This window comes from Cervus elaphus, chromosome X (genome assembly GCF_910594005.1).
Source record: "Cervus elaphus chromosome X, mCerEla1.1, whole genome shotgun sequence".
NCBI classification, from domain to species: domain Eukaryota; kingdom Metazoa; phylum Chordata; class Mammalia; order Artiodactyla; family Cervidae; genus Cervus; species Cervus elaphus.
Genome location: NC_057848.1, coordinates 59,422,956 through 59,567,134, shown reverse-complemented (window position 1 = coordinate 59,567,134; position 144,179 = coordinate 59,422,956). Strand labels below are relative to the sequence as shown.

Genomic DNA, 144,179 nt, shown 5'->3' with positions numbered 1-144,179 from the left:
CATTAGGACAAATACAAAGGTAGAACATTGCTGAAGAGAACAGAAAGTGAGCAACTTTTGTGGTAGCAGCTAGTCTCTTGGTTTAAAGCAGTAAGAAATAAAAATCCATCTTCAAAAAATCCCATTTTCTGCTTTTTCACTCTTGACAGAAGCACACAACTTTTAGCAAAACAGTAACCCTCTTAGAAGAGCTCAAAGACACAGGATACTAACACACACGTCCTTTCTCGTTTATTTTTTGTTATTCTTTTCTCAGCACTAACCAGTAAAGTACATAGGTGAGAAAACAAATGTCAAGGAGAGACAAAGAAGAGAAGTGTCAAAAAAAAAATAAAGATTCAAGGTAAAATATGAAGTAACTTTTGCCCACTGGGATATGCTTTTAAGTGAGTCAGCTGTCCTTAAATCTAACAGCCACCAACTTCTAAAGAAGATTTAAAGAGGTTTAGTGTAAGAGAGAGAGAAAGACACAGAGAGACAGAGACAGAGAGAGAACATATTCCCAAGCAAGCAAAAGGAAAGATAAGGGGACATCTCTGGTGGTCCAGTGGTTAAGACTCCATGCTACCAATGCAGAGCACACAAGTTTGATCCCTAGTCAGGGAAGTAAGATCCCACATGACGCATGGTATGGCTAAAAATAAATAAGGAAAGATAGGAAGAAAAATCAGCAACTCCATCAGGAAAGGAGGAACAGGAATGGACTGGGACCTAAAGGTAGAAAGTTACCTTTAGTTACTGTAGAATTAAAGGTACAGTAGCTGGCTTTCTTGGCAGTCAAGGAAATAATACACAAGGGGCTATAATCCTCTCTTTGTCTAAAGAAAACGTGGCCCCAAGAGTAAGTTTCAACTCTGTTTCTCCAGGAGTGAGGATGGCTCTGTTTGAAACCCTCCCACTCTCTTAGCCATTGCACTTTGTGAGTGGTGACCCCACAGTGGCAGGTTTGGCTATGACCTGGAGAAGGAGGGAAGGGAAGTTGAGGGGTCTACAGGGTTCTGAACATGTGGAATTGTTGGCTCTGTGCTCTGTACTCCCACTGAGCCACCCAGTCATGGACTTTGACAAGTGATAGATAAGAAACCTTCCTCCAAAGAATCATGTTTTTAAAACAAATATTAACACTGAAAATATGATCATTTAGATTATTTACCTTGAGTTCCTTTTTAAAAAGAAAACCATTGAAAATTACAGTGATGGTTTATTTAACTTCTCAATTTGGAAAACCTTCTCAGAACATAGGGAAGTAATAACTAACATTTTCTATTTGTTAATTAACTTTTCCCATTGCCAACAGCTTAAACCTAGTCCCCTCCTCCCCAGAAAGACAAGTTACAGCTAACGCTTAAACACTCATCTCCCCCTCCTAATTGCTGTGTAGGAGTAATTCTGTGATTCTGGAAGGAAACTTCAGTGAATAAATGAACGACTCTCTCATTGCTATTTGGAAGTTATAAAAATTACAAGACATCATTCCATTATATTCTCTCATTTCCTTGTCACTGGAAAAGGTTCCAACCTTTCATCATATTAAAAAGCAATTATCAAAATGTTTTATTCCATAATAAGTTTGACTACTAGGAGAGAAAGTATTCAGAAATCAAAATAAGGGGTTCTTTTTAGCATATAAACAAGTGAGTCAACCTTCCATATCTGAAAAAAAATGATCACTGAAAGATTACCTTTAAAAACAACTTTCTGGAATTTGGTGTCTTTATTTTGGTGTTTCCGTACTGACTAATTCTTGTGAAACCAATGTGATTGCATGAAAGATGTTATCTTCCTGCTGACTCTGCAAGCTGATGGACTTGAGTTACAGCACCTTCCAAAGTTGGCCCACAGCGCACGCGCCAAGGTCTCTGGGCTTTTTAGAGAGAATCTGCAGTGTGCGCTCTTCTGGAGTCAGCTGGTGGACCAGTAGTAGGCTCTGACTCCAACACAGTGCAAGGCATTGTGCTTCTGAGCTGAGGAGAATTGCAAAGGGATTTAAAGATATGCCACCTAACCCCTTCATAATAATCCTTAACATTTGTAAAGAACCTTACAATTTACAAAGGGCTTTCCCCTAGGTTATCACTTTTTATCCTCACAATAACCAATAGAAGCCAGTACACTAGGTCTTACCAATCCTCATTTGATAGATGATGAAACCCAGGCTCAGAAGATTTATGTGCCTTGTCTGAGGTGAGTAAAAAAGGATCTGGGGCTAGAGACGAAGTCCTGTGAGGAAGAGTACAGTGCTCTTTAACATCTTGTCACTTCTCACATATCAACAAATGCAGGGCACCCATGAAAGGAGTAGAGCAAAATCTAATTGTATTCAGAATCAGCAACCTGAGTGATCAGTCAGAAAGGAGCAAAAGATACAGGGGTGAGGTGAGGTGGGCTGCGGTGTCACTCATGGCCGAGGCTGCTAGACCATAGGGCAGTTTTGTGTGAATTAGAAAAAAAGATGTTCTTTTCTGATGGATGCAGTCCTGGAGGTACACGGAGCTTACAGAGCCTTTGTGGGAAATAGAAAAAGGGGGAAAGTGGAAGGGGGAAAGTGGTGGAGGGTACCCCTTCCTGCCAACAATGTGACCAGTGCCAGGATGCAGGGTCTGATGAGCACGGTTTAGCTTTCAACCCTCATTATCCTCCTCCACTGGGGGCCTTATGCTGGTCATTTCTACACAGCCATGTGGAGTGGTCCCAATTTAAGCAATTAGCAAGTCTAAGAATAGGGAAAGCTGGCTAGAGTCTTTGCTACTCAAAGTCTGGTCCTTGGACCAGCAGCATGGGTGTCACCTGGGAGCTTGTTAGACTTGCAAAATCTCAGGCCCCTCTTCTAGACTTCCTGACTGAGAGTCTGCATTATCATAAGAGGTCTAACTGATTTGGGTGGACATTTGAGTTTGAGAAACACCGGGCTACAAACAGGAGCCGGGCTGGGAACAGGATTCCTTGAAGTTGGAGACAGGACAATCAATGCTTATTCATTGGACTGGAAAGCAGATTTGCCTAGTTGCAGAAGAGGGCACTCAGAGTAAAGAAGATGGCACTCTGCTTGGAACCCAGTGTGGAAAAAGCTTGGACTCTTCTTGTACTACTTCCTTTGGCATTTTTTGAACCATCTCTGATGCATTAAGCCCTACTCATCTAAAGCTCACAATCCCTGTTCTTAAGGAGGTCACAGTCTCGAGATAAAAGAAAATATCCAATCCACTGCAACAGGCACTGCCAGTGAAGATGTTAACAAAGTGCTGGGGGAAGTGCAGAGGAGCAGCAAACCCCTCTGCCTGTGATATTTGAGTGTTGAGTTGAAACACGAAAAATTAATTACTCACACAGAGTGGAGAACGGTGTCTCTGCAGGCAGAGATGTCGCTCTCCTGCATTGAATCATGGACCTTCTGCGGGGGTCTGGTTTAGTTTATATCTTCCTCCCCTTCCCTTATTTCAGGGCCTAGCACAGTGGCCAGGGCATAATTGTTAATGAATGCTTGTTCAATGACTGATGAACCAACAGGCAGACTGGGTAAATAAATGAATGGCTTTGGAAAGAGGAATCATGTAGACTAACATGGGAGGTGGGGAGACCTGATAATTGCCCAGGAATAATGTGATTAAGATCTGCACAGGGGCTATGGCTGGAGAAACGAGGGAAAGATCTAAGAAATACTGTACTATGCTAGTATTTCTTGTCTGAAAGAGAAATGTGACAATGAGACAGAGATATCCTTAAAATACACTTTTGTCAAATCTGAATGCCCCTTGACAATGAGCTGAGCAAACTGCAATCAAACCCATTCTCTCCAAATGGATTGAGTGGAGGGCACGGGGAAAGGCTGCTACCAGGAATTAGGCTGGCATTTTCCAGCTCACCGTGGGGTTCCATTTTGCTTTGGGTGAGAAAATGGGCATTTTCCTTTTACAGATCTTCACCGCACAGAATAAGGCAGTAGTAGTCCCCTGAATGAAATCTGGTCATTAGTCTTTCATAATCTGCATAATACTGCCAGAGTAGTGCAGAGGGAGGGGGTCTCAGGCCAGCAAGCCAGGGACCCAAAGGGGCTCATCTGGGCCCTGTTAATACAACAAAGCACAGCGCAGCCCAGCAGCCCCAGAGCTTCCTTGCACTGAATATTCAGTAATGCGGCATAATTGGCTTGGAGCCTGCATATACTATAGGTTGAACACAGATGGCATTTTCTACAATATAAGAAATACGCTTGAGAAATAGAAGTAAGTTAGGCTCTCCTCTTTAATGTAAGACATGATTGGACTTTCAGGGATGGCTATGTAGTTCCATGTGGTTGAAGCCAGTAGAGTTGGTGGGGCTGGGAGGGGGAGGAGAGACTTCATGTAAAAGATGCAGAGACACCGAATCAAGTTCATGGTTCACCTGGAGAAAAAGAGGGAAGTAAGGACTCCAGAGGCATTTCAGAACTAGGGAACAAATTGAATGTGGGTGGCCAGACATTGGCAAGACATGAGAATGACTCTTAGATTTCTCATTTGGGGAGATGGGGTGAAGATGAGTTGGGGCGTGAACATGTTGACTTGGTGTCTAGGAGTCATTTAGGTGCAGATGTTCGTTTCAATGAAAAGTGGAAATAGGGCTGGAGTTCAATAGAGAGGTTTAGGCTAGAGATACAGACATGAAATCTATAAGCATATTGTTGCTAACAAAAGCCATAGAGAGAATTCTCTCTCTCAGGGAGAATTCACAACACAAGAAGGGAAGACTGAGGAGAGAATGCCTGTGGGAAAAGGGCCAGGACAGGATGGTGCCAAGGAAGCTAAGGCAAGACAAAATTTCAGCATGGAGGGGTCGTCAATACTTCGGAACACTACAAAAGGTTGAAAAGGATATGGGCTGAGAGGAAGTAATTAGATCAGTTAATTAGCAGGTCCTTGGTGCTGGAGATAGATCTCTCAGGAGGTGATGGAAATGTGTTTCTTAGAAAGGAACACTTTTTCATGGAAACAGAAAGGAATTAACAAGTAAACAAGCACAATAGAATAGAATGTAATGTTTTGGAGAACATCTTCACCATTAATAGAAATATTAGTGCCTGGGAAATTAGCAAAGAGGAAAGATGTAATCAGGCTTGGCTGTGTAGAAGAATAACTAATTTGAATCACTCATGCTAATAGCTCACCACTTATGCCTAATTAGCATGTGGCATGCTAACTATTGTGTATACTAATACATACTTGTCAGCTTAACTTTTTTTTTTTTGGTTGCACCATGCGCACACACGTGGGATCTTAATTCCTCGACCAGGGATGAAATCCATGCCCCCTGCAGTGGAAGTGCAGAGTCTTAACCACTGGACCACCAGGGAAGTCCTTCAACTTCATTTTAAGTTTTATTTTATTTCACAGCTAAATTTTCTTCGGGCCTGCTCAGGCTTCCCAACTTGTAGCTTATGTGATATTGTCTGTTCACTATCTTAATAAGGTTTTAGAAGGAGTATTGGCTTGCACAGGAGAAAATTCTCAGATGTCAGTTTACTTCTGTGACATTTAACTTGGCAATTAGGGGCTGAGAGAGGAAAAATATAATGTATATACAGGGAAAATGGAGGCCAACTTTATGGCCTTGTCACATTCAAGAAATATGCTCGCTAATGGAGATGCTTGTTCCATTTTGAGAGAAGATTGTGTTTTTGAAAGAAGCTTTTTTCCTAGGCATCTGGTAGTTACATATAATTACTACATCCTAGGGAACACAAATGTGATGAAAACTCAGCCAATGTGTTCTTTGGAGGTCATCTTGTGAGATGTGGTTTGATGTGCATTACAACAAAACTTATTCTAAGATTTTTTTTGTTTGTTTCCCCACACAAAGACTCATCTGTTGGTTTAGGATACTAAAGTCTGTATTATTTAAAAAGGTATTGGAGTATACTTTTAATTCTATTTTAATGTTATAAACAATATAATAATAATAACTACCTTTTATTGAGTGCTGATTTTGTGATAGACATGTTGCACGTACTATAGCAGTACTCAAAAATTTGTATTGAATCGTCTTTAATTTTGTCCTTAATGTTAAGAAATGTGTGTGTGCTAAATCACTTCAGTCATGTCCGACTCTTTGTGACCCCCATGGACTGCAGCTCTCCAGGCTCCTCTGTTCATGGGATTCTCCAGGCAATAATACTGGAGTGCGTTGCTATGTCCTCCTCCAGGGGACCTTACAGACCCAGGGATCAAACCAGCATCTCCTGTGGCTCCTGCATTGCAGACAGATTCTTTACCTCTGAGCCACTGGGGAAGCCCTGCTAAGAGATAGACGATATTATCAATCCCTTTTTACAGAGGAGGGGGCTAAGGGATCATCTACCATCTACTACCCATTTCTTTCTTCCCAGTCACAGCAAACACCATTGAGTTGTCTCTGCTCCCTGTCTCCAATTTCTCCTTAGAGCTACTCCAACCAGGCTCTTGTCTCCACCATTTATAACACCTGCTCCAGTGAAGTCACCAATAAGCTTCACATTCCCAATCCATAGGTCAATTCTCAGTCACAATCGTCCTTGACCCGTCAGTGGCACTGAAGACAGTGGATCACTCCCTCTTCGATATGCTTCCTTCCTCAGCTTTCAGGACACCTCACTGTCTAGCTTTTCCTCCAGCTTCACTAATCCTTAGTCTCTGTGGGCTATGTCCTATCTCTGATGCAGTGGGGCCTCTGGACTCAGTCCTTAAAGCTCTTCTCTATTTCCACCCCTTTTTCAGGTAGTCTCACCTAGTCTCATGGCCATGACTCCCAGACTTCTCCCTCGAGCTTCAGATTTGTGTTCCTACTCAATATAACCTCCACCAGGATTTCTAATAGACATCTCCATGTGTCCAAAACACAGTTTCTGATCTTTCCCCACAATAAACAAGTAAGAAAGATGGAAACCTGCTCCAAACTCCACCTTTCACAGATGGAGGCAGTAATTATACCTTTCAGCAGATGGAGACAAGATTTCCATCCTTCTGGTTGTTCAGGCCAAAAACCTTGGAGTCATTTTGACATCTTATTCTTCTCAATCATCATACCCTATCTGTCATGAAATCATGATGGATCCACCTTCAGAATATATCCAGAATTCAACCATTCCTCACCCCTGCCACTGTCATCTCTCTTTTCCTTGATCTTGCCAGGAATACCTCTGTCTACCACAGGAAGCCCTATGGTTAATTTCCTTACCTCTTTGCTCAAATGTCACCTTCTCAATTAAGACTTACCCTGACCACTCTATTTAATACTACAACCTGCACTCTCCGCCCAGCAACCCAATGCCCAATTACCCTTCCCAGCTTTTTATTTAGTCCATGACACTTTCTACCTTCTAACACATCACATAACTTAGTTATTTATTATGTTAATTGTTTGTTGTCTATCCCCCACTATTAGAATGTCAGTTCAGGAGGGCATGGATTTTCATCTGTTTTATTTGCTACTGTACCCTCAAGCACTGAATACAGAAACTTGCCTACAGCAGGCCCCATGTTTTTTTTTTGTTGGATTGTATTAAACAGCTTAAGTATCTTGCCAAGGGTTGGTGACAGAGTGACAGGTCTAGCATTTAAACCCCAGCCTCTCTGATACTATAATGATCCCATTCTACTGCTTTCCATTATAGCCTGTGGCAGTGGGTCTCAGCAGGTGTGCCCTGTACCCCTCTGGTGAGTCAAGAAAGTGAAGGACTTTTACTATGCCCAAACATGCAAAATGATATGATGATGGCCATCACAAAGAATATTGTGCTGAGTAGACCATGCAATATAGAATAGATTGGAGTTCAACCTGCAAGGGAGGAAGGAGCAAAGGGCAACATCAAACAGCATCAAATGAATGTCATAGAACAACATCACCCCAGTGTCCAGAAAGACAGCAAATTCACGTGCCTCATGGGCATAGAGGTGAGGGTGGTCAGGATAGTGAATTGTTCTACTAAAACCATGACACAGGATTGGTATGTGTTGATAAACATGAGAATAAATGTAGCCACGCTATTCCAGGCCCTGTAAGACATTGTTTTAGTGCAGTAGAGACTATATTATTATTGTGTTAAATATTTATTTGGCTGTGCCGGGTCTTATTTGCAACATGCATAATTTTCCATCTTCATTGCAGGTGGGATTTTTAGTTGGGGCACGTGAATTCATAGTTGTGGCATGTGGGGTCTAGTTCCCTGACCAGAAATTGAACCTGAGCCCCCTGCATTGGGAGCACAGAGTCTTAGCCACTGGACCACCAGGGAAACCCAGGATCACTTTATTATTATTGACTTGTTTAGTAAACTTTCAAAAGCCCTTCAAGCTTGCTGCCAAAAATTCTAGTTTTCAAAAGTGTGTCATATCTCAATAAAAGTGTTTTTTAAAAAGCGTGCCATAGATGTTTTAAAAGATTGTTGAGAACCCTTGCAATCAGGTTAAGTTTCACTGGCTTTAACCACTCTCCCCCTGCATAAGCAAAGCAGGGCAGTATACCTTTTTCTTGCTTTTATTTTGAAATTTTAAATATAATCAGAGGGGGTACATCCCTAATGGTCGTCCAATAGTTAACACTTTGCCTTCCAATGCAGGGGGTGTGGGTTCAATCCCTAGTCAGGGAGCTAAGATCTCACATGCCTAGAGAGCAAAAACCCAAAACATGAAAAAAGAAACAGTATTGCAATAAATTCAATAAAGATTTTAAATATGGTTCACATCAAAAAATCTTTAAAAGAAATTTTTAAAATTAAAATATTAAAAAAATAAAAATAAGCAGAGTGTTCCCTGGTGGCCCAGTGGTTAAGGTCTTCCCTGGTGGCTCAGTCGGTAGAGAGTATGCCTGCAGTGCAGGAGACCCAGGTTCAATCCCCGGGTTGGGAAGATCCCCTGGAGAAGGAAATGGCAACCCACTCCAGTATTCTTGCCTGGAGAATTCCACTGACAGAGGAGCCTGGTGGCCTATAGTCCATGGCATCACAAAGAGTTGGACACGACTGAGTGACTAACACTTTCACTTTCCAGTGGTTAAGACTCCATGCTTCCATTGCAGGGGGCAGGGTTTCAATTCCTGGTCAGGGAACTAAGATCCCACATGCTGTGTGGTTCAGAAAAAAAACCATATGATGGAGATGAATTTATTTAAGATGCAGACAACAACAACAAAACAAGTGAGAATTCTCTGAGGGAAAGGAGTACAGGGCTTGGGAGACCCGAGTCTAGTCTAAGCTTTACAACTGAGAGTGCAACTTTGACCAAGTCATTTCTCTTCTCAGAGCCTCAATTTCTTCCTCCATAAATAAGTGATGATGAGGTGAGGGGCAATCCTAGATGACCTGCATGCTCTCCCCCAGCTTTGACCCTGTGTGTGTCCATTATTCTGTGTTGGAGATAAAGGTGTTGCTTGAAACAGAGTCTTCAAGAGATTAGGAAGTGTTTCGATTTATTTCTTTGTCTCTGTATTTAAGTGCCTTAGGTACAGAAGATTGAGCTAATCAAACACAGCTCATGACACATTTATCATCACTCTTGTCTTGTTGAATTTATTTGTCTGGCTTATCCCCACATTTTGGCTCTTCCCGTGTGGCTCAGATGGTAAGGAATCTGCCTGCAATGCAGGAGACCTGGGTTCGATCCCTGGGTTGGGAAGATCCCCTGGAGGGGGGCATGGCAACCCACTCCAGTATTCTTGCCTAGAGAATCCCCATGGACAGAGGACTACATGTAGCCCCCCATGGACTGGCGGGCTATAGTCCATGGGGTCACAAACAGTTGGACATGACTGAGCAACTAAGTACAGCACATCCCCACATCTCATTCACACACTCCTTCCTCCCTCATTGGCCACCATTCTCTTCTGATTAATTTACTATATTTTTGTTGGTATGTATTCTTATAAAATGTGTATTATCATTTTCAATGAATGTCTTTTTAATTTCTGTAAATGATATTACAGTACATATTATTCTTTCTTGCTTTTTTTTTACCCAGCAGTGTTTTCAAAATCTATACATGCTGCTCTATTTACATCTAATCCCTTGCTTCTAATTGCTGAAAATGACTCCCAAACATTGTGTCCACCACATTTTGCTGCTCCACTCTCTGGGTGATGAATGCCAGATTGCCTCCAATTCCCTGTCACCATAAATAATGCTGCAATAAGAGGCATTCCAATTTAGAGAAGAATTGTAGATGAAGGTGAGAAGAGGAAAGGCAGCTGCTTCTGAGCTGTGTCTAGAATGCTAGTTAGGTCTTTTCTTCAACAGGCTATAAAGCCTCAGGTGATAGAATTCAATGCAAATACTTCCTCCAGGGCAGTGATCAGGATCTGAGTTCTTGAGGTTCCAAGTCATTACGTTAGCAGGTTTCTTTCACTGAACAGCTGTTTGAATCAATTAACCCAGTTGGTCAGAGATTTTGACATTGGATAGACCCTTCACCTCTACCCTCAATCCCAGGAGATGAACCCACACCATTCCCCATCCCCTAGTGATGCAAGACCATGGTCTTTGACTTCAAGTGGATCTTGAAGGAGGTCAACAAATTCTTCTGTTTCCCTACTCAGCGCTTCCTCCCGTTCTCTATAGCAGCTATTTCAAACCTCGATTTTATCACTTCTCCTCTTACTCTCAGCAGGTTACACCACCTCCTACTTCAGAAATAAAATAGAAGCCACTGGATGAGAATTCCCTTCTATTCCTATTACCAAATCTATAATTTGCCTGCATCTACTAGCATCCTTTCTTCTTATTATAATAGAGTGCTCCATCTCTGTCTAGGAGGAATCCTTCCATCTGGGCTGTGGATCCCATCCTCTCCTTCCATGCTGTCTGGGTTAAATTGTATTCTCTCAATATTTCAATCTCTCCCTCTCAATATTTCAATCTCTATACTTCTACTAGCCACTTCTCATCACCATGCAAATGTGTTCAAGTCTTTCTGACTATAATATTATATTTTAAAAAATTTCTTATGATCTGGATTCCTTTTATTTCTTTTTCTTCCCTGATTGTTGTAGCTAGGACTTCCAGAACTATGTTGAATAATAGGGGGAAAGTGGACACCCTTGTCTTGCTCCTGATCTTAGGGGAATGCTTTCAGTTTTTCACCATTGAGAATAATGTTTGCTATAGGCTTATCATATATGGCCTTTGCTATGTTGGAAGAAGAATGGAGCTGGAGGGATCAACCTTCCTGATTTCAGATTATACTACAAAGCTACAGTCATCAAGACAGTATGGTACTGGCACAAAAACACAAATATAGACCAACAGAACAAGATGAAAAGCCCAGGAATAAACCCATGTTTGGGTACCTTATTTTTGACAAAGGAGGCAAGAATATACAATGGGGCAAAGAGAACCTCTTCAGTAAATGGCACTGGGAAAACTGGACAGCTACATGTAAAAGAATGAAATTAGAACACTTCCTGACACCATACACAAAGATAAGCTCAAAATGGATTAAAGACCTAAACATAAGACTCAGTCAGTTAGTCAGTTCAATCACTCAGTCGTGTCTGACTATTTGTGACCCCCATGGACTGCAGCACGCCAGGTCTCCTTGTCCATTACCAATTCCTGGAGCTTACGCAAACTCATGTCCATTGAGTCAGTGATGCCATCCAACCATCTCATCCTCTGTCATCCCCTTCTCCTCCTGCCTTTGATCTTTCCCAGCATCAGGGTCTTTTCAAATGAGTCAGCTCTTCACATCAGGTGGCCAAAGTATTGGAGTTTCAGCTTCAACATCAGTCCTTCCAATGAACATTCAGGACTGATTTCCTTGAAGATAGACTGGTTGGATCTCCTTGCAGTTCAAGGATTCTCAAGAGTCTTCTCCAACACCACAGTTCAAAAGCATCAATTCCTCAGCACTCAGCTTTCTTTATAATCCAACTCTCACATCTATACATGACTATCGGAAAAACCATAGCTTTGACTCACAGACTTTCGTTGGCAAAGTAATGCCTCTGCTTTTTAATATGCTGTCTAGGTTGGTCATAACTTTTCCTTCAAGGAGCAACCATCTTTTAATTTCATGGCTGCAGTCACCATCCGCAGTGATTTTGGAGCCCTGAAAAATAAAGTCTGTCACTGTTTCCATTGTTTCCCCATCTATTTCCCGTAAAGTGATGGGACCAGATGCCATGATCTTAGTTTTCTCAGATCATGTTGAGTTTTAAGCCAACTTTTTAACTCTCCTCTTTCACTTTCATCAAGAGGCTCTTTAGTTCTTCTTCGCTTTCTGCCATAAGGGTGGTGTTATCTGCATATCTGAGGTTATTGATATTTCTCCTGGCAATCTTGATTCCAGCTTGTTCTTCATCCAGCCCAGCGTTTCTCATGATGTACTCTGCATAGAAGTTATGCAGGATGACAATATACAGCCTTGATGTACTCCTGTCCCAATTTGGAACCAGTCTGTTTTTCCATGTCCAGTTCTAAATGTTGCTTCTTAACCTGCATACAGATTTCTCAAGAGGCCAGTCAGGTGGTCTGGTATTCCCATCTCTTGAAGAATTTTCCACAGTTAGTTTTGATCCACGTAATCAAAGGCTTTAGCATAGTCAATAAAGGAGAAGTAGATGTTTTTCTGCAACTCTCTTGCTTTTTTGATGATCCAGAGGATGTTGCCAATTTGATCTCTGGTTCCTCTGCCTTTTCTAAATCCAGCATGAACATCAGCAAGTTCACAGTTCACATATTGTTGAAGCCTGGCTTGGAGAATTTTGAGCATTACTTTGCTAGCTTGTGAGATAAGTGCATTGTGTGGTAGTTTGAGCATTCTTTGGGATTGCCTTTCTTTGGGACTGGAATGAAAACTGACCTTTTCCAGTCCTGTGGTCACGGCTGAGTTTTCCAAATTTGGTGGTGTATTGAGTGCAGCATTTCACAGCATCATCTTTTAGGATTTGAAATAGCTCAGCTGGAATTCTATCATCTCCACTAGCTTTGTTCATAGTGATGCTTTCTAAAGCCCACTTGACTGCACTGTAGGATGTCTGGCTCTAGGTGAGTGATCACACCATTGTGATTATCTGGGTCATGAAGATTATTTTTATATAGTTCTTCTGTGTATTCTTGCCACCTCTTCTTAATAGCATCTGCTTCTGTTAGGTCCATACCGTTTCTGTCCTTTATTGTGCCCGTCTTTGCATGAAATGTACACTTGGTATCTCTAATTTTCTTGAAGAGATCTAGTCTTTCCCATTCTATTGTTTTCCTCTATTTCTTTGCATTGATCACTGAGGAAGGCTTTCTTCTCTCTCCTTGCTATTCTTTGGAACTCTGCATTAAAATGGGTATATCTTTCCTTTTCTCTTTGCCTTCACTTCTCTTCTTTTCAACACTGTTCGTAAGGCCTCCTTAGACAACCATTTTTCATTCTTGCATTTCTTTTTCTTGGGGATGGTCTTCATCCCTGCCTCTTGTACAATGTCACGAACCTCCGTCCATAGTTCATCAGGCACTCTGTCTATCAGATCTAGTCCCTTGAATCTATTTGCCACTTCCACTGTATAGTCATAAGGGATTTGATTTAGGTCATACCTGAATGGTCTAGTGGTTTTCCCTACTTTCTTCAATTTAAGTCTGAATTTGGCAATAAAGAGTTCATGATCTGAGCCACAGTCAGCTCCCAGTCTTGTTCTTGCTGACTGACTATATAGAACTTCTCCATCTTTGGTTGCAAAGAATATAATCAATCTGATTTCAGTACTGACCATCTGGTGATGTCCATGTATAGGGTCTTCTTTTGTGTTTTTGGAAGAGGGTGTTTGCTATGACCAGTGCATTCTCTTGGCAAAACTCTATTAGTCTTTGCCCTGCTTCATTAGTTATGTATTTTATGGTGGTGGTTTAGTTGCTAAGTCATGTCTGACTCTTACAACCCCATGGACTGTAGCCTACATCGTATCAATAGTGTATATGTGTCAATTCCAATCTTCTAATTCCTTTCACTCTCTTTTCCCTCTTGGTATCCACACCTTTGTTCCCTGGGTCTGTGTCTCTATTTCTGCTTTGCAAATAAGATTATCTATGCCATTTTTCTATATTTCACATATATTATGTGATAGCTGTTTTTCTCTTTCTGATTTACTTCACTCTGTATTACACTCTCTAGGTCCATCCACATTTCTACAAATGACCCTATTTCATTCCTTTTTTATAGATGAATAATATTCCATTGTATATATGTACCACATATTTTTTAATCCATTCCTCTGTGAATAAACATTTAGGTTGCTTTCATGTCCTGGCTATTGTAAATAGTGCTCTTATGAACATTGAGGTGCATGTATCTTTTTTTTTTTTTCATGAGGCCCCACTTTCACGGTCTGTATTCGTACTGAAAATCAAGATCAAGCGAGCTTTTCCCCTTCTGCTCCATGGGAGGTTTCTGTCCTCCCTGAGCTCGCCTTAGGCATGTATCTTTTTGAATTATAGTTTTCTCCCGGTATATGCCTAGTAAAGGAATTGTTGGGTCATATGGAAGAGCTACATTTTTGAGCAATCAATCATCCTTTTTAACTATGGCTTGATCTTTCACCAAAATGTCTGCCAGCAATTTACCACTAATTGTGGACCCAAGCAACTGAAAAAGTACTTCAGAGCCCCTTCCCATGAGACCATTCTCTAAGAACTAGTGCAATGTTTACAAGAAAAATAATAACTAGCCAGGAGGGGAGTACTGGCAGTCATTTTAATAGTTTGACTCCCATGAAAAAATTATATATTGAATAAGTTTCCTTAAGTGTGACAGAGCTACATCTGTGCCCCTACACACTCATCTTCCAAGATCTCACCAAAGTGTCCTTGTCCCTAATTCCAGAAGAGACATTTCTCCCTTGTCATATTTCCATTCTCCCCAGCATATTGTCACTAGGTTGTTGGCTGTGAACCTCTCCCTTCTTGGCTTGCATGACACCTCATAGTTCTGGTTTCCCTCCTACCTCTCTAGCCATTCCTTCAGGATGTCTTTTGCAGGCTGATCCACTTCTGTCTGACCCTTGGTATTTCTCATGGTATTTCTCATGGTATTTCTCAAGGACTTCCTTGCCTTCATTATCCTATCTTCTATATTCTATCTTTCAGTAATCCCACTGATTCCTACAGTGACTTTGATTACCATCCATATGCCCCAAATCCCTGTTTCCATACTTAACTGCTCCCCTCTGCGCCAGACCTACATATCTAATTTCTTTTTAGACCTCTCCACCTGAATGTTCCACAGGCATCTCAAAATCAGATGTCTAAGACTGAATTTATCATCTTTCTCAACAATCTCCATTTGATCACCTCCACTGTTGCTATCTCAGTGAATGAGTGGCATCAGCTAAGCCAGGGAAACTCAAACGCACTATAAATATTCTTATCATTACTAAAATTTTAAATTACAAAAAGTATAGATGCTTTAATTACATAAAAATTAAAACAATCCATAAGTGGGACTTCCTTGGTGGTCTAGTGGTTAGGAGTCCAGCTTGCAGTGCAGGGGATGCGGGTTCCATCCCTGGTCAGGGAGCGAAGTTTCCCACGTGCCTCAGAGCAACTAAGTCCATGCACTCTGGAGCCCTCACAACACAACAGAAGGCCCTGCATGTCACAATGATGACCCAGTTTGCTGCGACTAAAACCCAAAGCAGCCAAATAGGGAAATAAATAATAAATATTTTTAAAAATCCACAATTATATACAATAAAATGTGAAAGTCCTCACCAATCACTCTCCCCACAGGTAAACCATTATTGACAAGAGGGTATATCCAGGGCTTACCAGATGGCCCAGTGGTAAAGAATCCACCTGCCTATGCAGGAGACAGAGGTTCGATCCTTGGGTTGGGAAGATCCCCTGGAGGAGGGCATAGCAACCCACTCCACTATTCTTGCCTGGAGAATTCCATGGACAGAGGAGCCTGGTGGGCTACAGTCTATGGGGTCATAAAAGAGTTGGATACAACTTATCGACTAAACAAGTATATCCTTACAGACTTTTTGAGCTACATATGTACTGAAATGCACACACACAGAGTTTTATTTTTACACATATTTTATCAAACTATATGTACTGTTTTGCAATTTGCTTTTTTGCATAAGATATATTGCAGATATCTTTACATTATTAATCATATTGATGCAAGATTCTTTTTATTAGCTGTATATTATCTCACATTATATATAGCCCACATTTATTTAACCATTATAATATTGTTGGGCTTTAGTTTATTTCCAGTTTTCACTGTTCCAGGGTTGCAGTAAAGACCTTTGCCCTTAAATCTTTGTATTTCTGTGCTAGGATAAAATGCCGGAAATGGGGTTTCTTGGGACAATTACATATACATTTATATTTGGATGGACACTGCTGAGATATCCTCCAAAAAGCTTTTTCCCTTCTACTTTTCAACTGGGAGACAGCATGCATACAGTAAAGTGGATAAAATGTTCTATTTTTAAGTGTACAGCTGGATGAATTTTTATATATGTAAATTCCTGTGTAACCAACATCTCTATCAAGATATATACCAGTTTCAGCACCCCAGAAGTTTTCCTCTTGCACCTACCCGGTATATCCCCTCCCTCAGAGATAACCTTTATTCTGACTTCTATAATCATCAATTATTTTTGCCTGTTCATATACATGAAATCACACTGTATATAATGTTTTATGTCTGGCTTATTCGATTCAATATAGTTTTTACATTTACCCATGTTATTCTGTGTACCCATAGGTCATTCTTTTTTCACCATCATGTAGTATGACTATGTTTGGGTTTCCCACAATTTGTTTACTTCCAGTGCTGATGAGCATCTGGGTGCTTTCCATGTTTTTGCTGTTATGAATACCAAGTGGATATGAGCATTTGTCTTCAAGTCTTTTTGTAGTCATTTGTTTGCATTTTTCTAAAGCACATACCTAGGAGTAGAATTGTTGGGTCATAGGGTTGTTTAATTTTTTAATAGACACTACAAAACAGTTTTCTAAAAAGGCTGTATCTGTTTGTCCTCCCACCAGTCATATAAATTGAGACCTCCACTAAGTTTATGAGAGTATCATAAACAGTATTGTTACTGGGTATTTGGTTTTCTTTCTCCACAGTCAATTGCAAGAATTGTGTCTTTCTCATCCAGCACCTCAAACTTAATGGACTCTCAATAAATATTGTAAAGTAATTAGCCTCCAATTAAAATAAATGAATTAATGTAATAGTAAATATTTGAGGAATTAGTTTTGTAATTAAGTGACCTCTATATATTATGCCTGAGGATCTCTACCACACAGTTGGAAGAGTGAACACATGTTACTGAGGACAATTTGTTTCTGGTGTGGATGTTTTATTACCCCCAGGACAGTTCGAGTTTGTTATGGGTAGCACTGTGACTTGTACACTGTTGCATCCTATATGGTGTTTTAGCATGGGACTGGGTCCAAAGGAAGCACCTATAATGACCAGCATGCAGTGCTTGGTCAGATAAACAGCTTAAAAGAATGTCAGACCTCCCTGAAACCTTTATTTTCTCACATTTCTGGACTCAGTCAAAAGGAGGCAGAGCAGAGAGGGATTTTTTCCTAGTAGACACTAGCTGTGTGGCCCCTAGCCCTAATACTAGGAAAAACTGTCCCCCATCTTCAAGTCCACCCTCCAATTTTTTTTGCATGTGCAAGACTATTTATTGCAACATTTTTTTGAAATAGAAAAAGTTTGGAAACTGTCATTAGGAAAGCTGCTTAAAAAGTTATGGTGTAGCCATACAATGGAATGCCATGCAGTCTTAAAAGAAATAGCTCTTTATATTCTGATATATTACTAAATGTAAAACAACAGCAATATCAAAAAAAGTCAAGGTGCAGAGGAGTAGGTATATTACCTGACTATTATGAGGGTTAAGACAGGAGGGGGAGAAGAACTAGAGGAATATTTCCTGGGTGGAAGGCAGCTAGAAGCCAATCCAGCTCACTGACAGCCTTCACAACCTGATTTCTTAGGTCCACCAACTGGTGATGTCTGATCCACTATTAAGTATACCCCTCTGTCTCTACTCCTGAAAGGGCCAGTGTCTGAGGATTTGATGGAGCCTCTACACTAAGTTCTTATTCTTCCCCTATAATTGCTCTAAAGTTTTCCATTCTTCTGGGAATTGGTGGGCTGAGGGTTGTTTTTTTAATCTTTCTCACAAGAACTAGGCCTTCATCAAAATTCACTGCAACTCAGATTCATTTCCATTTCTAGTCCCATTGCTGTCCAAAACCAACTAAGCATGATGGATGAGCTGGCTAACATTTTGAAGGTGAAAACTATCTATCTATCTATCTAACCATCTATCTAGCACGTCCCCTGATTTGAGTGCCTTCCCCTTGTTAATGTAGCACATCCTTCAGGCTCAACTCCCCTCCCATCTAAGTGATAGGAGGTGTGAGCAAAAGCCATCAGCCCTGTTTCTATGATGAATACTAGGTTCACAAAAGTAAATCTTGAAAACTTGGGAATTTGCCAGTCCCAACTTTTTGTTTAATTTGCATAATCATTTGCATAGGACTACATACTTTAAGGACGCATCTGTAGTTTTCTTATGCATTTAGATGACATGATTTTTTTCAATATTTGAAGTTACCACTTATTATTGATTTTTTTTTGCATCTTTTTTCAATACTCACACCAGAGTCCTGCAACACAGGGCCCTGAATGTCATATGCCTCCCCTGTTTCTATAAATCTATGTCTGTGAGTCTGTTTCTGTTTTATAAATAAGTTCATTTACATCATATTTTAAAAATTAGATTCCACATATGAGTGATATCATATGATATTTGTCTTTGACTTATTTCACTCAGTATCAGAATCTCTAGGTTCATCCATGTTGCTGCAAGTGGTGTTATTTTGTTCCTTTTTATGGCTGAGTAATATTCCCTTGTGTATATGTACCACATCTTCTTTATTCATTCCTCTGTTGATGGACATTTAGGTTGCTTCCATGTCTTGGCTATTGTAAACAGTGCTGCTGTGAACATTGAGGTGCATGTATTTTTCAGATTATGGTTTTCTCTGGTATATGTCCAGAAGTGGGATTGCTGGATTATATGGTAGCTCTATATTTAGTTTTATGAGAAACCTCCATTCTGTTTTCCGTTAGTGGCTGCACCAATTTACATTCCCAGCAACAGTGTACAGGATTCCCTTTTTGCTACATTCTCCACAACACTTATTATTTGTTTCCTTTTTGATGTTCAATTTAAACCAATATTTAATGAAGAGCACTTAACTGTGGTATTGAGAAACAGAGTTCTGCCTTACCCAAACTACACCCCCAAACCTAGAATACCCCACTCTCAGCCTGACTAAGTAGTACATCATTTCCTGCAGGGGATGCACTTCCCTTTCATCACATCCTTGCTTTAATCATTCACTCTTCCAATGTGTGTATCTGGTCTCCCCAGGTAAGCAATAAGCTGCAGGAGGTAGTGGCCTAAGTACGACATGTCTGAATCTTTCTTTTCTCGTCAGGGCTCAATGAATGCTTGGAGATTGACTGTTGATTGAAAACAGCCTAAAGGTTCTAGAGTCTCTGTTCCATAATTACTCAAGTTCTTTTTCAAGCAAGTGTCTACCATTTTGTGGGTCTAGGAAGAGTAAACCAAAGGATGCCTGAAGGATATTTATTTAATCAGTGTTTGCCCTACAGTCTTACAGTGTCATCTAATTTGCCATAAACTCATGTTTTACTAATTAACAGGAATAGTCATGAAAGGAATCATGAACTTTTCTATAAAATAGTGTTTCTATTCTTGACAGCATGTCAGATCACTAGAGACAAACTGCACGTTCATCACCCAGCGGCAGCAGAACAATCAGAATCCTATTACTCCCTGAAAATAAATACAATCATGGGCATTGTCCACAGTCCCAAATGGTCCCCCCAAATCAAAGCACTTCCAGAATGCATTTTGTTGTTGCTGTTTAGTCACTAAGTCATGTCCAACTCTTCCGCAACCCCATGGACTGTAGCCTGCCAAGCTCCTCTGTCCATGGGATTTCCCAGGCAAGAATGCTGGAGTGGGTTGCCATTTTTTTCTCCGGGGGATCTTCCCAACCCAGGAATTGAACTCATGTCTCCTGCATTGCAGGTGGATTCTTTACTGCTGAGCCACTGGAGAAGCCCATAAATATGCATAGGTTTGCTAATTATACCCAAGTCTTTTCCTTAAATCTATTTTTGAATGAAAGTGACTTAATGTTGCCAAATCAAAGACATTTTCTAACATTCAAGATACATTGTTCATCATTTATGTCAGTCCTTTCTCTCTCACTCGCTCACCTTCCCTTACTAAAGAAAAAAAAAATGTACACATAAAGTCCTATGGGGAACAATGGAGGTGAGATTTCATGAGGACATTTCATAGACAATGGGGTTGACTCTGAGTCAGATATCCAGGGGCCTAAGTGCCTACCTACATTTTTTTGTTATGTGAGATGGTAGAGGGAGCAAACAGGGGTCTAAGAGCTTTATACCAGTGACTGGCACCAATGTTCCAGTCTATTTAGTAGTCAGTGTTAAATCTTGCTTAGAGGGGCTAATACAATAGCTTTAATGGGGGTAAACCTGGTGGGTTGGACCATGAGGGAGTGAGAGCTGAGTAGGTAAGAGTTATCACTATAAAGAGAAAGAGGTTAAGTTGTATTATGTTTCTCTGTGCTAGAAAACGTATAGCCCTCGTCTCATTTAAGCCTCACTTCAACTCTATGATGAAAGTAATATTACTACCCCAAGCCTCACATCTAGGAATCTCTGTCACATCTCTGCCAAGAGCTGCAATATGAACTCAGCTCTGCTCTCTCCATGGCCCACTGCACCATATACATTCATGAGAGTAATGGGGAACTCAGTTTGTGATATTGAAACCCAAGAATTTATCTCTTTGTTCCTCATTGGAAGAGTCCAGTTACCTTTATTTATTTTCATTTATTTATTTCTTGAAGAAATAGTACACTCTCTCAGCACAAGATTCAAAAGAGGTATACGGTGAAAAGTAAATCTCCCTTCCTCCTTGGTTCCCAGATACCCAGTTCCCCTTCCTGAAGACTACCACTCATTCTTGTTGCTTGTGTATCCTTCCAGAATGTTCATCTCTTTACTTGTTTATACCTAAGGACAAATGTGAGCAACCTGCCTTGGCTGGGAAGCCTTGGTGACAGCATTTGGGATGAGATCAAGAAGGCCACCCTTTGTGCTTAGTCACAGAGAGCAAGGTAGGCAAAATTCATCCTCAGGGTCACTCCATTTCAGTGAGTCTTCTCGCCTCCATCCCCCTACTGTCCTGCTCACCCTGACCTATCCTTTCCTCCCAAGGGAGAACCACTGGCTTCAGACAGCTCCTGTTCTGTTCCCTTGCTCAGAACCCTGCCTGCTGTGCCTCAGGGGCTGTCTTGGTTGAGAAGTTCATCCCCCCTAAGGAACTGATGGGTGTCTGGATTGATGAGCCACCGTTTTCACAAAACATGTTGACATTTTAACAAGGGGCTTCAATCAGAAGAGTAACTTGAATAATGGGGATTTCAGATGCTTTGTCATGACAAGCCAACAGGATAGCATTTTTTTTTTCCTCGAAAGGTATGACCTTGTGACTTTTCTTCTCTCCTTCCTGCATGCGTGTCAGACCAACTGGGTACCTGGAAACTTGGGCCACCTGAAATTGCTTGACTCTCAGTGCAGTGAGGACTCTGACCATGGTCTTTTTTTCCTTTCAGGATGTGGACACAAGAGTTTTTGAAACAAAATCTCCAACTCTGTAGACAGTTCTCCCCTAACATAGGCTCATGTCTTCTCTACCAAAAGATAGGAAACAACTATTACAATGAATAGGAGAATTATTCTAGCTTCAATATTCACTAAATGCTATCTCATTCTGCCCCTTCCAAAATAATATTTAGAATACGAAGCTGGAGCAGATGGTTTTACAAATTCAACATTTTCCTCAATCTGAGGGTGGGGGAAAGTGGGATTTCTGCCGGGATTTACTGATGAAATCTTTGTTTGTGAATGGAATTCATTTTGATTTCCTCAGGTAATATTCTTCTCACACTATTAGACACAGCTTCACAACTCAAGGAAGAGAAACAGTTGGGATCTTCATCAAGGTAGTCTGCATTGGAAAAAAAAAAGAGCATTTTCAGCTGTGGCATTACAGGCTTTGCACATAGTAGCATCAAAAGATACGTTTATCAATTGAAGGAATAAATAGAAGAATTAGAAAGGAAGTAAAAGTTGTGGTGCTTTCCTCAGATAGTTTAATCTAAATCTGGGGTGAATTAATTCATCCTGACAGCATTGTTAGGCAATTACAAGTGCATCCGTTCAACCTGCATTATGACTTACAAGCTGTATTGTTCACAGTAACCCTAACCAAGGGGAGGCTAGTCATGGGCAAAGACTGGAGGCCTTCAGGAAGAGACAACATAAAATAATAGCACATCTATATGTATCCCCTATGAAATTGATATTCTTGCTCTGAAGGTTCAGCTGTTTCTCAAGTTTGAGAGTGCCTCGTGGTACAGACAGTGCAAGTTTTCACTCAGTGCTAATGGAATCAAGTTTCTGGCTGCCATACATCTGATGGCAGCATTCAGATTGCATTTTTATAACCTGTGGCCCAAGAGGCTGGACATCCCGCCCCATTGGCTGAGTTACTGTCACAAATAACGAACATCTCAGTGCTGGCTGCAGGCATCTGGGCTCTCCAGGTCTATAGCTTGGTCTAACAACATTACAATCCAGGATGTGGTATTTACTACTGCTCTTTCAAAGAAAAACATGCCCATTTGTGTTGCATATTTGCTTATGAAACAATATCTCTCAGAGGCAGCAAGGGAGCCAGGAGTAACTCACCCTCTTAGAAAAATATTCCCCAATCAGTCACAGCTATTATCATCCAAGGAACTCCCACAATTCTGCCCTCCATATGCCATGCTTCCTCAGTGCCTCCTCATGAGCACCAACATATCTTCAGGTTAGCTGGCCAGAGTATGATGGATGCTTGTGGCCAGGGAAAGATTTTCTTCATATGCACCACCAGGCAGAAATGGAGACAGAGACTCCAACACTAGTCAATGAGCCTAAACTGGAAAATGATGTTGCTTCGCATGGTCCTGAACCTGATAGGCACTTTGGAGATGGTCCATCTTGGACCCACTCCACCCTCCACCATCTTGAAGGTAAGGAAATGTCACTCTGAGTAGGGAAGTGATGTGCCCAAGGCCACAGAGTTAGTGGCTTAAGCCAAAGCCTTCTGATTCCAAATTTGGTGTTTTAATTTTTTTTTTCAACCCATCATACTGCTTCCAGATTGGCTGCAGCTCTTGGAAATAGAACTGCTGAAGGAGCCAATAGACTGAAAACTACAATGGATGAGGCTGTTCTACCACCAGCACTGAGATGGTGGGAGAATGACTACAGCCAGGCCACCAGAGGTATTCTGTGTGTTGACTGGAATCTACTTTGGTCTTTAAGAAAGGAAAACAACCTGCACTACAATACAACCGGAAGCACAGAACACAAAGTCGCTACATCACCCCCTTGAAGTTCTTAAGTTCTTGCTCTAGTTTGCCTTTCTCTTTACTTTAGGCTTTCAGACCAATCCTTTTGCTACACTTTCCCTCCTAACACTCAACTCCAACTCAACATCAGTCACTGTACCTAGAAACTTGGCTTCCTATGGAAGAAGGTGAGCATCTAAGAGTGACGTGCAGTGCAGCCTGTATTCTCAAGGGTGTGTGATGAGCAACTAGCCTGGGAGCCAGAAGACCTGAGTTCTGGCCCCACTTCTGCTGCTGGTGGGCTGAGTGGCTGTCCATAAAGCATTCTCCTTTTCCTGCTTAAGGTCCCTCATCTGTAAAATAGGGGCTTGCACTGAACAGCATATAAGGTGCCCTTGGATTTTAACAGTGTGTGAGGATCATTTCCAATTACCCATGAATGATTTTTTACCTCCAGTCTTTTCTCTCCTCCATTAATCTAACCACCCACTGCATTGTACACACGAAGTTCAGTGTGTGCTTCTATGCACAGTTTCTTGGCCCAGAGTGAGCCTGGGTGTACACATGGACCTGTGCACGTCGTCTTGAGGAAGAATCATCTCCCAAGACTGCATCTGTGGCCTCACACTAATTCAGTGTCTCTGGAATATAAGTGTAGACAGCATAGCCTTTTCTCTCACCATTTGGGGAACTTGTTTCTCTAGGTGTGCCTTGGGCAGAGCCTAAAGATTTCAAAATGGAACTAGCTGTAGCTGGCTTGACAGATGATGTCAACAAGTTGTGCACGAAGATTTTCCTCAGTCTTTCCCGTTTCTGCCCAACATTGAGCCCACACCAGGTGCTGCCATCTGGAATGACATTCCAAACAGTTAAAAACGGAAAACTCATCAAATTCCACACTTCAAATGGGTAGATTATACCTCAAGAATCCTCTTAAAAATATAAAGCTCAATGTACAGGCTGTTCACTCTGGGTACCTCAAAGAGTGAAAAGTAAGTCTGAACCATAATGCGTAGTACAGGCAGAGCCAATTCACTTACCAAGGATGCCTCCTTCCCCTAGAGCCCAGTACAGGGATCAGCAGGTTACTGACATGCCCAGCAAAAAGGAATAGGATCTCTGTGCTACTTATAGAATCTTCCAGTTCAAGCTCCGCCTTCCCTAAAGGCAATAAACTGAGCTTTGCATGGAGACTGAGAAAAGCTACCTAAATGGGATGGAAGAGCCTTTGGATGTATAAAAAACTGGTTTGCCTGGACTGGAGCTCTTTTCACTGGCAACACCAGAGTCCACTACATCTCTCACTGTGCAGGAAGGACCTTTGGTCCATCTGGGCAGCCCACCAGCCATCTTAGGGAGGCTGACAAGTTCTCTCCTCCTCCACCATCACTCTTTGTTTCCCACATCTGGCTATGGGCCAGAAAGCCCCTGGGCCTCAGTGCCTGGAACACAGTAGGCACTCAATCAATGTTCTTTTAATTGAGTTGAGACTCAAGTGACGGCAAGAACAAGCAGTCCAAGGAATTTAGGCCAAAAGCGAACCTCACTAAGTTAAAATATGGCCCAAATCACACCCTTCACCTGACTTCATTCATCTTCACACAAAGGTACAAATCATTTTCCTGGCAAGGAAACAGCCTCCGTTTGATGCTAATGCCATATGAACTCAAGTCAGGAGGCCAGTTAACCTCGTCAGTTTGGAAAAGCTGCAAAAGTTAAAACTTTACCCCAAATGGCATCTTACCAGAAGTGTTATCCAGTGGCAACCACCCATAACAGAAAGGCAGCTGCTACTGCTTCTGCACATGCTCCTTCATTGCACAGTGGAACACAAAAATGAGGAACCCTGAGTCAGGAGAAGAAGGTCAGTCTCTTTCAGCTTCCTTCACTCACGGTCACCAGTGCCTAGACTCAAGCCTACTCTTGTCACCATCAATATTTCTTCTAAGGAAACCCAAGGCTATTACTAGTTTTCTGAGGTCACCTTTCTAGCTCCTTCCCAACTGGCAGTGATAATAAGAAAGTGTATCAAGATTTCACATCAACCATAGTTTTGCTCCTGGGCTACTGTCCATCCTAGAGCTTGAGAGGTCAGGTGTGCAGTGAGAAGCAGCCTCTGAGATGGCTTTCAATGTAGCCCAGACCCTGGTATTCACATCCTTATAGAGTCTCCTCCCATGTTGTACCAACAGAATAAAATATGGCAGAAGTGATGGCACATCATTTGCAAGATTAGATTATAAAAGACATTGTACAATCTCTCTCTCTCTGGCTCCTTGTCTTTCTCTCCCTACCCACCCTGCCCCCACCCTCAGAGCTGATTAGAAGCTACAATGGTAATCATATTACAATTTATAATGGGTAAAATGGAGTGTAAGCTTTAAAACTTGTGAATCACTATATTGTACACCCGTAACTTAAATAATATTGTACAGCGACATTACTTCAATTTTAAAAAAAGAAAGAAGGGATTTTCCCTGGTGGTCCAGTGGTTAAGACTCTGTGCTTCCAATGCAGGGGCCATAGGTTCAATCCCCGGTTGGGGAACTAAATCCCCACATGCCACATGGCCAAAAATTAAGTAAGTAAATAAATAAATATATGGAACTTAAAATTTTTTAAATAAATAAAAATAAAACCCATAAAGGCTTCCCTGGTGGTCCAGTGGTTAAGAATCCAGCTTGCAATGCAGGGGACACTGGTTCAGCCCCCGATCTGGAAAGATTCCACATTCCAAGGAGCAACTAAGCTTGTCATGTACCACAACGAAGTGAAGCCCATGCACCTAAAGCCCATGCTCTGCAACAAGAGTTTGTTGTTTAGTTGCTAAGTCAGGTCCTACTCATTCAAGACCCCATGGACTGTATCCCGCCAGGCTCCTCTGTCCATGGGATTCTCCAGGCAAGAATACTGGAGGAGGGGTGCCATTCCCTTCTCCAGGGCATCTTTCTGACCCAGGGATCAAACCTGATCAATCCCTGATCTCCTGCATTACACGCAGATTCTTTAACCCCGAGCCACCGGGGAAGCAACAAGAGAAGTCACTGCAATAAGACGCCTGCACACCACAACTAGAGAGAGTAGCTCCCGCTCACCACAACTACAGAAAGCTTGCACAGCAATGAAGACCCAGTGCAGACATAAATAAATAAAAATAAAAAAGAAAGAAAGAAAAAAGGGACATTAAATGGTCTGCTTCATGGAGTGGGGAGCTTTCTGTCTCTAGGAAGCTTCAGGTGGAGGCTTACTGTTACTTGATGGGAAGATCTGGCTTCTCCAGCCCCAGCCCCGAGCCTCTCTGATTTCATGTGGGAGGCAGCAATCTGGAGGCTAAACAGAATGACAGATCTCACTACCTCCCCTGAGGGCTTTATCTCTATTTGTAACCGAACCTCTGTGGTGAGGAAGCCAGCAGCACTTGCTCTTTGGCTAAGCAGTGACCAGCTGGAAGGTAGTCCAGCAACTTGATGAGAGCATACCCCAGTCTCGGTCTCCTTCAACTTCAGCAGGAATAAGGGGGCCACAGTGACAAGCCGCCCCTCTTACTGCTCTGATTTCCTGCACGGAGTTTAGCTAGTTCTCAGACTTAAAGGTTATTCTGTGAATTGCAATGAGCTGCGTGCCAGCTCTCCCTCTCTGCCTGACAGCCTCCCTTTTTCTTTCCAATAACAGATTGATCTGCTTACTCACTAGCACATAGCCATGAGGGAAGATGGCAGGTTTTTGCCACCTGTATTTTTATTTGTGCATCCCTCCTTCAGAAATAGCTCATCAAAAGCATCATTTTTTCACACCTGACCACAGGGCAACCCCCTTCAGCCAAACTCGCAAACTTGCCATCTGTCTTTTAAATGGCTAATTTGTTCACTTGTTTCATTGCATTCTTGTTTTGAATATCTGGGACGTGTACACGTGTGTGTATGTCTATAGAACTTGAGTTTAAAACTTCGAGTTCTAAAACCCCCCCTCTCTGCAAGATGGCACATTCTATCTTGTAGGCGGGACTAGGAACTAGGAAGGCTTGGTGATTGACATAAAGTCTATCTGACAGACAGAGACAGCCTGGCTCTGTCGATGCTGGATCTGTGGGGCTTTGGTTTTCATCTTCAGGAGATATCTCATTGGATTCTGCATCTACCCATCCAGGCTTCCCATTTAGAGACGACTTTCTCCTTCCAGTGTGAGAACGGAACACGTGCTGTTTTGCAAACACCCCTCCTCTGCTTTTAGCTCCAAACTTATTTGTTTTCGGGTTCCTTCGTCTGCTTTCCCTTTAATCCCTGTTTCCATAAGGTTGAGTGTGTTTCTCCTCAGAGCTCGTGTGCCTGAGAGAAGCCTGGAGTTAACTGCTTAGGAAGAAATCCACACAGGCGTTTGGTTCTGAAGCCACTTCAGTACACAGTCTAGAGCAAGGCACTTTCGTTCTCAAAGCGTCATGCTGCTGAGACTGGGGTATCTCAGTCCAGGTAAAGTCAAGAAGTAAAATGTAGAACCTTCGCCAGGGCATCGGTCAATGATCTGGGATACAACCAAATGTTGGTAGCCTCAAAAGTAACCGTGTGACAGTGGTGTGCAGCACTTCTAAAAATTCTGTCCCCACTGCCAGAAGGAATAAAGATGGCATGTGGGTAAAAAACAGCACATTTTGTGTCTCTTTATATTCCAATCAGAATTGGCTATATAAGGGATATCCCTGGTAGTCCAGTGGTTAAGGCTCCACACTTCAATGCAGGATGCATGGGTTTGATTCCTGGTCGGGGAACTAAGATCCTGCATGCCACTCGGTGTGGCCAAAAAGTAAAAAATTTTTAAAAAGAATTGGCTGGTTGGTGGAATCCAGTGGAACAGAAAGTTTCTTTCTTTTTTTCTTAAAGTTTTTTTTGATGTAGACCATTTTTGAAGTCTTTATTGAATTTGTTGCAGTATTGCTTCAACATTGCTGCAGTATTGCTTCAACATTGCTTCAGTATTGCTTTTTGTTTTTTTTGGCCATGAAGTATGTGGGATCTTAGCTCCCTGATCAGGATGGAAGCAGCACACCCTGAATTAAAGGTGAAGTCTTAACCACTGGACTGCCAGGGAAGTCCCAAAAAGTTTCAGTTGGTACACTTCATTGCTCTAAAATGAGATGGTTTCTTGAATCATAGGACTTGTGGTCAAAGAGTATACCTTATTCTGGATTGTTTCCCCACCCCCTGCAGCACCTTGTAAATGACTGGCCTAAAGGAACTGCACAGCAATTCACATTTCCCAAGTTTCCTCAGGGGTTAACAACTACAATGATAAAGGATTCTGAGGTTTTTAAAATGCCAAATTTGAAACAAAGTTTTAATATTTCCCCCCAGCAGCATTTCTCAGAGCTTCTAGATACCAAGGTACATTGTGCCATTTCAAGAGTGAGGGAGGTACTTTTCTGCATTTCCCAAAGTTCTTTGACCATAGTACTCCTTCTTGCTGAGCACCCTATGGGATCACCAGCTCCCTTTACTCTGATAAAAGGGTTAAGAGCAGTAAAGGAGACCCTAACTCAATGGACTTCCCAGGTCGATTCACAGCCTCCCCTAGCAGCCCAGATAAACTGAGCCAATCTTGAGGGTAAAAGTGTGGGGTGGAATTTGAGACACCCAGGATTATTCTGCATGCCTCTTCTTACCAACATTTTTAACTAGGCAACATCAGATTAAAACAAATAGCAGCAATTACTCAGAGGTGTGTTAACCAGAGCCCTAGCTTTTACTTTTCATGGCATCCTTGGTCTTCCATTTATTAACTTCAGTAATCATTTGCTCCTTTCACCAGAAAATAGAGAGTGAAGGGCTATAAAGTCATTAGTTTAGGATCAGCTAATTCAACAAGCTGTAGTAACTTTTTCAAGATTGGTTTGTAGCAAAACCGAGATCAGAACCTTGGCTTCTTGCCAGGACCCATTGCTCTTTGCTCTCCACCTCCAATCCTCTATGGCTCTAGAACTTCCTAACCAGGTTCCTTCCCACAATATGAGGATATCTGATGCAGCCAGAGTCTATAGGGTCAACAGCTCAATGTTTACACTGCCCAGTAATTTCTCTGTTCAATAGGATTTGAGTCTGTACACTTAGGAGCTCAATGTATCAATGCAATGAATACTGTAGGAAGTACTGCCAATCAGTGTTCCATAGAGACACGGCCAACTAACAAGAACCTACTGTATAGCACAGGGAACTCTACTCAATTCTCTGCAATGGCCTATATGGGAAAGAATCTAAAAAAGAGTGAATATATGTGTATATATAACTGATTCACTTTGATGTACAGCAGAAACTAATGCAACATTGAAAATCAACTATACTCCAATACTCAGATGGAGCTGAGTTAGCTATCTGGGATTCTCTCTACATCCCTGAGTAAGAGAGAGTGGGCTCATTTAATGAAGCCCTAACATCTCGCCAGTGTTTCTAATGGCTTCCTGTCAGTCACTGACAGCAGAGGCCTCTTGGATTATTTTTTCCTCCTTTGAAAAAATACTGAAGACTAAAGGTAAGATTTTCTAAAGCCGTAAGAACTTTGATGGAGGTCTAGCTTGAGCCACAGAAGGTACAGAGAAACAACAGTTACCTTGCAAAGTGTTAAAAATGGCAAAAAGATATAAGAAAAGGATTCTCACAGGTCCCCAGGCAAAAAAGGCCAACCCCCAGGTGAGACCAAGTAAGAAGGTCAGGCCAGTTGTGCCTTTGAGGTCTTGTAGAATCATCTTCCATCAAGTCTTTTGGCTTGGGATTTCATGGAGTTCAGTTGAGCAAGAACAGTGCAGAACATGGAGAGATTCATGAGAAATATGAGGCAAAAATAAGCCACCACTGAGATGTAAAATATAGGAACATCTTTAATCCAACAACTGGAAGAGACCAAGGAGAGAAGCCTATTGTGAGGTAGAGAAACATAAACTCCTACTTATTTTATTGGAGTGTAGTTGATTTTCAATGTTGCATTAGTTTCCGCTATACGTCAAAGTGAATCAGTTATATATACACATATATTCACTCTTTTTTAGGTTCTTTTCCCATATAGGCCATTACAGAGTATTGAGTAGAGTTCCCTGTGCTATACAATAGGTTCTTGTTAGTTATTTATTTTATACATAGTAGTGTGTATATGTCAATACACACAATTTATCCCTCCCCCTCTTTCTCTCCTGGTAACCATAAGTTTGTTTTCTACATCTGTGACTCTATTTGTTTTTAAACTGCTATTTTTTTTTATGAGACTCTGAAGATCACCGAGTCAGTTTCATTTCACATGAGAACACCTAGGCCTAGAGTGTGAACCAACCCGGCAGAGTTCATTCATGCTCACTGGGGGCAGAGCTGAGACCAGAACTCCAATCTCCTGAGCTTCAGTCCAGGGTTCTTCCCAGCCTCAATTTAGAAATCCTAGAGGACAGTTCTGCCTTACACATGCAGAAACTTCTCAGTCCAGTTCCCTAGGAGGCTATTTTCTTCCTCAACAGCAGAAAATGAAATTATGTATTTCCCCCCAATGTGGCTTACACCTGAGTTTTTATTTGCAGGATAGATTCTGCTTTGCATGATAAATATCACAGTGAAAGGACATAGGTAATGACTGGCTTTTTAGAATGTTATATCAAACAGTAATGAGATCATCAGACATAATGAAAATGCAACAAAAACAGGACAGCTCTAACTATATTGCTTTCAAATATGATGTTTAGTTTTGACCTCCCACCACAACTTCAAACTTCAAAAGGCAACTCTGGCCACTGGATTGATTAATGGCTCTACAGTTTCTATTAAAGAAGAAATATGTAGTAATTTATATGAACAGATAATTCATCTCATAATATGCCAGTTACTACAGACATTATCTCTGATTTTTGAACATAGACAAGCTTTACTAGTATAACTGTGTGTCAACTTAGCTGAGACTTATTTTCCAGAACCAGGAAAATCCCCTGTGGTCATATTGTTCATGTTGGCATGGATACTTTCATGTACAAGTGCGTTTTGTGTGTTTGTGTGGGTGGGATGGGATTCGGGCTGAGGGATGCATTTAATTCTCCCAGTGGAATCTAATACTTAGGGTTCCCCAGGCTTGTGGTTGCCAATGGGGATGGGGATGAGAAAGGGATGGATTGGGAATTTGGGATTAGCAAATGCAAACTGTTACATATATGTGTAACTGAATCACTTTGCTGTATACCAGAAACTAACATAACACTTTAAATCAACTAGATTTGGATAAAATAGATTTTTAAATAGATTTAGATTTAATAAATATTGTTACTGCATTCCTGTATGTGCTTATTTGCCAATCTGAAGTGCAATAAATTGGGCACTTATTGCAAAATGTCTGTGGCTTATAACAATAAAGATGTTCAACCTTGTGGTCAAAAAAAAAAAAAAAAACCCAGAACTTAAGGTTGCCCAAATATCACCTTCAACCTTAAAAAAGGCTCTGAAAATTCTTTTAAAAAGGTAGCACTATATGCTTGCATAGAGAATCATCTCCATGACATGTTAAATACGCAAAGAATCGGACACGACTGAGCGACTGAACTGAACTGATCTACTATTTGGGTGACAAAGTGTGCAGGAGAATATCTACACAAATTTGATTGTTGGTAATAAGAGTTGCATAGAGGGATGAAAACTGGGGAGCTGGGCTTTGGGAGTGGGCTTTACTTTTCATCCTCTTGTAAAAAGGACTTTACTTTTCATCCTCTTGTACCTTTCATCCCACCCTTTTGTACATTTGAATTTTATACCGTGTGCCTGTACTATTTCTTCAAAATACAGTTGTTTTTTAAAAAGCTCTTAGAGTACTCTGCCTTTTACTCACCAATTCACATATGAAAGGGTTCTTTTCAGGGGGAGTGGAGTGGATTTTGTTCTGGTTTTGCTTTTGCTTTTGATCTTTGAAGAAGAATCACCATTAGACATTGGGGACCCTTTAAGTCACAAAACAAGCAAGGAAGGAGGATGGAGGAGATGAGAAGAAAGGGTAGAGAAAGAAAGGATAACAAGGAGTTATAATTAGAAGGCATCTGTTGGCAGTGGTAATATAATATTGACCCTCTGGAAACTGTCATCTCAATATGAAAGATGGAGAGATCTGGGGGGCAAGACCTTGTGCATTTGATTCCTGTCCAGCGGGAGAGGAAATCTATAGTGAAAAAGAACTTGAGAGGCTACGATAAAGAGAATGAACATAATGAAGAATGGATAAGTAAAAAGCAATTCGAAGTATAAAGTGAGGTTGTAAAACTGGAGCCCATTATACAGAGTGAAGTAAGCCAGAAAGATAAACACCAACACAGTATACTAACGCATATATGTGGAATTTAGAAAGATGGTAATGATAACCCTATATGCAAAACAGAAAAAGAGACACAGATGTACAGAACAGACTTTTGGACTCTATGGGAGAAGACGAGGGTGGGATGATCTGAGAGAACAGCATCGAAACATGTATATTATTATATGTGAAATAGATCACCAGTCCAGGTTCGATGAATGAGACAAGTGCTTGGGGCTGGTGCACTGGGATGATCCAGAGGGATGGGATGGGGAAGGAGGTGGGAGGGGGCTTCAGGATGGGGAACACATGTAAATCCATGGCTGATTCATGTCAATGTGTGGCAAAAACTACTACAATATTGTAAAGTAATTAGCCTCCAATTAATAAAAATAAATGGAAAAAATAAAAAAATAAAGTGAGGTTGTACAGCCTGAAGGACTGCATGGTAACTATCTACAGGCCTGTGAAAGAAGGTTCTGGAAAGGTAGAGCGATTTGAATGGCTATTCTCTGGTACCTGTGGGTGAGAGAACCAAAGAGCTGGGCTTGTATATCAATTAGAGAAAAGAAAAAGTACATCAACAGGACAATAAAGCCAAGCCAATTTACAAAGGAAAGTGGTGGAGTCTTCTTCGGGAGACCTTTGTGGCTGAAATACAGAAAAGGTTTCTAACCTACTTCAGTATTTCTTTATAGTGGCTCTTCCAACTCCTAAGTTCTGTGAGTTTTCTAATCATGAAAGCTGCCGATGTCTATTATGTAGATTTCTTTTACTGTTTCCTTGCATTGTATCTACATCATTATTATATTCCCATTTCATAAATTTGAGAGCTCTTTACCAGCAAAAAAATTTAAAAAACAGATTAATTAATTAATAAATAATTGCTGCGAAATGCATATTACTTACCACAGAACAGGCCACATGCTGAGCACTTTATATACATGGCATCATTTTAATCTGCACCCAGCACTGAGCATAAACATTATTATGCCCATTTTCCAGAGGAGGAAATGGAAAGAAGAGGTAAAGTAAGTTGACCAAGGTCGTATGGAGTCCAGACGCCTTAGACATCTAACCATTATATCAGTGCACCCATTACTTTGTTAGAGTAAAAAGGCTGAGACTAATTTCCTCCCTGAAGCCAGTGTTTCAAGACCAAGGCCCAGGCCAGGAACACCTCACCATACCCTGATGGTCGAGACCACCACCACTGGAGAAGCAGAGATGCTGGTACTTACAATGGAGTTGTTGAGCTCAGAGTCCCATACAGATCCTTTTTCACACTGAGTATGATTGCCACCATGATGGCTGGGATTCCTAGAGTGGGGAAGCAAGCCAAAGGCATCCCATTAGGAAGCAGGGGAGAGTTCCTGATCAATGATTGTGAGTCCTGCTACACTAAGACACTGTTTAAATGAGCCACAGATGTGTGGGCATCAAAATACCATTGTTTGCAAAATGTTTGTGAATTCTTCCAAGTTAAACATTTCTAGGAGTTCTCCAATCTGCTAAACTAAACAGCATGCCAATGGCTCCAATACAACACCCACTGGTTATTAAAAACAGCACAAGTGCCAAAAATCAACTTGGCAATGAAAGTATCTCGTTCATGGGAATGCAAGTTTGCATCAAGCATTTCTGCTCAGATGATCAGCTGCCAATTTGTCTCCCTTACAGTACTGCCCATTAGTTCCTGGTATCTTTTTGTCTAGGTCACCTTGAAGGAAGGGCATAGGCAATCAGCTTCAGCCTTCGGTGCTTTTCTGACAAGGGAGCTGCTTGCACACTCGTTACTAGTTTGACATTTTGACTAGATCGACCAGTTAACGACCAGTCAATTTAGCCTGAGTATAATAAAGCAATCAGTTCAGTCAAAGTGGTCAAACGTGATGTGAGTATAGACATGGGGCTTAAAAAATCCAATTACATGTACATTTGCAAAACTTAAATGATTTCTCTCTTTCTCACAATGTATTTCTCCTAAACTAGGAGCATTATACTGGCACACATTTTAGGGGTCTTGTAAGAATACTTTCCAAAACTGTTTCAAAGCCCAGAGTGTCAAGCATCTTGAGAAATCCTCCACTTCCACTGTCCTGTCCTGTGATGAACAGGACAGTCCCTTCTGGTCTGTATGTGGCCCACCTAGCACAGGGCCCAGCATTATGTCGATTGGAAAAATCCCACCCTGAAAAAATCCCACCCTGAAGGGAGGGATGGAGGGAGGCCTCTCATTTAAGAAAGTTGTGGGACAGTCTCCAGTCTGTGATTATACTTTGCTAATTGAGACCAAAAAAAGGTGTCTACTGGTTATTATAGGGCTTCCCCTGCGGCCCAGTTGGTAAAGAATCCGCCTACAATGCGGGAGACCTGGGTTCGATCCCTGGGTTGGGAAGATCCCCTGGAGAAGGGAAAGGCTACCTACTCCAGTATTCTGGCCTGGAGAATTCCATGGACTGCATAGTCCATGAGGTCGCAAAGAGTTGGACACGACTGAACAACTTTCACTTCACTTCACTGCTTATTAAAAAATGTGGACAACTAAATCTATTGCCTTGGACAGGGATTTAAATAAAGGAATAAAACCTTTGAAACAGGCTGCTTTGGCATTAGGAAGACAGAAGTTCAAACATAAACAGAGGCTAATATTTGTTTTCCTTACGGTTGACTGCATTTGTCTAATATTTAAATGCTCCCTGTAGCGGGCCACCTCTGCAGTGGTTCCCTGGCCAACCCTATGGGGATCCAGAGGCCAAACAGACAAAGGCCTGAACCATGGCTGATCTGAATTTCGGTGGAATGCCTTGTGACCCCCGACGAATTCGAGAAGACAGGGCAGTCCTGTGAGGAGGCACTCTGAGGCCGTCTACTACTTGCCACCTCACACCCTCTGAAAAGCTGTCATGATGCAGTTTCTCATCGCCTCCCCCGGTGTGGGGCTTTGCACCCTGCCTCCTCAGAACAGAGTTGCACAATAAAAGTACCAAGCCTTAGCCTTGCCTATCTCCCCCTGCATCCCAGCAAGTGTGTGTGGGATGTGCAGATCAAACAGATGAGAAGCCAGCCCTAGGGAATACCAACATGGAAGGAACAGGCAGAGGAAGAAGGGTCAGGAGAGAAAGCTGAGAACGAGTGATGCCCGGGGATTGAGTGCTATTTCCAGCCCTTGCACGTTTAGCTACATGTGTGTTATCCACCTTCTGGATTATTCATGAAACCTCTTCCACAACATTTTTCAGACTCAAGGTGAGGGTTGCCAGGCATAAAGGGGAGTATTGACTATTTTTGTCTTTGTACACCTGATGGTTCCAACGTATACTAGAACCATGTTTTAGATTGTGCTTTGTTTAAAATTAGCCTGTCTCCATTCACCACAATAACATGGGTAATAGCATTGTGTATCCAAAGAAAGCACATACTACATTAATGAACTCCCTAAAAGGATGAGTAGCTAATTGGGAAGCTATTGTCTTCACAAAGGCAGTGGAAGGTACACTTCATACACAGCTCCTATTTTGTTGTTGTTCAGTCGCTCAGTCATGTCCGACTCTTTGCGACCCCATGGACTGCAGCACGCCAGGCTTCCCTGTCCTTCATCATCTCCTGGAGCTTACTCAAACTCATGTCCACTGAGTCAGTGATGTCATTCAACCACCCCATCCTCCGTCATCCCCTTCTCCTCCTGCCCTCAATCTTTCCAGGCATCAGGGTCTTTTTCAGGGAGTCAGTTCTTCACATCAGGTGGCCAAAGTATTGGAGTTTCAGCTTCAGCATCAGTCCTTCCAATGAATATTCAGGACTGATTTCCTTTAGGATGGATTGGTTGGATTCCCTTGCAGTCCATGGGACTCTCAAGAGTCCTCTCTAACACCACAGTTCAAAAGCATCAATTCTTCAGTGTTCAGCTTTCTTTATGACCCAACTCTCACATCCATACATGACTACTGGAAAAACCACAGCTTTGACTCTACGGACCTTTGTCGGCAAAGTAATGACTCTGCTTTTCAATATGCTGTTGTGGTTGGTCATAACTTTTCTTCCAAGGAGCAAGCAACTTTTAATTTCATGGCTGCAATCACCATCTGCAGTGATTTTGGAGCCCAAGAAAATAAAGTCTGTCACTGTTTCCATTATTTCCCCAGCTATTTGCCATGAAGTGATGGGACCAGATACCATGATCTTAATTTTCTGAATGTTGAGTTTTAAGCCAGCTTTTCACTCTCCTCTTTCACCTTCATCAAGAGGTTCTTTAATCCTGTTTGCTTTCTGCCATAAGGGTGGTGTCATGTGCATATCTGAGGTTATGGCTATTTTCCCCAGCAATCTTTTATTTTGAAATCATCAAGCCACTGTAGTTTATTTATTGTACTGCTTTTTAACAGTCTATCCCACTATATTCAGTCATGCTTCTGCTACAGAAGCATACAATTTGCAAATCTATGGAAGCATATAAGAGGCAATAAGTAAGCAAAGAAAATCTCACTTGCTTAAAAAGAATGGAGTCTCTAGATTAAAGTGATCAGCAATGAAGAGGTAAATAAATAGAAAATCATAACATTAGGTATATTCTTGCTGAATTACTGAAGTCCAAATGTTACCAAAAAAGCAAAGAACCTCGTAAATTCCCAGCAGAACATATAAAACAGGACAAAAAGTTAAAAAAATTAACCACCTAGGAAAATAATAATATTCATGTTAGTAGATACAGTCCTCCCATAAACTTTGTAAAATAGAAATAAGCAAAAATAACTCTATTATAATATGACAAATATTATTTACTGTAATCAACAAAAAGTATCACTTTAAATAACAAAACTTAAAAATCACTTCAATTAATATCAGGAAGCTTATAGTGATAACTATCAAAGCTATTATTTAACACTGGAGTTTTGAGCAATAAGAAAAGAAAATTATTACACAACATTTTTATACTAACATGATTTTAAGCCTAGGTAATCTAAGATATTCCCATCAACTACTAGAATTAATTAAAAAATTTATGAAATTAACATACATAAGACAGAGGTACCAAAAATAAACAGTTCTCTCTTGTAGAAAAAAGAATCTAGAAATTAAAATATATACATCTGTGTTTTCCTCCTTTTCCAATACAGTGTTGAAAAACTCTAATGTATTAAATCTACTTACTAAACAATTCAATGCTACAATTGGTATCTTTGGAACTAATTATGTCTCTAATATCTAAGATATTAGATATTGAATAAAAGATATTAATCTGTAAAGCAATTATCCTTCAATTAAAAAATAAATTTTTTAGAAAAGATAATAAAACACCATAGATCTCTGGATGCCAATATAAGCTCTGCATTTCTAAGGAAGTATAATTTCTACCGGCAGTCTTGATTCCAACTTGTGCTTCAGCCAGCTCAGCATTTTGCATGATGTACTCTGCATATAAGTTAAATAAGCAGGGTGACAATATACAGCCTTGATGTATTCCTTTCTCAATTTGGAACCAGTCCGTTGTTTCATGTACAGTTCTAACTGTTGCTTCTTGACCTGTATACAGATTTCTCAGGAGGTGAGTAAGGTGGTCTGGTATTCCCATCTCTTGAAGAATTTTCCACAGTTTGTTGTGACCCATGCAGTCAAAGGCTTTGGCATAGTCAACGAAGCAGAAGTAGATGTTTTTTCTGGAACTCTCTTGCTTTTTCTATGATCCAACAGATGTTGGCATTTAATCTCTGGTTCCTCTGCCTTTTCTAAATCTAGCTTGAACATCTGGAAGTTCTCGGTTCAACATATTGTTGAAGCCTGGCTTGGAGAATTTTGAGCATTATTTTGCTAGCATGTGAGGTGAGTGCAATTGTGCGGTAGTTTGAGCATTCTTTGGCATTGCCTTTCTTTGGGAATGGGATGAAAACTGACCTTTTCCAGTCCTGTGGCCACACCTGAGTTTTCCAGATTTGCTGGCATATTGAGTGCAGCACTTTCACAGCATCATCTTTTAGGATTTGAAATAGCTCAACTGGAATTCCATCACCTCCACTAGCTTTGTTCATAGTGATGCTTCCTAAGGCCCACTTGACTTTGCATTCCAGGATGTCTGGCTCTGGGTGAGTGATCACACCATCGTGGTGATCTGAGTCATTAAGATCTTTTCTGTATAGTTCTTCTGTGTATTCTTGCCACCTCTTCTTAATATCTTCTGCTTCTGTTAGGTCCATACTGTAACTGTCCTTTATTGTGCTCATCTTTGCATGAAATGTACCCTTGGTATCTAATTTTCTTGAAGAGAGATCTAGTCTTTCCCATTCTATCGTTTTCCTCTATTTCTTTGCATTAGTCACTTAGGAAGGCTTTCTTATCTCTCCTTGCTATTCTTTGGAACTCTGCATTCAGAGGAGTATATCTTCCCTTTTCTCTTTTGCCTTTCTCGTCTCTTCTTTTCTCAGCTATTTGTGGGCCTCCTCAGATAGTCGTTTTGCTTTTTTGCACTAACCATTTTGCCCTTTTGCCTTTTTCCACCTCCTATGGATCCAACACATTTTCTGAATGATTAGTCTGGTTTGAATAGGCAAGGGGTGGGGAAGAGCTGAGCTGTTCATGTCAGAATTATAGGAAAGCAACCAATGAGAACTATTTATGCTAAGTTCCTTCCTGGCTTCTTCTATAGGGCGGCAGAATGGTGACAGTTATAAGACGTGGTGTGAAATGGAGTAGGTCTGAACCAGCACCCTCTCAGATCTTTCAGGTCTTTTCCCTGGCCTTAAACAATCTGACTACATCCTAGAGGTCAAAGTCCAAACTGTGGAGATAGACTCCCTGGTTCAAACCCCAGTTCTGCCACTTACTAGCTGTGCAAATTCTGGCAAATTACATAATCTCTTTGTGCCTCAGCATCCTCATCTGTTAAGTGGGAATAATGATGAAACCTTTCCCATAGGGATATTGTGAAGATTAAATGTTGTTGCTGTTGTTTAGTTGCTCAGTCATGTCTGAATCTTTGCAACCCCGTGGACTGTAGACTGCCAGGCTCCACTGTCCATGGGATTCTCCAGGCAAGAATACTGGAGTGGGTTGCCATTTCCTTCTCCAGGGGATCTTCCCCAACCAGGGGTCAAACCCACATCTCCTGCATTGGCAGGTGGATTCTTTGCCACTGAGCCACCAGGGAAGCCCAGAAGATTCAAGCTTAGATTAAATGAGACGCTTTGAACCAGGTTGGGCACATGGAACACTACCTCAGTGTTGGCTATTGTATCCATGTGTATTTGTTGGGATTTTAACTTGAGAAAGAGAAGGATAAAAGCTGACAGGTTCACTGCTATAGATCTAGCATTTAGCACAGTGCAGCAGCAGGTGCTCAGTAAATATGTGTGAACTAGTGTCTTGCAAGAGGTCAAAAGCTTGATTTACAGAGCAATACAGACAGAAAAAGAAATGCCCACCCAAAAACCAGTGAGGCAATGCTTAATTCCTTACCTATGATAATAGCAGAAGTTTGGTCTTAAATACTTGTATAATAGAATTACACAGACACAGGCTTGAAACAGACATCAAGGACAATGGCAGATATACTTATCCTAACCAACCAGACAAAATTTAAGGATATAATTAGGAATGTACTTGTTGAAGACTTTGACTAGAGTGAAATACATGCAGACTGTCTCCAGGCCCATCCAAGTCAAAGACACGAGCAGGAAGTAATGAAGTGCCACAGCAGCTGTGATACAATGGCCCGCTTTCTGAAATGATGATGACCAGGAATTGACTAGAAATACGGGGTTTAGCATCAGTAGTGCTGTGTACAAGTTGTTCAGGATTTTGGAAGGATGATCTTTTCGAAGTTTGCTAAAGGAGAAGGTGCAATGTGAGGCAGGGTCTCTGCTTTTGATCAAGCATGGCCATGCTTTCTATGTATAATAATTAAAAGAATAAAAGAACTGTCTATTAAAATTTAATTATTCATATTACCTTATATGTACTAAATTTTTGAGTCCCCCACCATCTTTCCAGGTAGAATCAAAATATTTCAAATAAGGTGACCTTTAGTAATAAGAATAATAATAGCTTCTCTCAGCTAAGCAGTCCCTTTTTTTGAAGAAAAGGAAGGAAAGATTTTCTTGGATACTACAATTCCACCATCACTCCTTCAAGTGACTCAAGACTAAATCTACACATGACCAAGTAGCAGGATGACTATAGGAACCATTTCACATAGTTACTTGGGTATTTCAAAGATCCAGACACTTGACTTCATGGAATTTTTCAAGAATTTTCAATTTTCACTTGAAAAGAATTTTCCAGTCTTTTGCCTATTTTTAATGTATTGTCTTTCTTTTGCTTTTTGCTTTGTAGTTTTTAATATATTCTGCATACAAGTCCTTTGTCAGATATATGTATAGTGAATATCTTCTCTTAACCTGTGGCTTGCATTTTCACTATTTTCATGGTATCTTTTGATGAAAAAAAAACTCTTAATTTTAATGAAGTTCAATTGATTAACTTTTTCTTTAATACTTAATGTTTTTGTACCCTGTTGGAGAAATCTTTTCCTATTTCAAACCTATAGTTGTTTTAAAAATTCAATTGCAATCTTTTTTTCAGAGGAGCCTTGATTTTTTTTAACCTGGCCACTTCATAATCTAAAGGATCTGACCTCTGCCTATTGTGATGAATAAGAACATTTTTGTTAAATTAACACAAAATTAACAAGGTTACAATGCCAAGAGCATCCATCAAACCAAATTAAACTTAGAGTAAAACTCTACCAACTTACTGAAAAGCTAAGTATGTCACTATTGCAGCTCCCAGGAAAATGGAGGAGATTCCATATCTGATGTGTGTTATAATCACTAATATCCATTCATTCACTGCATCCACTGCAGATCTGGATAAATCCTAGGGAATGCAATGTGTTGTATTTTATACATTTGGCTAGGCAAGTTTATGGTTAAAAAGTTTTCAGTGCTCACTAACAGTAGGTTCCCAGGACCTACAGCATCTCTGTTAAAGCTCTTATAAAACCTGATGTATGTAGATGGATATACAGTAAGACTGTATATTGTTCGTTGATTATGCCTAGTGCAACTTACTGTGTATGGGGCATGGAGAGTCATCAACAGCACTGGAAGAACATTTAGTCCTTGGTTTTATTGTCATTAACATGTTCCACACTTCAAATATAACCAAACTAATAGATGTGAATTTGAGATACAAAGTGAATTATTATCTGAACTGAGCGTTCCAAAACATTGCACGGAACATCAAAAAAATGTTCCTTTCCCTTAGACCTTCAATAATTTTCATAAAATTAAGAGACAAAGTGGACCTTAGAGATCACATAAACCAGTAATTTCTTAACCTGAGGACTATAAAAGACTTGAAATGGTATGCAAATTACTCGAATATATTTGTGCATCATTCTGGGAAGACGGTCCATACTTTTCATCAGATGGCAGTGGCTTCGTGACTCCTGAAAGTTGAACAAATGCTGGTCCACGCTGGTAGTTCTTAACTGGCCACAGTTTTACCCCTCCCCTGGCACAGGTGGCAAAGTCTGGAGACATTTTTGGTCGTCACTCCTGAAGAAGGTGCTACCGGCATCTAGTGGGCAGAGAACAGGCATGCTGCTAAACACCCTTGAATGCACAAAACAGCACCCACAACAAAGAAATATTTGACCCAAAATAGTAAGAGTGCTAAGGTTACGACATCCTCATCTACCCCAATCTTTCACATTCCAGAAGACAAATTTAAGATCCAAACAAGTGAAATAACCTGACCAAGATCACATAGATAGCTAGTAACAAAGCTAGACTGTGAACCATGGTCTTTTGACTCATGCTGTAATGTTCTAACCAATTTGCAGGAGGGTAAACAAAATTCTTACAGTTCAATAAGTATCAATGGATTACCTCTTATTTGTTGAGTAGACATGGTTAAAAAAAAAGAAAGAAAAAGAAAACTATAAAACAGATTCTCAGCCCTCAGGGAGTTTACCATTAGTAGAAGAAACAACTCATACACAACACATTCATATACCAGTATATAATATATACAGTACAGTAACTTAGGAGAACTAAGAAAGTATTCAAGGGTGGGTAAAGAAGAAGGAAATGCATTTGAGAGCCATTTTGAAGGAAAACTCAAGTCCTGATGTTAGGGAGGACCATAGGAAATGAAGGAGAGGAGGATTAACAGTTACTCCAAGGCTCTAAGCCTGGATATGCAAGTTGATCAGAAAACTCATGTTTGGTTAACTATCACAAGTATTAAAAATAAAAATTTCTTTCTTACACTGCAGTGTGGCAATAACTATTAAAATTTAATATTCTAAGTGGAAGCAGTTCTACTTCCATCAATTTATTCTATAGAAATACACCAGTATTAGAAGACAAATAAATAAAAATGTGTACTATAGCATTGTTCATAATGGAGAAAAACAGTAACAACTCAAATGCTTACTGTAGCAGATTGGTTAAATTCCACTGTGGAATACCATAAAAATATTTTTAAAAATTTAAGTAGATAGACATATATTTGCTTGAAAGGTGTCCAATATATATTGTTAAGTGAAAAGCAAGTGGTAAAAACAGTATGTATAATTTGATCCCATTTTTTAAAAAAACAAAAGATATATTAATATACATATACAGGAAAAGAATTTGAAAGAACATACATAAAGGTGTTAAAGATGGTGATTTCTCTGGAGGGGGATTATAGAGACCTTTTCTGTAAACTTTGAATTTTGAGAAATCGGCATTAATTTTACAAGGAAAAAAAATAAGCATTCATTTCAATTTGCTCCACTTTGAATGAACAAGGTGGGGGGCTTTTTTCCACTTGCATGTCACTTTTCCATAACTTAGTTCATACATATATTCTTAGTCTGTAATCTAATAAAAGTTGTCAAAACTCTATTAAGGAGTGATTATGAGGCAACCAGGCTTCCCTGGTGGCTCTGACGGTAAGGAATCTGCCTGCAATGCAGGAGACCTGGGTTTGACCCCTAGTTCGGGAAGATCCCCTGGAGAAGAGAATGGCTATCCACTCTGGTATTGTTGCCTGAAGAATTCCATGGACAGAGGAGAGTGGTGGGCTACAGTCCATAGGGTCTCAAAGAATTGGACATGACTGAGTGACTAACACTTCACACATTGAGACAACTCACCATTAAGACTCCGAAATGGGTAAGATGATCACACTGACAAGACTGTGTAATTTACGTTTGTTTCCTTTACATTACAGCCTGATGAATTCCATCCACCTTGCCCATCTGCAAGTGACAGAAGGGAATTTCAAAGCAATTTTGCTTTTCTCAGAAATGTTTGATTTTTCATTATATGTACCTTTCCAACGTGTGCTATAATTAGTATTGTTTGTTAAGACAGCAGGATAGCAGTATAATTGAACACTGAAATTAAATTAATCCTAATAGGCAGAACTGACTTGTGGAGGACTTCATAAATGGCATAACTTCTTTGGTTCTCACTTTTCCTGTTCTTCTACAGATTAGGACAGACTTTAATGATGAACAACAGTCCTGCCACCATACTGGGGTGACAGAGTAAGGACTGTTTTTTTCAAGTAGCACAAGGAGGAAACAGATCTAGAACTTTTTGAAAGGTCTGAGATATGGAATATAGGCTGACACGTGGGGTTCCTCAATGGGGCTGGAATAAACATTTGAAACAACCAGCTCAACCTAGAATTCAAATGGTCTCAAGTGTTTTGCATTCAAGTCAGGTTATGGTCTAGAACTCCTTAGGGCCAATTAAAGCCTCTGGTCTACTTGACACCTGCCTAGTTTCTCACTCCTGAGCACATTCAGGGTTCTAGAACTAACCCACATACCTTGAGAACTTGTAGATCTTGGGTACTAGATGACATTTAAAGTTAAACCTCTAGAGTAGTACTAGACCAGAGGGGTTCTCCTAGGACAGGCAGCTAAGTGTGGTTTAAAATTTGTCCATCCGGGATAATACTAAGAGATTCCAGAAGTTCTAGATCCATGGACAGAGGGTGGGGGCAAAAGATGAGCTGGAAAGAGCCCATTAATGGATATTAATGAATACACAGATCAACTTATTGGGGCTTTGGGGGACAAAGCTTATCATTTTACAGAAATCTTACCCTGAATGACTTGAAGGGGACCAGGAAAGGACAGTGCTCTCTTTGTTGTAAGAAAGCAGTAGTATTCCCTTCCCTCACCCCAGGATTCCAAGGATACTAAAAAAGGAAACATCCCAGACAGAGCTTCTACATGTGGAAGGACTGCTCCCAGAGACACTCCTGGCATTCCAGGAGCAATTGCTTCTGTGTGGGAATTTTCTGAGATTGGGCTACATCCCTACAGATTCCAATGGCAATGGTCAAGCTTAAGAGGATCCCATTCAGCAATCCCTTTCCATCACCCTTTCTCTCTCTTTTTAAAAATTTTTATCAGAGTATAGTTGATTCACAATGTATTAGTTTCAGATGTGCAGCAAAGTGAATCAGACATACATATACGTATATCCACTCGTTTTAGATTCTTTTCCCATATAGGCCATTACAGAGTATTGAGAAGAGTTCCCTGCGCTAGACAGTAGGTCCTTATCAGTTAACTATTTTATATGTAGTAGTGTGTATATGCCAATCCCAAACTCCCAATGTATCCACCTCACCCCCTGCTAACCATAAGTTTGTTTTCTACATCTGGGACTCTATTTCTGTTTTGTAAGGTAAGTTCATTTATAGCCTTTTTTCAGATTTCACATATGAGTGATATCATGTGATATTCCTTTCTCTGTTTGACTTACTTCGCACCTTTAGAGCTCCTCTAAGTCCATCTATGTTGCTGCAAATGGCATTATTTCCACTACTCCTTCTCTTATGGCCCCCAAAGACTCATACTCAGTCAAGTAGGAAGGGTCCATAGAGACCAACCAGAATGTCTTATCCCCTCCATGAAAAGATAAAAAGATGGAAGCACCTAGAGAGTAAACGGACCACTCAAGGTCACACAGTCAATGTAGAAGAGAAGAGGGAAAAACAGAGGAGATAGTAGACCTGGAAGATCTCATGGAAAAGCTCAGATAAAGAGCCAGATCTTCATTCTTCAGCTTTCTTCAAACAGCTCAAGGCTGCTCTGTACTGCTGTTTTCCAACTTTCTTTCTTCCAGTTTGCTGAGTTATGTGCTTTCTTTCTAATCTCCTAAATAAGTCTTTTTTCAAAAAGAAAGTTTTAAAAATGAAACTCCCATGCCCTAATTAGATATGAAGCACATTCATATCTTGGTCATTTGGAGTTCCCTGTAGGGTCTGTTAAGACAGTAGCTTCAGTACAGCTTGCTCCCACGTAACTCCCAAATAGCAACATGGTCAAGGACAAAGTCTCACTGAGAGCAAAAGCCGAAGTTTGCTATGAAAATTACTTACTGTTATTCCCAAAGTCCCAAAAGGCACAGCAAACTTGATCATAATTCTAGAAAAAAGAAAAATCAGAGGCAAATAGCTTTCCTTGTGACTGTCACCAAATAATGACAACTACACACAAGTCTTTTCTTCTTGATGTTTTGTCGAAGAGTAGACACATACACACACCATTTGTAAGCTGGTTTTAAAATAAACTCCAAGTATCTTGGAGTTTACAAGTGAGTAACAAAACAATATGTTACTGCTGCATAGTGATCTGGTATGTATCCTTTAATATCTTTGGTAAAGTGAGAATTTGCCATGTCTTCCTGGTACAAGGCCCAGGAGGAGGATTGGAGTAGCTCTGATGTGCGGTAGGTGCTTCTTGTGAAATTCTGGAATTTGGGGCTCATAGCTGAGATCGAGCCTTATGGATACAATATTCAGATGCCTCAGGCTTCCTTGGTGACTCAGGGGTAAAGAATATGCCTGCCAGTGTGACATGGGTTTGATCCCTGATCCAGGAAGATTCCACATGCTGTGGAGCAACTAAGCCAATGAGCCACAACTACTGAGCCTATGCTCTAGAGTCCAAGAGCCAAAACTACTATGCCCACGTAGACCCTGTGCTCCACAACAGAAGCCACGGCAATGAGAAGCCCAAGAACTGCAACTCCATAGTGGCCCCCGCTCACCACAACTAAAGAAAAGCCCACACAGCAACAAAGACCCAGCAGAGCCAAAAATAAAATAAGTAAATTTAAAAATAAAAAAAGATCGATCCGCATCCTCATCAGGTCTAGTGAGCATTCCTGAAGCCTCACCAGCTCCTGCAATCTCCAAGGAGCTGGAGGGCAATTAGAAATTGGTTATGGGGGATGCCTAGAGAGCTGTGGCCCCAGCCAGAATTAAGAGATCTTACCTGTTAAATATATTTCATTTGGTATCTTTTTAAAAGAATTCCTACTCCCACTCTTCCTTTTTTCCTTCTAGAATTAAGACCTGTGAAAAATATGCTCTACCATATGGTCTTTTAGATTGGCAATGAAGGAAGCTATTAAGACTCCACACTGGACATAGATTAACATCAAAGAATGGAGTAGTAGTTTATTCTTATATCACGGCTAAATTTGAGCATTTAGTAATATATACCTTATGTTATGCCATATGACTATGGTTTTAATTCTTTGGTGATAATTAATACATATTTTAATGCTCTTCATGGAAATTCAAAGGATAAAAATGTTTCACTATGTTGAATTAATTTGTTTCCCTTTCTCAAAAATAAATGGAATTAAATATCATTTAGAGTGATGGGAAAACCAAAAGATCCTCTTGCCCCCAGTCACTCCCCTGTTGATCTGCCACAGTGCTGGAAGCCTGTTGCTACTTATCCCTTTGGACTAAGGCATTATTTCTAAAGTCCCCAATTACAATACACCTCTGCTACCTGGAAGGAAACAATCTTCGTTAAATCTTGGAATCACATCTGCTAAGTAGCCAACTATTTTTAACAGGAGATTCGAGGAGGGGTTCTGAGGCCTTTTTATTTTGAGATGAAAATGGATATGTTACCTGGTTTCCTTGAACATGTTGCAGAGTAATAACCACTGGGTCTGCCAAGTTTTGAATGGATATATCAGAAATGCTGGCACTCACGACATATGTGGTTAATGCTTTTGTGATGTTTTTGGTCTGCGGATGAAACATACAAGGAAGAGGAGTTCAGGTCCTACCTTTCTAATTTCTGGCATGTTAATCATCAGTCTAGAATTCTGAAGTACTGCACGGCATTAGGTACAGACATGTGGAAAATAAAATCAAAAGCTAAGAGGGAAGTTTCAGAGATAATTTAGCTCATCTCCTATCTTCACATCAGGTCTAAATTATACCCAGCTGGACCAATTTCCAGCCATATACCCAAATATCTATCCAATGAGCATTGGTTTTGCACCTGCAACAAAGTTCAGCTATTGTCTACTAGTGAATTCCAGACTCTGACATGACGCTGCTGCTGCTGCTGCTAAGTTGCTTCAGTCATGTCCAACTCTGTGCGACCCCATAGACGGCAGTCCACCAGGCTCCCCCGTCCCTGGGATTCTCCAGGCAAGAACACTGGAGTGGGTTGACATGACGCAGTTCATCCCAATTCTAACCCTCACCCATCCTAACTTTCTTTGAGAGAGCCTCTCCTTATAAGGAACATCAGCTCATCATGGGTTAGTTACAACCTCTTCCTGTTGCATCCTCATTGGCAATGGAAGCTGGTTGATCATCATCCAGCTTGGAACAGTGTCCTCCCAGGACACCGTGGCCTCTTGAGCATAGGCACTGTGTGTCCTGGTGTCCCCTGCATGGCCTAGCACACAACAGGGGTTTTATCTTGTACTTACGGTGAGCCAGTTACTTTGTTAAGGGCGTTTCACGTGCACTATCTTCAGTTCTCACTGGAACAATGTAGGCATTTTTCAGGTATACTGGGGCTTGGGAAGGTTCAAAAGCTTGGACAAAGTCACACAGTTGGTGAATGACAGAGCAGGGATGCATCATAAATGTTGGTCTAAAGGAAATGTAGCTATTGAGATGCAGAGCTTGCTAATGCAGAGCCATTGAGATGCTGGGCCCATGAGCCACAGGCCAAGGCTCTAGGCGGCCAGGCAGCTGGGAAGGAGCTGCTTCTGGGGCTCACCTGAAGAGACGGGAGGTGGGGCGGGTACAGGGCAGGATAGAGAGGAAGCAAAGCCTCTGAGGACTTGCCAAGAAAGCCTAGAAATGGGGCGCCCTGATGATGTCCCATGAAGAACCTGCTGGGCCACTTTTAGAAGATGCCAAGCCCTCAAATTTCCTCAAATTTTCCAAAATCACGGCAGATGGTGACTGCAGCCATGAAATTAAAATACGCTTGCTCCTTGGAAGAAAAAGCTATGACAAACCTCAACAGGGTATAAAGGTCCATATAGTCAAAGCTATGGTTTTTCCAGTAGTCATGTATGGATGTGAGTTGAGAGTTGGACCATAAAGAAGGCTGAGCACCGAAGAATTGATGATTTTGAACTGTGGTGCTGGAGAAGACTCTTGAGAGTCCCTTGGACTGCAAGGAGATCAAACCAGTCAATCCTAAAGGAAATCAACTCTGAATATTCATTGGAAGGACTGATGCTGAAACTGAAGCTTCAATACTTTGGCCACCTGATGTGAAGACCTGACTCTTTAGAAAACACCCTGGTGCTGGGAAAGATTAAGGGCAGGAGGAGAAGGGGACGACAGAGGGTGAGATAGTTGGATGGCATCACCGACTTAATGGACATGAGTTTGAGCAAGCTCTGGGAGATGGTGAAGGACAGGGAAGCCTGGTGTGCTGCAAACCATGGGATTGCAAAGAGTTGGACACGACTGAGCAACTGAACAACAACAAATTTCTGAGCCCTTCAGCCACTGAGAAATGAGGAATTATGAACACAGCCTGGGGCTCCCTGAGGAAGCTACTCACTTTCTGTTCCTGACCAGCTCTGTCAACCAAAGCCAGCATGGTGGTTCAGTGCTTCCCTTCCCAGAGGAATCCCCCGGGGCAGTTCTTATGTAGAGGAGGGTTTGCAGCAAGGTCCAGAGGAAAAGGTCCTGGCCGATGGTTAAAAAAACAAGTCCTAGAGGATCCTGCTGTGATTTATGTCAGAGAGTGTTTTGCCTATGTTTTCCTCTAGGAGTTTTATAGTGTCTGGTCTTACATTTAGATCTTTAATCCATTTTTAGTTTATTTTTGTGTATGGTGTTAGAAAGTGTTTTAGTTTCATTCTTTTACAAGTGGTTGACCAGTTTTCCCAGCATCACTTGTTAAAGAGGTTGTCTTTCTTAAAAAACTGGAAATAGAACTGCCATATGACCCAGCAATCCCACTGCTGGGCATACACACCGAGGAAACCAGATCTGAAAGAGACACGTGCACCCCAATGTTCATCGCAGCACTGTTTATAATTGCCAGGACATGGAAGCAACCTAGATGCCCATCAGCAGACGAATGGATAAGGAAGCTGTGGTACATATACACCATGGAATATTACTCAGCCGTTAAAAAGAATTCATTTGAATCAGTTCTAATGAGATGGATGAAACTGGAGCCCATTGTACGGAGTGAAGTACGCCAGAAAGATAAAGACCAATACAGTATACCAACACATATATATGGAATTTAAAAAGATGGTAATGATAACCCTATATGCAAAACAGAAAAAGAGACACAGATGTACAGAACAGACTTTTGGACTCTGTGGGAGAAGGCGAGGGTGGGATGTTTTGAGAGAACAGCATCAAACCATGTGTATTATCAAGGGTGAAATAGATCACCAGCCCAGGTTGGATGAGTGAGACAAGTGCTCGGGGCTGGTGCTCTGGGAAGACCCAGAGGGATGGGGTGGGGAAGGAGGTGGGAGGGGGGATCGGGATGGGGAACACATGTAAATCCATGGCTGATTCATGTCAATGTATGGCAAAAACCACTACAATATTGTAAAGTAATTAGCCTCCAACTAATAAAAATAAATGGAAAAAAAAAAAAGAAAAAAAAAAAACAAAAACAAGTCCTAGCCCAGGCCCTCTTGTTTCTTGAAAGTCCCTTCCCCTTTCGGGGACACTGGTAACATGAGAAAGGTGGACCAAATACCTAACAACCCTCCCAACTTAGTCTCAGAGATGTGGTTTTCTATAGTGAGAAGGCCAAAGGAAGAGAAACACATAGTGACTTGGGACTGAATTAACCTACTTTCTGGCTTTATTTCCTTGACCTAAAAAGTGGCAACCATTCAGGGAAAGGAACTAAACCCTTGCTCACTCTTCTACCCTCTAGTTCTAGGCTCTGGTTGGACCTATTTCCATTTTTGAAGCATTACAGAAGCGGTTTCCTCTGCCTGAAACACTCTTCCCTCCTTCTCCTCACCCTTTCAAATCTTCTAGCTGGTACTTGACCTCCATCTCAGATGACACATCTCCTACAGAGGCCTTTCCTGAGCTCCCAGATAGCTGGGGTGCTGGGGCTTTGTGCTTCCAGAGCCCCTGGGCCATATTGTACTTGCCTTGGGCTTTGGCCCTCTCCCCAAGAGCCACCACTAATGGAGGGGTGGAAGAGGAGGCACATGTTTTCCAAGAGTGGTGTCTTATTAACAATATGGGGCTTCCCTGGTGGCTCAGACAGTAAATATTCTGCCTGCATTGCAGGAGACCCAGGTTCGATCCCTGGGTTGGGAAGATCCCCTGGAGAAGGAAATGGCAACCTACTCCAGTATTCTTGCCTGGAGAATTCCATGGACAGAGGAGACTTGTGAGCTACAATCCATGGGGTCACAAAAAGTTGGACATGAGTGAGTGACTAACACTTTCACTTAAGGTAATATGTTGTAATGACAGTTAAGGTTTTGATCAAAAGATATTAGAAGAAGTAGTGTGAAAGCAGAGCTGTGAGACTTTGAACTTGGGTGGGGGAGGGTTTGTAGTTAAACTGTGGCATTTTTTGTATGTGCTTACTCCCCCAAAATGAGTGGCTCAGGTCCCAGCCTCAGGTCACCCCCTTGCGTGTGAGAACCCTCCCCCATACAGCACCACACAATACACATAGTAGGAATTTAATAAATATTTGCTAGTTGAATAAATAACTGGGTGAATAAATGAATAAATTGTGTCCCTTCCCCTTTCTGGGTCTCAATATCCTCATTGGTAAAATGAGGAGATGGGACACAATGAATTATAAGGATCCTTCCGGTTCTGAAATTGATGATAGGTTACTTCTAATCCTTCTTCATCTGCCACTATGACGTCTGAAGGCTAATTTTGGCAAAGATCTTTAATCTTTTTCAGTAGAAGGTGTTAGTGAATAAAAATGACTTATTAGGTGTGAAATTTATGCAAAACAGGTTTATCTTTTATTTTACAAAACAAGCACACCTCTCTGAAGAAAGGAGAGAAGCTAAGACCAAAATAATGGCATCTAAGGTGACAGAAATTACAAGCTGGCCAAAAGTGCCATGAGTGCTATGAATCACATTCGTAATTTTTATTATGATTATTTGTTCATTAACTGGCTTGTCCTGGGTCCAGCTATTTTTCTCCATTAAAAATGCCTAATAAATATATAGCTAGTGAAAGCATATTGAGTACCTAGCCCTATGCTAGGTGCTATGAAAATAAAACATGTCTGAGCCATGACACATGCCACAACCTCCTTGGGAATACCAATCTAGAAACTAGGCAGAGGTGTAACACAAGAATACAAGCAGAGGGTAAGGAGGAGAGCAGAGGTTCGTGAACTTTAGGCAAACTTCCCGGGTGGAATTTGAGCTAAGCCCATAGGAACAAATAGAATTTAGACAGAGAGGGGAGCAATTACAGAAGTCCAGGAGAACAGCATCCTGGAGATATAGCTGGAGATAATGTTATAATGAATTGATATGCAGTATGTTTAAGCTGGCTCAGTACAACCGCCTCCAAATCACTGTGGAAATTTGACCATTAGAAATTCATTTGTTTGGATAGTCTCTTTTAAAAATGTGCACACCCAGGCACTAGTTCATGAACCTCATAAATATTTGAACTTTGGAGTCAGACACCCTGGATTTGATTCCTAGCTATGCCACTACCTAGCTGTGTGATTTTGGGCAAAATTACTTAAGCTCTGTGTCTTAGTCTGTTAGGGCTGCTATAACAAAGTCCAGATTACATGGCTTATAAACAACAGAAATTTATTTTTCACAGTTCTAGAGGCTGCAAGTCCAAGACCAAGGTGCCTACATAGTTGGGTTCTAGTGAAGGTTTGCTTTCTGGTTGACACCTTCTTGCTGTATTCTCACATGGTGGAAGGGGTGAGAGAACTCTCTGAGGCTTCTTCCATAAGATCACTAATCCCATTCATGAGGTCCCCATCCTCATGACATAATCACCACCCAAAGGACTCACCGGGTGATACATCACCTTGGGGGTTAAGATTTCAACAAAAGAATTTTGAGAGGATACAAATGTTCATATCAGAGCGCTCTTTGAGTCTTGGAGTATAAATACTAACAATTAAGAGTGGTCATCAGCAACATCATGCCATCTCTGAGCGCTCTCTTCCCAGCAGCTGGGTGGGACAGAGCAGGCTGAAGAAATGGGCTTTTCGTTAGGCAGAGCCCCAAGATAATCAAATAGTAAAATCAATGCAAACACTTACATGGTGTTAATTGTGTACAAGGCACTATTCTAAGCATTTTATATGTATTAAGTCCTTTAATCCTTCAACATCCCAGTGAGGTACTACTATCCTCCTGTTTACATAGGAGGAAACAAAGGCACTGGGAGTTGAGGAACTTGCCCACGAGTTCATGTGGGTGGACAATGGCACAGCCAGCTTTAAATTCTGCATCTGGCCCCAGGGTCCCTGCTGTTAACCACCACATCATACTGCCTCTCTGTCTAATAACAGGTGAGGACAGAAGCCCTTAGAGAAGGTTCTGTGGAGGCGGTGGGAAAGAGCAACCATGTCTGCAGTTAAGTGTCCTGCTGGATACCACTCAGCTTCAAATAAATTGGCCTGAGAAATGTGTGTGTTGGCTTTGAGGATACAGGGGAGATTTGGGAGGGGAGCACAGATAAGCCCAGATGGCATTTCATCAGGAGAATTCGCTGTACGTTTCTGGTTTTGAAACATCTTGAGGCCTCCGTTTGGTCATCAGATAATCCTTAAGGTCCCTTCCAAAGCTGAGAAGCTGTGAAAATGAAAAACTGAGGAACATCATTAAAGTAGACGTTGATTCATGCTGAGAGCCAGGGGTTGTGCTGGAAGATTTGCAGAATAAATAGGAGAGCATATTTGAGAATAAACAGCACATCATGGAAATAGCAAGAGTTCATAATTACAGTGAGTCACCATATGTCGGTTCATGACAGTTACCAGAGGCAAGAACTTACCTTAAAGAGTGAAGTTTGGCCAAAAAAATTAAACAAGATGGTGTGTAAGCTGCTAAGAGGAATTCTCTCCCTCAGTGATTTAGGTAAATATATGGAGGCCAAAACTCTCCCCAAGGGGACTTTGTCTAGGGAAATCTGTCAAGGAAAACCAGGAAATAAAAAACAGATTCATCATCCATCAGCTTGAAGTCCTCGCCACTTTCTGCCCCAACCCCAGCCTCAGCCCTGGAGGCTGAGGGCTGAAGGGTGAGAACTAGCTCCACCAGCTATGCAAATCTTTTATTGAGTGGACCAAAAAGCTCCTTCAGGTTTTTGAACAATGCTATTGAAAAACTTTTGTTGCGGCTGAATGAACATTTTGGCCAACTCAATACATGCACACACTCAGATTATAGGCCAAGATGTGACCCAGGGGGAACACAGACCCAGACACACACACACACCACTTTTCCTTTCTTGATCTATCCTTATATCTGTCCCTTCGATCTGCTTCCACCTGGATATTCATAGAGGTGGAAGAGGGATGACAGATAAGGTGATTTGCCATAATTCTCAGGAATAAAGGCCAGTCTTCAAAAGCAGGCTACCTTCTCCCATACAGTTCTGAGAGAGGAAGAAAAAAAAAAAAAAAAAAAACAGAAAAAACCCAACACAGTGACATTAGGCATTGTCTTACAGTTTATTGAGCAATGCTTTTCTTAAAATGTGGGGCAGGGAAGTGAGGCATTAAGCCTTAGGAATTAGAGGCTCACTATTAGAAGAGTTTGCTGATTTGATTGGTGCGTGTGAGCATGTTAAGTCGCGTCAGTTGTGTCCGACTCTTTGCAACCCCAAGGACTACAGCCTGCTAGGCTCCTCTTTCCATGGGATTCTCCAGGCAAGAAGACTGGAGTGGGTTGCCATTCCCTTCTCCAGGGGATCTTCCCAACCCAGGGATCGAACCCACGTCTCTTATGTCTCCTGCGTAGGCAGGCAGGTTCCTTATTGCTAGCACCACCTGGTAATAGTATTTGATAAGTACAGGTATATTTTTGAGAGTGAAAGAGGGCTTTATCAATAATTACACTGGAACCACAGTTGCAAACCTGGACTCTCCCAGGAAAAACAAGGGTATATGAGACCCTTACATGCATCCTGTCATTGAAACTCTCTATTGACTCTGAAAGATATACAGTATTATATCAGGAAATGAAGGCTTAGAAACGTTAAGTGACTTGTCTAGGGTCACACAGCTGGGATGTAGCTGAACAAACAAAAATGTAATCTGCACCCACATTTCCCCCTTTATCCATTTTGCTTTTCAAGGAACAATTATCTTGCTGGGTATATCATGGGAAGATGAAAGTTTGTAATATTTCTGAAAATGAATTGTGAGCCCAAAAGCCACAATTGAACTGGCACAAATGAACTTTGCTACAATCAAGTACTATGAAGAGGTGATGATTTAGCTTCAACATGTGAGCGATTTTGGTACCAAGAAGTTCATTGGGGTTGCTGGGCTTTTTTCTTGACCAGGGTCTTTAATAGAAAACCCTATATGTAAACAAAATGCAGTGGGAAGACATTTACTTCCAGTATGGTTGAGTAGCTCCAGATGGACTCAGCCTTCCTACATATAACAACTATACTGAATACAATGACTTGAAGACACTGGAAAATGAACAAAACCAGGCAGGCTCTGGAGAAGAGTAGACACTTGGAAAAAAGTGGCATCACAAGGTGAATTAGCTCTTTTTACAGCTGTTAGCCAGATGACAGCCTGAAACAAACACTGTGAAAGACACTCAAAATTCTGATAGAAAACCTTCAGTCTTTGTGGCATGAAGAACCAGAAAACAAAGGTCAAAGTAACTACAGCCACTGGGAGGTCAACGGGAGATCTTGGAAAGGAGAGAGCTAGTGATGGAGAGCCAAAATTCTGAGTGTAAACTCAGCCTGACTTCAGAACCACATATATATAGGACAGACTTCAACTAAGGATAAAGGAATTTAACTGACATTTGAGCTGCCATCCAAGAGATGGAATCTAGTTTGACTCCAACCGTGTTAATTGTCTGGTATAACAAAAACAAATAATTTTCAGAGAAACACAGAAAAATCCAGAGTCTCCACAATATATCATTCACAAAAGCCAGGACATAATCCAAAGTTACCCTATATGTTAAGAAAAAATGAAAATGACCCATTTAAAGTGAAGACAGTCAATGGAAATCAATCTTGAGATTACTCAGATGTTAGAATTAGCAGACAAGGATTTTAAAGTAGTTAGTATAATTATGCTTAAGTGTTTAAAGAAAATACACTTGCAATTATGCTAAAGGAGTAAATAACAGAAACAGAAGCAAAAAAGAACGAAATGGAAATTTTAGAACTAAAAATACAATATTGAAATTTTAAAAAATTGCACTCAGTGGACTCAGTAGTGACATGAAGATGACAGAGGTCAGTGAACTTGAAGAGAAATCAATAGAAATTATACTATCAGAAGACTAAATAGTAAAATTATTGCAAACATGAACACAGTCTCAGGGACCTGTGGGGCAGCATCAAAAAATCTTACATCTGTGTAATCAGAATCCCTAAAGGAGAGGAGAGAGAGAATGGTGAAGAACCAATATTTAGAAAAATAATGGCAGAAATCTCCCCAAATTTGGTGAAAGATATAAATTTACAGATTCAAGAAACTCTGCAAACTTCAAATGGGAAAAATATAAAGAAACACATGCCTAGGCACATAATAGTCAAACTGCAAAAAAAAAAAAAAGAGAGAAAATATTGAAAGCAAAGAGAGAAAAATGACACATTACACATCACAAATAGAGAAATAAAATTCAGATGATTACTGATTTCTGATCAGAGAACATGGAGGCCAGAATAGAATGGAACAACATCTAAAATGCTGTCAATCCAAAATTCCATAGTAAACAAAAATACCCTTCAAATAAAGGCCCCCCCAAAATTTTTTTAGATAAATGAGAGCCAGGAAAATTCATTATCATTAGACCATGTACTACAAGAAGTGCTAAGTGAATTTCTTCAAATTGAAGGGAAATGTCACCAGACCTTCAGGAAGAAATGAAGAATATTGAAAATAATAAACATCTCGATAAACATAGGGCTTCCCTGGTGACTCAGATGGTAAAGAATTTGCCTGCAGTGCAGGAGACCCAAGTTTGATCCCTGGATCAGGAAGATCTGCTGGAGAAGGGAATGGCAACCCACTCCAGTATTCTTGCCTGAAGAATCCCATGGACAGAGGAGACTGGTGGGTTCCACGGGGTTGCAAAGAGTCAGACACAACTGAGCAACTAAAACTTTCACACTTTCCCTGGTGACTCAGACAGTAAAGAATCTGCCTGCAATGCAGGTTCAATCCTTGAGTCAGGAAGATCTCTTGGAGAAGGGAATGGCTACCCACTCCAGTATTCTTGCCTGGAGAATCCCATGGACAGAGGAGCCTGATGGGCTACAGTCCATGGGGTCACAAAGAGTTGGACATGACTGAAGCCACTGAGCTTGCAAACATAAAAGGCTACTTTTAGTCTCAATTTCACTAAGACCCTTTAAAGCAATGATTATAACATTGTCTAGTGGAGTTTCTGATCTTGTTAGTAATAATACATATGACAACTATAACATAAAAGACAGAGGGTATAGGGACTTCTTTGACAGTCCAATGGTTAAAACTCTGTGTGTCCGCTGCAAAGGGTGCAGGTTTGATCCTTGGTCAGGGAACTAAGAGCCTGCATGCCACACAGCCAAAAAGAAGAAAAAAAAAAAAAACCCAGAGAGAGTGAGAGAGAAAATTTCTTGAACTGAACAAAAATGAAAATACAGCATATGAACCTAAAAGCATTTTTAAAAAGACAGAGGGTATATATAGATATGTATAGTTAAAGTTTCTACATTTTCCATGAAGTGGTACAATAGTACCTCTAAGTAGACTGCAAAAATATAAGGATGTATATTGTAATCTCTAGAGCAACCATTAATAATTCAAATAGACATAACTAAAGAGGCAGAAAAAATTAAAATTCAGTTATAAAAAATATTAAATCAAAAGGAACAAAAACCAGAAGGACAGATAGAAAATAAAATCAAATGGTAGAGGGAGGAGCCAAGATGGCGGAGGAGTAGGACGGGGAGACCACTTTCTCTCCTACAAATTCATCAAAAGAATAACTGAACGCAGAGCAAACTTCGCAAAACAACTTCGGATCGCTAGCTGAGGTCATTGGGCGCCCAGAAAAGCAGCCCATTGTCTTCGAAAGGAGGTAGGACAAAATATAAAAGATAAAAAGTGAGACAAAAGAGCTAAGGACGGAGATCCGTCCCGGGAGCTCCTAGGCGGCATTGCTTGGGGTAGGGTCCGGGCCGAGTGCCCTGAGGACAATCGGAGGGAACTTCTGTGAGTTGCCAACTTGAACTGTGGGAGACCAAAAGAGAGAGAGTAAATTAACTGGCCCGAACACACTGCCGGCCGCTCGCAGAACAAAGAGACCGAAAGGGTCCAGAGAGGAGCTCGCAGGCTGCGGACGGGCCCAGCCCCGCCGGAGGCAGGAGGCAGAGGGGAGGGGAAGGTCGCAGCGAGACACAGGGCGCAGGCACCCGACCGGCGCGGGCGGGGACTGGGGCTGGGGACGCGGAGGGCGGAAGGCGCGCGCACCCGACTGGCGTCAGAGGAAGCTGAGACTGGGTCCGCGGAAGGGAGTGGGCGCGCCACACCTGGGTAGAGTGCGCCCACCAAGCCCCTGGCTGCCTGGACCGCTCTGACGGGGAAGGCACAGAGAGCAGGCGCAGCTTTTCCTTCCGCGCTTTTGTGGAACACCCGAGGGCTGGAGCCTCGCGCAGCGCGGGGCGCGCTCCATATAGAACAGCCGGGAGCCTGAGCAGCACAGACGGAGAAAGCAGCGTCAGCCCCTCCCGGCAGCGCCAGCCCATCCCCGTGGCGCAGGCCTGTCCCCACGGCGCCTGCCTCTCCCGGCAGCGCAAGCCCCTCCCTGCCTCGCAGAGCGACGGAGCTAGCTACCTGGGTGAGAGTCCACCTCCGCCTGCCTGTGTCAGGGCGGAAATGAGGCTCTGAAGAGACTGGCAAACAGAAGCCAAATAAACAAAGGGAACCGCTTCAGAAGGGACTGGTGCAACAGATTAAAATCCCTCTAGGAAACGCTGACTACACCGGAGGGGCCTGTAGATATCGAGAAGCGTAAGCTGGAACGAGGAGCTATCTGAAACTGAGCCGAACCCACACTGACCGCAACAGCTCCAGAGAAACTCCTAGATATAATTTTACTTTTTTCTCTTTTTTTTTTTTTTAATTTTTTTTAATTTTTTTTCTTTTTTTGTTTTTTTCCTTTTTCTTTCTTCTCTTTTATTTTCCTTTAAAATCCCCTATTACTCCCCCATTACTCCTTAACTTTCATTTCCACAGACTTTTACGATTTTTTAATTAGGGGGGAAAAAAAAATTTTTTTTTTTCTTTCTTTTTTTTTTCTTTTTTTTTTCTTTTTCTTTCTCTCTTTCTTTTTTTTTTCTTTTTTTTTCTTTCCTTTTTCTCTTCTATTTTCTATTTTTCTTTTTCTCTTATTTCTTTTAAAGTCCTCTAGTACTCCTCTACTACTCTTCATTTTCATTTTCACTACACTATAACCTTACAAAAAAAAAAGAAGAGAAGCCCTATTTTTAAACCGAAGATTATTCTCTCCCAATCTTGACTCTCTGTTTTCTACCTCAGAACACCTCTATTTCCTCCTTTCCCCTTCTCTTCCCAATCCAATTCTGTGAATCCTTGTAGGTGACTGGGCTACGGAGAACACTCTGGGAACAGACAGCTGTGTAGATCTGTCTCTCTCCTCTTGAGTCCCCCTTTTTCTCCTCCTGTTCATCTCTATCTCCCTCCTCCCTCTCCTCTTCTTCATGTAACTCTGTGAACCTCTCTGGGTGTCCCTAACGGGGGAGAATCTTTCAGCCATTAACCTAGAAGTTTTCTTATCAGGGCTGTATAGTTGGAGAAGTCCTGAGACTACAGGAAGAATAAAACTGAAATCCAGAGGCAGGAGACTTAAGCCCAAAACCTGAGAACACCAGAAAACTCCTGACTACATGGAACTTTAAGTAATAAGTGACCGTCCAAAAGCCTCCACACCTACACTGAAACCAACCACCACCCAAGAGCCAATAAGTTTTAGAGCAAGACATACCACGCAAATTCTCCAGCAACGCAGGAACATAGCCCTGAACATCAACATACAGGCTGCCCAAGGACACACCTAACACATAGACCCATCTCAAAACTCATTACTGGGCACTCCATTGCTCTCCAAAGAGAAGAAATCAAGTTCCATGCACCAGAACACTGACGCAAGCTCCCTTAACCAGGAAATCTTGACAAGCCAATTGTCTAACCCCACCCACTGGGTTACTCCTCCACAATAAAAAGGAACCACAGACCTCCAGAATACAGAAAGCCCACTCCAGACACAGCAATCTAAACAAGATGAAAAGGCAAAGAAATACCCAACAGTTAAAGGAACATGAAAAATGCCCACCAAGTCAAACAAAAGAGGAGGAGATAGGGAATCTACCTGAAAAAGAATTTAGAATAATGATAATAAAAATGATCCAAAATCTTGAAAACAAAATGGAGTTACAGATAAATAGCCTGGAGACAAAGGTTGAAAAGATACAAGAATTGTTTAATAAAGACCTAGAAGAAATAAAAAAGAGTCAATTAAAAATGAATAATGCAATGAATGAGATCAAAAACACTTTGGAGGGAACCAAGAGTAGAATAACGGAGGCAGAAGATAGGATAAGTGAGGTAGAAGATAAAATGGTGGAAATAAATGAAGCAGAGAGGAAAAAAGAAAAAAGGATCAAAAGAAATGAGGACAACCTCAGGGACCTCTGGGACACTGTGAAACGCCCCAACATTCGAATCATAGGAGTTCCAGAAGAAGAAGACAAAAAGAAAGGCCATGAGAAAATACTCGAGGAGATAATAGCTGAAAACTTCCCTAAAATGGGGAAGGAAATAGCCACCCAAATCCAAGAAACCCAGAGAGTCCCAAACAGGATAAACCCAAGGCGAAACACCCCAAGACACATATTAATCAAATTAACAAAGATCAAACACAAAGAACAAATATTAAAAGCAGCAAGGGAGAAACAACAAATAACACACAAAGGGATTCCCATAAGGATAACAGCTGATCTATCAATAGAAACCCTCCAGGCCAGAAGGGAATGGCAGGATGTACTGAAAGTAATGAAAGAGAATAACCTACAACCTAGATTACTGTACCCAGCAAGGATCTCATTCAGATATGAAGGAGAATTCAAAAGCTTTACAGATAAGCAAAAGCTGAGAGAATTCAGCACCACCAAACCAGCTCTTCAACAAATGCTAAAGGATCTTCTCTAGACAGGAAATACAGAAAGGTTGTATAAACGTGAACCCAAAACAACAAAGTAAATGGCAACAGGACCACACCTATCAATAATTACCCTAAATGTAAATGGGTTGAATGCCCCAACCAAAAGACAAAGATTGGCTGAATGGATACAAAAACAAGACCCCTATATATGCTGTCTACAAGAGACCCACCTCAAAACAAGAGACACATACAGACTAAAAGTGAAGGGCTCGAAAAAAATATTTCATGCAAACGGAGACCAAAAGAAAGCAGGAGTCGCAATACTCATATCAGATAAAATAGACTTTCAAATAAAGGATGTGAAAAGAGACAAAGAAGGACACTACATAATGATCAAAGGATCAATCCAAGAAGAAGATATAACAATTATAAATATATATGCACCCAACATAGGAGCACTACAATATGTACGGCAAACGCTAACGAGTATGAAAGAGGAAATTAATAGTAACACAATAATAGTGGGAGACTTTAATACCCCACTCACAACTATGGATAGATCAACTAAACAGAAAATTAACAAGGAAACACAAACCTTAAATGACACAATGGACCAGCTAGACCTAATTGATATCTATAGGACATTTCACCCCAAAACAATCAACTTCACCTTTTTCTCAAGTGCACACGGAACATTCTCCAGAATAGATCACATCCTGGGCCATAAATCTGGTCTTGGAAAATTCAAAAAAATTGAAATCATTCCAGTCATCTTTTCTGACCACAGTGCAGTAAGATTAGATCTCAATTACAGGAAAAAAATTGTTAAAACTTCAAACATATGGAGGCTAAATAACACGCTTCTGAATAACCAACAAATCATAGAAGAAATCAAAAAAGAAATCAAAATATGTATAGAAATGAATGAAAATGAACACACAACAACCCAAAACCTATGGGACACTGTAAAAGCAGTGCTAAGGGGAAGGTTCATAGCATTACAGGCTTACATCAAGAAACAAGAAAAAAACCAAATAAATAACCTAACTCTACACCTAAAGCAATTAGAGAAGGAAGAAATGAAGAACCCCAGAGTTAGCAGAAGGAAAGAAATCTTAAAAATCAGGGCAGAAATAAATGCAAAAGAAACTAAAGAGACCATAGCAAAAATCAACAAAGCTAAAAGCTGGTTTTTTGAAAAAATTAACAAAATTGACAAACCATTAGCAAGACTCATTAAGAAACAAAGGGAGAAGAACCAAATCAACAAAATTAGAAATGAAAATGGAGAGATCACAACAGACAACACTGAAATACAAAGGATCATAAGAGACTACTACCAGCAGCTCTATGCCAATAAAATGGACAACTTGGATGAAATGGACAAATTCTTAGAAAAGTATAACTTTCCAAAACTGAACCGGGAAGAAATAGAAGATCTTAACAGACCCATCACAAGCAAGGAAATCGAAACTGTAATCAAAAATCTTCCAGCAAACAAAAGCCCAGGACCAGATGGCTTCACAGCTGAATTCTACCAAAAATTTAGAGAAGAGCTAACACCTATCTTACTCAAACTCTTCCAGAAAATTGCAGATGAAGGTAAGCTTCCAAACTCATTCTATGAGGCCACCATCACCCTAATTCCAAAACCAGACAAAGATGCCACAAAAAAAGAAAACTACAGGCCAATATCACTGATGAACATAGATGCAAAAATCCTTAACAAAATTCTAGCAAACAGAATCCAACAACATATTAAAAAAATCATACACCATGACCAAGTGGGCTTTATCCCAGGAATGCAAGGATTCTTTAATATCCGCAAATCAGTCAATGTAATACACCACATTAACAAGTTGAAAGATAAAAACCATATGATTATCTCAATAGATGCAGAGAAAGCCTTTGACAAAATTCAACACTCATTTATGATTAAAACTCTCCAAAAAGCAGGAATAGAAGGAACATACCTCAACATAATAAAAGCTATATATGACAAACCCACAGCAAGCATCACCCTCAATGGTGAAAAATTGAAGGCATTTCCCCTGAAATCAGGAACAAGACAAGGGTGCCCACTCTCACCACTACTATTCAACATAGTGTTGGAAGTTCTGGCCACAGCAATCAGAGCAGACAAAGAAGTAAAAGGAATCCAGATAGGAAAAGAAGAAGTAAAACTCTCACTGTTTGCAGATGACATGATCCTCTATATAGAAGACCCTAAAGACTCTACCAGAAAATTACTAGAGCTAATCAATGAATATAGTAAAGTTGCAGGATATAAAATTAACACACAGAAATCCCTTGCATTCCTATATACTAACAATGAAAAAACAGAAAGAGAAATTAAGGAAACAATACCATTCACCATTGCAACAAAAAGAATAAAATACTTAGGAGTATATCTACCTAAAGAAACAAAGGACCTATACATAGAAAACTATAAAACACTGATGAAAGAAATCAAAGAGGACAGAAACAGATGGAGAAACATACCGTGTTCATGGATTGGAAGAATCAATATTGTCAAAATGGCTATTCTACCCAAAGCAATCTATAGATTCAATGCAATCCCTATCAAGCTACCAACGGTATTTTTCACAGAACTAGACCAAAGAATTTCACAATTTGTATGGAAATACAAAAAACCTCGAATAGCCAAAGTAATCTTGAGAAAGAAGAATGGAACGGGAGGAATCAACCTGCCTGACTTCAGACTCTACTACAAAGCCACAGTCATCAAGACAGTGTGGTACTGGTACAAAGACAGAAATATAGACCAATGGAACAGAATAGAAAGCCCAGAGATAAATCCACGAACCTATGGACACCTTATCTTTGACAAAGGAGGCAAGGATATACAATGGAAAAAAGACAACCTCTTTAACAAGTGGTGCTGGGAAAACTGGTCAACCACTTGCAAAAGAATGAAACTAGAACACTTTCTAACACCATACACAAAAATAAACTCAAAATGGATTAAAGATCTAAATGTAAGACCAGAAACTATAAAACTCCTAGAGGAGAACATAGGCAAAACACTCTCCGACATAAATCACAGCAAGATCCTCTATGACCCACCTCCCAGAATATTGGAAATAAAAGCAAAACTAAACAAATGGGACCTAATGAAACTTAAAAGCTTTTGCACTACAAAGGAAACTATAAGTAAGGTGAAAAGACAGCCGTCAGATTGGGAGAAAATAATAGCAAATGAAGAAACAGACAAAGGATTAATCTCAAAAATATACAAGCAACTCCTGCAGCTCAATTCCAGAAAAATAAATGACCCAATCAAAAAATGGGCCAAAGAACTAAACAGACATTTCTCCAAAGAAGACATACAGATGGCTAACAAACACATGAAAAGATGCTCAACATCACTCATTATCAGAGAAATGCAAATCAAAACCACAATGAGGTACCATTACACGCCAGTCAGGATGGCTGCTATCCAAAAGTCTACAAGCAATAAATGCTGGAGAGGCTGTGGAGAAAAGGGAACCCTCTTACACTGTTGGTGGGAATGCAAACTAGTACAGCCGCTATGGAAAACAGTGTGGAGATTCCTTAAAAAACTGGAAATAGAACTGCCATATGACCCAGCAATACCACTTCTGGGCATACACACTGAGGAAACCAGATCTGAAAGAGACACGTGCACCCCAATGTTCATCGCAGCACTGTTTATAATAGCCAGGACATGGAAGCAACCTAGATGCCCATCAGCAGATGAATGGATAAGGAACCTGTGGTACATATACACCATGGAATATTACTCAGCCATTAAAAAGAATTCATTTGAACCAGTCCTAATGAGATGGATGAAACTGGAGCCCCTTATACAGAGTGAAGTAAGCCAGAAAGATAAAGAACATTACAGCATACTAACACATATATATGGAATTTAGAAAGGTGATAACGATAACCCTATATGCAAAACAGAAAAAGAGACACAGAAATACAGAACAGACTTTTGAACTTTGTGGGAGAATGTGAGGGTGGGATATTTCAAAAGAACAGCATGTATACTATCTATGGTGAAACAGATCACCAGCCCAGGTGGGATGCAGGAGACAAATGCTCGGGCCTGGTGCACTGGGAAGACCCAGAGGAATCGGGTGGAGAGGGAGGTGGGAGGGGGGATCGGGATTGGGAAAAAAAAAAAAAAAATCAAATGGTAGTCCTAAATACACAACCATATAAAAAATTATGTTAAATATTAAAGAAGTACACACTCTATTAAAAGGCAGATATTTTCAGATGGATAGACACAAACTGTGTGCTATCTATAAGTGCAAAAATACAAAGTAAGTGGTTGAAAAAAATATTATGTATGTATATGTATACATACAGTAAGTATAAGAAAGCTAGAATGACTATATTAAAACCATATAAAATAGATTACAAGACAAAGAGTATTATCAGAAATAAGAAAGGCTATTTCATAATGATAAACAGGTTAGGATTAGAGGTATAGTCAGGAAGACATGACAACATAAGTGTATATTCACTTAATAAACAAAGCAAAATGTGATGCAACTAAAGGGATAAATACACGATTTCACAATCCAAGTTAGAGATCTTAGCACCCCTTTAAACTAGGAAACAACCAAGAAAAAATCAGTAAAAATGTAAATGATCTGAACACTATCAACCACCTTGAGATTTAATTGATATTTGCAGTACAGCATATCCAACAACTGTAGAATGCAAATTTTTTCAAGTGCACATGAAGCACCAAGGTTTTCAAGTGTATGAAACACCAAAATAGATCATACACTGGGATATAAATCAAATGTCCATAAATTTAAATGGATTGAAGTTAAACTGAATATATTATATAACCAGAATGAAATAAACATGATATCAACAGCAATAATATATCTTAGATATATCCCAAATATTTGGGACTTAACAAGTACACTCCTGGGACTTCCCTGGTGGTCTAGTGGTTAAGACTTTGCCTTCCAATGAGGGGGTGCAGGTTTGATCCCTGGTCGAGGAGCTAAGATCCCACATGCCTCATGGCCAAAAACCAAAACATAAAGCAGAATCAATATTGTAACAAATTCAACAAAGGCTTTTAAAAAATGGTCCACATCCAAAAACTCTTTAAAAAATAAACAAATGAATACACTCCTGAATAATTCATGGATCATAGAAGAAAGTAGGAAATATTTTGAACTGCTGATGACGAAAATACAACATATCAAAAATTGCAGACTACAACTTAAAGCAGTACATAGAAAGATATTTATAGCTTTTTATGACTACATTATTAATAGAAAAGAAGAAAGGTCTAAAGTCAGTGGTCTATGGATCTACCTTAAGAAGCTAAATAAGGAAGAACAAGGTAAACCCACAATAAATACAAGGAAGGAAATATTAACAATAAAGATAGCAAGAGCAAGCCAAGTCACTTCAGTTGTATTTGACTCTTTGCCACCACATGGACTACAACCCACCAGGCTCCTCTGTCCATGGGATTTTCCAGGTGAGAATACTGGAGTGGGTTGCCCTGCACTCCTCCAGGGGATCTTCCCAACCTAGGGATTGAACATGCATCTCCAGTGGCTCCTGCATTGCAGGCAGATTCTTTACCACTGAGCCACCAGGCAAGCCCAATAATAAAGGTAAGATATTAACAAAATAGAAAATAAAAAATTAACAAAGCCAAAAACTTGTTCTTGGAAAGGATCAACAAACTTGAAAATATCCCTAGTTATACTGATCAAGAAAAAAAGAGCTAGAAAAGAAAATTATCAATATCGAAAATGAAAGAGAGATTATCACTATAGATCAGAGACTGACAAACTGGTCAGCAAGGCAAATCACACCAAGGGCCTATTTGGTAGGACTAAATATGACTTTTATATTTCATATTTTAAATGTTGTGATAAAGAAAGAAGGAAGGAAGAAGGGAAGAAAGGAAGCAAGGAAGCAAGCAAAGCAAAGAAAAAATGTGCAGCAGAGGGAGACCATTTATAGCTTATGAATCCTAAAGTATTTACTATCTTCCTTCTACAGAAAAGTTTTGCTGACCATTCATAAATGTTATAGATGTTAAGAAATAATAGGAATGTTATGCACAACTTCTGCCAATAAACTTGAAAAGCTAACTGAAATAAATTCTTAGAAAAATATAACTAACCAAAATAGACACGAGATGAATCAGAACATCAGAAGGGCTCTATACCCATTAAACAAGTTGAATTTGGTATCACAATACTTCCCATAAAGAAATTCCAGACACAGAGAGTTTCCTAGTGAGCCCTATCAAGCATTTAATGAAGAAATAACATCAATGTCACACAAACTGTTTCTGAGAGAGTTTTATAAATTTGGTAAAACACCAACCCAAAGTCTGATAAAGAAACTAGAGGGAAAAAAAACTTTCAGGAGCTTCTCCAGTGGCTCAGTGATAAAGAATCTGCCTGCCAATGCAAAAGATGCCGGTTCGATCCCTGATCTGGTAAGATTGCACATGCCTTGGAGCAACTAAACCAGTGTGCCACAATACTAAGCCTGTGCTGCAGAGCCCGTGCTCTGCGATGAGAAGCCACCACAATGAGAAGCCTGCGCACTGCAACTAGAGAAAAGTCGGTGTAGCCCCTAAGACCCAGTCAAGCCATAAACAAATAAATAATTTCAAACCTACATCCTTCATGAATATAAGTGCTAAAATACTTAACAAAATATTATCAAGTTGAAAATACCACTATATAAAAATGATAAAACATCATAATCACTAGGGTTTCTTCCAAAAATGCAAAGATTGGTTTAACATCCTAAAATCAATGTAATTTACCATATTAGATAATGGACAAAAGCCAAATGATGATTTCAAGAGATACAGAAAAAGCATTTAAAAAAATTCAACAACCACTCACAGTAAAAATTTTCAGCAAACTAGGAACAGAAGAAAACTTCCTTAATCAAATAAAGGGTATTTAAAAAACAAAACAAAAACATGGCTAATATCATAGTAATAGTAAAGTAGTGAATACTTTTCTCCTGATATCAAGACAAGATGTTCACTTTCACCACTTGGTCAACATTTTATTGCAAGTACTAATATCAAGATAAGTCCAAAAGAAGGAATAAAAGGAATAAAAATTAATGAGAAAGATGGCTAATGTCACTATTTTCAGATGGCATTGCATAGAAAGGCCCAAATAATCTCTAAAACAACTACTACAGCTAATAAGTGAGTTTAGCAAGTTCATAGGATACAAAATTTAGATATATGATAGATGGATGGATAGATAGTGAGAGATTGGTGATAGATATAGCTTATCAATTTTATTTTTAAATACTTACAGCAGATAATTGTAAAATTTAATTTTAAATTAAATTTAAAAATAATTTCACTTGTACTAAGTCAGAAAAAGAAAGACAAACATCATATGATATCACTTATATGTGGAATCCAAAATATGACACAAATGAACCCATCTACCAAACAAAGAATCATGGACATAGAGAGTAGACTGGTTGTTGTCAAGGGGGATGGGGTTGGGTGAGGGTTTGATTTGATGTAAATTGGTATATACAGAATGGATAAACAATAAGGTCCTACTGTGTAGCACAGATAATTGTATTAAATATCCTGTGATAACCATAATGGAAAAGAACATGAAAAATAATGTACATATATAGAGAGATATAACTGAATTGTTCTGCTGTATATCAGTAATTAACACATTGTAATTGGATGTGAGAGTTGGACTATAAAGAAAAGCTGAGCACCGAGGAACTGATGTTTTTGAACTGTGGTGTTGGAGAAGACTCTTGAGAGTCCCTTGGACTGCAAGAAGATCCAACCAGTCCATCCTAAAGGAGATCAATCCTGAGTGTTCATTGGAAGGACTGATGTTGAAGCTGAAACTCCAATACTTTGGCCACCTGATGCGAAGAGCTGACTCATTTGACAAGACCCTGATGCTGGGAAAGATTGTAGGCAGGAGGAGAAGGGGAAGACAGAGGATGAGATGGTTGGATGACATCACTGACTCAATGGACATGAGTTTGGGTAAACTCCAGGAGTTGCTGATGGACAGGGAGGCCTGGTGTCGCAAAGAGTCAGACACGACTGAGCAACTGAACTGAACTGAACTGAACTGAATTAAACTCTACTTCAATTAAAAAATTTTTAATTCCATTTGCAACAGTATCAGAAAAAATATTTAGGATGACTTTAACAAAAGACAGGCAATACCTCTCCATTTAGCACTCATAGTTGATTCATGTCGATGTATGGCCAAAACCACCACAATATTGTAAAGTAGTCAGCCTCCAATTAAAATAAAAAATTAATTTAAAAAAAGAAAAAGAAATAAATAAAAGGGAAAAAAGCATTGCTGAGAGAAATTAAAATAGACCTGAATAAATGTTCCTGGATAAATATTACAAGATTCGATATTACTAAGTAATCAATTCTCCCAAAATTGTGCAATCCCAATTATAATCTTGGCAAGGTTTTTTCCTACAAATTGACAAGCACATTTGAAAATTCACATGGACATACAAAAGGCCTGGAATAACCACAGCAATCTTGAAAAAAAAACAAAGTTGAAGGATTCCCACTACTTGATTCAAGACTACAGGAATAAAGATAGTGTGATATATATATATATATTTTTGACAAAAAAGTCAATAGAACTGAACAGAAAGCTCAAAAATAAACCTACACAAGGAATTCCATGGAAGTCCAGTGGTTAGGACTCTATGCTCTCACTACCAGGGGCCCATGTTGGGGAACTAAGATCCCACAAGCCATGCAGTGGGGTCAAAATAGAATTTTTTTTAAATAGACCTACACTTACATGAGTATTTGATATTTTGTCAAAGGTGCCAAAGTAATTTATGGAGAAAGGAAAATCTTCAATAAATGATGCTGCAATAACTGGATTTCTAAATGGAACAAAATTAACTCCAAACCACACACCATACCACACTTCATACCATACAAAAAATTAAGTTCAATTAATTAGGATTATCATCCTAAATGTAAAAATTGAAACCATAGATCTTTTAAAGGAAAGAGTATCTTCATGATCTGTTGCTAGGCAAAGATTTCTTAATCAAGTCATATATTGTTATTCATGAAAGAAAAAAAAAACTGATGAATTATACCTCACCAAAATTACAACTTAAGCTCATCAAAAGACACCACTTATCTAATAGATAAACCACAGAGAAAATATTTTCAAAACATGTATCTGACTTATATCCAGAAGTTGTAAAAAAAAAACCTTTCAACTCAATAAGAAGACAAACAATCCAACTGAAAAATGGGCAAAAATTTTAACAGATATTTTACCAAAGATATAGAAAAGGCCAATACAAAAATGAAAAATCGCTCCATATCCTTAACCACTTTAAAAAGGAGTATGGTTGGTTCTTACAAATTTAAACATATAACTTATGAACCAGCATTTTCATTCATAGGTATTTACTCAGTTCAGTTCAGTTCAGTCGCTCAGTCATGTCCGACTCTTTACGACCCCATGAACCTCAGTACTTCAGGCCTCCCTGTCCATCAGGGAGTTTACCCAGACACATGTCCATTGAGTTGGTGATGCCATCAAACCATCTCATCCTCTGTCGTCCCCTTCTCCTCCTGCCTTCAATCTTTCCCAGCATCAGGGTCTTTCAAATGGGTCAGCCCTTCGCATCAGGTGGCCAAAGTATTGGAGTTTCAGCTTCAACATCAGTCCTTCAATGAACACCCAGGACTGATCTCCTTACTCAAGATAAATGAAAATATATATCCATACAAGGACTTTTACCTAAATCTTCAATGCAGCACTAAACACAATAGCCCCAAACTAGAAACAATTCAATCTGTAATATATCCATACAATGGAATATTAGTCAGCAATAAAATGAATAAACTACAGAAACAGAAGAATGAATCTCAAAAAAAATCCTACTGTAGTACATAGAAGAAGCCTTATACAAGACAGTACGTATCATATAATTCATTTATATAAAGTTCTAGAACAGGCAAAACTATGGTTAAAAAAAAATCAGAACAGTGATAGGCAACAGAGGTAGCAGTCACAGGGATTAATGGGAACAGCCACAGGAGGACTTTCAGGAGGGATAACAGTGTTTTATATCTTGACAGGGGTTTGAGTTACACAGATATACACGTTTGTCAAAAATCAGAGAAAGTATTTCCATACAAATTGTGAAATTCTTTGGTCTAGTTCTGTGAAAAATACCGTTGGTAGCTTGATAGGGATTGCATTGAATCTATAGATTGCTTTGGGTAGAATAGCCATTTTGACAATATTGATTCTTCCAATCCATGAACACGGTATGTTTCTCCATCTGTTTCTGTCCTCTTTGATTTCTTTCATCAGTGTTTTATAGTTTTCTATGTATAGGTCTTTTGTTTCTTTAGGTAGATATACTCCTAAGTATTTTATTCTTTTTGTTGCAATGGTGAATGGTATTGTTTCCTTAATTTTGAGAAAGAAGAATGGAACTGGAGGAATCAACCTGCCTGACTTCAGACTCTACTACAAAGCCACAGTCATCAAGACAGTGTGGTACTGGTACAAAGACAGAAATATAGACCAATGGAACAGAATAGAAAGCCCAGAGATAAATCCACGAACCTATGGACACCTTATCTTTGACAAAGGAGGCAAGGATATACAATGGAAAAAAGACAACCTCTTTAACAAGTGGTGCTGGGAAAACTGGTCAACCACTTGCAAAAGAATGAAACTAGAACACTTTCTAACACCATACACAAAAATAAACTCAAAATGGATTAAAGATCTAAATGTAAGACCAGAAACTATAAAACTCCTAGAGGAGAACATAGGCAAAACACTCTCCGACATAAATCACAGCAAGATCCTCTATGACCCACCTCCCAGAATATTGGAAATAAAAGAAAAACTAAACAAATGGGATCTAATGAAACTTAAAAGCTTTTGCACTACAAAAGAAACTATAAGTAAGGTGAAAAGACAGCCGTCAGATTGGGAGAAAATAATAGCAAATGAAGAAACAGACAAAGGATTAATCTCAAAAATATACAAGCAACTCCTGCAGCTCAATTCCAGAAAAATAAATGACCCAATCAAAAAATGGGCCAAAGAACTAAACAGACATTTCTCCAAAGAAGACATACAGATGGCTAACAAACACATGAAAAGGTGCTCAACATCACTCATTATTAGAGAAATGCAAATCAAAACCACAGTGAGGTACCATTACACACCAGTCAGGATGGCTGCTATCCAAAAGTCTACAAGCAATAAATGCTGGAGAGGCTGTGGAGAAAAGGGAACCCTCTTACACTGTTGGTGGGAATGCAAACTAGTACAGCCACTATGGAAAACAGTGTGGAGATTCCTTAAAAAACTGGAAATAGAACTGCCATATGACCCAGCAATACCACTTCTGGGCATACACACTGAGGAAACCAGATCTGAAAGAGACACATGCACCCCAATGTTCATCGCAGCACTGTTTATAATAGCCAGGACATGGAAGCAACCTAGATGCCCATCAGCAGATGAATGGATAAGGAAGCTGTGGTACATATACACCATGGAATTTTACTCAGCCGTCAAAAAGAATTCATTTGAACCAGTCCTAATGAGATGGATGAAACTGGAGCCCCTTATACAGAGTGAAGTAAGCCAGAAAGATAAAGAACATTACAGCATACTAACACATATATATGGAATTTAGAAAGATGGTAACGATAACCCTATATGCAAAACAGAAAAAGAGACACAGAAATACAGAACAGACTTTTGAACTCTGTGGGAGAAGGTGAGGGTGGGATGTTTCAAAAGAACAGCAGGTATACTATCTATGGTGAAACAGATCACCAGCCCAGGTGGGATGCATGAGACAAGTGCTCCAGCCTGGTGCACTGGGAAGACCCAGAGGAATCGGGTGGAGAGGGAGATGGGAGGGGGGATCGGGATGGGGAATAAGTGTAAATCTATGGCTGATTCATATCAATGTATGACAAAACCCACTGAAATGTTGTGAAGCAATTAGCCTCCAACTAATAAAAAAATTTAAAAAAAAAAAATAAATGCTGGAGAGGGTGTGGAGAAAAGGGAACCCTCTTACACTGTTGGTGGGAATGCAAACTAGTAGAGCCACTATGGAGAACAAGGTGGAGATTCCTTAAAAAACTGGAAATAGAACTGCCATATGACCCAGCGATCCCACTGCTGGGCATACACACTGAGGAAACCAGATCTGAAAGAGACACGTGCACCCCAATGTTCATCGCAGCACTGTTTATAATAGCCAGGACATGGAAGCAACCTAGATGCCCATCAGCAGATGAATGGATAAGGAAGCTGTGGTACATATACACCATGGAATATTACTCAGCCGTCAAAAAGAATTCATTTGAACCAGTCCTAATGAGATGGATGAAACTGGAGCCCCTTATACAGAGTGAAGTAAGCCAGAAAGATAAAGAACATTACAGCATACTAACACATATATATGGAATTTAGAAAGATGGTAACGATAACCCTATATGCAAAACAGAAAAAGAGACACAGAAATACAGAACAGACTTTTGAACTTTGTGGGAGAAGGTGAGGGTGGGATATTTCAAAAGAACAGCAGGTATACTATCTATGGTGAAACAGATCACCAGCCCAGGTGGGATGCAGGAGACAAATGCTCGGGCCTGGTGCACTGGGAAGACCCAGAGGAATCGGGTGGAGAGGGAGGTGGGAAGGGGGATCGGGATGGGGAATACGTGTAAATCTATGGCTGATTCATATCAATGTATGACAAAACCCACTGAAATGTTGTGAAGTAATTAGCCTCCAACTAATAAAAAAAAAATCAGAGAAAGTATACTTCAAATTTATGCTTTCCCCATATGCAAACTTTATAATTTTTTAAACTATAAATTTAAAAAGACTGCTCTCCCAAATTGTTCTGAGCCAGGGTTGGTGGACAAATGAGGTAGTGTGGAGTAGAGAAAAGGGTTCAGACTTTAAAGCCAGCCAGACATAAATTTGACTTCTAGCTCAGTCATTAGGTTGTGTGTCTTTGGGAAAATTACTTAATTTCTCTGTTTCCTTATGTGTACAGATGAAATAGTAGCACAATGCCCAGCATATAGTAAGTGCTCCATAAATGGTTTGTGTTAGTTGCTCAGTCATGTCCAACTCTTTGTGACCCCATGGACTACAACTGCCAGGCTCCTCTGTCTACTGGCTTTCTCAGGCAAGAATACTGGAATGGGTTGCTATTTCCTTCTTCAGGGGGTCTTCTAGATCCAGGGATTGATCCCAGGTCTCTTCCATTGCAGGCAGATTCTGTATCCACTGGGCCACCATAAATGGTAGTTATTGATAAACTGACCTTTGAGAAGATTTGGGGTCACAGGGCCAAAAGCGGTATTATTGCATACCTCATGGACACTGTTCCAACCAAGCTGTTGGCTTACTAAGGGTTATGCATGAATCTTCCCTGGGATATTTGTATTTTCATAAGGCTCCATGAAGGTTAAAAAAGTACCCCATCTCCTTCCAAGGAGTAGATGAATGAAGATTAGGAGCAGTGTTTGGCTGATTTGCTCTCACTACCCTGAGCTCCACTCACCTCAGGCTCTGTGCCTTCTTCATAGGAGAGAATGCTGAAGGTCATGCCTTCAAATGTGTGGTCCACCCGTAGGACAGCCAAAGCCATCCTGGCCACCGTCAGATTTGCTGTCCTCCCAGGAAACTCCATCTTGTGATCAGCACGCTCAATTATCCTCATAATTCTGCAAGGAATAACAGGTAGAGAAGAGTATTCTTAGCTTTTGAATGTAAAACCCATCCTCCTTATAAAATATCCTCTACATAAAATTTTCTTTGAGATTTAATCACTATCTTTATATTGCTTAGCAATTACTAGATAAGAGCATAGGCTTTGGAGTCAGAGCAGCTGAAATTTAAAGCTTAGTTGCTCTAATTTCTAACTGTGTGGGCAAATCAAATGACCTCATCAAGCTTCAGTCTCCTCATTTGCAAAGTTAATAATATGAGCACTCATCTCAAAAGAATGTATTAAAGATTAGATGAAATTGATATATGTAAAGCCAGATCCTGCATGGTCTCATAAGCCAAGAAATTTGGATTTTAGTCTATATGTAACAGAAGTCTACTGAGTGTTTTTAAAAGCAAGACAATAACATGATCTGATATATGCATTAAAAGATCATTCTGTAGAAGATAGACCACAGAGAAGCAAGAGCAGAGGCTGGGAGATCAGTTAAGAGGTTATTGTAGAAGGTCAGCTGAGAGAAACGGAGCTAGGCCTAAAGTGGTAGTGGTGGCAATGGAGAGAAGTAGATGGTTTCCAGGAATAATATGCCAGCAAATGTGGAAACCTCAGAAGTGGCCACGGGACTGGATAAGTTCAGCTTTCATTCCAATCTCAAAGAAGGGCAATGCCAAAGAACATTCAAACTACCACACAATTGTGCTCATTTCACATGCTAGCAAGGTAATGCTCAGAATCCTTGAGGCTAGGCTTCAATAGTACAAGAACCAAGAACTTTTAGATTTACAAGCTGGATTTAGTAAAGGTAGAGGAACCAGAGATCAAATTGCAAACATCCATTGGATCTTAGAAAAAGCAAGGGAATTCCGGAAAAACATCTACTTCTGCTTCATTGACTAGGCTAAAGCCTTTGACTGTGTGGATCACAACAAACTGTGGAAAATTCTTGAAGAGATGGGATTACCAGACCACCTTACCTGCCTCCTGAGAAACCTGTATGTGGGTCAAGAAGCAACAGTTAGAACTAGACATGGAACAAGGGACTGGTTTCAAATTGGGAAAGGAGTACATCAAGGCTGTATATTGTTACCCTGCTTATCTACCTATATGTAGAATACATCGTGGAAAATGCCAGGCTGGATGAAACACAAGCTGGACTCAAGATTGCTGGGAGAAATATTAATAACCTCAGATATGCAGATGATAGCACCCTTATGGCAGAAAGCCAAGAGGAACTGAAGAGCCTCTTGATGAAGGTGGAAGAGGAGAGTGAAAAAGCTGGTTTAAAACTCAACATTCAAGAAATGAAGATCATGGCATCTGGTCCTATCTCTTCATGGCAAATAGATGGGGGAAAAATGGAAACAGTGACAGACTTTATTTTCTTGGGCTCCAAAACCACTGCAGATGGTGACTGCAGCCATGAAATTAAAAGACGCTTGCTCCTTGGAAGAAAAGCTATGACAAACCTTGACAGCATATTAAAAAGCAGAGACATCACTTTGCCAACAAAAGTCCATATAGTCAAAGCTATTGTTTTTCCAGTAGTTGTGTATGGATGTGAGACGGTGCTGTCACTTCAGTCATGTCTCTTTGCAACCCTATGGACTGTAGCCCACCAGGCTTCTTTGTCCATGGGGATTCTCCAGGCAAGAATACTGGGGTGGGTTGCCATGTGCTCCTCCAGGGGATCTTCCCAACCCAGGGATCAAACCTGTGTCTCTTATGTGTCCTGCATTGGCAGGTTGGTTCTTTACCAGTAGTGCCACCTGGGAAGCCTGGGATGTGAGAGTTGAACCATAAAGAAGGCTGAGCACCGAAGAATTGATGCTTTCAAGCTGTGGTGCTGGAGAACACTCTTGAGAGTCCCTTGGACAGCAAGGCGATCCAACCATTCAATCCTAAAGGAAATCAACCCTGAATATTCATTGGAAGGACTGATGCTGAAGCTGAAGCTCCAATACTTTGGCTACCTGACGTGAACAGCCAACTCACTGGAAAAGACCCTGATGCTGGGAAAGATTGAGGGCAGGAGGAGAAGGGGGTGACAGAGAATGAGATGGTTGGATGGCGTCACTGACTCAATGGACATGAATTTGAGCAAACTCTGGGAGATAGTGAAGGACAGGGAAGCCTGGTGTGCTGTAGCCCATGGGGTCACAAAGAGTGGGACACAACACAGGGAAGTAATTAGTGTCCTCAAGTTTTTTGCTTGAGCATTGGGTGGATGCATTATGTAGAAATGGGGAACATTGGGGAACACCAGGAAATTGAACGTTTGACTTGGGATAACTATTTATTTGGAAAGTTGCTGTCATTAAGGTTCAGTTAGAATTTGAATGCATTCTTTCACAATTGGGATTCCAAGAGGATGACCCCATCATGTTGTACTAAAGAAGCATTCAACCCATAGCTACCTGACCTTTAGAACTATTAATGCCTGTATGCAAAGGGATTAACAATAATATTATTTTAAATATTTTGAAATAACTTATTTTACCAAAGTACTAGTACTTACTCATTGCTTACTTCATGCAGATCAGATGCTGAATTGTTTTGCTTTCCCAAAGCAGCACTGATTATTTGTAATATAGTCTGGGTTAGGTTCATACTTATCACATCACATTGTGAAATATCAGATACTTTTGAAACAATAATCTGTTTCTTCTTCATCCAGAAGAGGGGGTTCATTGATTAAATTTTAAATGTGCTCTGCAACATCATTCACATTTTCTGGGGAAAGAAAATTGAAATATAAAAGCTGCTGCATTACCTAGTTTTGGGCCATGCTGTTCTGCTTCTTTCCCTTTAAAAAGTAAAGGCGGTAAAATGGAAACATATACCAAGTTAACAAAATTTGTGAAGGAAACACTGGACTTCAATTTCTACAATTGATGGAGTCCCAGAAAGTAGCACATAAGTCAAATTTTTATTCACTAAATCCTTTTTTAAATACTCCCCTAGGGAAACCTTTCTTGTCACTAAAGATTATCTTGCAATTAGATTCTAATTAAGTTAAGACTTTTGAGTATTGGATTGAGTTAAGTAGATCCCATCTGTACTCAAATATCACACTCACTCTATGCTTTCATAATCAAGGATGGTGATTATGTCGTTCTGTCAAGAACCAGCAACGTGCAGAACAAAAGCAAATATGGACCACATAACAATAAAGAGCACTTCAGGTTTTTCTAGAGAGTAAGAACAATAGATATTAATTCACCCACTTTTTTCTTCACTTTTTATTATGGAAATTTTTAAATATGCACAAAAGTAGAAAGAATAGTATAATGAATCTCAATGTACCTCATGAATCACCTAGCTTCAACAAGTGTGAATGAAGAGCTAATCTTATTTTATCTACAATTCCACCTACCTTCTCCCAACCCCAGATTATTTTAAAGCAACCCCCAGACATCATATTGTTTCATCCATGAACACTTCAGAATGCATCTCTAAAACAAAGGACTACAATTATCCTCCAGATAAAAATAAAAAATAATAAAATAAAAAACTTTGTCAGAACCACAATACCAATATCATATCTTTTAAAAGTTTATAATAATACTCAATATTATCAAATATCCAGTCAGTGTTCAAAAGTCCTCATGTCTCATAAGTGCTTTTTAAAAGTAGTTTTTTGTTGGGATCATCACCCACTGTTAAACAGCTTTATTAGACAAATACAAAACTACGCTTTAGTTTAATATAACCTATATGAAGCAGTATTCTTGTCTGGAGAATCCCATGGACAGAGGAACCTGACAGGCTATAGTCCACGGCGTCTCAAGAGTCAGACACGACTTAGCAACTAAAGAGAGAGAGAGAGAGATGAAGCTGGGCTCCCTTGTGGTGCCCTCCCAGCTTAAAACACTCACATTCAAGTCCAATAACCAAAATATAATGGAAAATAATTGAAAAATAATGTGAAAGCCAACAATAAATGATTTTGAGAAATTTCTTTAAAAAAGAAAAAAGCAGTCTGTTGAGAAAAATTCCAGAGAAAGAGTACATTCATAACACACTTAACCCAAGTTACATTACAAATGACCAACTCTTTCTCTCACTGTTTCTCTCTCTCTGCATCCTCCACAGTTGGCAGCATCTCTCCAAACCCCTCTCTCCTACCCCAAGCGCCCCACAATTTTATCCCCAACATAGCTTACAAAGGCCATTTTTTTCTTTCTCCCATTTCCCTCTTATTTCTTGCTTTAATCTCTGTCTGTCTCTCTCTCTAGTCCGTTCTTAGCAACATAAATTAAATAATCTTAACTGAGATCCTCTCAATTGTCCCTCTTTAACCATTACCCCAATCTGTCCAGCAATGGCAGAAAAATAGAGCATGCTCAGTCACAGATGTTTCTACTGCTCTTATTAAATTGTCCAGGCTTTGTTGTAAATGGGAGCTGCCTCCCTGGGTCATTATTCTTTGCGTTTCAGTGATGGGACTTCACTTCATGCACTCCCTGCTGTGGCCAAATGAAAGTAAACAATAGGCCAATGGGAGACTATTACATATTGTGGAAAGTAACTACAGATTTTTCATTGGCGGTTGTATGGTTTTTAAGCAAAATTCAAGACATATTACATGCACTGTGTAAAAATTCTAAGTTCCCAAGCAAAAGCAATAAAAGGAGTCCTCCCTTATTAGCTGTAGAATAAATAACCTCCGTTGCTTGAAGTAGTTAAAATTAATCTGCCAGTAATTACAATAATGAAAACAATAATATCAGTTATTCATTGAGCAACTTCTATAAGCCAGTGTTCTAGTTATCTACTGCTGCAGAACAAACAACCCCAAAACTTAATGACTTAAAACAACAGTTAATTGTTATCTCTCATTATTCTCTGTGTTGATAAACCTCAGGGTGAGCACTTCTCATTTGGAGTATCTCATGTAGGTGCAGTCAGATGACAGGTGGGACTGGAGTCATCTGAAGGTTAGACTGGACTGGAAATCCAAGATGGCTCCCTCACATGCCTGGCAGTTGAGGCTACCATGGACTGTCAGTTGAGGTTGTTGTCCTTGAGTCAGCTGAGGCTCTTCCCTACACATGACCTCTCCCGCTGGCTTAGGCTCAGTGGTACACTGGATCTGGTTTATGGTGTACTGGAGCCAGCTTGTATCAACTATTGAGAACCAATTGTTATATTTTCAGGAATTTTGTGAGCCATTATTAAAAGTTAAATTACAGAAACTTACAATTAAATAAAGCATATTACAAATAATAGTGATAATCAGAACTCATTACTTCCTAATTATTTTACTGCATTTTAATAATCTATGCTCTTGTGATTGTTTATATCTACTGTATTCATGAATCTCTTACCAACTTTATGTTTAGTGCTATATGTTGTAGTTTGTGTTCAGCCTTGGGAGGAGTATTACAACAAAGAAATCAGCAAATGCTACAAATTTATTGCTTTTTTCCCATAGAGCTTGCCATTAAACATTTCCCAGCACACCACTGTTTGGGCTTTTGGAGTCTGGGTTCCGAGAGGATGAGAACGTACCAATAGAAAGGAAGGAGAAGATTCCAGTCTTCTTAAAAGTTAGTTCCATAAATGGCGCAGCAGTCACTACTGCCCAATTCTATTGGGTTAAGCAGTCACAAGCTAGCTCTGATTCTACTCTCAGTTGACAAGGAGGGAATGAATCGATGGTGGCTACTTTGGAGACAAGATACCATAGCAGGGCCCTATACATACATTTTTTTTCATCTCACCATCACCTTAAACCTATGTGGTAGGTACTAATATTGTCTTTTATACAGATTAAGAAATTAAGACACAGAGATTCTAACCCAGATTTTAATCCAGGCCTACTTGATTCCAAAGCTAGTGTTCTTCAATATCATTTCCTACTACAGCATTTGTGCCTTTGCCCGTTTTCTCCATGGTGTTGGGCGTTGGAGCAGCTGTACTTTGCAGGCCTTCTCCCTGACATCCTGAGAATTACATCATTCTATGTCAATCACATACTCTTCTACCCTGATGGTGGAATGAACACAGACAGGAGACAATTTTGTGAAAAGTTCTAGCCAACTTCAGAGAGTGATGCAGCCTCAAAATCATAGAAGTAACAAAAATTCAGCACAAAGAAGAATCTACAGAACTTTGAAATAAGGGTGGCTTTTCTAACTGTGATATTAAGGAGTTTTGTGAATTGAGAATTTAAGTGGGGAAGTGATGAGTTTTCTCCAATCAAGATATCTCACACTTGTCAGCAAGATTGAAAGCTAAAGAAAAATTGTTTCAATGTGAATGCATTTTTCTTTCCTTAACTGTACTCATTTGTCATTAAGCTTCTACCTTGCAAGGTGAAAGATTCTTCCAAAGCTAATAACTTTGATAGTTTATTTTTCAGTTATATACATATAGTCACCCTCTCACTCTTCTGTTTCTCTGCAGATTTTTTTTAAATAAAGTGACTTCTGACAGTTAATTTTCTAAAAATCCAAATCCAATGCCATGCTTTTGTTGTTGTTATGGTTGTTTGTTAACTTTTTCTTCCACAGAGAAAATTCTATTAGCATGTCTAAGAAAAATGTGTCACTCAAAACGAGGGAGGCCAGCAGGAAACACAGACCTTTCTATCTTGCCACCCACTCACTTGAAGCTGCAACACTCTCTCTTGCCCTGACTCATGATTTCAGATCGAGAAACCATCAGAGATGTGCTTGCTTTTCTAATTCCTCTAGGTATTCCTTGCCTAGGATCTTGAATTTAAGTCTTCTGCAAAAAGACAAGACTCAGAAGTTCACTGCCTCAAGGCTCTTCCCTGGCCCTTTTGCAGGGTACTGGAATGCCTACATCTCAATTTCTAACTCTTCATGATAGGAGGAAACTACTGTATGCAGTAGAGCAATGCCTGACAGGATGTGCATAAACCGAAATTCTGTGTGGAAAACTTTATGTATAATTTAAAAAACACTGACAAGCAGAGGCAGGACTTTCAGGATAGTGTAATAAGGAGAGGCTTAGGGAACCGTTCACCAAGAGAGATCTCTGGTGCTGGTCAAAGTTAGCTAAGATAATCATTCAAAGTCTCTGGAGATTGATGGGAGATCTTACAGCGGATTGACAAGCATTTATTGAAGAAAATCTACAGAAATTTGTCAAGTGCAGTGGTGGGCCATGGCATCTGAGCTAGGAACTGCACCCATCCTCCACAGATCTGCCTTGCAAATGAATAGTTCCACTGGGCTAAGCAGCTGAGTGGCACTTACCATCTCTCCCAGGTCCCTGAGATGGAAGAAGTATTCTGAGTGGATTTGATGGCAAGTGAACGTTTGCAGTTCCCACCTTTCCAACTCTGGGCTATTGAAGATCCATACTAGGCAGTGGCAGCAGCTGAGTGTGAGCAGTAAGTCCCTCTTGTGCCCAAGTGCACGCACAACTCCTGTTGCATAAGGAAGACCCTAGTGAAGTACCTGGTGAAGGGCATATTCACCACCACCACCACCACCAAGTTCTTGCCCCATAGGACAAATATTTTGCCCAGAGGAGGCTAGAAGAAAGGCTCAAAGATTGGGAATACTCTTCTCCTAACAAGGGCACAGACTTTAATTGGATCAAACTGCGGAGCAATTTATACCCTAGGGTTTTGTAAAAAATGACAGAGCAATCAACTATCAACTAGGATGTTAACAACTGGCTGTGACACCAACAGAGGCAGCCCAGCCAGAAGCTCAGTGGGGAAATCAGAGAAATAGAGAGAACGCAGCTAGAGCCACAGTCATTCGTAGTGCTCAAGGAAAATGTGTACATCTCCAAGGCTGCATCCACTGCAGGGGAAACAGACTTCACCAAACTGGTCTAACCAATGGCATTTTTTACAGAGATAGAGCAAACAATTCTAAAATTCATATGGAACCACAAAAAAACTCTGAACAGCCAAATTGACCTTGAGAAAGTAGATCAAAGGCATTGTACTCCTTGATGTAAAAATATATTAAAAAGCTACAGTAATCAAAACAGTATGAAGTTTGTATGAAGACAGGCATATAAATCAATGAAATAGAATAGAAAGCCCAGAAATAAATCCATATATCAACTGACGTTCAACAAGGATACCAAGAATATACAGTGACGTTCAACAAGGATGTCAAGAATATACAATGGGCGAAGAGAGTCTCTTAAACAAATGGGAAACTGGATATCCACATACAAAAGAATGAAATTGGACCTTTACCTTATACCACAAGCAAAAATCAACTCTAAGTGGATTTAAGACTTAAAACTTTAAAACTCCTAGAAGAAAACATAAGATAAAAGCTTCATGATATTGATCTTGGCAATGATTTCACTGATGTGACACCAAAAGCACAGATGACAAAAGCAAAAGTAAGCAAGTTGGACTACATCAAACTAAAAGCTTCTCACAACAAAGGAAATAATCAACAGAGTGAAAAGACAACCTACAGAAGGGAGAGAATATTTGCAAACCATATATTTGATAAGGGGTTAATTTCCAAAATATACAAATAACTCCGACCACTCAATAGAAGAAATCCCAGAGAACCCAATTTAAAAATAGGGTAAGAACTTGAGCAGACACTTCTCAAAAGAAAACATACAAAAGGCCAATGGTATGTGAAAAGGTGCTCAACAGCACTAATCATCAAGGAAATGCAAATCAAAACCACAATGAGATGGTAATTATTAGAAATAAATAGATAACAAGTGTTGGCAAGGGTGTGGAGAAAAGGGTACCCTTATACACTGTTTATGTAAATGTAAACTGCTGCAGCCACTGTGGAAAATAATAAAAAGTTAAACATAGAACTACAATATGATCCAGCAATACCACTTGTGAGTATATATCCAAAGGATATAAACTTATTATCTCAAAGAGATATCTGCACTTCTTTGTTCATTGTAGCATTATTCACAATAGCAAATATATGAGAATAACCTAAGAGCCTGTAGAGAGGTAATTGAATAAATAAAAATTTATTATACATATATACATATACATACTTACAAAATGGAATATTATTCAGCCTTAAAAAAAGAAGGAAATCCTGTCATCTGCAGCAACATGGATGAAACAGAAGGGTATAATGCTAAGTGAAATAAGCCAGACTCAGAAAGATCAATATGCATGATCTCACTTATATGTGGAATCTAAAATAGTCAAACTCACAGAAGCACAGAGTAAAATGGTGATTACCAGGGGTTAGAGGAGAGGAAAGTGGGGAGTTACTAATCAACAGGCATAAACTTTCAGTTAAGCAAGATGAATAAGTTCTAGATATCTGCTATAAAACATTGTGTCAGGTGTCAATAGTAATGCATTGTACATTTTAAAATTGTCAAGAAAGTAGGTCTCATGTAAAGTGTTCTTACAACTATAAAATTAAATTAAAAGAAGAAAGAAAGTAGATTGGGCTGGGGGAAAGAGGGAATGGAGAGTGATTGCTAACATGTATGGCGTTTCGTTTAGGAGTGATTGGAATGTTCTGGAATTAGTGGTGATGGTTGCACAATCTAGTGAATACACTACAAAGCACTGAACTATACACATTACATGGCTGAATTTTATGTAACTATCTCCATAAAATTTTTAACTACATTGAGATTAACTTATCAAATCACAAACATCCAAAAATCTGATAACATGCTGTGTTGATTTGAAGATGTTCAGAAACAGGCACTTTCACACCTTGTAAGTGGGAGTAGAAGTTGGTGCAACTATTACAGAGAGCATTTTGATATCATGAAAAGTATGACTGATTTGAAAAGATCCATGCACCCCAATGTTCATAGCACTATTTACAATAACCAATACATGGAAGCAATATAAATATCCATTGACAGATGAATGGATAAAAGAGATGTGGTACATATATGTGGAATATTACTCAGCCATAAAACAGAACGAAATAATGCCATTAGCAGCAGCACGGGTGGACTTACAAGTTATCACACTAAGCTAAGTAGGTCAGACAAAGACAAATATCATATGATATCACTCATATGTGGAATCTAAAATATGAGAGAAATGAACTTATTTACAAGGCAGAAACAGACTCAGAGACAAAACAAATTTATGGTTACCAAAGGGGAAGCAAGGAGGGATAAGTTGGGAGTTTGGGATTAACACACTACTATATACAAAATAGATAAACAACAAGTTCCGTCTGTATAGCACAAGAAACTATACTCAATATTTTGTAATAACGTACAATGGAAAAGAATGAAAATTTATATATATATATTTATATATGCACATGTATAACTGAATCACTTTGCTGTACATTTGAAACTAACACATTGTAAATTAACTATGCATGCATGCATGCTAAGTCACTTCAGACATGTCCGACTCTGTGACCCCATGGACTGTAGTCTGCCAGGCTCCTCTGTCCATGGGATTCTCCAGGCAAGAATACTAGAGTGGACTGCCATGCCCTCCTACAGGGAATCTTCCCAATCCAGGGATCGAACCCACGTCTCCCACAGCTACTGCATAGCAGGCAGCTTCTTAACCACTGAGCCACCAGGTAAGCCCAAATTAACTATACTTTAATTTTAAAGCTTCCCTGATAGCTCAGTTGGTAAAGAATCCACCTGTAATGCAGGAGACCCCGGTTCAATCCCTGGGTCAGGCAGATCCACTGAAGAAGGGATAGGCTACCCACTCAAGTATTCAAAAATGCCAGAAGAAATAAAGCAAATAAGAAAAAAGAAATGCTAATGTAAAGTACAGCATTATCAATTCAAAAAGTTTTGGCATAGCAAATAAAAATAATTTATCTTAAAAAAAGTATGATTGACCCAGCAATTCTACTTTTGGGAATTTATGCTTCGAGCATACCATACTTGCACAAAATGACACATGCACAATGTCCATTACATCAGTTTTTTAAAAAACAAGGTGTAATTATTAAGTTAAATGTCCATCCATATGGACATCCATAGGCAACAGTTTAAAGAAATCAATTGGGGCATATCTGTGTTAATACAACACAGTGAAAAAAAATAAGGAAGCTCTTCATACATTAATATGATAATTTCTGCAATATAATATTAAGAGAAAGAAGCAAGGTACAGAACAGCATGTATATCACTCTCCACTACGTGTACAAAAAGGGAGGAAGAAAAAAAAAGGGAGGAAGAATATACATACACATGCACATTTCCTTATAGAGGCATAGATATCTCCATGGATACTAACTAAATGGCTGGGGTCAGCTGTGGGAGGGAGAGGTTTCATGGCATACCTTTTTTTATTTTTTCAATGTTAAACTACATGAAGTATTATCTACTAAAACTCTTAAAATTAAAATAAAACAAAAATAATAACTAACCAAACATTATAAAATAGAAAATATTATGAAACAAAAATCACTGACAGTTCTGACTTCTCACGCTCCACTCCCACTTTCACCACCAGTAACTACCTCATTTCTGAAATTGGATTGTTGTCAGGTAGATTTTCCTATGGGAGATTTGCCTGTACTCTCTCTGATCTTAGGTCAAGTAGACAAACTAACTGAGGATCCATTATTTCTCTAATGTGTGCAGAATAGTCTCACCGTCACTTATTGTAATATTAGCAAGATCCACAATCTTATTAGGAAGCACTTGAAGCAATTTGCATTGTTTAAACTTTGGTTTTTCCCAGTGAGATTTGCCAGTGTCGATACTGATTGAGATGAAAAAGAGAGGAGAGATGAATAGAATCTTCATTGTTGGAAGATGAGGTCAGAATAGTTTGAAAGCAAATGGTGAAGGAACATGGTATGTCTTTGGCATGCCACCCCTTAGCCTACTGCCAACTTCCTAGCTGAGATGGCAAAGGTAGGAACCCAGTGTTTGTACAGTGAAGAAAACTTCGCTCTTGGGGAGCAAGTGAATCTAGGGTTCCCATGCAGGAAGCATAGGCAGGCAAGAGAGCCCAAAATGGGGCAGGGGCACGTCCACTAGACCAAAAGTCAAGGCAGAGATTTTTGCCCCTCTGGACATGACTCCTACCCTCACTTTTGCCTCTTACCTTCATTTTAAGAGAAAATTTCTGTTAGAATTGTGGTCTCTATTTCAGCATATTCAATCACTCAAGATAGTTAGTATAGCCCCCGCTGTGGTTCATTGGCCCTCATCATCTACCCTCCACTATGCCCGATCCAATTCAAGCCAGTTCATTGCAAATCAGCTAACCCATTTATTGAGAGTCTTCTGTGTTCTAGGACTGGTAGTAGGTACTACAGACAAACAAGACAGCTCCTTGAGGAGCTTGCAACTTGGTGCTTTGAGATTGTAAATGTAACTACGTTTATTAGGCAAAACATGAAATGGAAAAACTGTAGAAATGAAACTGAATCTATTGAAACACCAAGCAAGGAGAACTTATTTGTAACTTTGGAGCTGAGCTGGGCTCTAAAAGAACAGAGATGGAGAAAGTGCCCCTTCCCCGCAAAGAGAGCAAATAGCACAAGCAGAGAAAAAAATGCAAGTCCAGAAAGGGGGCGGGGAAGGGCCTGAGGGTCTTAAGTACTTTATTTAGGGTTTTGGACCTAATCCTTAAAGCAATATAGAACTGGAGTGGGGAATCGGCATGTTGGCAGCCATACTTCAGGAAAATGATGCTGGCAGCAGTGTGAAGTAGAGCTGGGGGTGGGGAGGTAGCAGGCAGAAGGCCAGGAGACTGCTCTAATTGTAGGCACCCAGGGAGTGGCAGTGGGGTCAGAAAGGAAAGGGCAGATGTGAGCTCTGTTTGCGACCATAAAAGCTGCACGACTCTCTAAGTGACTAGATGCAGGGAAGAAGAGGTAGGACTCAGTCTAAGATGTCACCTTCCAAAAGACAGCTTTTACAGTTTTGTCAAAACCTGCTGTCCCTCCGCTCTGCCCACTTAAGTTAATGGCATAAACTGTTAGCAAAGAGCAAGAAAAGAGGGACTGATGAAAAAAGGAAAATGTTAAAGTCAAGAATAGTAGAGTGATTTAGTAAATTATTATGGCCCTTCAACGAGGTAGCTTTTGAGGCAGGTTTTTGAAAAGGTCATTAAGACAATAAATGTAAAGCATGGAAAATGTTTGATAAACCACTGAGTGAAAGGTTAAATGACATTACTGCTATAAGAAGGGTGAATACCACTACACGAAATTTAAAAGGCATAAAAGGCTGCATGGAAAAAAATACGACCACCTAAAAGCAGCTGTGTTCAGGTGGTAGGATCATGGGTGGTTTTTTTTCTCTTTTGTCTTCTTGAAATTTTTTCTGGGTTGTTATTATGTGGCATGTGTATGCTTAAGTAGACCCAAAAGGTGAAAGAAAGGAAGATGGGCACTAGAGGGGGAAGGAGGAGGTGTGCTCAGACAAATGACTTGGAAACATGCTCCCAATTAAGCAGATCTTTGTGTACCCAACTAGTAATTAGAACTTAGCCGGTGCATACCAGAGTCTAGTAGCACTTCCATCTTCATTTTTTATGCATCTAGTTTGGGCTGTCTCAGTAGGGTTGGTTAAGAGCCACTTATATGTCCCTTTGTATTTAGAGGCTGTTTCTTCGGCTTTGCACTTTCCGGGCTCTACAGAGAAAATGAATGCACATTTGAAAGGGCAAAAGGCACTTAAAAGTTTCATGAACATCCATTACCACCCATCATTATTACTCTGCACATAAACATCAGCAAATAAATGGGGAAACTTTTCTACCAGGCAATTTAAAGCAGGTTGAAAATAACATTAAATTGAGTCTTTTTTTAAAATAAGGCTCCCAGTCCGATCTCACATTTGGTCCTTTGCTTTAAAACTACCACTTGACAGGACAGTTTTTCTGCTTTGGTTTCATTAAAATGGTACATACGCATTGAAAAAAGTCAAGCCACACAAAGAGATGTAGAGTAAAAATCGAAAGTCCCCACCTGCCGACTGCCCTCCTTTTGAGCACAGTTGTTAATAGTTTGGGGTGCAGTGACCAGACATTAAAGGCTGACTTCTCTTTCTTAATGGACTTTGGGCTGGACTTGGTTTTAATAAATTCAATGTATTCCTCACCAGTAGTATAGATCAGGGTGCTCTGTTCTGATGTTGATGCTAAAAGCAAAGTTTTGCTGCCAAGTGTTGTCACATAAAGGGAGATGTGTCCTGAGCTAAGTTTTTGTGAGAAAGTCGCCGTTTTTACTGACCACCCATTTGGTTTGTTTGAGTCCAGAAATCAGGATGGCCAGAGAAGCAGGTCAGAAAGCCTTGCCCAGCCATCCCAGTCTCCTCTCTAAGGTCATAAGACACCTTCCTCTCCTTCTCTGAGGATTTAAGCAAGAGAAAATGTGCTCCCAGTCCACTGATGAACTGGCTGCTGCTAATATCCAGAGCAGGTCTATGGTCTCGGTGACTCCTCTGATTTTTTTTTACAAGCTCTTCCAGGTAAAAAGGCTGTCAGGGCACGATGAATACCAAGGATGTGGAAAGGAACTTGAAGACAGTTTCTCTCCCCCTCTGAAGGCAGGGTTTCTTGCTATGTATACATTCGGAACTTTATTTAAAAAAAGGGAATTAATTCATATGAAAACACTCACCCAAATTACCTAGTTTTCTCACTGCAGCATGTCCAGACTTTACTGATAATATCAATTGATCTTGTGTGAAGTTTCCATGCATGAGGTTGCCGTGTATGTTACTTTGGATCCTGCTAATCAATTTAGTGGGCTCTAAGGAAGAGCTGGCCTTTATAATGACCTGACAAAGACAGCTAAAAACCAGAGCAAAAGAGAAACATGTTCCAGTTATGGCCACAGAGTGCAACTTGGCCTGCGGTGCTGAAACTCTGTGCAGATGACTTAATTAGTAGTCCATAAATATCAAGCATTTTACAGCTATTAAGTGGCAAATCTTCAGAAATGATGGAGTACAGCACATTGAAATCATCTGATAAATGTTCTTGTATCCAAAACAAACAACTCAAAACCCATTTTTAAAAGAACAGTCAGCAACATTTGCATTATGTTGAAATTGACTAGCTATGCAATTTCTAGGGGTTTGTGATAATTAATAGAGAAGATGGAGCATCAGAGAAAACCTTTTACTCTTCTGGTCTCTAATTTATCCATCATTACCTCAATAATAAGGCAAATAGGCACATGCTCAATTAGTCTAGAAAACTGCATTCTGCAGAAGGCCTATTTCTATAATAAAATAATAATGATGATAATAATAGTAGCCAACGTTTGTAGAGCTCTTGTTCTGCGTGTTTTAATTCATATTATCACAAGAACCTTATGAGGTAGTGCTATTGTTACCCCCATTCTGCAGATAAAGAAACTGAGCCTTAAACAAGGCCACAAAGACCTAATATCTTATTCTGGAATGTTCTGTCCATTAAAGATATGGTGTGAAAGAACAGGGCTGCCCTTAACTTCAAGCTCTATAGTGAGGTACTCAGACATTCTCAGTATCTCTATCTTCCATTACAAAGCACATTTCAGACTCACAAGTTTACCTATGCTTTTTCTCCATTTCTGTTTGTAGATCCATCATTTGGAGGAATACTTTCTTATATTTCCTATCAGCTCTTAAAAGTCAGATGTGCCTGTGTTTACTCAGAATTTCTCTCTATGTCCAATCGAAGCCACGCCCGCCCCATGCCTACTGCTGATCCATATTTAGTGAAGTCCTTGTTCATACTACCCATTCCACTGGTAGCCAGTCTCTTTACAGCTTTCATCTTCTCACACCCTGAATATTTTAATAACCTTCCCATGAGCCTTCTGTTGTTATACGTCCTTTTTTTTCCTTTCTTTTTTAAATTGGAATATAATTGCTTTACAGTGTTGTGTAAGTTTCTGCTGTCCAACAAGGTTAATCAGCTGCATGTATACATACACTCCTTCCCTCCTGAATCTCCCTTCCACCGACCCCTATCCCTCCCCCCTAGGTCTATATGTCCTTCTTGGGTTGCATCAGGCAGAACAACAATAATAGCCAGTGTTCCAGGAGGACCTGGACCACGAGCCTGAACAAGACTGAGGCTGCTTTCCAGGTTGTTTTGCAATTTCCCTGCTCAGTATTTCGTGGAGTTTTTTGATGACAACACTTTATTGCCCTATCCCTGAATTATGACCACTTTGGACCCCATTTTCTCTTCACTACAAAGAGGCAGCAGGCAGGCTGCTAGGCTGTGCTGTGACCAACTGAAGCAACTTATTTCTTGTAGGCAAGAGCCCAATTACAGCATCTGCAAAATAACCAGCAGGTACTTTGATCTCCCTCTGACAATTCCGACCAACAGTCTACACATACAGAATTAAATGAAAGAAAATTAAAAGTAAATGTACCAGCTCTGAATAAACTCAGCTCCTACCTGTATGGTATGTGGGAAATTGTAGCCAGTCCTTGCCCTTCTCTCTGTTTCAAATAGCGCAAAAGAAAAGTACATAGTCACTGAAACCTTTAAACAAATGTCACAATTGACTACAGGCCTATTGTTAACAACTACAATCATAATTATACTTTATATCTATGTAACCCATTGCCATCTACAAATCACCCACAAAACATCGATGCATTTAGTCCTGCCACCAACACTGTAGAGTGGATAATGCACAGATGTGTCACCCCATTTTCTAGTCTCAGAGAACTTAAATGATATGCCCAGTATCCCACAGCTGACAGGTCACAGAACTGGCAGCAGAATCAAAGCCTTCAGGCTCTGGATCCAAACATGGTGATGACAAATTAAACATTACCATGCTCTACGTCCTATACTAAGCACTCTATGTGGGTTATTCCATTCCATCTTTCCAACATCCCTGTGAGGAATGGTCATATTATCATCTCCATTTTACAGATGAGGAAACTGAGGTACAGGGAGTTTAATTAAGTTGCCCAAGGTCTCATAATCAGAAAGTGGAAAAGCAGGGATTCTAACTCAGGCAGCCTGACTCTGGGGGCCACATTACCACCAAAAGGCTTTTACACCTATTATTTGAGAGGAATTTTAGTTATGTCACATTATGTATACTGTTTTCAATTTTTACATTCTGACTCAGGTATTTACAGATAGTATTCTAAGTGATGGCAGATAATTTGGAATGCACTGTAGGCTTGACTGTATTTTGTGTAGTCAAAATATTTATCTCAGATTTAAATAACTTAAAACCTTGGTGCATACTAATTCTTTCAGAATCTAACATTGTAAAGCTTTAAGGCACTGGAACAAATAATGGGAGATAGTTTTGTCACATTGACTTGAATTCTACACAAGAGTGGATTTATTACGTGAATGTCCATTTTGCAAATAATTGTGTCACTCTTGGAAAAAACAAGTTTCTTTGCCAGATGCCTACAAACAAGAAATTCCATTTATCATTTGCAATCCTCAAATCATTCCATACTCCCATAGATCCCAAAATGTGCCTCAAAAAATTACCACATAGACAGTTCAGAAAAGCAGAGATTGGTTTTCTTAGTGGATTCTTGTGCAGATCCCAAAGAAAGTAATGTAATTTGCCCCTCAATTATTACAGCTGAATCTTGCCTGATAATATGCACTTGAATGGAAGAGCTATTTACCCATATATAATCAGGTATAGGGTGGGTTACAAGTAGATTTGTTTTGAAAAAATACTTACAAATTGGTTCATGGTTATTTCTTCCCCAGTAATGTCTCTGTACCAAAATCACCAGAAAATTATAGGAAAATAAACTACAGTACCAAATACATGAGAGAACAAGTTCAGGAGAAAGACAACTGTGAGGTAGAATGGTAGAATCCCCCTGCTTGAAATTTGGATAATACTAGGGCTCTAAGGAGACACTTTATTTTATTTTATTATTATTTTTTGATGATGTCAATTTATTTTTTTTCATTTATTTTTATTAGTCGGGGGCTAATTACTTTATAATATTGTAGTGGTTTTTGCCATACATTGACATGAATCAGCCATGGATTTACATGTGTTCCCCATCCTGATCCCCCCTCCCACCTCCCTCCCCATCCCATCCCTCTGGGTCTTCCCAGTGCACCAGCCCTGAGCACTTGTCTCATGCATCCAACCTGGGCTGGCGATCTGTTTCACACTTGATAATATACATGTTTCAAAGCTATTCTCTCAGATCATCCCACCCTCGCCTTCTCCCACAGAGTCCAAAAGTCTGTTCTATACATCTGTGTCTCTTTTTCTGTCCTGCATATAGGGTTATCGTTACCATCTTTTTAAATTCCATATATATGTGTTAGTATACTGTATTGGTGTTTATCTTTCTGGCTTACTTCACTCTGTATAATGGGCTCCAGTTTCATCCATCTCATTAGAACTGATTCAAATGTATTCTTTTTAACTGCAGAGTAATATTCCATTGTGTATATGTACCATAACTTTCTTATCCATTCGTCTGTTGATGGGCATCTAGGTTGCTTCCATGTCCTGGCTATTATAAACAGTGCTGCGATGAACATGTGTCTCTTTCAGATCTGGTTTCCTCGGTGTGTGTGCCCAGGAGTGGGATTGCTGGGTCATATGGCAGTTCTATTTCCAGTTTTTTAAGGAATCTCCACACTGTTCTCCATAGTGGCTGTACTAGTTTGCATTCCCACCAACAGTGTAAGAGGGGTTCCCTTTTCTAAGGAGACACTTTAAAAGAGCTGGGTCATTATTTGCATACCAAAATGGTGGTAAGCCTTTGACTCAGTGATCCTACTTCTAGGAATCTGTTCCATAATAGTATCAGCAGGGGTGTATAAAAATATATATACAAAGGTGAAGAAAATCAAATGTCCATCACGAGGTAATTGGATAAATACACCACAGCACACCCATACAAAAGAATTCTATGCAGTCATCAAAACAAATAAGCTACATCTGTAAGTATTAGCTGGAAAGGATATACATGATGTATTTTAAGGCAAGAAAAGAAAGTTGTAAAACAGTATGTAGAATGTGATCCCATTCTCTTAGTAAACCCATGACAACAAATCTAGAGAAATATATAAAATAAGTCATCAACCAGAGTTCTTAAAGTAGGTGGGGAAAGGCAGCTTTCTGGAGATTTTTGCTGTCCATGTCATACATTTCTCTAAAGCTCTAAGTTTTTACATTGACCACATATTACCTCCGTAATAAAGAAAAATCATAAACATAGTTCTTTGAAAGAATGGTGTATACTTTAGACAGTTCCAATTTTCTTTTAATAACCTATCATTGATTTACTTCCATTACTTTCTGTGAACTTTCTTGAACCCATTTATGTTTGAACATGCAAAAGAAACAAAAATCCCAGTGTATGGAAGACAGGCAGTGTTTTTTAAAAAATCAGCTAACCATGGTGTACTACAACCACGCTTATTTTTCAAAGGGAGTCTTTGGGATTTTCCTTTAACAGAGGACTAGTCTATGTGCAGGACAAGAGCAGAGAAAATGTTTCTCAGATGACCAGTTAACTTTGTTATGGTCTTCTGGATAGTACTCAGCACCTGCCAATTTCACTGCAATCACCTCTCCAAATCTGTGCCCCAGGCAATTCTGGTACTAGCTACCATTCCTCACTTGAAACATTGCAAGTTCCATTAGAATTTGTCATTCTTGAAAGTGCATTATCCAAAAATAAAAGGCCTTGTCAATCCTCATACAATGGCCATCCCTAAACTTTCATCCCTTTAAGACATGATTTTTTTCCCCTAAGTTGCAGAATCATAGCATTTTAAAGCTAAAAGAGGCTTTAGGGGTAACTGAGTCTAATTCCACTACTTCCCCTATTTATTTTTTTCTGTTTTGTTCTCTCATTGACTTTATACCTTACAGTAATAATACAAACCTCTTTATCAATCCGAAGAGAACCTACAGTCAGAAGGGAAGATGCAACTCAAAATGCAGCAGTCTCAAACAAAAACCAAGGATATACCTTCCAGATAGGAACAGACCCACAGCAGATGACATTCACATACCTGTTTTTAATTTGAACAGCCAGGTTAGCAAGAACAAATTCACTGTCCTGAAATATAGAATTCAACTGTAAAAGATAAAACATATTTGTTTTAGTACTCTAACCCAGCAAAGTTACCTGAGATGCTGTGATCTTTAAGGTGAATTTATTATTTCAGTTAGTTTAACATTTCCATCTGCTCCACTCAGCTTTTTTATTTACATTTTACCTATTGGTATGGGATGAACTGCGTCCCTGCAAGATTCATGATGAAGCTCCAACCCACTAATGTGACTGTATTTGGAGATAAGAACTTTGAGAAGGTAGAGAAAGTGCAGAGTGTTAGTCGCTCAGTCGTGTCTGACTCTTTGTGACCCCATGGACTGTAGCCTACCAGGCTCTTCTGTCCATGGAATTCTCCAGGCAACAACACGAGTGGGTTGCCATTCCCTTCTCCAGGGGATCTTCCTGACCCAAGGATTGAACCTGGGTCTCCTGCATTGCAGGTGAATTCTTTACCATCTGAGCCACCAGGGAAGCCTTTAAGAAGGTACTTAAGGCTAAATGAGGTCATAGGGTGGAGCCCTAATCTGATAGGACTAGTGTCCTTATTGAGAAGAGGAAGAGACACTAGAGATCTCTCTGTGTGCACACACACAGAAAAGGCCATGTGTGAGGACACAGTGAGAAGCCAAGGACAGAGGCCTCACCAGAAACCGACCTTGCCAGCACCTTGATCTTAGACTTCCAACCTCCAAAACTATGTCTATAAAATAACATGTATATAATTTAATCGTTTTGCTGTATGTGTGAAACTGGCACAGTATCATAAATCAACTATACCTCAATTAAAAAGAAAAAGAAAAAAAAGTCTGTCATTTAGACCACCTAGTGCATCATGTTTTGTTATAGCAGGCCTGGTGGATGAATACACCAACCCATTTTCAAGCACTTATAATCATGTCGTATATACTTGAAAATAAATGCTGATGGGGAGAGAGGGGAAACAGACATCACCAGTTACTGTTGGTGAGGGTGCAAGTTGGTACCGCCTATCTGGGAGGCGACTTAATGATAGCTATCAAAATGTAAAATATTCATGTCCTTTGACCTAGCAATTCCAGTTCTAGGAATTTATCCTATAGAAATACTCAAGTACACCCCCTTCAAATTTATTACAAGAGCATTATTGTCAGCATTGTTTCCAAACAGAGAAAAAAAAATAGAAACAAACTAAATGTCCTCCAAAAGATGCCTGGATTAAGGCTACCACATTACAACCTCCTAGGGAAATCGTTTTAAAGTGTATGAGATAGGTCTATGTTTACCAGCATGAATGTGCGTAAAGACACATAGTTAAGTGAAAAGAAAACAAGTTGCAGAATAGCTTAATTAGCATGATTCCAGCTACTTTTGCAAAAGAACATGTATGAATCACTGTTATTCTATATAGAAAAAAATCTGAAAGAATAAGCTTCAAACTGTTAAGAGGTGTTAATACGGTAAGTCATATTAGGGAGGACATTTATTTTCTGGGTTTCAGATTTTAGTGTCTGAATTTTTTACAGAGAGTAGGTATTACTGCTTATTGTCAGAAAAATGTAAGGATAAATAAAACATTTCTTGCATAAAAGAGAGAAGAAATGAAAGTACAGAAAACAAAAATATTTAAGTACAATGGCATACACTATGTTATCACAGCTCTCCTAGGTTCCCCAAGTAGGGAAATGTGGCAAAAATGCAGAATTCATATCAGTGGAGAGACATGTACCGTTCTAAACCAATTAAAATAATAATACCTCATAAAAAGCTTTCCACCATTGACCCTATAAAAGAGAGACCACATACATCTTCATGGTGTTGCTTCCAGAGTGGATAAATTTGCAGCAAAAAGAAAAATCAAAACCAAAGTGCTGTAATGTATTATGCATAGAAAAAAGTGAAACCTAGTTTTATATATATCGGGTTGGCTAAAAAGTTCAAGCTTTTCCGCAAGATGTTACATATTTATATGCATATATTTATTTACTTTTTTAAGATATAGCATAAACAGTCAATAGATTATTTACCCATTTTTTGCAAATTCTTTTACAACACTGGTAATAGGGATCCTTGGTTCTTCATCAAAGATAGAGAGGCTCATTTCAATATTGTAGAAGGAAATTGTAAAAATAAGATCAATTTCATTCATTTAGTTCAAGAAATTTAACTTCTGTAAGTCTGGTCGAAACTGCTCTTCACTTTAAAGAAACCAAACAATGAAGCCTCATTCTTAAACTTTGCTTAATTTAACTCCAAGGTCAACAACCAGTGCTTTTGGCTCCATATAGCATAGCAAACCAGGATGTACCCTGGCAGTTTTGCTTTAATTTTTTGGGCTGTTCCTTGATTTCTGCACAATTGACAGGTATTCTACAACTTCCCCCGAATTCTAGTTTTCATTGGCTAACAGATTTCTAGTCCACTAAAAGGCCGGGCTGAACATTATCTCACAGGTTCATTTGTACTGAGAAAATGTCTATTTCTTCCCATGCCCTTCCTTATGCTTCAGGCTTTTCTCTTTATTCCCTTGTTTCTCTTGTCTGTACTATCAAATTTCAATTTAAAAACTTTTCTATTTTAGAATATTAAAGTTGAGAAGATGGATTTCCCTGGTGGTCCAGTGGTTAAAGCTCCATGTTTCCATTACAGAGGGCATGGGTTTGATTCCTGGTTGGGGAAATTCTGTATGCCATTTGGTGTGGCCAAAAAAAATATCTAAGTATATGTCTATATCTATATATAAAAGTTGAAGGAACATCCAGTTTTTGAATTATTTGGAAGCCAAATACTCCCTGGCCACAGATAAGCATTAGAAGCCAGCTGGAGGTGGGAACTGGAGAAGATTGAAACCTGCATTAACAGAATTCAAAAAGAGCAAGCTAGAGTATCTTCTGGTGTTTTCTGGTATGTGGTCAACATGTTGGACCTAAGGCCATATAATTCTCTTATAGGGAAGGGGGTAAGGTTCCTGAGCCATGTCCACACTGGCAGAGTCAGAGCATTAGGAACAAAATGGATGGGAAGGAGGCTTAGAAATGTCATACATTTGCATTATATGTCAATAAAAGAAAGGTAAGAAAGATGGCAAGAGAATTGTGCTTGGAATAAGGTACCCACTGTAGATACTGTCTGAAGGAGAGAAGAAACACTTGTACCCTTCTTTTGCCCTTTCTGCCTTCAGAGAATTGGCTCTCTTTAAGAACACATATCCCGGAGAAGGAAATGGCAACCCACTCCAGTATTCTTGCCTGGAGAATCCCATGAAAGGAGGAGTCTGATGGGCTACAGTCCACTGGGTCACAAAGAGTCAGACACGACTGAGTGACTTCACTTTCATTTTCCAGGAGGATCAGTTGATCTGCAGTTGATCTAATAGTATTAATACTTGTTCTACCAGTTTCTTGCACTGGTATTCTTTACTTGTGTAAATTATGTAATAGAAGATGAATATTCTAGAGGATCATTTCTCCTCCAACAGAGGTTCTAAAACTGCTTCTACTGCCCCATTTCCTTTAGTCTTACAACTTAAAAAGTCTCAAGTTGTTTGACTTTCTGCTTAAAGCCAGCAAATATTGTACGTCAGGTTGACCCATCATGGAATCTTAGAGCCTCAAAGATCTTTACAAATCACATCAACCCTTGAGACTCAGATGAAATGACATCTGAATCTCTTCCATAATAAGAACTCATATCAAGATAGTGAAGCAGAGACCTCAAGTTCATTAATTAACATTTTGTTTCCAAGAGAATTCTAGGATGTGTTTTTGAGTATACTAACATACCAAAATTACCATACAGATATGACTGGGAGGAAAAAAGTCCAAATTCAGTGAGGACTATTATAGTTGAAGACCTTAGAACTATGCACTTGTAGGTCTGTGTGTTCAGAGGACAAATTTAATATAAACAGACTTAATATATATAAAAAAAAGAACACATATCCCATTGTGCATACATTCTATTATGCCACATCCATTGCGGAACATACCTTTGGACTTAACGGCAATAGGTAAAGTCGAAGTTTCGGTAGATAAAAAGGAAGGTGTGGAGTCCAGCCAGCCTGTCTCAAGAGAGGAAGAAGGTAATGAGGACACATTTGCTGTAAAAGGAAGTGTTACTCCAGTGAAGATGAGCGGAAATGGGGCTCCAGTAGCAGTGGATGTAGTGGCGGCTATATTTAGAAGGGACTCCTGTGTGGGCTTAGGAAGAACTAGGGTAGTGGGTGCTGGTGCAGCTGGGATTCTGCTCCATGCAGATGTTGTTGTAGGGCTAGGTAGAAACATGGCACCAACAGATGGAGTATGGTCAACTGGAGGTGATTTACTCATTCTGCTAAAGGATGGAGCTTGAGGCACAGTCCTGGAGTTGGCAGTCACAGTGATTCTGGAAGATGCTCCAGAAGATTTGGAAATGTAGGTACTGTCATCTGTGATTTTTATAGACACAGGGAAAGGACTTGGGAAACCCGCAGTGATACCGCCCACTGTAGGTGTAGGGGTGGTTTCGATGAGTACAGCACTTACACCAGCAAAGGGTCCTATTGTAAAGTTAGTGAGTGGGTGTGTTGGTGTTATGTCAGAAGTCAGAAATGTGGATTTTAATACCTCTTCTGGAGAGGAAGATATAATGTGAGTATTGGATCTAGTTGCCAGAGGTGAACCTGAAGGAAGACTAGATAAGATCCAAGTCAGCATGGGTGAAGTAGAAGCCTTTGAAATGATAGATTCTGAAGCAGCATCAGAAATATTTGATGGGAGTGTGGTCCCAGGAGTTACAGATGTGGTTGTCTTCTCAAATGTGTGCTTAATGTCAGCCAAAGTAACAGGGATAGATTTTGAAGATATTGATAATGAAGGGCTCTCAGACATCCCCAAGGTAGGAAGAGTTCCTGTTGTGGAAATTGATGACATTGCCATTACATCTCCAGGTACAAGACCAGTCTGAGAGACTGGGAATGTTGACAAAGACTCTGTACTAACGTAAGGACTCTCTGTTTGCTTCTTGTTGGATGTAGGTACATAAGCAGTGGTAGAAGCTGAAAATTGAGAATCTTCAGCTGTGGGTGTGTTCCAGGAAGTCAAAAGCAGAGACTGGGTGTTACTAGATGTGGTTCTTGTTTGCAGAACTGGAAATTCAACCGTTTGGGACATAGGAGGAAGAGAAGTCTTTGGAGTAGAGAACTTGGCTTCAGTACTTTGAGGTGAAACAAGAACTGATGTCAAAGAGGGTGAAGTTGACCCGGATGGAATCCAGGGAGGGTATGAAACAGGTGTATTCACAGACATGGCACCTTTGTCAGTTCAGCTGTTGAAGTATTTTCTGATGAGGAAGTCTTCTTTTCTGTATTTGAAGAATGATAAATGGTGGTTTTTACACTTTTTGTGGATCCAGGAGTGCTCTTAAAGCCAGTCAAAGGTGGGGAAATTTGAATATTCAAGGAAGCGTGGAGATTTTCCAGAGTAGATGAAAGCACACTTTCAGGGGCAGCAGTTCTGGAGTATTTGTGAGAGCTATTACTTTACCACTGCTTACAGTTGAAAGAGAGCTGTTAGTAATCCCAGGGAATATGCCCAGAGTGGTGGCCTGATATCTTTGTGATGATTGTTGGGCTGTTGATAGAAATGATGAAAATGTGGTCTTTGGAATGGAAGAAATAGCTTCAGTTCTTAGAAATGAGTAGGGGAGAGACAAGGATGCCTATGAATGGAGTCACGGTCCCAGCCATGATAGTGGTTGGAATGGTTTTCCCAGAGGGAAAAGTTGGCTCTGCTGGGGAGGATGTAGGTGTGATGCTGGATGATACTTTAGTTATTTCTTTTCTTTTTTTTAACATGTGAAATAAATTTTTTTCATTTATTTTTATTAGTTGGAGGCTAATTACTTTACACCATTGTAGTGGTTTTTGCCATGCATTGACATGAATCAGCCATGGATTTACATGTGTTCCCCATCCTGATCCCCACTCCCACCTCCCTCCCCATCCCATCCCTCTGGGTCTTCCCAGTGCACCAGCCCTGAGCACAGTGCAGGAGACTTTAGTTATTTCTGAAGTAGTGAAACCAACGGAAGTCACTGTGCTTTTTGAAGCAGACCCAGCATATGTCAAAGGTGTGACATCTAATGACAATGTTTGCATGGTCATAGAAGGCCTGGGGGTAACTGAAGACGAAGTATAGAATGACCCACCTGTTGTGGAAGCATCAGAAGAAACAGTAAGAGGTGGAAAAGCAGAGACACTAACTGACATTGAGGACATCTCAGACCCCAGCCCAGAAGTGGCTACAGAGGTGCTTTTCAAACAATCTGAATGTCCATTTTAGAAAATCCAGTCATTAGTACAGTGGGAGTGCCCAAAACACTTTTAGAGGTCAGGGGAGTGACTCTAACTTGCCGTGAGGACATCTAGTAGGTAGGAATGGACATTATCATAGAAGTTTTCCCAAGAAGTGCTATAGATACATTTGAAGCAGAAAGGGCTGTAGTGATCCTGTCAGTAGACACAGCTATAAAATTGGCACTAGATACTGCCGAGCTATGGAAAGAGATGGGGACTCAAGGGAAGTCTGTGTGCTTTCAGAAATGAGAGGGGCAACTGAAGACACCTCGGGCTGAGTCCTAGGTGGGTGAAAGCAAGTATAAAAAGGTTGTGTTATTGTTTATAGGATTTGATATCCTGGTTGTCCCGGAAGTTACGGTATCTACAAAGGAAGTGTCCTGGCGGTGTGAGAAAGAGTGAGTCACAGAGGTGGTGCTTACTATCTTTTTCTCAGTCCTGGGAGTATATACTGAGAGGGCACTCATGCTCCCTGTCTCAGGAGACAAAAGTGTGGTAATTGTCAGAGCTCGTGAAGGGAATACTGTTTTCCCAAGACCAGTAGACATTTCTGAAACATGGGCCTCTACTGTGTTACTTGAGGTTGAGGTAGATGGAGTCTGTGTGCTCCCAGAAGTGGGAGATGGAGCTGGATTCCCCTCAGGTGGAGTTTCTGAAGTCCAAGGTGCTATGTAGATGTAGGTGGAATTAAAGATATCCATAGTTTCATTGTATGAACTCTTAGGTGTTGTTTTCATTGATTTTGTAGAAAATCAACTTTCTTTCACCTCAGCAGTTGCTGTATTATCCGATTGGGTAGTCAGCTTCTCTGCATCAAGAAAGGGGGAAATAAACTCATCTGTTGCTTCCAGCATTGTTGCAAATGGAGAAACCTTGGTTGTCACTGCTAGAGCCGATTTTCTCTCAAGATAATGGGAAGTTGTTTCTTTCCTTGTCACAGTAGCAATGAATCTTTGTGTCATTGCAGAGTCTGGAACGGGGACTGTTGTCTCTCCAAATGCAATTATACCATTTGTCTGTGTTTGTGTGTTCTCAGAAGCACTCTCTTCAGTAGAAAAATTGGTTCCACATCAGCAAGGGTAGATACTCTATCTACAAGTGGAACAACTGTCTCCCTTGGTGTTGAAAGAAGTTCATTTCCAAGTACTGTGGATGCAGGGGTGGTTTTAGTAGTAAGGTGCTAAATTTAGACTCAGGCAGTTTGGTTACAGATGTGACTCCAGAAACTGTGGAGAAATTAGTGAGCCATGGAGATGTCAATTTGGATAGAACTGTTGTATATCTGTCTGTAGTAGTATTAGCAATAGTGGTGGCCTTGCTCTCTGTGGATGCTTCTGGTTGGATGATAATATTAGTAGTTGTGGATGACTGCTCTGTATTAGAAGTACTCCCATTTAACACTGATGTCAACAAGGTCTGATCTGGCCTGGAAGTCCAAGTGATCTCATTTGTGGAGAATAGATGGTCACCCTCATCACTTGTTGATTCCTTGGATGTGGAAGCTGATCTAGTAGAAATCAGAGGAAGCATGTTTTCACCACCTGTGGGTATATTCAGTGCATATACTGGCCCAGTGATTGTGGAGGAAAATAGAGTTTCAGCCACTGTAGGTGCAAGTGTTTTCCCAGGAGTCAAGGCTGTATGTGTCATCTCAACATCAGTAACAGACTGTACACTCTGAGCTCTGGTGAATGGAGAAGATGTCCTGAAAGAAAGTGCCACAAAAGAGACCTCTTTTAGTATGAAGGTAGATATTGCGTCTTCCACTGTGGGTGAAGAGTCAGCCTGGAAATTTGTAGATGGTGATTCTGTTTCAACTGTTCTTAGCACAGGTGTCATCTCAATAGACCTAGTTGAATAAACTAGGTATTTCCATATCAGTTGTGGCCAATGTGGATGCTGTCTGCTGCTGCTGCTGCTGCTAAGTTACTTCAGTCATGTCCGACTCTGTGTGACCCCATATACGGCAGCCTACCAGGCTCCCCCGTCCCTGGGCTGTCTGATTTCTAGGAAATACAGAATTCATTGAAACAGCTGTGGAGATAAGCACAGACTCAGGTGGCAGTGTTGACGCAGTCCCAAAGGGAGTAGCTGTAGTTGAAGTCAGATCCACTGTGGACTGACATACATTTCCAGCAGCTGTAGATGCAGGAAACTCCTGGCTAGCTGTGGCAATAGGGAGTGCCCCAATACCTGTGGATTTGTGTTTGGGCCAAAATGTTGTAGACATGGATGTTGACTCAACAGGTGAGAATAAAGATGCTGTCCTCATAACAGCCGACTGAGAGCCAGTTACTGAAGGTTTGGATACAATTGAATTGTTGGTAAATCTAGATGTGTACAGGAAATTAGTAGCTACCACTGGATGAGAAGTCTCAGTAGCAATGGATTCAGCCATTTTGGTTGTCCTTGTGCTCTCTGAAGATGGGGATTTAGTTACGTTCATGGAATTGGTAGTAGGGCCTACGGAGGTACTCTTGGTAGACAGAGCAATGGCTGCTGATTTAGACAAAAGGTCTGCTACGAATGTAGCTGTCTCAGCTATGGAAGTCTTTTAAAAAATTGGTGCAGTCATTGTTTTCAGTGGTGGAGATGTTGTATTGGAATACAGTCGAGTTGTATAATCAGTTTCAAATACAGGCATGCTTTTAGACACCACTGTAGAAGAATATGCAGTCTTTTGCGGTTTTAGTCCAGTAACTTGGGATGGAGTTTTCAAGTCTATTTGTTGTGAAAGAGTGGTACTTGTTTCTTGAATTATTATATTTTCAGAAAGAACTGAAAAATTACAAAGCATATGTTAGTTTGGATTCAACTTTAGAAGTCAGAAAGGATTCTTTAAGAAAGAGCTTTATAATGGCTTTTCATGTTCTTAAGAGGAAATGACTATCAGATATAAATCAAACCATGTGGTTACAATTGACCATTAATAACAGGGGTTGAGCTGTGTGGGTCCACTTACACATGGATTTTTTTTCCAATAGTACAAACTACAGTAATTCACAGTCCACGGTTGGTTGAATCCTCACATGTGGAACAGCAGATATGGAGAAACAACAGATACAGAAGGCCAATTGTAAGTTGTAATGGAATTTTCACTGCTCTGGAGGGTTGACGTTCCTCATTTTCCCTTGTTCAAGGGTCAAATATACCTGGTTTTTCTTAAGATGACTTTCTACTTTCCAAGTTAAGTAACAAGTAGAAGGACATCCATTCCATGCTATCTTCATTAAAAAAAAAAAAAAAAAAACACACACAGGCATTCCTAACAGAGGGATGCATGGTAGCACACTGATTAAGAGGATTACCTTTGGAAATGAATCGATCTCTTGAAAGACACAAGTTATCAAAACTCACTTAAGAAGAAATAGATAACTTTGAATAGTCCTGTATCTATTACTGAAGTTGGATTATGTCTTTAATTCTTCCAAAAAAGAGGACCGGCTTTGGATTCAAATAGATGTATTTTTAAATCATGGTTCCCTCACTTATTCATTATGTAATCTTGGACTAGTTAGTTTACCTTTCTGTGCTTCACTTTCCTCCTTTCTAATAAGAGATAATAACACTGACCTTAAAAAATTGTTTTGAGGGGATTTCCCTGGTAGTCCAGTGGATAAGACTCAGAGTTCCCGATGCATGGGGCCTGGGTTCCATCCCTGGTCAGGGAACAAGATCCCACATGCTGCAACAAAGACTGAGCATGCTACAACTAAGACCCAACACAGCCAAATAAATAAAGATTTTTTTAAATTGTTTTGAGAATTGAGTTAATGCATGTAAAAACTCTTAGCATAGCACCTGGGGCACAGTAAGTGCTCAAAAATGATTAACTGTTGTCAAATGCTTATATTCATCTCAATACTGTAGATTAAAAATGTTTTGATCTGGGACACCAAGATTAAAATTTCTTGAACATATGTCATTTATGTATGTATATTTACAAATAATATGTATATATATAATATATAATAAATTTACAATATGTACATTACAAACATAGTCAAAATATGTCAAAAGAATGATAAAATAAATAGAAACTTCACAATATTTTCTTCCTGTACTCTAATGTATTATCTGTATACTTCCTAGAATTGTGCACCCCACTTTGAAGACCACTGGAGGCTATCTTATGTCTCAATTCAAGTCAATCAAATTGAACAAGTATTGTAAATACTATTGTAGATTCTGTGAGAAATGTATAGAGTTTATGACATGACTTTTTCCCTCAGAGAGCTCATATTTTATTGGGAAATCTTATATTACTGAAATGTTTTTAGACAAAATGTAACATAATATTTTAAAAACAAAACAGTAAAAACACAATGAAATAATACAGTTGATAATAAAGTGAGCAATGGAATATACTCAGGTTTCACATCTCTAAAGTAATGAGTTGGCCAAAAAGTTTGTTTGGATTTTTCCATAAGATGTTACAGGAAAACCCAGGTGAACTTTTTGGCCAACCCAATACAAAGGGCAATCAGTGCACTAGCTCTGAGGAATGAGGAAGCTTTTTTTTTTTTTAGAAGATGTGGGCCTTTTGAGAAATTATAGGGTTTGGATAGTGAAAGTAAAGTCACACAGCAATGAATACAGAGGCACTGAAAGGATCAGTCTAACTGGAAGGGAGTATGCTGGATAGGGGTGCAAAAGAATGTCAGACTAGGATGGATAGGCAGACAGATAAAAGAAGGTAAGATAGCAGCTTTACTTACTACAAGCCAAGCACTGTGCTACTTGCTCTCTTATTTAATGCACCTAACAACCTTATAAGGTAGATATCACAATTAACCACATTTTAGAGTTGAAGAAACTGAGTGGCAGAATCTTTACATGAGTTGCTCAAGCTCACACTTGGAGGTCTATCACCTATGGTCTTAATCACTATACCATTTGCAAAGATGTAAATTCTTGAACAAGGAGATTAAGTTGATAAAAAGTAAATTTTAAAAGGTGACTCAGATGGTAAAGAAGCTGCCTGAAATGCAGGAGACCTGGATTCAATCCCTGGGTCAGGAAGATCCCCTGGAGAAGGGAATGGCAACTCACTCCAGTATTCTGGCCAGGACAATTCCATGGACAGAGGAGCCTGGTGGGCTACATTCCATGGGGTCGCAAAGAGTTGGACACGACTGAGCGACTAACACTTAGAACTTAGTCTTTAAGGAAAATGAATTCTATGGCAGTGTACAGGATGGGTAGGAATGGGAAGATACTGAGGGCAGGGAGACTTTTTAGAACACTGATAGAGTCCTCCTCCCCACCTCACTCCCACCAACCCAGCCATCCACTCTACCTGCACTTGAGCAGACAAGCACTGCTGGACAGAGCCATATAGGAGGATGAATGAATATTTCATAAATTCATGGTCCCAAAGGCCATGGGACTGTAGGCTACAGTCCATGGGATCGCAAAGAGTCAGACACGACTAAGCAACTTCACTGTCACTGAAGAACTAAGATCCTGCATGCCATGCAGTGCAGCCATAAAATAAAATAAAACTAATAATAAACATCTTTAAAAAGTTTAGCTGTACTGGCTATCTCCATGCTCCCCTGACCCATTCTTTCACCCATAGTAAGCTGGCTTCTGCCATCATCATTCAACTGAACAGCACTCACTAAGGCCACCGGTGGCCACCATGTAGACAAATACTATGAATACTTTGTCAGTCTTCATCTTACTTGACCTTTCAACAGCTTTTGATAACGTTGACCACTCCCTCCCTCTTAAAATACTCTTTTAATTGACTTCTGAGACATAATGCACTCTTGGTTTTTCTCCTACTTCTCTGGCCACTCCTTCTGACTATCACCTTTGCAGACATACATTATTTTACCTGGCCATTAAATATCAGGGTTCCCCAGGGATCGGTCCCAGCACCTCTTTTCTTCTCACTCTATGGTTTCTTCATACCTTGGATTCCAACTTACACCAATGCACAGATGAATCTCAAAGTTATATTTCTACACCAGATCTCTATTCCAAACTCCACACTTATATAACCAATTGCTCACTTGACATCATCTCTTGCATATATATCTCATTAACACCTCAACTCAATATGCCCCAATCTGAACTCTCTCCAAACTGGGTCCTCTTTCAGTATCCCCTCAGTGAATGACATCATCATACATTACACTGTGCAAGTCAAAACTCTCTCCCTCTGTCTCCTTCATTTTCTTTCATCTGCTATAGCCAACTCATAATCTTGTCCCATGGATCTTACCTGCTAAACATCTCTTGATTCCATCTTTTTCTCCATCATTATCACTTATCACTGTGCCCAAGCCACCATCAATTTCTCACCTAGACTATGACAGTAGCTTCCCAACTAGATTCTGCCTTCATTCTTGGTGCTCCTCCAATCTGTTCCATAATACGATCAGAATGATCTTTTTGAAATGCAAATTTGATCATGTATCACACACACACACACACACACACACACACACACACACACACACACACACACACACCTTCACATACTTAGCTCCCTTTATTGGCCTTGTGTTACTCATAGGATTAAAAGAGAAAAATATTTCAGGACTTCCCTGGTGGTCCAGTGGTTAAGAATCTGCCTTGCAATGAAGAGGATGGGGGTTTGATCCCTGGTTGGGAAGCTAAAATCCCATATGTGGCAAGGCAGCTAAGCCCGTGAACTGCAATTACCGAGTCTACACACCACAACGAAAGATCCCAGACGCTGCAGTCAAGATCCCACGTGCCACAACTAAAAGCAGAGGCAGCTAAATAAATACATAAATAAAGTATTTTTTAAAAATTTTAGCAGAGTTTAAATAAACTATGCATGGTTTGTTCCCACCTACCTCTTCATTCTCAGTTTGTACTAGATTTCTCCCTTGTTTTCTGGGCTTTAGCCCATCAGCCTCATTTTAATCCTCTAATACTTGGCATTATTTTCCCACCACAAAAACATTGCATATGCTGCTACTTCTACTTAGAATGATCTTCCCACCCTTCTTCATCTGATTAACATCTATTCATCCTCCAGATCTCACTCATGCATCACTTCTTCAAGGAAGCCTACCTTCTTTTGCCTCGATGACTGAGTCAAACCAATCTATTCTAGGCTCTTATTACAACCTTCTTATGATATCCCTCATACCTCTTCTTCATAGTACTTGTCACAGATGCAGTTTTACATGTGTGCATGTGTGCTTATTAATATCTGTCTTTCTCACTACACTGTATGGGTAGGGACCTCATCTTTCTTTTCTCACTCACCATTGCATCCCCAGTGCCTAATACAGGGCCCATCACATGGTCGATGTCCAATATATATTTGCTAACTAACTGGACAAGTGGAAATGATGAAGGTTTGGAATGAGATGAGAGTAGTGTGGGAAATCCCAATCCTACAGCTATTGGAAAGGAAGAATTGACAGGATATATTAGCAAAGAGGTTTAAGAAATGAAGATAGAGAAGTTTCAGAGAACTTAACTTCTGCTTTTGAACTAATTGGAGAACTGTGGTGATATTTATAGAACTAGGAAAATTGGGAGAGCAGCCTTACTCAGAAGGAAAACACCCACTTCAGGCTTGGATAAGGGGAATTTGGAATGATGGTGGAAAATCTAAGTGAAAATGGTGCATAGTAAAACTCAAGACTGAGTCATAATTTTTCTGCAGTTCAAATCACCCAAAATGAAATCATGCATATTTACCATTGGGAAATTATCATTTCAAATCTACCTAGGAAGCACAACATCTATGACGTAGGAATAACTATTGTGGTAGACAACCTACTAACTTATTTCACTGTCTCAGGCATTAAAATTGCTTTTAATTTGCATGTACAGAAATTCTGAGATGTGTGTGGGATGTTCTTTGAGATTCTGTGGTCATCAGCAAATAGAATGAGTGGTGATCAGAAACCTGCAACTAGCTGTATAGATCAGTTGAAAAGTTCACACATTTATAAAAAGAAAACAAAGTGGTATAAGAAATACTTTTTACTCAATTTTCAACATTGTTTCAATTATCAGAGATTCACATCCTATCAAGCTATAACAGCACAATATTTATTTCAAGCTTTCTGCCTTCAGATTTGACCATAACTGCAAGTAAAAGAATTGTCAGGATCTTGGCTCCCATTTTTACAGATGGCTTTATCACAGCCAATTGGCTTAGCAAACCTGTTAAAGTGTCACTTATATCACATTGGAGGAGTGTGGCATCCCAGGGCCTGAATCACTCCCCATGAATGCACTAATTATTGAGAGAAGGGTTCACAATTCGCATTCCTTAACAAATGATTAATGATTGAGCTGCATTCACTTTTAGGAAAACAATAAAACACTAAATACCACAAAAGCCTAAGTTATGTTCTTTGATGCAGCATTCAAGCAGCACTGTTACAGAAACCCTTAACAAGTAATGGGAAACTCTTTCAGAACACAGAGGATGGGAATTAGGCATGGTATTTTTATCTAGAGAGGGCTGAGCTATAGATGTTAATTGTTATTAACACTTCTTGTAAGCATCTCAAAAAGAAGCAAAAGATTGAGAAAAAGAAAGACAAATGAGTTGAACAAAATTGCCAAGCAGGTGGCATTTTAAGTACCAGATATCGCTTAGGAAATAATGCAACTTTCATTTTAACTTAGGGGCTTCCCAGGTGGCTCAGTGGTAAAGAATCCACCTGCCAATGCAGGAGACGTAGGAGATAGGAGTTCAGTCCCTGGGTCAGGAAGATCCCCTGGAGAAGGGAATGACAATTCACTCCAGTGTTCTTGCCTGGGAAATCCCATGGACAGAGGAGCCTGGTGGGTTGCAGTCCATGGGGTAGCAAAGAGTCTGAGCAACTGAGCACACACACATGCACACATTTTAACTTAAAACCTGGATTTGTATATTTCAGCAAACAAATCCCATTGAATCTTTCAGATGAAATGTTTTTAGTAAAGACTCAAGTCTTCCATAATTAAATCACAGAATTTTAGAACTGCCTTGGAGATTGTATTCAATCCCCTCACTTAGAGATTAGGCCCAAAGAGGTGTAGTGTTGAGAAGATGAGAATTCCACAGGTGAAATATGTAGAGAAGAAATAAGACAGTGTACGCTGGTGCTTCAGTTATCCAGTACCCATAAGTGCATGCCCTCAATTTACACAGAAAACCACAAACCCTGGAGAAAGAAGGGACTCTATCTAAAAGAATCAAGGGTTGGCAAACTTAAATAATAAAAGCCAGGTTGTGCAGATGCTGAACTGCTCAACAGAAAGCAATCACCCAGAACAGTCAGATACAAACTTTAGAAGAGATCATCAAAGTGCTAAACCAAAACATGAAGACACCTTGCAAGCCTTGGCATTGAAACCCATTGGGAATCCCAAATTATAGCCATGCCCTGAAACAATCTTGTTGTTTCTGTTTAAACGAACATCTTGAAAAACATCTACTTCTGCTTTATTGACTATGCCAAAGCCTTTGACTGTGTGGATCACAACAAACTGTGGAACATTCTTAAAGAGGTGGAAATACCAGACCACCTTACCTGTCTCCTGACAAATCTGCATGCAGATCAAGAAGCAACAGTTAGAACTGGACATGGAACAACGGACTGGTCCCAAATTGGGAAAGGAGTATGTCAAGGCTGTGTACTGTCACCCTGTTTGTTTAACTTATATGCAGAGTACATGATGCGAAATGCCAGGCTGAATGAAGCACAAGCTGGAATCAAGATTGCTGGGAGAAATACCAATAACCTTAGATATGCAGATGACACCACCCTTATGGCAGAAAGCAAAGAGGAACTGAAGAGCCTCTTGATGAAGGTGAAAGAGAGAGTGAAAAAGCTGGCTTAAAACTCAACATTCAAAAAACGAAGATCATGGCCTCTTGTCCCATCACTTCATAACAAATAGATGAGAAAACAATGAAAACAGTGACAGACTTTATTTTCTTGGGCTCCAAAATCACTGCAGATGGTGACTGCAGCCATGAAATTAAAAGACTCTTGCTCCTTGGAAGAAAAGCTATGACCAACCTAGATAGCATATTAAAAAGCAGAGACATTACATTGCCAACAAAGGTCCGTCTAGTCAAAGATATGGTTTTTCCAGTAGTCATGTATGGATGTGAGAGTTGGACCATATAAAGAAAGCTGAGTGCTGAAGAATTGATGCTTTTGAACTGTGGTGTTGGAGAAGACTCTTGAGAGTCCATTGGACTGCAAGGAGATCCAACCAGTCCATCCTAAAGGAAATCAGTCCTGAATGTTCATTGGAAGGACTGATGCTGAACCTGAAACTCCAGTACTTTGGCCACCTGATGAGAAGTGACTCATCTGAAAAGACCTTGATGCTGGGAAACACTGAAGGCAGGAGGAGAAGGGGATGACAGAGGATGAGATGGTTGGATGGCATCACCGACTCGATGGACCTGAGTAGGCTCTGGGAGTTGGTGATGGACAGGAAGTCTGGCATGCTGCAGTCCATGGGGTCGCAAAGAGTTGAACACAACTGAACGACGGAATGGAAATGAACTGAACTGAAACAATATTCCTTGAATAATCACTCATATCCCAAATAGAGTCGATCTAATCATGTCAGTAGCTTTTTAACCAAGAATCATGGGAATTAAAGATCTTTTCAAACTCTAAGTCTAGTAATTAATTAGAATGGTCTAGCAAACCTGTTCAATTGATGCAGAAAATTCATTTGACAAAATCCCACATCCATGCATGAAAAAATATATCTTGGCAAGTTCAGAATGGAAGGTGTTTCTATTAACTCGATAAAGATCACCAAGAAACCTACAGCTAACATCACCCATAATGGTGAAAGGCTGAATGTCTTCCCACTAACACTGGGAAACAGGCAAGGATGTCAACTCTCACCACTCTTATTCAACATAAATAGTATGGCAAGTTAGAGGCACTCCAATAAAAAAGGAAAAGAAATAGTAGGCATTGCAGATTAAGTGATTTGTCCATGCAGAAAACCTCAAGAAAACTAAAAAAAAAAGTCTCCTGAAACTTAAAAGTGAGTTTATTAAGGTGGGAGGATACAAAATTGATACAAAGTAAAGAGCTCTTAGACTTGACACCAAAAGCATGATCCACAAAAAGAATAATAATAGATTATACTTGATCAAAACTAAAAGCTTTTGCTCTGTGGAAGCCCATGTGAAAAGGATAAAAGAGTAATCTACAGATTAGTAGAAAAGATTTGCAAAACATATGTCCAACAAAAGACTAGAATATATAAAGAATTCTCAAAACTCAACAGTAAATACATCCAATTTAAAAATGGCGAATAAATTAGGAGTTCAGGATTAACATATACACACTACTACATATAAAATAGCTAAACGATAGGGACTTGTTTAGCACAGGAAACTATACTCAATATCTTGTAATAATCTATATGGAAAAGAATCTGAAGAAGAATATATATGTGTATAACTGAATCAATTTGCTGTACACTTGAAAGTAACACAACATTGTAAATTAACTATACTTTAATTTTTAAAAAAAGAGAAAATAGGCAAAAGACATGAATAGTTCATTGAAGAGGTTATATAAATAGCAAATAATCACAGGAAAAGAGGTTCAACATTCTTAGGCATCAGGGAAATGCAAATTAAAACCACAATGTGACATCACTACAGACTTACCAGAATGGCTAAAATTGAAAAACAGTGACAATACTCAATGCTGACAAGAATGCAGAGAAACTGGACCATTCATACACTGCTGGCAGAATAGAATATGGTACAATCACTTTGGCAAACAATCTGACAATTTCATATAAAACTAAATGTTCAACTATTACAGTTTGGGGCATTCATCCCAGAGAAACAAAAACCTATTCTCACACAGAAACTTATACACAAATACTCATAGCAGAGGGTTTTTCTGGTAATAGCAAAAAATTAGAATCATCCCAGATGCCTTTTAACAGGTGAATGGCTAGACAGTGATATATCCACACCATGGAATCTTACTTTGCAGTGGAAAGAAATGAACTATGGATAAACACAACAACCTGGATGACTCTCCAGAGAATGATGCTAAGTAAAATAAAAGCCAATCCTGGGCTTCCCAGGTGGTTCAGTGGTAAAGAATCTGCCTGCCAGTGCAGGAGATGCAGGTTCGATCCCTGGTCCGGGAAGATCCAACATGCCGTGGAGCAATTAAGCCCATCATGTCCCACAACTATCGAGCCTATGCTTTAGAGCCCACAAACCTCAACTACTGAGCCTGTGTACTGCAACTACTGAAGCCCACGCACTCTAGAGCCCATGCTCTGCAACAAGAGAAGCCACCACAATGTGAAGCCTATGCACTGCAGCTAGAGAATAGCCCCCACTTGTCACAACTAAGAAAAATCTGCATAGCGATGAAGACCCAGCACAGCCAAAAATACAAATAAATAAATAGATAAACTTTTAAAAAACAAATCCTTAAAGGCTACATATTGTATGATTCCATTTGTTAATGTTTTTGAAATGACAAAGTTTTAGAAACAGAGGACAGATTATTTGTAATTGTCAAAGGTTAGGGATGCAAGAAGCAGAAATGTGGGGAAAGGGAGGAAGGTGGGTGTGTTTATAAAAGGGCAACATGATGGATCATTGCAGTGTTGAAACCATTAACCATTCTGTATCTTGACTGTGGCGATGGACACGCAAGCCTACACAGGTGATAGAACTGTATAGAACTTAATACACACACACACACACACACACACACACAAATGAGTACAAGTAAAACTAGAGAAATCTGAATAAGATCAGTGTATTGTGTCCAGGTCAATATTCTGGTTGCTTTACAAAATGTTACAACTGGGGGAAACTGGGCAAAGTGTACAAGGAATCTCCAGCTGCATGTGAACCTACAGTTATCTCAATGAAAATTCATTAAAAGAAGCAAATGCAAAAGTCCACACCCTGCAGGCAGTTGAACAATAACTGAATGTCCGTTTGTACTGGAGAGACCACAGAAGCCATGAAGAGTGGCCTCCGTCTTTGAAGGGCTTACGAACGCGTTTCATCTCATTCACCTTTTGTGAACAAGAGATCACTTGCACAAAAGACCTGCATGAGTTTTGCTGTCTCTGTATTTTAAAGTGGTGATAATCCATACTAATTCATAGAGGCCTGTGGACTTAATTGTCATTTGCTCCTTCACTTTAGACCAAATTGTATTATTGTAACCACTGGGAGATAGAGGACAGAGGTATGGAGTAGCTGAATATTCATGAGGCATTTTGTTGCAGATGTACCTGCCAACAGAATATTAAGTAGAACATTTGCTAAGGTACCAAATTCTGCTTGTGATTTGGGTATATCACCTCATATTAAATCTTTGCATTTTTCTAGACCACATTTCACATCTGATTTTTCTTTCAATCACAACCTCTGGAAATATAATTCAGAGTGTGTTTATTAGATTTGTGAGAGATAGTGGTGACCAGAAACTGTCACAGGCACATCTGCCTATGGGTTAGAAAAAATACAAAATGAGCATCTTTAAGATGATGAGGGAAAAAAATTGTTTTCAAAATGGTGTCTGTATTCAGTTACCAGGCAAGGACACAAAAAATGAATCCTGCAATAGAGAGAGAGAGATAGGCTAGAAGTTTCCATCTCTGAATCCATAGACGAATGTCACTCTGTGCAGGAGAATACAAATAAGGAGGTTTGAAGGAACTTCAAACAGCCCTTGCTTATCTTTCATGATGAAAAATGAGTATTGCACAGAGAATTGATGTACAGGGGCAAAACCAAATCGCCTTTTAGCTAGAAGAGCCCATCAGAGCATCCTATCAGAGATGATAATTGGACAGAAGGCTTAATAGTGGGCTAGACAAATGTCTTAGATAGTATGTAAACTATATAATCAATCTCTGCATATTTTAAGAATGGTTAGTTCATAAAGTAATTCAAAACAGCTGGAGCATTAGATTAATTAATGGGCTTCCCTGGTGACTCAGACAGTAAAGAATCTGCCTGCAATGCAGGAGACCTGGGTTCGATCCCCGGGTCGGGAAGATCCTCTGGAGAAGGAAATGGCTACACACTCCAGTATTCTTGCTGGAGAATTCCATGGATTAATTAATAAATCTTAGCAAATCAACAGCTTCATGCACACAAGGACCTTATGCTTTGATATAGGGTAGATTTCGCAGAATTGACTCAGTTCATGTTACTTTATTCTTTTCCAAGAAGGGATTTCTCAAATACATTAACTGAGTGATTTAATCTACATACCTTTAGGAAGACTCTTCACCTTCATACATTCCCAAGTCAGAACAAATCTTTGTTGGATCATGTGTCTGAGCTGAGATTAGGAAATTATGCTCAATATACCTAGAGAGGAATTTCAGCTTGTGATCAGTCCCTAACTGTCACTTCAAGAAATTCCGGTCACCATCCATTCCTTTTAAAAATACATTAGACTTTTGTCACATCTAAAGCCTGGAAACAACTTAAAAGTCCTTCAAAGGGAGATTATTGAATAAATTATACCATAGCTCTATTGTATATAATCAGAAAGCCCTATATTTTCTGATATTGAAATATCTCCAAAATATACTATTAAATGTAAAAAAAAATACAGAGGACTATGCTTATAGTCATGATCTCAAATGTGAAAAAGAAAAATGAAGAATATTTACACTGAAACACAGTTTTAAATTGTTTCTGCAAGGATATATAAAAAAATTAATCATTACTTTTAGGGAGAAGGACTTGGGCTAAGGGATTGAAGAGAAAGGAGACTTTTAATTTATGTCTTTATGCATTGTTTGAATTTTAACCATGCATGTCATTACTTTTAACTTAAAAACTGAATCAATTTTAATGAATAGTTTAATAAAATAACTAGCAAAAATGGTAAATCAATTTAAACCATAAAAGCTTATATCATTTTGTCTTGAAATTGTACTTTTAATCATGTTTCCTGTGAAATTACAAGCCCATGTATACCAAGATGTGTGTACAAGAAAATTCACTGTAGCATTATTTGTAACTGCAGAGTTGGAAGCAATTTAAAGGCCCATTGATGGTGAGTTAGTCAAATAAATTATAGCATACCTATATAATGGATATATTAATATGAAACCCCAAAACAAATGAGGTGGATATATTACTAAACATCTGATGTGGCCATCATATTAAGCTAAAATAAATCAAATTGCAAAACTATGTGTACATATGCATATATTATTTTTGTTTTTTAAACTATACACACACATTATAAATCCACAGGAAAAAAATTCTAAAAGAAAAATGACACCTCTGTGGAGAGGATGCAGGGTAGGTTTTACTGTATACTTAATGTACTTCTGTATTATTTGAGTTTATTTTATTCACAATATGTATCGCATTTATAATATTTTTAAATAAAGAGATGCTTTAAAACTACTCTAAAATGAAATTACTAATGATTTTGATGCTTTAAAACTACTCTAAAATGAAATTACTAATTATTAGCAACTTTGCCTTGATTATTATTTCTTAAATAATAAACACCTTTATTAAAATAAACCCTTTGTTTATTCCTGAGATATCGACAACTACAATGAATACTTGTTTATTAAACTCAAGTAGTGTTCATGGTTTTCAGCAAATGTTCCCCCAAAGCATTGTTCTCATGAATATATAAATATATACATATACAATTTATGAATAAGTAGGTTTATTGAGAATTATAACCTAGTAATGTGCTCATTACAATTTATTTTTGAAAAGTCATAATCTTTCTATGGAACATAAATAGCAATTTATTAGGCAAAAGCTGAAGCTAGACATGTAGTAACCACTTCTATTTATTCAGATAATTGCCCTCTTTTTCCCAGATGTCAGATGGCAGCATGGAGGTAGAAGAAATTCTGTGGTGTTACATTTCCTTCAGTGGGGAGCAGGCAGTGATCATAGCTGATAACCAGGTGGGTTAGCAGCAGCAGCAATTCGCTTCAAAGGAAGCTTCTAAGACAGTGTCTCATAAGATTTTGGGGGGCCACAGACTCCTTTGAGGTAGTCCTGCAAGCTGTGGAGGGTGAAAAGAATGGCTTTGCAACAGGACAGATCTTTGTTCAAATCCCTGCTATGCTACTTATTTGATGGGTGACCTTCAGCAATTTATTTAAACTCTCAGAGCCTCTCTTTCCTCATCCATAAAGTGCCTGGCACACAGCAAGGACTCAGTAAAAGGCAGCAATTATGTTATTTTAGAATATGATGAAAACTACAGACTGTCCTCGGGGGGAAAAATTCACCTTACATTTTTAGCATGGTGCATACCATCTCAAGGACTTTGCTCACCCGTCAAAGCCATTCTGCCCCTCAGGTTAGAAACCCCTGGTGTAAGGTTTGAAAAGGACATTTGAAGACACCAGAATAATAAAAATAACATTTTCTACTCCTTTAACTATTTTAGGTTGTGTTTTCTTTTGCTTGTTCATTGTATTGGATTATTTGTATACTATGTCCACCAGGAATTAATGAGAATAAGAGGATAGATTATACATCAAAAAGTGTACAAAACAGCAAAATGAATGAGGGCCATCTAACACTTTAACACTTCAGTTAGATTTAGTCATTTACCAGCAAAGTGTAGGAAAGACCATTGCCATTCATTGGCCAGATTAGGCTTTCAAAGACCACCGCTAAGTATATGGATTTAATAGAGCCATACTTCTGGTTCATTCCATCAAAGACAAAGTTACTTGAAACTGCTTTGAGTGAGCTGTTCAGCTTTAACCTACTAGTCCCTAGCTCAGTTTTTGTAAGCAGAGCCAGCCTGGACTTTTCACTTTCATTTTCAAGCCTTTACAACAGAGAAAAACCAAATGCCTTCAGGTAGTAGCTCAAAGGAAGAGCTCTCCTGTTCCTTTGTATTAGTCTGAGCTCAAAGAAATACAGAAAGCTTCCGGAATGTGCCTCTGCCATTAACTCAAACAGTTTCCAGACCATTGGTGAAAATCTATCTCCAGAGTCAGTAAAAGCCCTATTAGGCAAGGATATGGCCCCTAATCCCTCACTACCCCCTCCCAAACCCATAAGAACAGTAAATAATATTCTTCTAAGAATAAATGAACATTTCAGGAAATGAGAAAAAATTCTATCTGTATGCTGTTATCAATGACTTTGCCCACGCTTTGGCTGCTGCTGACGATGATGGAGAAGACTGGATTTGAGAAGTGGGGTCATCCAGAGAAAAACAATCTTAAATTTCCTCCTTAAAACTCGAAAGAAAGAAATACATGTGTAATTCCAAAAACCCAAGTTTCTTACAAGAGTTTCATTCCAAATGGTTCTCCCACATCACCATTGCTTTCAAAGAAAAAATAATTGGTTTACCAATATTATTTCCCACTAAAAGGGATCGGGGTTCTTTGGTAAAATGGCTGAGTCTTGGGCTGAGTGGGAAAAGTACAAGATGAGCCTCTAACACTAATATTGTGCTAGAAACTAAGGAAGTACTCAAAAAATAATGGGAATGTGTCAAAAGGACACAAGAGCCAGATTGAAGGACTCCCACTGGCCAAATCTGGGCCAATCTGAGCATGAAACTAAAAGATAGCGACAGACTGTAACCCGTTGAATAAACTAAGAGTCCATGAGTTCATGCTAATATAAACATATAAACAACCGGAGGAATAAATAAGTAAATGTGGAAGAAGACACTTCCTCACAATAGAATACTAACTAATAAATAAGGGAAAATGATGGAGTTCTAAAAATCATCATTTTGTAGTCACTATAATAATAAGTGATTGAGGCATGAATCATCAATAGATATAAAACTACTGGGTGAAAGTTTAATAAGAACAGGATATTGACATAGTTTCCAAATATCTCCCAGGAAATTACTTAATTACAAAGGAAAAAAATAGTAACTTTGCAGTGGAGAAATCTAACAGTCATTATCAGAAACAATTGATCAAAGTTTCCATCAGCAGTAATGAGACCAATCGGCATCATGAAAGGCAGGGAAAGACAAAGGATCTGTTCCAGATAGAATCTGTAAAGATTCATAACTAAATCAAATGTATGATCTGAATTGGATCCTGGACCAAGTAAAACAAGAGAAATTATTAGGACAATTGGATAAATTTCAATATGGACTATGAATTAGATATTAGTATTGTATCAATGTAAAACTTCCTGATTTTGACCACTGTACTGTGGTTATGTAAGAGAATTTCCTTATTCTCAGGGAATTACACACCGAGATACTAAGGGATTGAAATGAAGTCTTATATCTGCAACTTAATCTCAAATTATTAGGAAATAATTTGTGTGTATGTGTGTGAGGGGGTGGGTGTGAGAGAGAGTGTGTGTGTGGAGTGGGGGAAAATAAGGAGAGTGAGAGGGAGAAAGTTAAAACATATGAGGAAATTGGAACAGTCAGTGAAGTTGGGTAGAGAATATACAGAAATGTTTTGTCCTATTCTTGCGATTTTTCTGTAAATTTGAAATCATATCAAAATACAAAACAGAAAATAACATTTGCTTTAAGTTAAAAGAAAAATGACAAAACTGGGGCTACTTTAGGCCCCTCTGAGGAAGACAGAACCTGAGCCTAGGAGTGGGTTGTTTAGAGTAACGAACAGAAGAGTTCTGTACCATCACTACCTTTGCTAAGAAAGACAATTCATCAGTTACTCACAGCAGTTCAGTTTCACATCAATAGTTGGAATGATCTTGTTGACGAGCCAAACATCTTTTTCCCAACTAAACACATTTCTGTTCAGACACTTCATAAACTCTTCATTTCCCAGGATGTGGTCCCAGAGTTGAAAGTAGCACAAGCTGCTGGTGAACCTAGGAACCAGGCCTTGAACCTGGTCATTACCTTTCTTGAGAAAATGTCCTAGAACCAGAGTCCTATTAGGCGCTAGGTTTTGTGGTTGATCCATAATTATCAGTATCCTTTTCTTATTCAGGAAGAGCTCTAATCTGCCTTTCACACCACTCCATACCAACCATACTGTGTGCCACTGAAATGGAATCAGGTGGTAACAGATGTGAAAGGTCTTGCCAAATTTGTACATGATTAGCTGCTGATGATCTCCCGAGAGTTCAAGTTCTATGTCTTCTCTGCCCAGGAAAGTATTATTAGTAATGTAGGAGAAAGCCATACAATCACTTGATTTGACACTCACAAATCGCAGGTCAAGGCCTACTGTGAATTGACTTAGTTCAGGAATATTGTTGGTCAGGCTTACATATGTGTCAGCTTTGCCATAAAAATCCAGCCTTTTTCCTTTTAGTGAGAGTGCATCTGTTCACATTTGGGGGAAGGGAAAAGAGAAAACAAATGAAATTTCAGTAAGCAAAAAAAATAATTTTAACATCTTCCTTAGCCATAGAGTCAAATCCAGGTTGTACAAGACTATTATGAGTCAATACCGGTGCACATAAGCTGAAAGAGTAGATATAAAAAAAAAAATCACCTCTATTTGACATGTGACTTTATTTTGGCAGAAGAGCTTCTTCCTAATTATATTTAGCCTGGGATAGAATGAAAAGTTAGATTAGTGTTCCCAGAGGCCACAGCACACACCAACTGAACAATCTGGGGGAGGGGGCAGTTAGAAGTGTATGGCTAGTGGTGGGGAGAGGCCAGGAAAAGGCAGCACGGACTTAAAATTTGCTGCACATAATACTCACTCATACAATCAAAAGATGACCATTTCCATCTACCTAACTGCCTTATTATATTCACATTGCAACAGCAATTTATTTCTCCAATGCCTTTCGCTGATCCAAATTACCTGATTTATTCTGCCTCTGGAGATGGCTTCTCACTGAGGCACTGACAGGGGCCTGAAGGATGGACAACACTGGAGCTGCAGGGCTTCTGTTTGCATTCAGGAGGGGTGCAGTGGCACTGCCCGGAGTGCAACCTGATTCCCTCCTACCATTTCTTCACTAAGAGGGCTGCAGCAGCTCTAAGAGGCTCAAGATGGCCATGGACCTGGTTGCCATTGACTTTGGACTCAGACGACCTGGGTTGGAATCCCAGCTCTGACGCTCTTCAGGTAGGTCACTTTGAGCAAGTAACCTAATCTCCCAATGCGTCAATGTTTGCTTCAGTAAAATGGGAATTTAGGGCCACAAAGTTGCATGAATGCACAACCCAGGGTCACCACCAAATAAGTCTCCTACCTATCAGCCTTACAAGATTGATTGAGGATTAAGTGAGATGATGTGTGTTCTCAAACATTACTGAAGGACATGTGCATTGGTCCAGTCTTTCGGCAGGCAATTTGGCAGGATCTATGAAGGACAGAATAAAGGACAGAAATGGTATGGACCTAACAGAAGCAGAAGATATTAAGAAGAGGTGGAAAGAATACACAGAAGAACTATACAAAAAAGGTCTTCATGACCCAGATAATCACGATGGTATGATCACTCACCTAGAGCCAGACATCCAGGAAAGCGAAGTCAAGTGGACTTTAAGAAGCATCACTATGAACAAAGCTAGTGGAGGTGATGAAATTCCAGTGGAGCTATTTCAAATCCTAAAAGATGATGCTGTGAAAGTACTGCACTCAATATGCCAGCAAATCTGGAAAACTCAGGTGTGGCCACAGGGCTGGAAAAGGTCAGTTTTCATTCCAATCCCAAAGAAAAGCAGTGCCAAAGAATGCTCAAACGACTGCACGATTGCACTCATCTCATATGTTAGCAAAATAATGCTCAAAATTCTCCAAGCCAGGCTTTAACAGTACGTGAACCATGAACTTCCAGATGTTCAAGCTGGTTTTAGAAAAGGCAGAGGAACCAGAGATCAAATTGCCAATATCTGCTGGATCATCGAAAAAGCAAGAGAGTTCCAGAAAAACTTCTGCTTTATTGACTATGCCAAAGCCTTTGACTGTGTGGATCACAACAAACTGTGAAAAATTCTTCAAGAGATGGGAACACCAGACCAACTGACCTGCCTCTTGAGAAATCTGTATGCAGTTTAAGAAGCAATAGTTAGAATTGGACATGAAACAACAGACTGGTTCCAAATTGGGAAAGGAGTACATCAAGGCTGTATATTGTCATCCTGTTTATTCAACTTCTATGAAGAGTACATCATGAGAAACACTGGGCTGGAAGAAGCACAAGCTGGAATCAAGATTGCCAGGAGAAATATCAATAACCTCAGATATGCAGATGACACCACCCTTATGGCAGAAGGTGAAGAAGAACTAAAGAGCCTCTTGATAAAAGTGAAAGAGGAGAGTGAAAAAGTTGGCTTAAAACTCAACATGATCTGAGAAAACTAGGATCATGGCATCTGGTCCCATCACTTCATGGCAAAGAGATGGGGAAACAATGGAAACAGTGACAGATTTTATTTTGGGGAGCTCCAAAATCATTGCAGATGGTGACTGCAGCCATGAAAGTAGAAGACTCTTGCTCCTTGGAAGAAAAGCTATGACCAATCTAGACAGCATATTAAAAAGCAGGAACATTACTTTGCCAACAAAGGTCTGTCTAGTCAAGGCTATGGTTTTTCCAGTAGTCGTGTATGGATGTGAGAGCTGGACCATAAAGAAAGCTGAATGCCAAAGAATTGATGCTTTTGAACTGTGGTGTTGGAAAAGACTCTTGAGAGTCCCCTGGACTCCTTACAAGGAGACCCAACCAGTCCATCCTAAAGGAAATCAGTCCTGAATATTCATTGGAAAGACTGATGCTGAAGCTGAAACTCCAGTACTTTGGCCACCTAATAGGAAGAACTGACTCATTTGAAAAGACCCTGATGCTGGGAAAGATTGAAGGTGGGAGGAGAAGGGGACAACAGAGGATGAGATGGTTGGATGGCATCACTGACTCAATGGACATGAGTTTGAGTAAACTCCGGGAGTTGGTGATGGACAGGGAGGCTTGGCGTGCTGCAGTCCATGGGGTCGCTAAGAGTTGGACATGACTGAGTGACTGAACTGAACTGAACAAGGATATTTATTGCAGCATTGTTTGTAATTGAGAAAAAAATAGGAAAATCTCTATGTCTACCAAAAAGTGACTAGTTAATCGTCATCTGTATACAATGGAGTCATAAAACAAAGTAGATGTATAGAGTCATGGAGAGATTTCCAAAGTTTACTATTATGTGAAATGGGAGTTACATAAATGGCGGAAAGTATTATCTATGTGCCAGATCCTATTTCAAAAATAAGAGAAAAGTGTGTGTGCTGGCAAACACTAGAAAAAATCTGAAAGAATATATACCAAACAGATAAGAATGAGTATCTTTAGGTTTGAGGGTTTAGGGGAATTTTTACTTTCTCTGTTATTTATTTCAATGTTTGCAATCTTTATAAATAAGGCATTACATTTCTAATCAGAAAAAAAGATGGATGTGTGGATAAATGATAGATAGAAACCACTTGTGGCCATACTTGGGGTTCTGCAGATAGAGGTAACTTCTGCTTGTGTGTGTGTGTTAGTCACTCAGTCATGTCCGACTGTTTGTGTCCCCATGGACTGTAGCCTGCAAGGCTCCTCTGTCCATGGAATTCTCCAGTCCACAATACTGGAGTGGATTGCCATTTCCTTTTCCAGGGGATCTTCCCAACCCAGGGATCGAAGCCGGGTCTCCTGCATTGCAGGCAGAATCTTTACCATCTGGGCTACTTTGAGCAGAAATGTGGTATAGTGAAATCCATAAAGGCCAGATTCAAGCCCCAGTTTTAACCCTTCCCTAGCTGCATGAACATGGGAAATGAATGCAGGTAAAAGCATTCAAATATTTTAAAATGTCTTACTAAAGTATAGTTGATTTACAATGTTGTTTAGCTTCAGGTGCACAGCAAAGGGATTCAGATACATATATATATATAGAACTGAATACACACACACACATTCTTTTCCAGATTTTTTTCCATTATAGATTATTATAAGACATTGAATATAATTCCCTGTGCTATATGGTTATCTATGCTGCATATAATAGTGTGTATATAGTGTGTACATGTTATTCCTAAATTCCTAATTTATCCCTCTCCCATGTGAAAGCTTTTAAGACAGTATCTGGCACATAGTGAGCACTATATGAATGTTAAATAAACTAACATCACTTCTCTATGTCTCGTTCCTCCATGGTAAAACAGGAGGAATAATGACCTACCTTGGAGGGATGTTATGAAAGTAGATGCACAAAACCACAATGAGGTACCATTACATACCAGTCAGGATGGCTGCTATCCAAAAGTCTACAAGCAATAAATGCTGGAGAGGCTGTGGAGAAAAGGGAACCCTCTTACACTGTTGGTGGGAATGCAAACTAGTACAGCTGCTATGGAGAACAGTGTGGAGATTCCTTAAAAAACTGGAAATAGAACTGCCATATGACCCAGCAATCCCACTGCTGGGCATACACACTGAGGAAACTAGATCTGAAAGAGATACATGCACCCCAATGTTCATTGCAGCACTGTTTATAATTGCCAGGACATGGAAGCAACCTAGATGCCCATCAGCAGACGAATGGATAAGGAAGCTATGGTACATACACACAATGGAATATTACCCAGCCATTAAAAAGAATTCATTTGAATCAGTTCTAATGAGATGGATGAAACTGGAGGCCATTATACAGAGTGACATAAGCCAGAAAGAAAAACACCGATACAGTATACTAACACATATATATGGAATTTAAAAAGATGGTAAAGATAATCCCATATGCAGGACAGAAAAAGAGACACATATGTACAGAACAGACTTTTGGACTCTGTGGGAGAAGGCGAGGGTGGGATGTTCTGAGAGAACAGCACTGAAATAAGTATACTATCAAGGGAGAAACAGATCACCAGCCCAGGTTGGATGCACCAGACAAGTGCTCAGGGCTGATGCACTGGGAAGACCCAGAGGGATGGGATGGGGAGGGAGGTGGGAGGGGGGATCGGGATGGGGAACACATGTAAATCCATGGCTGATTCATGTCAATGTATGGCAAAAACCACTACAATATTGTAAAGTAATTAGCCTTCAACTAATAAAACTAAATGAAAAAAAAAAGAGAAAGTAGATGCAATAAGTAACAAGTTCAGGCAATAACTAACGCTTCAGTCACATATGTGAGAAAGTTGATAAACTGTAAAGCCCCATGTAAATGTCAGCTGCCCTGTTTGCCATTGTTATCATGAGAGGTCTCTTCTCCCACCAGCTCTTTCACGCCCTCACACATGCAAGCACATCCACACTGAGCCCTTTCTGCAGCCTCCACGCCCCAAGTAGGGCTCCAAGGAGGCCGGGCTCTGATGAGGTGGGACAGGAGCTTTGTCCTTCTGTTTGGCCAGCCAACCAGCATTCTCTGCTGGGCCTCTCCAGTGCCTGCTTCAAAGCCACTTGTGTCTTTGCATATGATTAAACTATCCACTGCAGATGTCTGCTTGGATGCTGCCATCTGTTCCCTGGCAATTTTCAAGTTCAAATTGCATGATTGCTCCCCTGAAGTGTGTTCTCTCTTGATTTGGCTCCTCTGTGTCTCTTCGCCTCTACCCTCTGTTTCCTTTTATTTTAAATTACATTTATTGTTTCTCCCACTTCAAAAAAAAGAAGTGTTTTTTCCATTATAAAAGTGATACTGTACATGCTTTTTAAAAGAAAAAAATGGGAAGTATTAGAAAGTAAAAAGATAACAAAGTCAGCCAGTGTCCCACCACCCAGAGACAACCACTGTAAACATTTTACAATATTTGCTTTGTTCCATACATGGTTTTTGCTTGTTTCTTTGTTACTGAGAACATATTGTGTGAAAAATGTGGTGCCCTGCTTTCCTCACTTAACATTATGACATATGTGTTCTCCATGTTAGGAAAACCCTATCATAAACCTCATTTCAGTGACAAAGTTACAGCCACCAGGAGTACCAGGCACCATTGTATTTGTTTTGATAAAACACATATAACATAAAATTCACCATTTTACTCATTTTAAAGTGTACAATTCAGTGACATTTAATACATTCACAATGGTGTACAAACATCTCTATTATCTATTTCCAGAACTTTTCATCACTCCCAAAGGAAACCCTGTACCAGTTAAGCAGTCACTCTCCTCAGCTTGGCCCCTGGCAACCACTAATCTGCTTTCTGTCTCTGTGGATTTGCTTATTCTAGACAGTTCATACAAATGAAATCATACAATGTGGCTTTTTGTGTCTGGCTTATTTCACTTAGCATAATGTCTTAAAGGTTCATCCATGTCATAGCATGTGTCAGTACTTCATTCTTTTATATGGCTGAATAATATTCCATTGCATGGGTATACCACATTTTAAAAATTAATCTATTAATGGGGCGTCTGCACATCTTGTGAGAACTTGAACAGCCTATGTGACCTGGGCTAAGCAAAAGTTGGGTCTCTTTTTCGTGGCGCCTCGGAGCCTGTTGGCTGCTTCAGAATGAAGCTGAGCATCTCTTTCCCGGCCACTGGCTGCCAGAAGCTCATTGAAGTGGACGATGAACGAAAACTTCGTACCTTCTACAAGAAGCGTATGGCCACAGAAGTTGCTGCTGACATTCTGGGTGAAGAATGGAAGGGTTACATGGTCCAAATCAGTGGCGGGAACGATAAGCAGGGTTTCCCCATGAAGCAGGGTGTCTTGACCCATGGCCGAGTTCACCTGCTACTGAGTAAGGGGCATACCAAGGAGGACTGGAGAGACAAAGTGCAAATCTGTACGGGGTTGCATTGTGGATGCCAATCTGAGTGTTCTCAATTTGGTCATCGTGAAAAAAGGGGAGAAGGATATTCCTGGACTCACTGATACTACAGTGCCTCGTCGCCTGGGTCCCAAAAGAGCTAGCAGAATCCGCAAACTTTTCAGTCTCTCTAAAGAAGATGATGTCCGCCAGTATGTTGTGTGAAAGCCCCTAAACAAAGACGGTAAGAAACCTAGGACTAAAGCACCCAAGATTCAGCGTCTCGTGATTCCACGAGTTCTGCAACACAAACACTGACACGTATTGCTCTGAAGAAACAGCGTACTAAGAAAAACAAAGAAGAGGCTGCAGAATATGCTAAACTTTTGGCCAAGAGAATGAAGGAGGCCAAAGAAAAACGGCAGGAACAGACTGCCAAGAGACGGAGGCTGTCCTCTCTGAGAGCTTCTACTTCTAAGACTGAGTCCAGTCAAAAATGAGATGTTCTAAGAGTAACAAATAAATAAGATCAGACATAAAAAAAATCTATTAATGGATATTTGGGTTGTTTCTACCTTTTGGCTATTATGAATAGTGCTGCTATGAACTTTCATGCTATTTGTTGTGCTTGAACATGTTTTCATTGCTTTTGTGCGTATACCTAGGAGTGGGTCATATAGTAATTTTATGTTTAACTTACTGAGTAACAGCCAAACTGTTTTCCACCGGCAATCTATGAGGGTTCCAACTTTACCTCCTTGCCAACCATTGTTTTCTGGGGTTTAAAAAATATTATAGCCATCCGACAGGGTGTGAGTGGCATATCATTGTGAGTTTGATTTGCATTTCCCTAACGACTAATGCAGAGAAGGCAATGGCACCCCACTCCAGTACTCTTGCCTGGAAAATCCCATGGATGGAGGAGCCTGGTGGGCTGCAGTCCATGGGGTCACTAAGAGTTGGACGCGACTGAGCGACTTCACTTTCACTTTTCATTTTCATGCATTGGAGAAGGAAATGACAACCCACCCCAATGTTCTTGCCTAGAGAATCCCAGGGACGGGGGAGCCTGGTGGGTTGACGTCTATGGGGTCGCATAGAGTCGGACACGACTGAAGTGACTTAGCAGCAGCAGCAACGACTAATGATATTGACCATCTTTTCATGTGTTTGTTGGCTATTTACATATCTTCTTTGGCGAAAAGTCTATTGAAGTCCATTGCCCATTTTTAAAAATGGGTTGTCTTTTTATTGTTGAGTTATAAGCACTCTTAATGTATTCTGTGTACTAGGACCTTATGAAATATGTTGAAATAGATGACCTGCATATATTTCCCCTTCTGTAGGCTCTTTTTTTCTTCTTCTTTTCTTTTTTGGCCATGCCATGGAGCATGTAGGATCTTAGTTCCCCAACTAGGGATAGAACTCATGTCCCCTGCAACAAAATTGCAGAGTCCTAACCACAGAACTGCCAGGGGCTTCCTGGGTGGTGCTAGAGGTAAAAAATCTGCCTGCCAATGCAGGAGATGCAAGAGATGCAGGTTCGGTTCCTGGGTTAGGAAGATCCCCTGGAGGAGGACATGGCAACCCACTCCAGTATTCTTGCCTGGAAAATTCCATGGATAGAGGAGCCTGGAAGGCTACAGTCCATGGGATTGCCAAGAGTCAAATACTGAACACAGCACAGCAACCACTGAACTGCCAGGGAAGTCCCTGTGGGCTGTCTTTTAACTTTCTTGATAATGTCTTTTGATGCACTGAAGATTTTAATTTTGATGAAGTATAATTTACCTATTTTTCTTTTGTTCTTGTTCTTTTGGTGTCATTTCTAAAAATCTACTGTCAAATCTACTCCAAGGTCATGATGATTTACCTCTATGCTTTCTAATAAAAATTTTATAGTTGTAGTTCTTATATTTAGCTCTTTCATCCATGTTAATTTTTGTATATGGTATGAACTTTATTCTTTTACCTGTGTTTACATGTATTTTTGTGTATACAATGGGTATATGTTTGTATATCCAGTTTTCCCATCACTTTTTGTTGAAGATTACTTTTCCTCATTGAATGGTCTTGGTACCCTTGAGACCATTCAATGAGGAAAAAGTAATTAATTGACCAGATGTGTATGGGTTTCTTTCTGGATTCTAATTCTGTTCCATTAATCCATGTCTATCCTTATGCCAATAAGGTATTGTTTTGATCATTGTAGCTTTGTAAGCTTTTAAATCAGGAGGTATGAGTCTTCTAATTTTGTTCTTTTTCAAGGGTGTGTTGCCTATTCAGTGCTCCTTGCAACTCCATATGAATTGTGGGATCTGTTATTCCATATTTGTAAAAAAAGAGCATTGGAATTTTGATAGGGTTTGCATTGAATCTAGAGATCTCTTTGGGGTATATGCTATCTTAATATTAAATCTATAAACATGGGAGCTTTTCCATTTATTTAGGTCTTCTTTATTTTAGCAGTGTTTGTGGTTTAAGTGTAGAAATCTTTCACCTACTTGGTTAAATTTATTCCTAGGCATTTTATTCTTTTAGATAGTATTGTAAACAAAATTGTTTTCCTAATTTCATTTCAGATGCTCATTGCTGGTGCATAGAAATATGACTAATTTGTGTATGTTGATATTGTATCCTGCAACTTTACTGAGTATCTTTGCTAACTTAAATATCCTTTTTTTTTTATTCCTGAGGATGTTCTTTATGTAAGATTATACTATCTGTGAATATAGTTTTACTTTTTCTTTCCAGTTTGGATGTCTTGTTTCTTTTTCTTGCCCAATTGCTTTGACTAGAACTTCCAGAATAATATTGAATAGAAGTGGTGAAAATGGATATTCTAGTATTGTTCCTCATCTAAAGGAAAAGCTTTCAGTTTTTCACCATTAAAAATTATGTTCACTATGGGGTTTTCATAGACCCTTTACAAGTTGAGGAAGTTATGTCCTATTTCTAGTGTGTTGAATGCTTTTATCATGAAAGGGTGTTGGATTTTTTCAAATACTTTTTCGACATCAATTAATATGATCATGTGTCTTTTCCCTTCAATCTATTCATGCAGTGTATTGTACTGATATGTTAATTTTATATGTTGAACCACCTTTGCATTCCTGACATAAATTCCACTTGTCAGGGTAGATAATCCTCTTAATATGCAACTGGATTTTGTCTGTTAGTATTTTGTTAAGAATTTTTGCATCTGAGACAGGGTGCTCAGGGCCGGGGCACTGGGATGACCCTGAGGGATGGGATGGAGAGGGAGGTGGGAGGGGGGTTCAGGATGGGGAACACATGTACACCCATGGCTGATTCATGTCAATGTATGGCAAAAACCACTACAATACTGTAATTAGCCTCCAATTAAAATAAATTAATTAATTAAAAAAAGAATTTTTGCATCAAAATTCATATGGGATATTGATCTGTATTTTCTTTTCTCAGGATGTCTTTATCTATCAGCTACCATTTTTAAACTCTCTAGCAGATTGATATAGCAAGATCATGCCCCAGGTCTTTCTCTAGCAGAGCCTGAGGGAAAATAATATTCTTGCCACAATAGTTATTCAGTATGTAATTTTGTTTTTTGCTAAATTCCAAAGCTTGGCCTGATGATGTCAAGTTTAAGCAATTTTTAAGCAGAATTGAATTCACTGAGCACTAAACAATGCCAGTTTCCCCCAGAATGCTCCTGCTTTTTATTATCTGATTTTCAGAGCAGTGGTATAACTGGAGCCTTGGCCCCTACTGCCAGTTTCCAGTGCCCAGCATAACGATTGGCACATAGTAGGTCCTTTATTGCTATATACTGAATACAATGGTTGTGCCCTGTATTAGGGCACTGAGTTGGAAGCTAACAAGTGGATAGATGGAGGGCTGTCCATTGTGCAAAAGTTATCAGCGATGCGGGTGAAGCATCCGGCATAGGATGACAAATTCTGAACTACAAACTGAACTTGTGTGCCCTGCCCTCTGTTTTAGAAAATCTTTGGCAAAATATCAGGAGAGAGTTCACTCTCCCTATCAGACCCCAAAAGTAACAAACACATTCATTGTAAAAGTCAGTGAGGGAATTCGTTGGCAGACCAGTGGTTAGGACTTGGTGCTGTCACTGCTGTGACCCAGGTTTAATCCCTGGTCGAGGAACTAAGGTCCTGCAAGTAGCACAGCCAAAATTAAATAGATGATAGATAGATAGACAAATTTTAAAAAATAAAATAAGTAAAAGACAGTGAATAAAAATTCTAGGGACTTTCCTGGTGGTCCAGTGATTGAGAATCCACACTTCCACTGCAGGGGGCACGGGTTAGACCCTGCGTTGAGGAACAGGACCCTACATGCCATGTGGCCACACACACAAAAAAATTAGAACCCTAAGAGGTAGATAATCAGAATGATTTTTTTCAGCAAAGTCCCTTTGTTTTCTGAAGACAGGATTAGTAATCATCAGATATATTCTATACTTGCTTTCCTGTCCTCTCTTGGTAAAGATTCTCCTTGAACTGTTAAAGTGTTTCTAAGGTTAGGGGACTGAGATTTCAGGAACACTGCTCTGCACCATCTTAGGAGGAGTGAACAAATGGGGTTCCTCCCTGGCTAGGCACTGTGGGCATGACCTGGTCACTGTTTACCCCCCATAAAAAAACTTGCTTTCCTCTACACAAGAGTTCTGATCCAGAGACCCTGACCGAGTGTCTGAGTGGAATAAGTTGCCAGGGAGCTGTAAGCAAAGTACCATAAACAACAGAAATGTATTGTCTCACAGTTCCGGAGGCTAGAAGTCTGAGGTCAAAGTGTAGGCAGGGTCGTTTCCTTCTGAGGCCCCTGAGGGAAAAATCTGTTCCTGGCCTCTCTCCTAGTTTCTGGTGGTTTACTGGCAATATGGGGTGTTCCGTGGCTTCTGCTGCATCACCCTAATTTCTGCCTTTATCCTCTCATGGCTTTCTTCTTGTGTGCCTGTCTGTGTCCAAATGTCCCCTTTGTATAAGGACCACCAGTCATATTGGATTAGGGGTCCATACTACTACAGTATAACTTCATCTTTTTAATAATGTACTAATTACGTTTGTAATGACCCTATTTCCAAACATGGTCACATTCTCAGGTGCTGAGGGTTAAGACTTCAACATATGAATTGTGGGAGGGATACAATTCAACTCATAATACTGTGTAAGTTTCAAAGCCCAGCTAACCACCTGGCAATACCTCCTGTCCAAGGAGGGGCAGGAATCAGAGCTGATTTGAGGGAAGGGGCTCCCTAGAGTCGTTGGTTGTACCAATCCTGTAAAGAATCTGCCAATTCTGAAGGTAAATATTCTGCCAAGGGTATACCATGCCTGCCTCAATGAAGGAAATGTCATTACTCATAAAAGGGCTCTTCTGGCTCTCAGTACACAAATCTTTGCAAAATAATATCCAAGAGCATTGAAAAATTTAGTAGCCCAGCCTTGGCTGTTTAAGTAGATATAGTAGATACATGCTGGATACTGGGGAGCTCCATGACCCACATCACTGTGGCCATCATGTAGACAACCATCCACATGATGATGGCTACTGCCATCTACTGCCTATACTTCCCTCTGGTCTTGTGAGCAACCAACTATTCTTTAGATAAACCCTTGTACACTGTTTATGAGATTGCAAATTGGTGCAGTCGCTATGGAAAACAGTGTGGAGCTCCTCAAAAAACTAAAAATAGAGTTACCATATGACCCAGCAATTCCACCATCTGGTATATATTTGGAAAAAATGAAAACACTGATTAGAAAAGATACATGCACCCAGTGATCAAAGTAGCACTATTCACATAGCCAAAATATGGAAGGAACCTAAGTGTCCACTGACAGATGAACAGATAAAGAAGATGTGGTACTTATGGTACTATTTCCAAACTGAACTTTAATACTGATACAGCTTAATGAGGCAAAGGTATCCTAACAATGTTGGTATTACTAATATTTTGATATTATTGACAATAATATTTTATATAAGTATTAACATTTTTTAAAAGATGTGTATATATACACTCATATACACACAATGGAATATTATGCATCCATAAAAAGAATGAAATTCAGCCACTTGCAGCAACTCAGATGGACCTAGAGAATATTATGTTTAGTGAAATAAGTCAGACAGAGAGAGATACAGTATGATATCATTTATACATGGACTCTAAAAAGTAACATAAATGAATGTATATGCAAAACAGACTCATAGATATAGGAAATAGACAAGCAGTGGAGGAAGGGATAATATAGGAGTAGGGTATTAATTACACATTATCATGTACAAAATAAGCTACAAGGATATATTATATAGCACAGGCAATTCTAGTCATTATCTTGTAATAACTCTTAATGGATTATAATCTGTAAAAATATTGTCACTATGCTGTACAGCTGAAACTAATATAATACTGTAAATCAATTATACTTCAATAAATTTTAACTAATTAAAACAGATGGTATACTAACCTGGAACTTTACATATAGAAAAAAATTTCCTACCATCAATGAATAAATTTGCCCCCTACAAATGTAAAAACAAAAATGAAAAAAACAGATCTTCCATATACAGAAGCATCCAACTTTGAGCCTCATTTCTCTCACCAGTCCAGTCACAGAGTTATCCAACATGGCCTCTCCTCCAGACCATGTATGTGGCTTTCCAAGAGGCAGAGGAATCACCTTACAAAGGTAATGAGATTGTCCCTTCAAATCTTGCATCCAAGGCCCAGTCTCACTCAACAAAATAGATATTCTTATTCATAAAGCCAGAAGCATCCTGGAACATTCATTTACTCAACAATGATGGTCATTGAGCCCTGATTATGTGGCAGTGTTGGAATACAGTGATTGAGTGAACACATTGTCCACACCAAGTCCCTGGCCTTAACATTCCATAGAGAGAGAGAGACAATCACTCAACAAGAGAATTACGAACTCTAAACTGTGCTCTGAAGGAAATTAAAAGGCTGATGAGCTAGAAAGTGGGGGAGGGTGGATCAGGAATGCTTACATTCAATCAGACAGTTAAGGATGACCTCTCTGAAGAAGAGTCACGTTAGTCCTAGGAGATGAAAAAGAGCTAGGGTTACAAAGATGTGAAGTAAGAGCAACCCAGACATGGGTAATAGTATGTGCAAAGGCCTTGAGATGGGACTGTGCTGGCCACACTCGAGGACTAGGAAGGTGTGTCTGGAGTGAGAGAGAGGAAGTGTGGTAGGAAATGAGGCCCAAGAGGCACTGGGAAACCAGACCATGCAGCGCTCTTTAGGGCTAATTACAAGAGTATCCTAACTGTGATGGAGATGGACTGACAAGTTTTGAGTAAGAGTGACTGACTTAGTACTTTAAAGGCTTTCTCTGATTGCTCTGTTGAGAACAGGCTATCAAAGAGCAAAAGTAAAAGCTGGGACCGACAAGTCCATTCCCTGTGTCTGCGTCTCTATTCCTGCCCTGAAAATAGATAGCTAGTGGGAAACAGCTGGACAGCACAGGGAGCGCAGCTGTGATGACCTAGAAGGGTGGGATGGGGGATGGTGGGAGGGAGGTTCAGGAGGGAGGGGATATATGTACACTTATGGCAGATTCACTTTGTTGTACAGCACAAACTAATACAACATGGGAAAGCAATTATACTCCAATTTTAAAAAAATAAAAAATTGTTTTTAAAAAGCAGGGAGCCCAGCAGCTATTTCTGCGTTATTCTTTCCCTTCTCTTTCCCCTTTCCCCTCCATTCTGCAGCCATTCGGTTCCTGACCTCAATCTTCACTCCCTCCTTGCTGGCGCTGCTCTCACCCTTTAGGGCTTATGACAGATTTGATTTCTTCTTCTTGACCCTTGATATTCTCTCCATGGATGTGGTTTTCCTCCATACTCTGGCCTCATCCAGTGATGGCATCTGAATCACCTTCTGCCCGATCTAGGCTTGACCTCACCCTGTCTCCCACGAAGACCCTCACAGTCGGGAAGCTGGAGACTCATCTGAAGTCCGATGGGGAGTGAACCTGAGTTACACCACTGTTTCAAGAACCGATTTTTTCCCCAGGAAAAAATGATGAATTTCTCACCAATTGAAGGACAATGAAAACTAATTGTTGGATAACCTAAAAGAAACATTGTCTTTTTTTTTTTTATATTGTAGTGGTTTTAGTCATACATTGACATGAATCAGCCATGGATTTACATGTATTCCCCATCCCGATCCCCCCTCCCACCTCCCTCTCTACCCGAACCCTCTGGGTCTTCCCAGTGCACCAGCCCGAGCACTTGTCTCATGCATCCAACTTGGGCTGGTGATCTGTTTCACCCTAGATAATATACATGTTTGAGGTACCATTACACGCCAGTCAGGATGGCTGCTATCCAAAAGTCTACAAGCAATAAATGCTGGAGAGGCTGTGGAGAAAAGGGAACCCTCTTACACTGTTGGTGGGAATGCAAACTAGTACAGCCACTATGGAGAACAGTGTGGAGATTCCTTAAAAAACTGGAAATAAAACTGCCATATGACCCAGCAATCCCACTGCTGGGCATACACACCGAGGAAACCAGATCTGAAAGAGACATGTGTACCCCAATGTTCATCGCAGCACTGTTTATAATTGCCAGGACATGGAAGCAACCTAGATGCCCATCAGCAGAAGAATGGATAAGGAAGCTGTGGTACATATACACCATGGAATATTACTCAGCCATTAAAAAGAATTCATTTGAATCAGTTCTAATGAGATGGATGAAACTGGAGCCCATTATACAGAGTGAAGTAAGCTAGAAAGATAAAGACCAATACAGTATACTAACACATACATATGGAATTTAGAAAGATGATAACGATAACCCTATATGCAAAACAGAAAAAGAGACACAGATGTACAGAACAGACTTTTGGACTCTGTGGGAGAAGGCGAGGGTGGGATGTTTCGAGAGAAACATTGTCTTGATTCATGAATTTGAAGGTTTAAAATCAATACATCTATTGTAATTTTCATTGATTAATGACATTCCTCACAAAACCCATTCTAATCTTCAACTTTTTCTTCCATGACTTCACTAAAGACTTCTAGGTCCCTCTATTCCTAGATTCCTCTTTACCCACCACACACACAAAATCCACTTAGAGTTTGTGTCACACACACCACCACCATACAGGGGTTCAAAGTTTTATAAGTTCAAACTGCATTAATTTATTAAATCAACAAATATGTACTGACTGCCTCAGCTGTGTGTCAAGACCTATGCTGGATGCTTTGGATAAAGAAACAAGACAAACATCCTGCCTTTGAGGAAACTGGGAAAAGATAAATCAACATCTTAGCAAGCAGTCAAGGCCAGGCGACCGCGTTGTCACTGTGACCCCTAGATCCAATTTCAAGCTTCATTATAAGAAACAGAGTTTCCCATCAGGCCCTGCACACAGTCAGTGTTTGTTGCTGATGGTGACGATGATTTGGTATTTTTCCAGAAGATTGGCTCTCAAATCTGAGGGCCATTCCAATTAAACCCGAAATATATTTCATCAAGGAATTGTCACTCATTGGCATGTATGGCCTTTTAGCTAAAGACTGATGTGCTAAATGAGCAATGTTATCTTACTGAATTCACTTAACATGGATGACATTGCAGTCTTCCAAAATGATCTCATTCTTAAGTCTCCAAATTACCAGCTACTGCAGTTCAACTGTCTCAATCATCTATTTGCTGCAGAATAGAAATAAAGACAGAATATATCTCTGTTCTGATCACAGTCTAGTCAAGGGTTGGGCCTCCTGGATCAGATACATGTTCCTCACCGTGAATCAGTGACCAGCTTTTGGCACACCTCAACTTTCCCATGTGTATTCTATGATTGTTGCTATATATAATAAAAGAGATAGGAAGATGACATCATAATGCTTCAGGGAGCTTTAAATAAAGCATTATGCATAAAAGAAAACAGTCTAAAAGTAAAACCAAAACTTCAGTTTGGTGCGGATTGGCACCCAAATGGCATTTCAGAGTTTCATTACGAAATGTCAAAGACAGCAGTAGTCCAAGCTGTTGTCTACTCGAGGCCAGTTCTCCATCCATCACAGGTAATCCTGAGTGAGCGGATTCACTTGCTGAAGCTCCAACTTGTCCTATAGCCATATGAACCAACAGGAAGCCGTTAAGAGGCAACCCAACAATTTGTCAAATACTTTATTTCGATAACCTACTGTCCACGAGATATTGAAAGAGTCCATAAGAATACATTTTCTTACCTGAGAGAAAGATAAAACTCGACATGAGAATGGTTCCATAAAGCTTCTGATATATAATGTCAGAAGTCAGTTCTTTCATTGTTTAAACCTGCAATCAAAAAACCAGAAATAAGCTGAGCTCAGAGTCAGAACAAATGATTTCCAAGCGCATGTGACTATACTTGTCCTTCGCATCCCACACAAGACTTTGCCTATTGCTCAAAGCCAACATTTGTTGTTGCTGTCTAGTCACTCAGTCGTGTCTAACTCTTGTGACCCCATGGACTGTAGCCCACTGGGTTCCTCTGTCCATGGGATTTCCCAGGCAAGAATACTGGAGTGGGTTGCCATTTCCTTCTCAAGGATCCCGCCCCAGGAATCGAACCTGCATCTCCTGCATTGGTGGGAGAGTTCTTTACCACTGGGCCACTAGGGAAACCCAAAACTGACATAGTCAGCCACAACACTTGTCTGAGTTATGCAGCTTGGCTGCCACCTCATCGACTGATTTATTTGCATATCCACTTAACACATTTTATTGAGTGCCTACTATGTGTCGACACTGTGTTACACACTGAGAATACAGTGCTGAAAAGATAAGACAGAGATACCTGCTCTCATGGGGCAGATAGCCCAGAGGGGAACTCAGTCATTAAATGTATAATTACAAAAGGTGATGTATTCAACCTTTTGTCTTTAAATCTCAGAAACTGTTTTTTTTAAAATTGGAGTACAATTGCTCTACAATGTTATTTTCTGCTACATAACAAAGTGAATCAACTATGCTGCTAAGTCACGTCAGTAGTGTCCGACTCTGTGCGACCCTATAGACGGCAGCCCACCAGGCTCCCATCCCTGGGATTCTCCAGGCAAGAATCAACTATATGTATACATATATCCCCTCCCTCTAGAGCCGCCCCCACCCTCCCCAGAGGTGATATATTCAACCTTAATGCACACAACTTCAACCCAATTTGCCGTTTTAGTGATCCTAAACTTTTTGGAGCAAGCATTATGCAAGATCTGATAGACAAAAGTAACTCATCAAATCATTGCTATTTCTAAAAGCACATCTGTTTAGAGAAGCCTGACTCTCTTCTTACGTTGACTCACCTTCTCTCCTTAAATAATCATAACTAAAGCTGCTTACTTGGGAAACATACTGGAAGTCCCCCTTGCTCCAACCGAAAGCGGTATTAAAACTACAAATCCTATGGAAACTATTACAGAAGCTTGGCAGTAAGGCACTGGTGGGTATTTTCTGATTTTAAATAAAATACACTTCTGAATGATTTACCACTGATTTTAACATTTTTTCTATAGAATAAGCCAGCAACATATTGTATTTCTTTCCACTTCTAAACAGGGTTTGGAGTGAATAGACTCACTTTATATTTAAAGTAACAGAAGCCAATTAGGAAACCGAATGAGTCTTGGGCGTGCTATGAGCACCAGCCATTAATAAAGCTCTTCATATTTACCAAGTGTGCTACTGCTATTTTCATTAGAATAATAAGGGAATTTGTATGACTTGGATGGATTTTCTAAACTACAAGCTTAGAAGTAAGGGGCTGTCTAAATCTTTTATGACTTGAGAGATGAAATGCAGTTTAAATTTCCCGTGCTGGAAGAGGATCCGACTGAGAATCCGTAACTAGCTTTGAGACTGTATTGCTTATTGCCGTTCCTTCATTTTCCTGGGCCTCAGTTTCCTTATCTGTAAAAATGGAGATAATAATCTGCCTATTTCCCAGAGCTGCTACAAAAGAGGATCAAATGAGGTGATATTTCAAAGGCAATTTTCAAAGTATAAAGTGCTATAGAAATGGATATGATTGCTATCTATAAAATGGAATTTTCAGCAGCAAACAATCCAATTTATACCTTCCTTGCATTTCCTCTAAACTTTTATAACAATTTCAAGGTATATTTCAGAAACTTACCTCGCACCCCATAAATAAACCATGGAACATTCATACTACAGAATACTATGCAGTCATTAAAAGGAATAAGGTAAGTCTCTATGTTTATTAGGCATGAAAGGTGGGTTGGAGGAGGGGGGCTGAGGACTGAGGATTTTTCCTTTGTATACCATACAATTCTGTACTGCTTGATTCTTTCATAATTAGCATATATTACCTATATAATTTTGAAAAGTGAAGGAAAGGAGAAAGAAAAGGAGGGAGGGAGAGAGGAAAGGAGGGGAAACAGGAAGGAAGGGGACGACAGAGATAGGAAGGAAGAATGGGAATGAAAGGGGTTTCTTGTATGCCTCATACCATTCTGTACTGTTTACAGTGATCCTGCATTACTTTCATATTTTTTTTTAAAAGAAGGAAAGAAGGAAAGGAAGAAAAGGGCAAGAGAGAAGAGAGGGTAGAAATGAAAGACTTTTATGTCTCATACAATTACATGCAATTTGGTTTTTATGATGAATATCTGTTACTTTTGTAGTTTAAAGACATTTAAAGGAAGGTGAAAGAGAGAGAAGGAAGGAAGGAAGACACTTACCTGAGGACTAGACTCCCTTAGCCTCCCACCCCTGTGTCACTGTGGAGTCCAGAAGACGAGTTTGCTTTTCCAATGACTAAATCTGGTTTCTGAATCCCTACATTTGATGTGAAATGAGACAAGCAAAAAATAAATAAATAAAAAAGCAGGAGGCTCATTATCTGCTGGCCATGCCTCAGTCACCTTCTTCTGTGGATTAGATCAGCCTCTCTGCTCTTAGCTTTATGGGGCTTGTTGATTGGGCACATCCCCTTCTTGTGGCTGGTAGCACGTCATGGGGCTGCTCTCCCAAGCATGAAAGCAGTAGGAGTAAAGTTCTCAGGTATATTACAATAACCCATTAACTTGAGGGCTCTTTCCCAGTTTTCAGCAACAATTATCTTCAGTTGCCAGTTGATTATGGTTTTGGTAAACTAGATCTATTAAATAGACACTTGTTCACTTAAGCTCGTTTCACTTTATTAAGACAATGGGGAGGAGGGGGCAGTTGTGTTCAGAACTAGAAGCAGAAAGCAGAGGCCAAGGAAGTATTAACTTGTTCATATTTCACACTGTCAGTAAAGGGAAGCCAGCTGTTTGCTCCCACTGCAGATCCAGCCTTCAAATTGCCTTGAGAAGAAGTAAACATACAGAACTGGTTTGTTGGTGTCATTCTCAAGATGGAGGATATAGCTTTTGCCCCAGAAGGTGTCAGTAAAGACCTTTGGGGATGATGGAAATACTAAATCCCATCAACCATCCAGAGATGATTCCTGCCACCCTCTGCATTTCCAAGATTGGGACCCTGAGGTCCACAGGGTAGAATGAATTGCTTAAGGTCATGGAGCTTATGAGAGGCAGAGCAGGAATGAGAACTGAGGCTCCTGACTCCCAGACCAGTGCATTTTCCTTTCCACCTCACATCGTAAATGGGAAAAGACAGTCTAAAAAGAGGCTGAGTTAACCTATCATCTGTAGGTTTTCCATGGGAGAAGAGGGAAGAAGGGATATATAAAATCACCCATTACTCATCCCCAAGCCCAGAAAATGTAATCAATATGTTGGATGAGAGCCTAGGCTTTGTGGAAGCTAGACTTGAGTTTGAATCGCCATTGTGTGAATTTAGGGTCAGATGTTCCTTAACATCTCTGGAACCCCTGTGTCCTCACTTGTAAACATGGACAAGGGCATTCACACCATGCCTGTTCATTGGTCTGTCTCTCTCCTCCCCCCATGAGCTCTGGAAGGGCGGAGGTTCCATGTTATTCAGTGGTTCACACACTGCCTGGCACATAAGCACTCAGTCAATATTTGATGAATGGGGACTTCCCTGGTGGTCCAGTGGTTAAGACTCTGCACTTCCAATGCAGGAGGCACGGGTTCTATCCCTGTTCAGGGGAACTAAGATCCCACATGCCCCAAGGCATGGCCAAAGAAAAGATTTGATGAATGAATGACTATGCTTTTCTCCCCTCCTAAGGACAGGAAAACACATCTTTCTCCTCATGCCCTGCCCCAAGAGTTAGTACAGTGCCTGGCTCATTGCAGGTACTTAATGAATATTTATTGAATTTTTTTAAAATTTAGAGGCGAATATATTCATACATACTTGAATATGTCAAAAAAAAAAAAAAACTCTCTAGAAGAAGACCTTGGTGAGAATAGTGGATTCTAGAAAAGGAGACTGAGAGGTCTTGAAGAAAACTCACTTTTCTCTGCATATGCTTTTGTACTATTAGAATTTTAATAATCTGCATGTATTGCTTTTTCAAAGAAAAACACTGGGGTTTAGTTTATTTGGTTGTAGTGCAAATGAAATAATTGACTGGAAAATGAAATGTGGAAAAAAAAATAAAGAAGTTGGAACCTTTTGGTCAAGAAAAAAAATGCCACCTGAGGAGGAAGGGCTTTCATGGCTACATTCCATTCTCAGGAAGGTTATTAGGAGAATGTTGACCATCTGTTCTCCATATCTATATAGTAATAGGAAATGGATTGGAATTGCAGTGGGAGATATGAGTTAAGTGTAAATAAGTTATTGTTGACAATAGGGGTTGATAAATACCAGAAAAGGCTATCACAGGATGCTATGAGCCATCCATCCCTGGAAACTCGAAGGTCTAGATAGCCATATGGCTCTGCTGATTGAAGTGTCCTCCCACACAAAATGCTGAGCTTGGTGAGACTCTGTCCCTGTTTTGGACAATACAATAGACCCTTAATCTGGTGAAGGTCCAGGCTGTCATCATTCCCTCTTCCTTTTTCCTGCAATGAGCATCCCACCAGGCCAGTTAGGAGTCTGATAGTTTCCATACAACATGGTCCCCCAAACACAAGCACACTATTGAATTCAGGGCTGAACCATAGAAACAGTGGAAGAGTCCAATGCTGGAGGAAAAATGATCTGAATGGGTGACTTCCTAAGGGATTTCCAAGGACAACCTTGATTATATTTGATTGCTGCCTCAAACACTGGGGACTTCCTGGGTACCTCAAATGGTAAAGAATCTGCCTGCAATGCGGGAGACCCAGGTTCAATCTCTGGGCCAGGAGGATCCTCTGGAGAAGGGCATGGAAACCCACTCCAACATTCTTGCCTGGAGAATTCCATGGACAGAGGAGTCTGGCAGGCTACAGTCCATGGGGTCGCAAAGAGTCAGACATGACTGAGTGACTAACACAGACACACCTCAAACACTACCTACCATCCCACCAACTCCCTGCTGGTAGTGGTTTCTGTGCGTACCTTCGTACTTTTGCTTTATATGTAGGTATCCCTTGACAACATGTAATACTATTTCTAGCAAAAGGCCAGCTTAGCTATTTGGGGTAAAATGTTCTTACATAACCACACTACACTTATCGAAATTAGGAAACTTACCTTGATGTACTATTATCTCCTATACAGTTCATATTCATATTTAACCAACTGTTCCACTAATGTCCTTTATTGAAGTTTTGCCCTCTGATCCAGGGTCCAGTCTAGGATGACACACTGCTTTTAGCTGTTATTAGCTTTTAGTCTTCTTTAATCTGGAAATATTCCCTCAACCTGTATTGGACTTTAATGACACTGACATTTTTGAAGTGTACAGGCAGCTATTGTGCAGAATGTCCCTCAATTTGGGTTTACATAATCTTTCCTCAGAGTTCAGGTTATATATTTTTGGCAGGAATAGCACAGAAGTGATGTGTCTTTCTCAGTGCATCACACAGGACACACATGATGTTATTTTGTCCCATTATTGAGAATGTTAGCTGTGATCACTTGGTTAAGATGATGTCTGACAGATTTCTCCATGTTAAAGTTATTCCATTTGTAATTTGTAAGTGATCTGTAAGAAAATACTTAGTCTGTATAAATATCCTATTCCTCATTGTCTTAATTCACACAAGATGCTATTAAAAAATTACCAGAGACTGGGTGACTTATAGACAAGAGACATTTATTTTGCACAGTTCTGGAGACTGGGAAGTCCAAGATTAAGGCACCAGAAGATCTGGTGTCTGGTGATGGCCCACCTCCAGGTTCTTAGACAGCTGTATTCTTGCTGTGTCCTCAAAAGGCAGAAGGAATGAGGGAGGTCTCTGGGGCCTTTTAAAAGGGCACTAATCCCATTCATTAAGAATCCATTCTCCTGACCCAATCACCTCCCAATGCCTCACCTCCTAATACTATCACATTGTAAACTAGGCTTCAACATATGAATTTGAGACACAAATGTTCAGTGTATAGCACTCCTTAAACCTTCAATCAATAGTTTTAGCAGTCATTGCTAATTTTTGCCTAATGTTTGCCAAATGCCAATTTTCTATTTCCATTATTTGTCCTTCGTTTATTAGTAAGTTTTCTACAGAAAGGAAGAGCTTTCCCTTATCCCATATTCATTCATTCATTTTTATCAGTATGAACTCATGGATTCTTACTTTATTGAGTGGGTTACAATCTATTATTATTTTGATGTTCAAATAGTCCTAATTGGGACAAATTGCCAACAGGAACTCTTTCAAGCTGGGCTCTGTGTCCTTTGGACACATCTCTGCGATTCCTTTTTTATATTTATTTATTTGGCTATTCTGGGTTTTAGTTGTGGCATGTGGGATCTAGCTCCCTGACCAGATATGGAACCTGGGCCCTCTGCATTGGAAGCATGGAGTCTTAGCCACTGGACCACCAGAGAAGTTCCAACACATGCCTGTGATTCTCTGAGCACTTCTTACCTTCCTGCACAAGATACTCCTGGTTTATCTTGTATTTTCCCTACCTCAGACTTATAGTGTGCCATTCTTTTAGGACCCCTGGTTCCATTTAGTGGATGCTAGTGTCTAGAAGC

General features: G+C 39.9%; 1 protein-coding gene and 1 pseudogene across 1 annotated transcript; one reads left to right on the top strand and one right to left on the bottom strand.

Annotated features, from left to right (window-relative positions):
- Positions 1-24,127: 24,127 nt before the first annotated feature.
- Positions 24,128-140,023, bottom strand: ADGRG4 (adhesion G protein-coupled receptor G4). Its single transcript, XM_043897377.1, is given in 39 exon segments — positions 24,128-24,348; positions 25,245-25,346; positions 30,095-30,250; positions 30,253-30,374; positions 34,033-34,111; positions 36,450-36,455; positions 40,347-40,609; positions 41,538-41,659; positions 43,932-43,970; positions 43,972-44,036; positions 46,181-46,226; positions 47,732-47,851; positions 54,086-54,220; positions 75,085-75,247; positions 77,768-77,908; positions 77,910-77,982; positions 86,793-86,911; positions 88,655-88,787; positions 89,787-89,950; positions 91,559-91,612; positions 92,827-92,865; positions 95,141-95,205; positions 96,890-96,944; positions 97,188-97,286; positions 99,154-100,450; positions 100,453-100,662; positions 100,665-100,825; positions 100,827-100,976; positions 101,211-101,472; positions 101,475-101,679; positions 101,682-101,789; positions 101,791-102,554; positions 102,557-102,664; positions 102,667-103,361; positions 103,363-103,397; positions 103,491-104,272; positions 120,145-120,759; positions 137,377-137,464; positions 139,867-140,023. Coding segments are annotated over 38 exon segments (7,998 nt in total). The 5' UTR covers positions 137,402-137,464; positions 139,867-140,023.
- Positions 126,889-127,666, top strand: LOC122689672 (annotated as a pseudogene).
- Positions 140,024-144,179: the final 4,156 nt, after the last annotated feature.